Source organism: Aedes albopictus, chromosome 1 (assembly GCF_035046485.1).
Source record: "Aedes albopictus strain Foshan chromosome 1, AalbF5, whole genome shotgun sequence".
Taxonomy (NCBI): domain Eukaryota; kingdom Metazoa; phylum Arthropoda; class Insecta; order Diptera; family Culicidae; genus Aedes; species Aedes albopictus.
The window spans coordinates 111,852,903-111,997,081 of record NC_085136.1 but is presented as its reverse complement, the minus strand read 5'-3'; the positions used below and the strand labels follow the sequence as shown (position 1 = coordinate 111,997,081).

Below are 144,179 nucleotides of genomic sequence, written 5' to 3'. Positions count from 1 at the left end.
TTCCAGATGGATTAAATGGAGCAATCTCTAGTGAAATTCTGGAAGACATCTCTGAAGAAATACCTGCAGAAATATTATAAAGGATCTCTGGTTTAACTCTCGAAAGAAATCGCGAAAATAGCACTGGAACAATCACTGAAGGGACCTCTAAAGATATCTTAATCCCCACTTACGGACAAATCCCCAAAGAAATGTCCGGTGTAATCCCTAGATGCATTCTTGAATGAATCTCTGGGAGAATCCAGTCATTTTGATTCTTCTAAACTGCAATCCTGATTTGCATATTCAAATATCGGGTGATCATATCATCTCAAGTCAGCCCCCCCTGGGCCCCCTCCAGAAAAAAATCATCTGGTTTTTCCGGGTCGTAGTAATCCTCAGAACCCTCCCGGTTTGTGGCAACCCTCTCAAGCCCTCTCAAGCCTCTCAATTGCCCAGCCTCTCATGCCAGTTTTCTCGGGACGAAGTCGGCACACCACGGGAGTTAGAAACCACGGTCTATCCTCGGTGGCTATTGACGCCAACCTTGCCAGCCACCACCGTTTTCGCCTCGCCGTTGTTTACCACCCACGCCATTCCGGGCAAACTTTTTCGGGACACCAGCCGTTGTCGCAACCCGTGGGTCAAAAACCCCCGGCCTTTCCTCTGCGGCTATTGGGGCCCACCTTGCCAATCACCGCCGTGTTTGGCCCTTTATCTTCTTAGGCAAACATTCAGTTGGCCATTCAAATTTGACAATTGTTGAAATCACTAGAGCACCACATGCTTGATTTCTTTTGTAATTTTGAGTTTTGAATTTTTCTCGCAGCTCATTTCTGTTTCATTTGTATGGGAACCCCCCGTTCCAGAGACCGTAGAGGTCTCACACCACGCTAAGAACCTTCACCGGTCCCAACAGTAACTACATACAAAATTTCACACCGATTGGTTCAGTAGTTTCCGAATGCATAACGGTCAGACAGACAGACAGACAGACAGACAGACAGACAGACAGACAGACAGTATTTCATTTTTATATACATAGATTGTAAGATATACAAAGCAAGCTTACCCTAACCCTTCTCTAAAAATGACTCCTAAACTCTTTTAAATCCTCCTCAAACTGTCTTCCCTTAAATTCACCCAAAACCCTTGAAATCACACATGTTCTCTTCTTAAAATCCTCTGGAACCTGTCACTCTCTCCCTAACTAGTCAATGAATATTTTCCTGCTTCCAATTATACTCACCTCACACCTCAGTTTTCCTCGCTCCTCTGAAATATGTGGCTGAAACCTCATAGCAACAGTCTTTGGACCACACCACTCCCTTCCCCATATCAAGCTTTGTCCTTAGCAATCTTCCCCAAGTTTTAATCTTTGGATCCTGCGCGCAATTTAAATTTTTCAGATCAATCATGGAGTTGCAACTACGAGTTATGCTTATGTTTATGCTTTCTTTGCCTATTCGTTACCTAAAAGATTCTCGATTCCCGATATCCGAACTCAGTCTTTTTCACTATGACTTAACTTACAATTCTTGATAAATTTTGAAACCACAAATGGACAACATCTACAGCGAAATATTTCAATTACTGAGTAATGCTTCCTCAGTTATTTTTACCAAACAACCAACCAGAAGGTAACAACAATGCCACAAACCCCCTTATCATTGTCGACTTATCGCAAACTTGTTGAAAGTCCGCCTCATTGCGTGGTGGCGGCGGCGGCAGTGCACTCCTGTGGCATGCTGCTTATCACCTTTCCTACACCGTAACGGCCTACCACGTATAACTACTAGCCAGCCCTTCTGCTCAGAGCGAACGTTTCTCTTATCAGCTCTCTGGTGCTGCCTACTGGGAATTTTAAACTCGTTCCATCCAAGCATCCATCCAGGCGACCGAATAACAATAATGGGGCGGTGATAAACGAAACCACCAGCCGTAGTGCCCACTAGTCGGTATTGCTACACTGCTGATGGGGAGATTGGGGTGAAATGAGCTTTCTATAAAAGAATAATAATGACAGGAATGACGCTCGGGGTTGTATTTAGAATCAAATGTTTGCAAATTTTGTGTTGCTGTCTGTCTGTCTGTCTGTCTGTCTGTCTGTCTGTCTGTCTGTCTGTCTGTCTGTCTGTCTGTCTGTCTGTCTGTCTGTCTGTCTGTCTGTCTGTCTGTCTGTCTGTCTGTCTGTCTGTCTGTCTGTCTGTCTGTCTGTACAGATCGGCCTGTACGATGCTGGATCTCCCGGCTGCTTTCCTGGTTTTGGCAGCAGCACTAGTTTTTGGACCTTCCATATATCCGGAAAGATGCCTTCCTCCAGGCATTTCTGCAACACTGACCTGAACATATCGGGATACTCCAGGATCGCTGCTTTCAACGCCACGTTGGGGATTCCATCCGGACCGGGAGCCTTCTTCACCTTCAATGCTTTCGCCACGGCAACGAGCTCGTCGTTCGAGACCAGTCGGTTTACGTCAAATTCCACATCGCCCTCGCTGTACGGCGTAGGTGGCCACGTTGTTGTATCGTGTTTTGGAAACAAACCCTCCACGATACCCTTCAGTTTGTCTGGGCACTTTTCGACTGGCGTCATTGGGCCCTTCAGCTTTGCCATTATGATGCGGTAGGCATTTCCCCAGGGGTTAGCGTCGGCTTCCTGACATAGCTCCTTGTAACAGTTCGCCTTGCTCTGCTTGATAGCTCGTTTGAAGGCAGCTCTAGCTTCACGGAACGCAACCTTGCGCTCTTCTCTATCGGCCGCAGTTCTTGCCCTCTGAACTCGTCTCCTAGCTCGGAGGCAAGTCGCACGAAGGGTGCTGAGCGTCGCATTCCACCAGTACGCTGGGCGTCTAGCGTTCCTAGGTTCAATCTTCCTCGGCATTGCTGCATCACATGCCGTTGCTAGCGCTTCCGTCAACCACCCTGGGTCGAGGTTTGCCGCATCGCTATTTGGCCGAAGTGCCTCGATAAAAGTCTCCTTGTCGAAGTCCTTCGTCTTCCACTTCCGCTCATAAGTTCTAGTTCTCTGTATGGACGTAGGAGCTCTCTGGCCTATCTTGTAGAGGATCGCCTGGTGGTCGCTGTGGGAGTACTCCTCACTCACCCTCCAGTCCATGTCTTCCATCAACGATGGACTACAAAATGTAATGTCGATGATGGATTCACGACCGTCTTTGCGGAATGTGCTGACTGTTCCTACATTGCACAGCTTTACGTCCAGCTTCGCCAGAGCTTCAAGTAGACTATATCCTCTTGCATTGGTTTGCCGGCTGCCCCACTCAACGGCCCAGGCGTTGAAATCGCCGCCGATGACTACTGGCCTACGTCCTACCAGCGTGTCAGTGAGTGCATCCAACATCCGGTTGTATTGCTCCTCGGTCCATCTTGGAGGCGCATAGCAGCTACATACGAAGACACCGTTAACTTTGGCGATCACGAAACCTTCGTAAGAGTTTTCCACCACTTCCTCTATAGGGAATCTGCCCATAACTTGTATAGCTGCCAGTCCTGCTATATCCGCTACCCAATTGCCGTTCTCAGGAGGAACCCGATACGGCTCTGCGATGATCGCAACATCGCACTTCGTCTCTGTTGTCGACTGCCACAACAGTTGCTGTGCGATGTCGCAATGATTCAGATTAATTTGCGTTATCTGCATCATTGTTGGCCTGCCTTCGCCTTTTTGTAGGCCGGGCATTTATAGCCTCCCGTCCGGTGGCCATTTCCTTCCTCCGACTTGCACAGCATGCACTTGGGTTGCTTCGTGCAGTCTCGAGCAACGTGTCCGTTTTCGCCGCAGTTCCAGCACCGTTTGGACCTATCTGGACCCTTGCAGTGTCTTGACTGGTGACCAAATTCCATGCACCTGAAACACCTCTCCATTTTCTTGGTGACTCGGGGAGCCAGTCGCAGCGGGCACACCGCCCATCCGACCTTGATCTTGCCGGCTACCGCAATCTTGTTGGCCGCATCTACTGGAAGTCGGATTGCCGCCGTCTGGGTACCTGCAAACGATCTCCTGATTCGGATTGTCGCCGGTACTTCCAAGTTACACTGCTCGGTCAATGCGACTCTCAGCTCTTCCTCAGTTGTGACCTCGTCCAAATCCTTGACCTCGAGCACTGCCTCCTGTGAAAGTGCTCTCACGGTGGCCTCGCTGCCTACGGATTTCGCAATGAGCTCCCGGTACTCTGAGCTCTTAATCGCCGGATCTTTCTTGAGCTCGAACAGCATCTCTCCTTTCTGGGTGCGCCTGGTCTTTACCACGTTTTCACCCAACTCTTTTAGCTCCGGGTCCTCCCTCACTTTCCTGAGGAGCGCAGCGTACGTCGTCTTGTCCTTCGCCTCGACGATCAGTGCATCACCCTTCTTCCTCTGCCTAGGGGGCCGGCGATTTTCTTTCTTCTCCTGTTCCTTCCTCTTTTCTTCCTTTTTCTGTTCTTCCTTCTCCTTTCGCTTCTTCTTCTTCGCCTGCTGACTCTCCACAGTGCGCCATCCATCATCTCTCCGATTGCTGGCGCGCTCCCGTTCACTTCTTTGTTTCTTCGGGACTTCCTCTTCTCCTGGCGTATCTCTGCCTCTTTTCTCCGAGCGAGTATTCCGATGGTTCTTCGGCGTCTCCATATTTTCGACCGTGGCTCGTTGCTGCTGCCGCTGCGTAGCTGCTGCAAGATCGTGTTTAGTCGCTGCTAATGCGCTCTCTGCCTCATCCGCTCTCTGCATCACGCTGTGCCATTCTTTCACAGCAGCTCCGAGAGCCCTCCTAATCTTCAACACCAAGTCCTTGATGTCCTTGTGCACGTTGTGCTTTTTGTCGACGAACTCGTGTAGGTCATCCGTCAAGTTCTTCGCCGCAACTACCTTCGGCTGTTGTTGAGGCACGCTCCATCCACTATTCGTCGGCAGCTGCTGCTGCTCCGAGGGTACCGCACTTTGTTGTAAAGCCGCTTCTTGCCGCGGTTCTGCACCTTCTGTTTGCTGAGGCGGAGACCTCAGCAATCCTCCTCTGGCGAACGGATTCGCCACCTTTCCGCTGTTACTTCCGTTTTCTCCTTCCATGTTATTGGGTCCCCCCTCCGGGCCGCTATCTCCACCCGCTGTACGTAGTCGCTTTCGTGATCTCTTGGTTGTCTATGAAACAGGGAGGCCAAGCGAGGGTTGAACACGAACCTTCATGGGGTTCGTGTCCAGAGCCAGATCAGCGTAAGTCGGGAATTTTACATCCGAGCCTAGTACCCATCAAAATTGACGGACAAGTGAAGAACGTTTCCGAAGGCCTGCCAAGGTTTTACCGGGACGGAGGCAGACGCACCATTAGCCCACTCGCCGTTTCAAGAAGGTGTCACCCTTCTTTACTCAGGAAGCAGAATGGCACGAATGTCAGCCCATCGTCGTCATCCGATCCGTAGTCCGTAGTCCGTTGTCGTTTGCGTTGACCAGTATACCATAATCAGGATGTTACTGGCATCAATCCTGATGTGCCGGTTGGCACTCCGGGTGTTTGGGCTAAGGCACTTTGAAAGCGGTACCAGGTCGCTTGTACGGAGTTGCTTGCAGATGTGTGGCTTTTTATGAGGATCCAACAGAGCCCACTGTTGAACCCCCGCCACATCCTAGGCATCCTCCTCTTGAGCTGTCTGGAGACCAGAAGCCCGGTCACTCCCCGAAGGAAGCGCCAAAGGTGGTAATTCACACGGGTGTGTGAACGGTTTTCGCTTCGGGAAGACTCCCAAGCTTCCACCCGACTCGCAGAAGGGGGGGTTCGTCAGGCCCCTGGACTCCTGTCCCTGCTGCCCCTTCTCTGTCTGTCTGTCTGTCTGTCTGTCTGTCTGTCTGTCTGTCTGTCTGTCTGTCTGTCTGTCTGTCTGTCTGTCTGTCTGTCTGTCTGTCTGTCTGTCTGTCTGTCTGTCTGTCTGTCTGTCTGTCTGTCTGTCTGTCTGTCTGTCTGTCTGTCTGTCTGTCTGTCTGTCTGTCTGTCTGTCTGTCTGTCTGTCTGTCTGTCTGTCTGTCTGTCTGTCTGTCTGTCTGTCTGTCTGTCTGTCTGTCTGTCTGTCTGTCTGTCTGTCTGTCTGTCTGTCTGTCTGTCTGTCTGTCTGTCTGTCTGTCTGTCTGTCTGTCTGTCTGTCTGTCTGTCTGTCTGTCTGTCTGTCTGTCTGTCTGTCTGTCTGTCTGTCTGTCTGTCTGTCTGTCTGTCTGTCTGTCTGTCTGTCTGTCTGTCTGTCTGTCTGTCTGTCTGTCTGTCTGTCTGTCTGTCTGTCTGTCTGTCTGTCTGTCTGTCTGTCTGTCTGTCTGTCTGTCTGTCTGTCTGTCTGTCTGTCTGTCTGTCTGTCTGTCTGTCTGTCTGTCTGTCTGTCTGTCTGTCTGTCTGTCTGTCTGTCTGTCTGTCTGTCTGTCTGTCTGTCTGTCTGTCTGTCTGTCTGTCTGTCTGTCTGTCTGTCTGTCTGTCTGTCTGTCTGTCTGTCTGTCTGTCTGTCTGTCTGTCTGTCTGTCTGTCTGTCTGTCTGTCTGTCTGTCTGTCTGTCTGTCTGTCTGTCTGTCTGTCTGTCTGTCTGTCTGTCTGTCTGTCTGTCTGTCTGTCTGTCTGTCTGTCTGTCTGTCTGTCTGTCTGTCTGTCTGTCTGTCTGTCTGTCTGTCTGTCTGTCTGTCTGTCTGTCTGTCTGTCTGTCTGTCTGTCTGTCTGTCTGTCTGTCTGTCTGTCTGTCTGTCTGTCTGTCTGTCTGTCTGTCTGTCTGTCTGTCTGTCTGTCTGTCTGTCTGTCTGTCTGTCTGTCTGTCTGTCTGTCTGTCTGTCTGTCTGTCTGTCTGTCTGTCTGTCTGTCTGTCTGTCTGTCTGTCTGTCTGTCTGTCTGTCTGTCTGTCTGTCTGTCTGTCTGTCTGTCTGTCTGTCTGTCTGTCTGTCTGTCTGTCTGTCTGTCTGTCTGTCTGTCTGTCTGTCTGTCTGTCTGTCTGTCTGTCTGTCTGTCTGTCTGTCTGTCTGTCTGTCTGTCTGTCTGTCTGTCTGTCTGTCTGTCTGTCTGTCTGTCTGTCTGTCTGTCTGTCTGTCTGTCTGTCTGTCTGTCTGTCTGTCTGTCTGTCTGTCTGTCTGTCTGTCTGTCTGTCTGTCTGTCTGTCTGTCTGTCTGTCTGTCTGTCTGTCTGTCTGTCTGTCTGTCTGTCTGTCTGTCTGTCTGTCTGTCTGTCTGTCTGTCTGTCTGTCTGTCTGTCTGTCTGTCTGTCTGTCTGTCTGTCTGTCTGTCTGTCTGTCTGTCTGTCTGTCTGTCTGTCTGTCTGTCTGTCTGTCTGTCTGTCTGTCTGTCTGTCTGTCTGTCTGTCTGTCTGTCTGTCTGTCTGTCTGTCTGTCTGTCTGTCTGTCTGTCTGTCTGTCTGTCTGTCTGTCTGTCTGTCTGTCTGTCTGTCTGTCTGTCTGTCTGTCTGTCTGTCTGTCTGTCTGTCTGTCTGTCTGTCTGTCTGTCTGTCTGTCTGTCTGTCTGTCTGTCTGTCTGTCTGTCTGTCTGTCTGTCTGTCTGTCTGTCTGTCTGTCTGTCTGTCTGTCTGTCTGTCTGTCTGTCTGTCTGTCTGTCTGTCTGTCTGTCTGTCTGTCTGTCTGTCTGTCTGTCTGTCTGTCTGTCTGTCTGTCTGTCTGTCTGTCTGTCTGTCTGTCTGTCTGTCTGTCTGTCTGTCTGTCTGTCTGTCTGTCTGTCTGTCTGTCTGTCTGTCTGTCTGTCTGTCTGTCTGTCTGTCTGTCTGTCTGTCTGTCTGTCTGTCTGTCTGTCTGTCTGTCTGTCTGTCTGTCTGTCTGTCTGTCTGTCTGTCTGTCTGTCTGTCTGTCTGTCTGTCTGTCTGTCTGTCTGTCTGTCTGTCTGTCTGTCTGTCTGTCTGTCTGTCTGTCTGTCTGTCTGTCTGTCTGTCTGTCTGTCTGTCTGTCTGTCTGTCTGTCTGTCTGTCTGTCTGTCTGTCTGTCTGTCTGTCTGTCTGTCTGTCTGTCTGTCTGTCTGTCTGTCTGTCTGTCTGTCTGTCTGTCTGTCTGTCTGTCTGTCTGTCTGTCTGTCTGTCTGTCTGTCTGTCTGTCTGTCTGTCTGTCTGTCTGTCTGTCTGTCTGTCTGTCTGTCTGTCTGTCTGTCTGTCTGTCTGTCTGTCTGTCTGTCTGTCTGTCTGTCTGTCTGTCTGTCTGTCTGTCTGTCTGTCTGTCTGTCTGTCTGTCTGTCTGTCTGTCTGTCTGTCTGTCTGTCTGTCTGTCTGTCTGTCTGTCTGTCTGTCTGTCTGTCTGTCTGTCTGTCTGTCTGTCTGTCTGTCTGTCTGTCTGTCTGTCTGTCTGTCTGTCTGTCTGTCTGTCTGTCTGTCTGTCTGTCTGTCTGTCTGTCTGTCTGTCTGTCTGTCTGTCTGTCTGTCTGTCTGTCTGTCTGTCTGTCTGTCTGTCTGTCTGTCTGTCTGTCTGTCTGTCTGTCTGTCTGTCTGTCTGTCTGTCTGTCTGTCTGTCTGTCTGTCTGTCTGTCTGTCTGTCTGTCTGTCTGTCTGTCTGTCTGTCTGTCTGTCTGTCTGTCTGTCTGTCTGTCTGTCTGTCTGTCTGTCTGTCTGTCTGTCTGTCTGTCTGTCTGTCTGTCTGTCTGTCTGTCTGTCTGTCTGTCTGTCTGTCTGTCTGTCTGTCTGTCTGTCTGTCTGTCTGTCTGTCTGTCTGTCTGTCTGTCTGTCTGTCTGTCTGTCTGTCTGTCTGTCTGTCTGTCTGTCTGTCTGTCTGTCTGTCTGTCTGTCTGTCTGTCTGTCTGTCTGTCTGTCTGTCTGTCTGTCTGTCTGTCTGTCTGTCTGTCTGTCTGTCTGTCTGTCTGTCTGTCTGTCTGTCTGTCTGTCTGTCTGTCTGTCTGTCTGTCTGTCTGTCTGTCTGTCTGTCTGTCTGTCTGTCTGTCTGTCTGTCTGTCTGTCTGTCTGTCTGTCTGTCTGTCTGTCTGTCTGTCTGTCTGTCTGTCTGTCTGTCTGTCTGTCTGTCTGTCTGTCTGTCTGTCTGTCTGTCTGTCTGTCTGTCTGTCTGTCTGTCTGTCTGTCTGTCTGTCTGTCTGTCTGTCTGTCTGTCTGTCTGTCTGTCTGTCTGTCTGTCTGTCTGTCTGTCTGTCTGTCTGTCTGTCTGTCTGTCTGTCTGTCTGTCTGTCTGTCTGTCTGTCTGTCTGTCTGTCTGTCTGTCTGTCTGTCTGTCTGTCTGTCTGTCTGTCTGTCTGTCTGTCTGTCTGTCTGTCTGTCTGTCTGTCTGTCTGTCTGTCTGTCTGTCTGTCTGTCTGTCTGTCTGTCTGTCTGTCTGTCTGTCTGTCTGTCTGTCTGTCTGTCTGTCTGTCTGTCTGTCTGTCTGTCTGTCTGTCTGTCTGTCTGTCTGTCTGTCTGTCTGTCTGTCTGTCTGTCTGTCTGTCTGTCTGTCTGTCTGTCTGTCTGTCTGTCTGTCTGTCTGTCTGTCTGTCTGTCTGTCTGTCTGTCTGTCTGTCTGTCTGTCTGTCTGTCTGTCTGTCTGTCTGTCTGTCTGTCTGTCTGTCTGTCTGTCTGTCTGTCTGTCTGTCTGTCTGTCTGTCTGTCTGTCTGTCTGTCTGTCTGTCTGTCTGTCTGTCTGTCTGTCTGTCTGTCTGTCTGTCTGTCTGTCTGTCTGTCTGTCTGTCTGTCTGTCTGTCTGTCTGTCTGTCTGTCTGTCTGTCTGTCTGTCTGTCTGTCTGTCTGTCTGTCTGTCTGTCTGTCTGTCTGTCTGTCTGTCTGTCTGTCTGTCTGTCTGTCTGTCTGTCTGTCTGTCTGTCTGTCTGTCTGTCTGTCTGTCTGTCTGTCTGTCTGTCTGTCTGTCTGTCTGTCTGTCTGTCTGTCTGTCTGTCTGTCTGTCTGTCTGTCTGTCTGTCTGTCTGTCTGTCTGTCTGTCTGTCTGTCTGTCTGTCTGTCTGTCTGTCTGTCTGTCTGTCTGTCTGTCTGTCTGTCTGTCTGTCTGTCTGTCTGTCTGTCTGTCTGTCTGTCTGTCTGTCTGTCTGTCTGTCTGTCTGTCTGTCTGTCTGTCTGTCTGTCTGTCTGTCTGTCTGTCTGTCTGTCTGTCTGTCTGTCTGTCTGTCTGTCTGTCTGTCTGTCTGTCTGTCTGTCTGTCTGTCTGTCTGTCTGTCTGTCTGTCTGTCTGTCTGTCTGTCTGTCTGTCTGTCTGTCTGTCTGTCTGTCTGTCTGTCTGTCTGTCTGTCTGTCTGTCTGTCTGTCTGTCTGTCTGTCTGTCTGTCTGTCTGTCTGTCTGTCTGTCTGTCTGTCTGTCTGTCTGTCTGTCTGTCTGTCTGTCTGTCTGTCTGTCTGTCTGTCTGTCTGTCTGTCTGTCTGTCTGTCTGTCTGTCTGTCTGTCTGTCTGTCTGTCTGTCTGTCTGTCTGTCTGTCTGTCTGTCTGTCTGTCTGTCTGTCTGTCTGTCTGTCTGTCTGTCTGATCTTCTTATATTCAGTTTTCTATGTCAAAACTAGATATATTTTACATGTATAAAGGCACAATATTCATTAACTACTCACCTGCACATCGCCTCGGTTTTGATTGTTTTATTCCAACAGCCCTTTTTGTACCGATCTCCTCATCAAACACCATCGACAATGTGACGAAGCATTTATCGCTATACGGCCAGACAGGAACGACGAAAGAAACACAGATAAGTTCCATTTTTATGGTCGTTGTCATTTCCTATGTACGGATGCCCAGCAAAAGTCTCACCATTTCTGTTTCCATTCGGTATCCCTCGTCGATGTTGTCTTCAATGAATTGGATTCCAACCGCTTTCGGACTAATCCGCTTTCTGAACTAAACAAACCGAAACCCGAAGACCTTCAAGAAATGGTATGCCAAAATTTTTCTTCTAATTTTCAAGGTGAGAACTGAATGGCGCTTCGGAGCGCCTCATTGAGAAAATTTAAATTTTTGGTTCTCCCAAATCAATTGACTTTTTCACACCTTTATTTGACTACCATCAGAGGTATAAGCATTAGGACACAGAACAAACACCGGAACCGTGCTGCGAACGGCAGGAATTACGAATTCATTAACTCCTAGCACAAGCACGCTTTTCTCTTTTGGGTAGGTATCTTCATTCTTCTTCTCATACCTAGTCTATTCGCACGATTTCGGTACAGCTGGCAGCCACATGTTGCACATTCTATAATTTGGGTTGTCTGAGCGAGAAACTGCATAGTTTTGCAACTAGGAAAATAAAACAAAAAACAAAACAAAGTTATGTGGTGTTGGCGATACGAACGATTTCGAAGGTTATGTACTAGTCAGCTGCATGGATGATAATGATAAAATCAACTAGGAAAATATTCTCTGCATCTCCTCAGATGTCTTGGGAAAGGATTATAATTTCTACAATACGGTGAGGCTTGGATGTAAGACTTACATAAAAATAAGTTAAGAAGCAGCCCTGTCCCGATCAGTAATATATTCATGATTGGAACTCTGTCTTGAGAGAAGTTTTGCTCTCTATTTCAACAGTCAGTTGACACAATTCCAAATTAATTAATCGCAAGGCGTAAGTGTGAAAATTAATAGCCAATTAAGCACAGAAGGAACTGCGAGCATATGGTTCGTAAACACAATATCATTAGAAACCGGTTGACCATACGTCTCCGCTTCTGAATGGTGCTTCTGCTGGTTGGATCACAGTTTCAATTTCCGCTGATGACGGTGGTGGCGATGCGATGAAAGGGACCTGTTTTCCGCCTGAGTAGAAGATGTTTGTCCCCATCGAGCCTTTGGTTCAATTTTATATCAACGACCAATTCACGGCCTACAAAGGAACGGATTCCAGTCAGTATAGTGTATGTATAGTGGATATCGGCGTTGTTATGGAAGTGACCATTAAATACGCCAATTTTCGCTACAAACGGCCGCATTCGCCGCCGTATATGATATCAGTTTCACTGGACCGCATCGTCGCGCCGTAGTTGTCGTCGCCTTTCAAAGGTAACTGTTCAGGAAGATAACACGTGTGTGCGCACTAGCGAATGAGGAGGTTCTTAAGGGTATGCGATACTCAGCTTTTTGTTCATGTCGATACGATACAAAACGAAATGACGGAACGAATGCGTATGGATGGAACCCCGAGCATACATTAGTTATACTAACTCTAACCAAAGCCTGAAAACCTCCTCTGACCTCTTAAAACGCAACTGAGACCCTCCAAAAACGCCCCTAAAGCCTGTATTGAAAGCCCTCTGAAACCCCGCACGATCCTCCCTATAAATCTCCTTGCCACTCGTTCTCTTTAACTTCTTTGCAACCATCCATTGTGATAATAAACTGAATCCTCCGTTAAGGTAATAAGGCGGAAGATTATTTTATTCCCTGAATGGATTTCAGGGCTTCAAGAAGTTTAAGGTAAGCGAGTGGCAAGCAGATTAGAAGAAGGGAGTCGATCGGCATTTCAAAAGTTACAGCGAGGCTTTAGATTAGAGGGCCTCAAAAGCTGTCCGGTCCGGTGAGGTTCAGGTGGCGTTTTGAGGTGCTAAAAATCATTTCAATGCGTATCCGACGACTTTTAGGGGGCTTCATAGGTTCTCGGTTGAGTTTCACATAGGTTTTGATGAACCCAAGCAACACACATGTAATAAGAATTACGCCAGCGCAAGTTTTTATTGTATATGTTGGTAGAAGTACATTACAGTAATATTTACACAACCAAAACTTGCGCTGCCGTATCTATTATGTAACATGCGTGAAATAAGGGGTTTGAGAAGCCTTATGCTCCATACAAAAATATGTGTGTCATCATACAAAAAATCTTACCAGGGGGTGATGGGATGTCTTAAATCCTAATAACGGGTGGTCACTAAATAACGGGAATGCTTTGAATGTGCTCTTAAAAATATATGATCTTTAAAAATGGCAATCTGAATTTAACTATCATAAAGGTTTAACAATGTACGTCCATGGAAAATATAAAATTTAAGAAAGTTAAACGTAGTAATTTGTACAGTATTTTTTTGCAGTGATGTTGGAGCAACTGCTTTGTACGACTTTTCAGAGTTTACTTTCACGCATTTTCTGCGTCTGTGAAATCGTTGGTCAAAATAAATGGTTTCTCAGCTACCTTTAGCATCTACACACTCAAACAGTAATAAGAAAAAATGGGAATACTGACTTGTTTTTTTTTTGCTTTGGTTGTAGCCTTTTCCCGTAAATGACATTTATAGAAATTTCCAAAAAATGTTATTTTTCTGTATCACCAAAACGTGTCGATGTAATTTGTGCACTGCGGTTCATTGTTGAACTTTTTTTGTGCTATTTTTTTTATAACGAACCATTTACATGTTGTTCAATGTGTAAATGTGATTTGATGTAAATATTTGTTATTTAACAAGGCATTCTATTGATTTATCCAGCCCATGTCACAAAAGAAGATTTTATTATGTGAAATGATATCATGCTTATTGGTTTTGCTAGTTTTCCTCTATTTCCTTCAAGATCTGTTTCTTGGGATGCCGAAATGTGGAATTCATTCAAAACCGGGCGGGTTCTAGTTTTATAATGGTTTACTATTAACTTTTTTTACGGTTGTTTTGAGCAATCAGTAGAGCCGTCCAAGGCGTTTTGATAGTGCTTCCTGTTTCAATGTCGTTTTCTGCAGAACAGAATAAGTTGACACAAAATAAAAAATACGCTGACTTTGTGGATAGATAGACGATGGTTTTGTCTAAAAAATGTTTACTCTATGGACGCTTCTATTGTTTTTAATCAGCTGCTAAAAGCATTCCCGTTATTTAGTGGCCACCCGTTAATTACCCCAATAATATCTTCAAGAATTCCTCCAGAAATTTCCTTAGGAATTTATCCAGGAATTGCTCCTGGACATCCTTCAGAGATTATGTCAGCAATTTCTCCAGGATTTTCTTCAGAAAAAAATCTAGGGATTTTTTCAGAAATTCTTCCAAAAAAATTTCCAAGAATATCCTCAGGAATTTTCGAAAGATTCCTCCAGGCATTTTTTCCAGGAATTTCTCCTGAGATTTCTTCATGAATGGCTTCAGGTATTCTTCACGATTTTTTTCAGTGATTTTCCCAGGGATTCCTCCAGGAAATCCTCTAGTAATTTCTTCAGAAATTATTTCAGGAAATTCTCCAGGAATACCTTCAGGATTCTTTTTTTGGATATTCCCCTGGTGATTCCTCTAGAAATTCATCCAGTAATTCTTTCAATAATTCCTCTAGGAATTAAATCATGGATTCCTCCAGCAGTTCCAACAGGAATACCTCTAGGAAATCCTCCAGACATTCCTCCAGGATTTTATCAAGGAATTTCTCCAGAAACTCCTCCAGGAATTACCCCAGGATTTTTTTTCAGGAATTCCATCAAATTTTTCTCAAGGAATTGCTCCTGCACATCCTTCAGAAATTATGTCAGCAATTACTCTAAGGATTCCTCCAGATATTTTCCAGGAATTTCTCCTCAGATTCAGCCAGGAAATCCTTCAAAGATTCCTACAGGAAATCCTCCAGAAGTTCTTCCAAGGCTTCTTCCAGGAAATCTTCTAGGAATACCTTCAGAAATTCTTCCAGAAAATTTTCCAGGAATACTTTCAGGAATTTTTCTGGGATTTCTCCATGTATTCCATAAGATTCCTCTAAGGATTTCTCCTCAAATTTCTTCAAGGATTCCCCCAGGGATTCTTTCAGGAATTCCTTCGAGGATTTCTCAAGGGTTTTTTTTTCAGAAATAGAAAAATAATAGAAATAATAGAAATAGCAATCTCTCAGAGAGTTCCTCCAGAGATTCTTCTAGAGCTTCATCCAATAATTCTTTCAAGATTTTCCCTAGAGATTTCTTAAGCACTTCCCACAGGCATACCTCTAAGAATTCCTCCAGGCATTCCTCCAGGAACTTCTCCAGGAATTCCTCCAGGAAATACCCCAGGAATTTCTTCAGGGTTTCCCCTAGGAATTGCTTCTGGACGTTCTTCAGAAATTATATCAGAAATTTCTTCAGGAATTTCTACAGGAAATTCTGTAGGGATTTCTTCAGAGATTCTTCCGGGAAATTCTCCAGGAATACTTCAGGATTTTTTCAGGGATTCCTCTAGACATTCCTCCAGAGATTTCTTCAGGATTTTTTTCAGGGATTCTTCCAGGGATTCCTCCAGAAATTACTCCAAAAGTTCTTCCAGGAAATCTTCCTGGAATTGCTCAAGGGATTTTTCAGAAATTTCTCCAGTAATTGTTCCCAGAATTTCTGTGGAAATTCCTTCATGAATTCTTCCAGGGATTGCTCCAAGAATTCATCCAAGAAATTTCTCAAGGAATTCCGGCTGGATTTTGTCCAAGTATTCCTCCAGGAATTACGCCCAGAGTTTGTTCAGAAGTTTCTCCAGGCATTTCTCCAGGATTCTCGCAGGAATTCCGCCAGGTATACTTTCAAACTTGGTGTTTTTTTTTCGGCTTTCAGTCACATAAAAAGCGTTGATTGTTTCAAATCATTGCCTACGTTTCGATCCTGCGGTTGGGATCTTCATCAGGACTCGATATGATATGATCGAGCCCTGATGAAGATCCCAACCGCAGGATCGAAACGTAGGCAATGATTTGAAACAGTCAACGCTTTTTCTGTGACTGAAAGCCAAGAAAAAAAACACCAAGTTTCCGTAAAACCCAGTCAGTCCCTCTATATACTTTCAAAAATTCTTCCAGGTATTCCTCCGGGAGTTTCGCCGGGAGTTCCTCCAAGGAATCTATAGGGCTTCCTCCAGGCATTCCTGTAGGAATTGCAACATGGATTCATCCAGGTTTTTCTTCAGGGATTTATCCAGCAAGTCTTCCAGGGATTTCTCCAGGATTGGCCAACTATGTCGGGAAATTTCTGCCGGATTTAGGAACAATTGCTTCTCCCCTTCGTTTGTTAACAAATAATGGAGTGCCTTTTGAATGCACCGACGTACACAAGAGAACATTTCAAAAACTAAAAACATGATCAGCGATGTCAAGCAGCTGAAGTTTTTCGATACGAAGATGCGAACAAGAGTTGTGGCAGATGCTTCACCTGTTGCACTCGGTGCAGTACTTTTACAGTTTGCACATGACCGTTACGACATGGATCCTCGCATTATCTGCTATGCCAGCAGAAGTTTGTCACCCACGGAGCAACGGTACAGCCAGACGGAAAAAGAAGCTTTGGCACTGGTATGGGCAGTTGAACGCTTCGCTATGTATCTGGTAGGACGATGATTCGAACTCGAAACTGACCACAAGCCGCTTGAAGCAATATTTGCTCCAACTTCAAGGCCATGTTCTGGCATAGAAAGATGGGTCCTACGGCTACAGTCGTTCACCTATGATGTCAAGTACCGGAAGGAATCCGCAAATATCGCAGATTCCTTTTCTAGACTAACCGACCACCATCAGACGTATAAAGCTTGTTGTGGCTTCGTGGTCGTGCGGCTAAGGTCACCAAGCCTTTAGTCGCATCGTGCTAAGGAGCGCGGGTTCGATTCCCGCCGCAGCTGTCAGGAAAAGTTTTCGGCTTTGCTACTGGGCGTTGCATGCTAGTCCGTTGTCTAGTGTCGTGCTTCCTTCAAAGAGCAAACAGCTCACTGGAAGCAATAAACGTGTCTGTCTTTCAAGACGACGAAACCTTCCTTATACTTGCTATCCTAGAATCTACTGCAATTGACATTGATGAGGTAGCACTTTCTACAGCTAATGATCGGGAACTCATGCTGGTCAGAGAATCTCTTCTTAGTGAAACCTGGAATGACGTTAAAATAAAACTAACGAAGCGTTTCAAAATGAGCTTGGAATAGTAGGCGAACTAGTTGTGAGGGGGAACAAAATGGTGATTCCGATAAGTTTGCGCAAGCGATTTTTACAACTAGGATACGAAAGACATCCTGGAGAATTAGCGATGAAAAGGAGACTTTGGGACAGAGTATGGTGGCCTGGAATGGACAAGGAAATAATCAGGTTTGTGGCAATTTGTGAAGGCTGTCGGTTAGTAGGTTTGCCCCAAAACCCGAGCCTATGCACACTGTGCACAGCCGACCGTTGCCATCAGAAGCTTGGACAGACGTGGCCATTGACTTTCTAGGTCCATTCCCATTCCCAAGTGGTGAATACCTGGTGGTCATTATTGACTACTTCAGCCGCTACAAAGAAGTGGAAGTAATGCGACAAATAACAGCAAACGGAACAGTTGACAGACTTCGACGAATTTTCCAGCGCTTAGGTTTCCCTCGCACTATTACACTAGACAATGCAAGGCAGTTTTTAAGCCGCCGTTTTTTAAATTTCTGTAAAGAAAGTGGCATTTTTCTTAACATCACGGTGCCATATTGGCCGCAACAAAATGGGGAAGTAGAGAGGCAAAATCGATCTTTGCTGAAACGCTTCCAAATAAGTTGTGCCCTCAAGAGAGACTGGAAGCGAGATTTGGAAGAATATCTCACGATGTACTACTCTACTCCCCATTCTGTGTCGGGGAAAACCCCTTCAGAACATTTCAAGGATCGAACAATCCGTACCAAGATACCATCATTGAAGGACATTGAAACGATACCAACGAGCGAGGACTTCAGGGACAAAGATTGTTCTTCCAAGTACAAAGCATGCGAACGAGAAAATGCTAACAGGAATGCTACAGTTACAGAGTCAGGAATCAAAGAAGGAGATAAACTTCTGATGAAGAACTTATTGCCTGGTAATAAGCTGTCCACAACATACAATCCTACGCAGTATGAGGTGGTAAAGAAAGCTGGAACCAGAGTGACCATTCAGGATGAGGAGTCTGGCAAAACCTATGATCGTGGTTCAGCTCATTTGAAGAAGATATCTGAGTCAACCGAGGCGTCAACAATGTCTGCCGAAATTGATTCTCTTCCACAGGCAACTGATCAAGGAACGGCCCCACTTCGAGATGAGGAACCTCGGCCAAAACGTTCCTGCCGACGTCCGGCCCGACTGGAAGATTATGTGGTTGACGATGACCCTTCAGATCTTTGAAAGAAAAGGAGATGTTGCACCCTGTGCATTTGTTCCAGTGTAAGCCATACGTTTTTACTCGGGTATACCAAGATAGCAGAGAGAGACCATAACAAAAACAACTGTGCCCGGTGTTACCGTGTTTCGAATAACGTTTTAAATAAAGTGTTTTTCTAAGTAAAATATCTTTCCTACAAAATTGATATTAGTCCGAAACCAGATCTCAACAAACGGCATAAGTAATTTTTTTCTAAGTCTTTGACGTTTCGTGGTCTTGTTGTTTACGATTCGGACTTAGACAAATTTCGTCAGTTTTTGGACTTACAAAAATTTTGATTGCCACTGTTAGTTTGATTTAATTCAAAATGTGGGGTTCGCGTGCGTGGGAAAGTGTGCTGATTTATGACTTGGTGACGGAACGGTGACACCCCTTCAGGAGGTCCGTCTGGGATTTCACAGGAATGCCATCCGCGATTCCTCCCAAAAAAACTCCACAAATTTGTTCCAGGACTCCTCCAGGAGTTTCTTCTGCGTTCCATGGGAGTTCTTGGCGAGATTTTTCCTGGGGTTTTCCTTCAAAAATTTCCTCAGGAGTTCTTTCAGAAGTTTCTCCTGAGATTAAGTCTGGGATTCCTTTAAGAGCTCTTGCCCGGATTCCTCCAGAAAGTATTTCCGGGTTTCTTCCAAAAAATCTATCAATAAATTAACCCGTAGGCTACGGGGCTTACAACAAAATTTCAAACCGCTGCCAAAGACGCAAACATCAATATTTTTCAATGAAATGTTGAGGTTCACTTCACTATTAGTTATAGTTTCAGTTATGCTGGGAGCCACAAAAATTAAAGTCACGAGAACAGTTTTATTCCGGTGGACGTCTGGGTCAGGAGGGGTAAAAATTGCATAACCTACCTTTTAGCAAGGCCCCATTAGTTGGAATTCAAATGAATTCATCTGAAAAGTTGTTAGTTCTATGTATTATTGTATATTACGTCAGGCCTGGGGGTTAAGAAGTATAAAGGTGGTGTAGAACTTTTTCCAGGCCTCCAAAATATTTTCAATTTTGAGTCTAATTTTTATGCGCTTGTAAAAGATTTCAAGGCACACAAGGAGTAGATTTTTTTTTGTTCAAAGCTAGGTCTTAAGCATATTGAATTTAGCTATAAGTAAAACTTGATGGTAACGTACTGTTTTTGTTAGAAAAATCATGTTTTCCACGAAAGTAAGACGATTTTACAAGAAATTACCTACTTTTAGGCGATAAATGCGGCGCCTTTTGTGAAACATTAAACGCCTAAAAGTAGGCAATTTATTTTGAAATCGTCTTACTTTCGTGAAAAACATGATTTTTCTAACGAAAACAGTATGTTACCATCAAGTTTTACTTATAGTTAAATTCAATATGCTTAAGACCTGCCTTAGGACAGAAAAATCTACTTCTTGCGTGCCTCAAAATCATTTACAAGCGCATAGAAATTAGACTCAAACTTGAAAATATTTTGGAGGCCTGGAAAAAGTTCTACACCACCTTTATACTTCTTAATCCCCAGGCCTGACGTAATATACAATAATACATAGAACTAACAACTTTTCAGATGAATTCATTTGAATTCCAACTAATGGGGCTTTGCTAAAAGGAAGGTTATACAATTTTTACCCCTCCTGACCCAGACGTCCACCGGAATAAAACAGTCCTCGTGGCTCCAATTTTGGTGGTGTCCAGCAAAATTGAAACTACAACTAATAGTGAAGTGAACCTCAAAAATTCATTGAAAAATATTGATGTTTGCGTCTTTGCCAGCCGTTTGGAATTTTGTTGTAAGCCCCGTAGCCTACGGGTTGATAATAAATTAATTCCGAGATTCTTCCAGGAATGCCTTCCGTGGTATTTACTTCAGGATCCCTCTAGGATTTCCTTTTGGAATAGGAATAGGAAACAAAAATCAAATAAAGCTCCCTGAGGAATCAGCTTTATTTGATTTTTTTTCCTATTCCTTCAGAAGTTCCCTCTGACGTCCTTCCAGGAAGTTCTTCTGAAATTCATTGGAGGTTCCGCCTAACGTTCCTCTAGGAACTCTCGCCAGGATTCCTTCTGAGATTCCTTCTGGAACTTAAAGGGATTTCTTCCAGGATTTCTCAAGGAGTTCAGGGAATGCTCCAGGAATTTCATTCGAAATTCTTCTATTACATTTCTTCTGAAACATTTTTAGGAGTTTTTTCGGCTTCCAGAAGGTATTCCTAGAAAAATGTAATCCCGGAAGAAACTGTTGGAGGAAAATCAGAAGGAACTTGCTGGAGTACTTCCTCAAGGAACTTCATGAAGAATTCCGGTAGGATTTCCTGAAAAAAATCCTGGTAGAAGTTCTTAGATGATTCCCGGAAAAGGTTCTTGTAGGAATCCCGCAAGGAGTCACCGGTGGAATTACCGTACGAATCCTGGAAGGAATTCTTGAAGCAGAAGTATCTCCTAAAATAATCCTGGAAGGAGCTCCCGAAAGAATCCTGGAGAAGTTTTTGTAGAATTCCTAGAAGGATCTTAGAAAACAAATCCTGAAGAAATCCCAGAAACAACTTCGGGAGGAATTTCACATGGAATTCCTGGAAGAAATCCTTGACGGAATTTAGGAATGAGTTTTCGAAGGAAACATTTCCTAAAGCAATCTCAGAGGGTTCAATTGCTGAAATTCCCAGGAATATTCTGCAATTGAAAAAATATCTGAAGACATTAAAAAAAACTATTAGTAGAATCTAGGATGAAATTCCTGGAGGTTTTCCGGAAATCTACGAGAAATCTTCTTCTTTTTCTTCTTTATGGCTCTACGTCCGCACTAGGACTTGGCCTGCCTCGCTTCAACTTATTGTTCTTTGAGCATTTCCACAGTTATTAATTGAAGGGCTTTCCTTGCTTGCCATTGCATGAATTTGTATATTGTGAGGCAAATACAATGATACTCTATGCCCAGGGAGCCGAGAAAACTTTCTCGACCGGAACGGGAATCGAACCCGCCGTCTCCGGATTGGCGATCCATAGCCTTAACCACTAGGCTAACTGGAGACCTCACGAGAAATCCCAGATTACTATAAATCTTGAAGTCCCAGAAGGAATCTCTGAAGTAATCCTGAGAGAAGTTTCTGGTGGAATCTTGTAGAAATATATGGAAAAAATGTAGAAACTCGTGAAGTACTCCCTGGGAATTCCAGAAAAAACTCCTGGAGGATTCCTGGAACTAATTTGTGGAGAAATCGTAAAGGACTTCTTGGCGGAATCTAGCCCTAATAACATTTTTTTTAGTCAATTTGACTGGAGGAGGATCTTTAAACCATCATAAAACCAAAATTAAAGGTGTTAGATTTTATGGTCCAGAAAACCTCTACAAGATTAATTGGTAATCAAAATGCTACTCGTCAAAGACTTAGAAAAATTTACTATAGCAACCGTGGCTTGCATTGGTCTATAAAATATAAGCGAAAAAGAGACAAATAGAAAAAGAAATGAAGATGATTTCGGATAGCGGAGTATGTTTTGAGTCTCGTGAGGAGTGGAACTCGCAAGTGCATTTAGAGTGTAAGTAGTCATGAGAAACACAACATCAACATGCACTTATGAATGCAAAGCAAAGCAAAGCAAAGATAACCGTACACATCGTAGTTGCTACTCCGTGATTGACCAGAACAATCGAAGTTGCACAGAGAGCCAATGAATGTGAAAGCTTGGGACTAGCTAACCATTCTCAATGTGCACAATTCGAGAGTTCAGCTATTTAAAGTCAATAACGGCGCTGGCCACGTCCTTACGGTCATCAGGAAAGGGAAGGAATGTTAGTTCGACAACCGTTGCTACTAGAAACCGTGGAATCCACAGCATCCCCACAGTTGTCACGGGAAGGAATGGTGGTTAGTAGGGTAGGGTAAGGTGTGAATCTAGGAGCCACCTCTGTTAGATGATATGATCCACTAGTTATATGGAAATACACGTCGCGGTCTTCATCACGATTATGATTTATTTGATCACGATGACCACTGATCCCGGATTTCGTGCTCGCGTTTCCATCGCCCTACCGTGGAAACCGACTGATCTACGATTATTGTAGCGCGATTCTGATCCCGGATTTTTCACTCGCACTTCCATCACTCTTACCTGAAAATTGTCTGCCATTCGAAAATTCTCAAGCTAATCTGATTCCGCATTCCACACTCGCGCTTGCATGGCTCTACCGAGAAAACCGACTGACCAACGAATATTGTAGCGCGATTCTGAACCCGGATTTTTCACTCGCACTTCCATCGCCCTACCGAGAAAACCGACTGACCCCACAACATCAACATGCACTTATGAATGTTGGACGAACTCCTCGTTGTGATATCTGGACTTTATTTCACATTTTCTCGCCAGGGAATGTCAAGCTTGGTAGCGGCGAAGGATGATGCACGAGCTCACTGCTCTCTACGGTGAACCCAACATCCTGAAAGCTGAACGGATACGGTGGACAGAGCATGTTACAAGAATGCCAAACAACAATCCCGCAAAGTTGGTGTTTGCAAACATCCGGATCGCACAAGAAGGCGTAGAGCGCACAGAGCACGATCAGAAAATTGTTGACTCAGTGTCATCATGAGTTTAATGTTGAACTAAATAAATGAATGAATGTTTAAATATTTATTGGGATCCACTATTTACCTGAATGTATTCCAACCCCAAATTTATTTGTAATTTCACTGCAACTTGGACTACTCTGGCCATACTTTGAGAATTGAATACCCCATTAACGGAAGCATTCGAAGTACCGCATACCCTTAGCCAAAATATGTGTGTCCTGTGCGTGCGAAAACATTCTCCGCACAATCTCCGGACCGGACCGGGCTTGGACCTCTCGCTCGATTCGAAAGGTTTCCAGAATATAGACGTAAATTTAAATTTATGAGCAACCATAAAATTAATTGTTATTCTATTACACTCTCATCTCGATCTTGCCGGTTCCTCTCGACGTCGAAGTCGGTGGGTGCGTAGTGATGAAAACCGGATCAGAGGATCAGATTGCCTTTTGTAGGCACTACTATTGGCCGCCGTTAGGTCCTTAGAGCACTATATGTGGGCTGAAGGCATCTTTTGGTCGGTCCTGCCAGCCAAACGATGGCGACAACGCTGCTGACAAGCTGCACTATTTGCAGGTCAGTTTAATTGGTCAGTAGTTACGTTACGCGCGTTTCTTGTTTCGCCTCGGCCGGCGATGTCGGTGGGAAATTGGAGATCTAAACTGGCTCTATAAAGTTCCATTTTCATCCGATGGATCCGTTCTGCGAGGGACGAGTCACGGTGCGCTTTGTGTGGTTTTGGGTAGCACCGTCGTCGTCGTAGTCGTCGTATGGCCATGCGGTTCCCTGAAGGTTTTATCTAAAGTGGTAATCATGGTGGTCACTTATGGTCGTCTTTTATGTGGCCAATTACCACGCGATAGCCTCCATTGAAAGTGGTATTTTCTGCGTATGAGCTCGGTGACAAAAGACACCGCGCGTTGATATCATTAAACTTATATTGCACGTATGGATGTGGATCACACACGGCCAGGGGCGTACAATTTCGTTTCAATGATACACTTTCATGCAACATTTGAATGAGTCACTTCAAGTGTTTCATACATTTTTCTAATGACTCGGTCGTTAAAAAAAACTTTTCCACTCATCGTAGCACTCGGTAGTCTCCCACCCGGTCGCATTGCTTGTGCTTCACCCGTCAGAGCATCAGTGTCTCACTGGTGCGCGCTAGTCTCTCAATGGTTACGGGCGCCGGTTAATTGGATTTAAGTGGTCGAATTTGTTATCCTCTTTCATAAAACATAATTATCATTCTATTGGCATGCACCACTATTTAAAAATGTGGTTTAAATAGTGTTTTTAGCATGTTGAAGTATTTCAATGACTCATAAATGAAACGAAAATCCAAGTGTATCATCCCATGTTTCATACACACTTGTTTCTGTAGCAGCAACGAACGAGTGTGTTGCTGGGTGAGAGATGAAGCATCACAGCAGTCCGTTCGCATGGGAAACGATTTGCTACAGTCGTCGTACGTCATGTTTTCCTTTCGAAATTGCACGACCCTGCACACGGCTGCCGAAACCAACCACCGTTGGGGGAGATAAATCGTGCAATTAAAGGAAAGGATCCGTTTGCTAATGAAGAGTAATTATTAAAATTAAGGAACATAAATTTCAATATCTTCATTGGAACTTTGCTAGAGACGACAGCCTATGTTTAGCTGAAATGTGAATTTTACCTTAAATTAGTGTATTTTGCGATACTATATACACTCCCGATCAAAAGTTTGGGGTCACCCCCTCAAAAACATGTCATTTTTTTAGGCCCATATCTCCGCCAATTTGCGTCCGATTTCAATACCCTACTTTTTTTTTAATTTTGTATGTAAACTTAACCCAAAGTTGCCAAATTTTCTAAAAAATGAATATAAACTTACGGCAGTGTCGCTGGAAATTGGGTGACCAAAAAAATGACATGTTTTTGAGGGGGTGACCCCAAACTTTTGATGGGAGTGTACATGCATACATATATATTTATTATGACACGATCGGGGAAGTACTACATTTGTAGTAATGAGCTGAATTTTATTATGGTGAGAAGGTAAATTTTCCGTTTCTGCAATGAAAGCGTGGGTGAACGCAGGAGAACCCGCATGACCGAAACGATGTAGATGCTGTCGGAAGCACCCATGGCCTGAAAGGACCTGAGTCTGGTGTAATGTTACTCCCCCATGGCGCCAATCAATCCAACTATGTACCCGCGGGATAAACCTATGGGTCCACCTTCCTTTGGTAGAACTATCCCACGCACGCTGCCATTTGTTGACCATGGAGGCCAATCTGGCAGTCCTGTGTATACCTCTTGTGCCACCCATTTCGAAGCACTCTATGTCCTCCCTGAGTAGAACGGCTTGGATAACTCTGCATATATAGGATCTCCCACGTCTAAGTCTATGTAGTCTCTGATTGCATTGAAAGCTGAAGCTTAGGCTCCCATTTTTTCCTCCCCTGTTGAGGAAATTAAGCAGCAGCGTGGCTCCCATGCTCAACAGCCAGATAATTGGGTTTTGCAAACTAAGCATTCTTTGTGGCAACACTTTGAGCGGCATGATGGAACTTTGCCGAGCACGCTAAGTATTCTTAGACCAGTACATGTAGTTTCGATAATTACATTTTATTGACTTTTCTGGGTTAACTTAATACTAGTCAAAGAAGGAGGGATTAACGAAAGTAATTAAAGAAACGGTGGATAGAATCGCAAATGTGCGACAAGAGAAATTGAATAGAAGTTGAAAATTAACAGAGGGCCATAAGTAAAAAGGGTCTAGTGGTTAAGGCTTTGTATCGCCAATCCGAGTTCGATTCCCGTTCCGGCCGGGAAAATTAAAAAAAAAAAGACACTACACCGTCTTCAACCAGAGGTTGCACAGACTGAACAATCACTAACATTAGACAACGGACAACACGGAACACCCAGTGGACCAGTGAAGAATTTTTAGTTTGACGAAAAGTTTCCTCCGACTGGAGCGGGAATCGAACCCTCACTCCGTGGCCCTCGATTTTATCGACTCCCTGGGCATAGTGTATCATTGTGCTTGCCTCACAACATACAAATTCATGCAATGGCAGGCAAAGAAAGTCCTTCAATTAATAACTGTGGAAGTGCTCAAAAGAACACTAAATTGAAGCGAGGAAGGCCAAGTCCAAGTGGGGACTTTAGAGCCACAAAGAAGAAGAAAAAGAAGGAGAAACTTCAGAGGATACAAGTATGGCTGCCACAATGGCCGACTTGAACCCCTACTCACGATTTCAAGAGCACCGATCTTAAAAAATCGTAAACAAATGCGCTTGAATTGGAAAAGCTGCCTCTTTTCGCAACTGAGCAAAGTCAGAATAAACAAGTGCGGCTTGGTTCGACGCTTCGTTCGTCAGATTTGTGCCTCTAAAGTTTGTATGCTAAATTGCAATGGGATTTCTTGATGTTTCACCTTATATACTGTTCCTTTGAATTCCACTAAGAATTTGCATCCTTTGACAGATACGTATTTCGACCTCAACTGTAAGGTCGTCTTCAGTGTCTTGTACTTGACTCGACTCGACAAGTTTGCAAGTCTATAAAAAGATAACGCATAGTTCAAAATTAACCAGCTTTGGTTCATTGTTCAGTATAATAACATATAATAACCACAATTCAATTGCATAAAAATTGTAGAATCTTATAGAAATGTAACAAAGTGTAAGAAGAGGGACATTTTTCGATTACCAAAAATTAAAAATAAAATTAAAATTACTGTTAAACATTGGTATTTCATTTTTGATTCTTCTTGAAGTTTCTTTTTGAAGTTCTTTCAGGAACTCCTCCAAAAAATAATTCAATACTTCCCCCAAGAACTGTTTAGGAATTCCTCAGGATTTCTCCTGGGGTTTCTTCAGGAACTGCTACAAGGATTCCCCAAGAGTTCTTCCACGAACTCTTCTTAGAATTCCTTCAGGATTTCTCCAAGGATTCCATCAGCAATTTTTTCAAAAATTTTCAGTGGGATTTCTCGATGTTTTTTTTCTAGGAATACCTTCTGGAATTTTTTCCAAAACTTCCGCCAAGAAATCTTCCAGTATTCCCCCCAGGAATTGCTACAGGCATTCCTCCAGCACTCAAAAGTCCTCCAGGAACTTTTTTAGTGATTTTCCCAGGGATTTCTTCAGAAATTCATTCGAGGATTTTTCCAGGAATTCCTCCAGAGATATCTCTAGATTTTTTCAGAAATTTCTCCCAGAGCTCCACTAGAGATTCCCCCAGAAATTCATTCAGAAATTGTTGAAGGAATTCCTACAGAGATATCTCCAGGCATTCCTCCAGGATTTTATTTAGGAATTTCTCTAAAAACTATTCCAGGAAATCCTCCAGGAATTACCCCAAGAATTTCTTCATGAATTCCTCCAGCAATTTCTCTAGAAATTGACCTTGGATATCCTTCAGGGCCCATATAGCCGAAGCGGTAAACGCACGGGTATTCAGCATGACCATGCTGAGGGTGACGGGTTCGATTCCCGGTCGGTCCAGGATCTTTTCGTAAAGGAAATTTCCTTGACTTCCTTGGGCATAGAGTATCTTCGTGCCTGCCACACGATATACACATGCAAAATGGTCATTGGCAGAGGAAGCTCTCAGTTAATAACTGTGGAAGTGCTCATAGAACACTAAGCTGAGAAACAGGCTTTGTCCCAGTGAGGACGTTACGCCAAGAAGAGGAGGATCCTTCAGAAATTATGTCAACATTTTTTCCAGGAATTTTTCCAGAAACTCTTCCAGGAAACTCTCCAGGAATACCCTCAGGAATTTTTCAGGGATTCCTACAAGAAATCCAACGAAGATTCCACCAGGAAACCCCAGAAGTTCCTCTAAAGTTTCTTCCTGGAAATCCTCTAGGGACTTCTTCATAAATTCTTCCAGGAAATTCCTGGAGGAATACCATCAGTTTTTTTTTCTGGAATTCCCCCAGGGACTTCTTTACAAACTTCTTCTAGGATTCCCCCAAGGATTTCTTCAGGAATTCCTTCGAGGATTTATCCAAGAATTCCTCCAGAAATTCCGCTAGAAATTCCTCCAGGATTTTCACAAGGGATTTTTTCAGAAAAAACATTAAAGGAAAGGAAATAGAAATTCATCCAGTAATTCCTCCAAGAATTCTTCTAGAGATTCCTCCAGAAATTCCCAAAGCAATACCTCTAGGAATTTCTCCAGGCATTCCTCTAGGATTTTATCCAGGAATTTCTCCAGGAGCTTCTCTAGGAATTACCCCAGGAATTTCAATATTAATTCCCCGGGAATTTCTACAGGAATTTCTCTAGGAATTGCTCCTGGACATCTTGCAGAAATTATTTCAGCAATTTCTTTAGGTATTTTCCAGAAATTTCTCCCGAGATTCCATCAGGAATTGCTTAAAGGATTCCTCCAGAGATGTCTCCATGGAATCTCTTCAGGAAATTCTTTGAAGATTCCTCCAGGAAATCCTCTAGAAGTTTCTCCAAGGATTCTTCCAGGAAATCCCCTAGGGATTTCTCCAAAAATTCTTCTAGAATATTCTCAAGAATTTTTCAGGGGTTCCTCCAGGAATTACACCAGGAATTTATCAACGAATTCCATCATAAATTATGTCAGCAATTCAGCCAGGAGTTACTCCAGGAAATCCTTCAGGGATTGCTACAGAAATTCTTCCAGGATTTTTTCTTGGAATATCTTCTGGAATTTTTCCAGAAATTCCACCTAGAAATCTTCCAGTTTTCCCTCCAGGAATCGCTACAGATATTTCTCTAGGAATTCTGCTAAAAACTCGTCCAGGAACTTTTTCAGGGATTTTTCCAGGGATTTCTCCAGCAATTCCTCCAGAGATTTCTCTTGAAATCCCTCCGTGAATATCTCAGGGATTTTTTCAGAATTTTCGCCCAGAGCTCCTCTATAGATTCCCCCAAAAATTCATGCGGAAGTTGTTGAAGGAATTCCTCCAGAGATTCCTTCAAGAATTTCGCCAGCAAATCCCAAAGGAGAACCTCCAGCAATTCCTCCAGGCACTCCTCCAGGATTTTATCCAGGAATATCTCCAAGAACTATTTCAGGAAATTCTTCAGGAACTACCCCAAGAATTTCTTCAGGAATTCCTCCAGAGATTTCTCTTGAAATCCCTCCGTGAATTTCTCAGGGAATTTTTCCAGAGATTCTTCTGGAGATTTTTTCGGTTTTTTTTTTTCAGGAAATTCTCCAGGAATACCCTCAGGAACTTTTCAGGAATTCCCCCAGGGACTTCTAAACAAACTTCTTCCAGGACTCCCCCAGAGATTCCTTCAGGCATTCCTTCGAGAATTTATCAAAGAATTCCTCCAGGAAATCTGCTAGAAATTCCTCCAGGATTTTCTCAAGGGATTTTTTCAGAAATAGAAGAATAATAGAATAGAAATATAAATCTCCCGGAATTTCTCTAGAAATTCATCCAGTCATTCTTCCGAGAATTTCTCTTAGAGATTCCTACAGAAATTCCCAAAGAAATACCTCTAGCAATTCCTGGATTTTATCCAGGAATTTCTCCAGGAATAACCCCAGTAATTTCATCAGGAACTCCCCCAGGAATTTCCCTAGGAATTGCTCCTGGACATCTTTCAGAAATTATGTCAGCAATTCCTCTAGGTATTTCTCCAGGAATTTCTCCCGAGATTCCATCAGGAATTGCTTAAGGGATTCCTCCAGAGATTCCTCCAGGGATTTCTTCAAGGATACCCCCAATTCCTTCTTCAAGAATTCCTTCGAGAATTTCTCCAGGAACTCCACCAACAATTCCGCTGGACATTCCTCCAGGAATCTCTCAAGGGATTCTTTCAGAAATAGAAACAGAAATCTCTTAGAATTCTTCTGTTGACTCCTCTAGATATTCATCCAGTAATTCTTTCAAGAATTCCTCTAGAGATTTCTCCAGAAATCCTGATGAGTCTAATCCAATAATTCCTCCAGAAATTAATAGGAAATTTATCTAGGATTTCCTCATGAGATCTGTTCAGAAATTTCACTAGGTATTCTTCCCATAATTTATCCAGGAATTCGTACAGGTTTATTTTCCGAAATTCCGTCTAGAATTCAAAAATTCAAAAATTTCTAAAGGAATTTCTCCAGCAAATAGTATTGGAACAGGGGTTCTCAAACTTTTTCAGCTTGCGACCCACTTTTGATTGTGATGGAATTTGGCGACCAACCTGCACATAGCATGAAGCTATTTTTGAAAATTTAGACTGCATTGCATTTCGATTATGCATCACGGTGTCAAAATCTCGATTATTTCAAACTTTCATGTATCCCAGGTTTTTCTTCTAGAATGATTATTATTTGGGTTATATTTTCATAATCGACTAATAATTGACAAGAATACTAGAAAATATTCTATAGGCGAAAATTTTTTCATACATTTTGTATGGGACGTTTTTCGGCTCAAAATTGTGTTAACTGAATTTTAGTACAAAAATAGTCAAAAACTTAGCTAAATCAAAATTTCCCTGATGAAATATTTTTAAATTTTCTAGTTATAAAATATAGCCCGAAAGTTGACATTCTCTGAAGAAAGATCCGAGGTACATGAAAGTTCGATAATAATCGAAATTTTGACACCGTGTGCTTTCTCTTGTATAATTTTTAAGATGCATCAAACAAATTGGGCCGAAAATGTCGAATATTTTGCTTCTTCTTTATTACAATCTCTAATTTAGTGGTTTTGAATTCTCTCATAGTTCAGATCACCAAAATTCAGCTGAATTATACTGAAGTTTAGCTTTATCGAAGTTCAGTAAAAATTAACAAAACATCGGTGCGCGGTGGGGATTACCAAACGTTCGGTGAGATCTTGTAGAAATTTGATAATTTTTTTGGCTGATACAAAACTTGGCGTGTAACTCATTTTTTTAGAACCCAAAGAAAATCTAAACCATAACCAAAATCTCACCATAAGTTTAAACGTTCTGATTGAAAATTTATTGTTCTACCAGAATCGATTTCAGATCACAGACAATATTCAATATATGTACTCTGAACTAAACCATAATAAATAAATGTATTAAATTAAGGTTCAACCTAATCTTGGGAAATATTTTTTTTCTGATTTTCCAAAAGATTGTAAGCGAATTTCGAAAATGACCTCCAATATCATTTGAGATAAATAAAATGAAACATTTATTGCAATATCGCTCAAGTTTTCGCAACCCATCAAAAATCAGCCCGCGACCCACCAGTGGGTCGCGACCCATAGTTTGAGAAACGCTGCTCTATCTTGATCTCGTTGATATCGTTGAAAATAAATTTCACAAGACCTGCTCTTCTTCTTCTTGACGTTACGTCTTAACTGGGAACTTGAAGCGAAACGACATAAGAAGATCCTCGAACTCCTGAAGGAATCTCTGATGGAGCTCGCAGAGAAATCACAAAATAAATTTCAGGTGTAATGGCTGGATGAGCATCATGAGGAATCCCTGAAGCTGGTCCTGGCAAAATCTCTTCAAAATCCAAGCGAAATTTCCCTGAAAGTATTTCCGTAGGAAGTGAAGAAACGTCTAGAGGAATCTTTGAATGAAGTCCAGGAGAAACCTCTAATGAATAACCTAAAGAAAACCCTGAAGGAATCCATGTTCCCTGAAGGGTGTAGAGTAGGTAAAGTTCGTGAGTTTCAATGGTGACGGAAATACAGGGGATACTCAAAATAACTGGGATAGGTAAAATTTTCTATTTTCAAAAAATGTTCAACTCGCTGTAACTTTTCGAAAAATGCATCAAATATTCTCAAATTTTTACTGTAAGTTCATCAACTAGTTGTGTACCAGTGGTCAAAATTTGGAAAAAATCGAGCTATTCTACACGAAGTTATGAATGTTCTAGAAAAAGTTATAATTATCCGATAGTTAACTTTGAGCTATTATATCTCCGGATTCAATGAACCGAATGCAATGAAATTTTGATCATTTATGACTTATATAATGAGCTAATAAAAACATTTGACTAAACTTAAAAATATTTACACGAAAGCAAATTATTACGATTGGATTATTTTTCTAATATACCACCAATTTATCCAAAACTTCATCATCGTTTCAAAATTCGAGATAAAAATTATAGTTCATTTAAATTCCCTCTAATTGACTTCAATATGAATATGTTTTGAAAGGAAGTAACAAAATAATCGGCATTAAATTGAAAAAGTAATGGGATGCATATGAAAAATAGATAAATTTACTAAAAAACATACATTTATTCTAACCGCCATAACTTTTCTTCTTCTTAATAATTTCAAATTAAGTAAACTGTTTTTCAAAGTTCATTATATTAGTCATAAATGATCAAAATTTCATTGCATTCGGTTAATTGAATCCGGAGATATAACAGCTCAAAGTTGGCCATCGGATAATTATACCTTTTTCTAGAATCTTTATAACTTCGTGTAGAATGGTCCGATCTTTCCCAAATTTTGACCACTGATACACAACTAGTTGATCAACATACAGTAAAAATTTGAGCATATTTGATGCCCTTTTCGAAAAGTTATAGCGAGTTGAACATTTTTTAAAAATTGAAAATTTTACCTGTCCCAGTTATTTTGAGTATCCCCTGTACTTATTTATGCAACAAATTGCAAAATTCGAGTTTTGCAATCAGTTGCATACAAGTTTTTTTTTTTTAAACGAAAAATGTGGTTTGAATAGGCTTTTTTCTAGGTTGCATACTTCTACACTCTACAGGATGAGGTACGACTGAGTATCGTAGTCAATTAACCTTGTTTAACATGTAATTCATCATACTATTGATTACACTCACGAAAATAAATGAAAAATGTGTGTTCAAAAAAGTGCCGAAAAGTGCTTCTTTTCAGCACAAGTGTCGAAAAGTAGCACTTTTCGGCACTATTGTTTTAATGAAAAAAAAGAAGGCCGTTTTAGTGCTCTTTCGGTCAGTAAAAAGTTGACTTTTTCATAACGTAATGGCAAAAATAATTTTTTTGTGAATATGAAAAAGAAACCGCGATTGTTTGTTGTTGTTAGTCCATAAATACTACAGTTGCTATAATATCGGTTGATTTGAACCAGTATTTGATTGCATTTACAATTTATTTATCTGAATGTAGAAGTACAAACGTTTTATGGCGCATCAACCAACTTTCCCATGTATTGTCCATGCTCCATGTCTACAGATGTTTCATATGAATTGCAAATAATTCACGCACAATCTCAGCACCGATCTCACCTTTCGGTCCCACGTTAAACTCGCATTTTTCTTCCCATGTTATCACGCTACTCAAAGTGCAATCAAATCGCAACACCGAAATCGGCACGTGCTCTCTTCTTCGTCGACTGTCGCACAAAAGCAGAACGCAAACCAATTTGTCTCACCTATACAAAGCAGTATCGCACCGTAATAGAAGGTATACGTACGATGGATGCGCCGCCGTGTGCACACGTCAACCGGAACAATGGGAATCGGAAGCGTTATAATTTCCAAAACGGGATCTTCTCCCTGCCTGTACTCAGATCGAGAAAAAAAAGCATCCTGACAATACCTTCCCCGGCCACGTGAGCTGTTCATCGCATTTGGCAGACAAATCCCAGCCAACAATCCCATCAATTTCCAATATCTCACTCGTTTGTTCACCCTCATAATGCATGTGTGCAGTGCACCTTCCCCACGTGCACCATCGTCATGAGTCACCGTGTCTGTACGTACATTTATTGCCATTGTGTCCTACTGCGGGCAACGGTTACCTTTTAAATGCTCGCTTCGCACCAACACACCACCGCCGCCATCCGATTAAAAGCCAAACCGTCAACTTTTGTCGAAAACCATCGTCATCGAACGAACGCACAATTCGCCGTTGCTATTGTTGATCATTGCCGTGTCGTTTTTCCCTTCCCCCTATGCACAGAATCCAGGTTCATCGGTTTATCCACCCTCCGGCGACAAACGTCAGAGCTGAGCTGAGGTTCGCCCAAAAAAACCGGTAAAAATTTAAATCCCATCATCCTCCTGTGCAGATATATTCACGGTGATGCTGATGATGATGGTCCAGCGCAAAACATTCAAGAGAATGGGTGCACACACACGCTCAAAGCTAGGTAAATACCTTTCCACTATCACTGGAGCGATTCATGAAAAAGCTGGAGTGCACCCTACCTTGCTATAGAACGCAAGGCAAGTGAGGGATGATTTATTCCTTTCCAAATAGTTGTTCTTTCGGGTGGGTGCAATGTATGAATGTTGCATTTGTTGAGGCTTGGGAAGGGGTGAAAGTTAGAAAAATACCTTTCGGGAAATCTGGCTGCATTAGGGATGTCACTGATATCTGTTTCACAGATTTCTTGCTTTTATTACATTAACCATTCAGGCAGTCCACAACCCAACTATTTCATCCTCTTGTCCTTCTGGCTTCTGGTTTCTGGCTTTCTGGCTTCTGGCTTCTGGCTTCAGGCTTCTGGCTTCTGGCTTCTGGCTTCTGGCTTCTGGCTTCTGGCTTCTGGCTTCTGGCTTCTGGCTTCTGGCTTCTGGCTTCTGGCTTCTGGCTTCTGGCTTCTGGCTTCTGGCTTCTGGCTTCTGGCTTCTGGCTTCTGGCTTCTGGCTTCTGGCTTCTGGCTTCTGGCTTCTGGCTTCTGGCTTCTGGCTTCTGGCTTCTGGCTTCTGGCTTCTGGCTTCTGGCTTCTGGCTTCTGGCTTCTGGCTTATGGCTTCTGGCTTCTGGCTTCTGGCTTCTGGCTTCTGGCTTCTGGCTTCTGGCTTCTGGCTTCTGGCTTCTGGCTTCTGGCTTCTGGCTTCTGGCTTCTGGCTTCTGGCTTCTGGCTTCTGGCTTCTGGCTTCTGGCTTCTGGCTTCTGGCTTCTGGCTTCTGGCTTCTGGCTTCTGGCTTCTGGCTTCTGGCTTCTGGCTTCTGGCTTCTGGCTTCTGGCTTCTGGCTTCTGGCTTCTGGTTTCTGGCTTCTGGCTTCTGGCTTCTGGCTTCTGGCTTCTGGCTTCTGGCTTCTGGCTTCTGGCTTCTGGCTTCTGGCTTCTGGCTTCTGGCTTCTGGCTTCTGGCTTCTGGCTTCTGGCTTCTGGCTTCTGGCTTCTGGCTTCTGGCTTCTGGCTTCTGGCTTCTGGTTTCTGGCTTCTGGCTTCTGGCTTCTGGCTTCTGGCTTCTGGCTTCTGGCTTCTGTTCTGGCTTCTGACTTCTGGCTTCTGGCTTCTGGCTTCTGGCTTCTGGCTTCTGGCTTCTGGCTTCTGGCTTCTGGCCTCTGGCTTCTGGCTTCTGGCTTCTGGCTTCTGGCTTCTGGCTTCTGTTCTGGCTTCTGGCTTCTGGCTTCTGGCTTCTGGCTTCTGGCTTCTGGCTTCTGGCTTCTGTTCTGGCTTCTGGCTTCTGGCTTCTGGCTTCTGCTTCTGGCTTCTGCGTCTGGCTTCTGGAGTTCTATGACAAACCTTTGTAGAATTGCCGAAGGAATGTTGTTGAATTTCTGGATGAATCCTTAGTACAATTCCAGGAAGAATCTTTAAAAGTACTGACGAATTTTTGAAAGAATTTCTGGACCAAGATTTTAAAGAATTCCTGGAGCAATGATTGTAAGAACTCCTGAAGGAATCTTGGAAAGAAATCAATGAGAAATCCTGGGAAGAACGGTTTCTAGAGAAACCGTAAAAGGATTTCTACAGAAGTTCCTAGAAGAACGTCTGACAGTATTATTACAAGAATTTGGAGGAACCCTTGGGAATTCTATAACAAACCTTTGTACAGGAATTCTATAACAAACCTTTGTACAGGAATACTTGAAAAAAATAACTAGAGAATTTCTGGAGAAATCCTTTGAATAATATTTGGAGGAAGCTTTAGAAGAATTCCTCCTGATATCTTAGGAAGAATTTTTAGGAAGAATACTTGGATGAATGCTTGAAAGTATTCCTGGAGGAATTTTCGGAAAAATTCCTCCAGGAATCCTAGAGAAATTCTTACAAGAATTTCTGACCGTATCATTGCAAGAATTTGAAAGAATCGGCGGGTGTTCTGTGACAAACTTTTTAAAGAATACCCGCAGGAAGGCTTGAAAAAGTTCTGGGAAAAATCCTGGGTGAATCTTTGAAGGAATTTCTGGATGAATCCATGGAAGAATTTTTTGATAAATTCCTGGAGGAACCCTTGACCGTATTTCTAGAGCAATGCATAGGCTCTCACGAGGTTTTCAAAGACGTTTCAAGATGATTCAGGTCCACAACAGAGGGATTAAAGGGGCTTTGCAGGTTCTCAAGTGGATTTCATGGGGATTTCACGAGTTTTATGGCGTTGCTGAAGGTTCCAGCGGGGTTTTCAGGGATGAAGGATTCATAAAATCTCACATCGGGGATTTCAAAAGCGTTTCAAGGTATCTCGAGAGATTCACATGGGTTCCAGGGGGTTTTAGAGGTCTTTAAAGCCGTTCGGAGGTGTTCAGGGTGCTTGGTTCCAGTTGGGGTTCAGAGGGATTCATGGGCTCTCAGGTGAGCTTCACAGGGTTCTCAGGGTAATTTCAGATGCGTTGCAAGGCATCTCGATGCGTTTCAAGATGTTTCAGGAGGTTTCTGAGAGGTTTTGGGAGCCTTCACAGACTTTTAGGTGAGCTTCATGGGGGTTTGAAAGGCGTTTCTAAGCGTTACAAGGCGTGTCAAGGCGTTTTAAGGCATTTCAGAGGGTCTCAAAATGGTTGTGGGGACTTTGTTGGCTCAATAGGTTTCAAGGCGTTTCAGAAAATATCAGAGGGGTTAAGGGGGTTTACAGGTTCTCACGTGAGTTTTCGGAGTGTTCAGAGGCAATGTTTCAGGACATTTCAAGAGAATTCAGAGTGGCTTTCGGAGGCTGCATCGGCTCTCAGGTTAGTTTCACGGGAGTTTCATGGAAGTTTCAGAGCGTTTTGGGAGGTTTCATAGGGGTTTTGGGGGCTTAACAGGCTTTCGGGGGAGCTTCACGGGAGTTCTAGGAGGGTTTCAGAGGCGTTTCAAGGCATTTTAGAGGGTTTACAAGGCGTTTCAGGACATTTCAGAAGGTTTACGAGGGCTTCATAAGCAATCCGGTGAAATTCATGGGGACTCCAGGGGGTTTTAGGGGAGTTTCAAGATGTTTTGCGGCATTTCGGGGAGTACCAGAGGGGCTTTAAGAGACTATACAAGCGCTCAGGTGAGTTCAAGGGGGATTAATGAGGCGTTTCAAGGTATCTCAATGCGTTTCAGGAGGTTTCAGAGGAGTTCTAAGAGATTTCATAAACTCTCGTATAACCTTCAAGGGCTTATCAGGGGGTTCCAGAGGCGTTCCAGGCCGTTCAGAGGTGTTCAGGGTGCTTCAGTTGGTTTCAGTTCAGAGGCGTTGAAAGGCATCTCAATGCGTTTCAAGATTATTCAGGAGGTTTCTGAGAGGTTTTAGGGGACTTCACAGACTTTCAGGTGAGCTTCACGGGGGTTTGAGAGGCGTTCCTTAGCACTACAAGGAGTTACAAGACGTTTTAGGGCGTTTCAGAAAGGTTGAGGGGCTCAATAGGGTTCATGGTTTCAGGGTGTTTCAGAAAATTTCAGAGAGGCTCAAGGGGCTCTACAGGCTCTCATGTGAGTTTTCGGGGTTTTCATGGGCTTTTATGAGGCGACGTTTCAAGACATTTCAAGAGGTTTCAGAGCGGCTTCAGAAGGCTTCACATGTTCTCACGTGAGTATCGCGTGAGAGGCATTTCAAGACGATTCTGGGCATTACTGTTGGGTTCAAGGGTTTGTTTGGGGCTTTACAGGCTCTCAGGTGTTCTTCATGGGATTCGCAGGAGGGTTTCATAGCATTTCAGGGCGTTTCAGAAGATTTCAGAGGCACTTTTGGAGGCTCTCAGGTAAGTTTCACGGGTGTTTCAAAGGAGTTGCAGAGCTTTTTTGGGAGGTTTCAAAGGGGCTTTCGGAGAGTTCACAGGTATGCGGGTGGGCCTCACGAAACTTTTAGGAGGGCTTCAGAGGCGTTTCTGGACATTTCAGAAAATTCCAAGCGAAATTCTCCAAAATTTCTATGGGGAGTTTTCCCGGGAATTCCACGGGAGATTCTCCAGAATTTCCACGGGAGATTCTCCAGAATTTCCACGTGAGATTCTCCAGAATTTCCACGGGAGATTCTCCAGAATTTCCACGGGAGATTCTCCAGAATTTCCACGGGAGATTCTCCAGAATTTCCACGGGAAATTCTCCAGAATTTCCACGGGAAATTCTCCAGAATTTCCATGGGAAATTCTCCAGAATTTCCATGGGAAATTCTCCAGAATTTCCACGAGAAATTCTCCAGAATTTCTACGGGAAATTCTCCAGAATTTCCACGGGAAATTCTCCAGAATTTCCACGGGAAATTCTCCAGAATTTCCACGAGAAATTCTCCAGAATTTCCACGGGAAATTCTCCAGAATTTCCACGGGAAATTCTCCAGAATTTCCACGGGAAATTCTCCAGAATTTCCACGGGAAATTCTCCAGAATTTCCACGGGAAATTCTCCAGAATTTCCACGGGAAATTTTCCAGAATTTCCACGGAAATTTCTCTAGAATTTCCACCGGAAATTCTCCAGAATTTCCACGGGGAAATTCTCCAGAATTTCCACGGGGAAATTCTCCAGAATTTCCACGGGGAAATTCTCCAGAATTTCCACGGGGAAATTCTCCAGAATTTCCACGGGGAAATTCTCCAGAATTTCCACGGGGAAATTCTCCAGAATTTCCACGGGAAATTCTCCAGAATTTCCACGGGAAATTCTCCAGAATTTCCACGGGAATTCTCCAGAATTTCCACGGGAAATTCTCCAGAATTTCCACGGGAAATTCTCCAGAATTTCCACGGGAAATTCTCCAGAATTTCCACGGGAAATTCTCCAGAATTTCCACGGGAAATTCTCCAGAATTTCCACGGGAAATTCTCCAGAAATTCCACGAGAAATTCTCCAGAATTTCCACGGGAAATTCTCCAGAATTTCCACGGGAAATTCTCCAGAATTTCCACGGGAAATTCTCCAGAATTTCCACGGGAAATTCTCCAGAATTTCCACGGGAAATTCTCCAGAATTTCCACGGGAAATTCTCCAGAATTTCCACGGGAAATTCTCCAGAATTTCCACGGGAAATTCTCCAGAATTTCCACGGGAAATTCTCCAGAATTTCCACGGGAAATTCTCCAGAATTTCCACGGGAAATTCTCCAGAATTTCCACGGGAAATTCTCCAGAATTTCCACGGGAAATTCTCCAGAATTTCCACGGGAAATTCTCCAGAATTTCCACGGGAAATTCTCCAGAATTTCCACGGGAAATTCTCCAGAATTTCCACGGGAAATTCTCCAGAATTTCCACGGGAAATTCTCCAGAATTTCCACGGGAAATTCTCCAGAATTTCCACGGGAAATTCTCCAGAATTTCCACGGGAAATTCTCCAGAATTTCCACGGGAAATTCTCCAGAATTTCCACTGGAAATTCTCCAGAATTTCCACGGGAAATTCTCCAGAATTTCCACGGGAAATTCTCCAGAATTTCCACGGGAAATTCTCCAGAATTTCCACGGGAAATTCTCCAGAATTTCCACGGGAAATTCTCCAGAATTTCCACGGGAAATTCTCCAGAATTTCCACGGGAAATTCTCCAGAATTTCCACGGGAAATTCTCCAGAATTTCCACGGGAAATTCTCCAGAATTTCCACGGGAAATTCTCCAGAATTTCCACGGGAAATTTTCCAGAATTTCCACGGGAAATTTTCCAGAATTTCCACGGGAAATTTTCCAGAATTTCCACGGGAAATTTTCCAGAATTTCCACGGGAAATTCTCCAGAATTTCCACGGGAAATTCTCCAGAATTTCCACGGGAAATTCTCCAGAATTTCCACGGGAAATTCTCCAGAATTTCCACGGGAAATTCTCCAGAATTTCCACGGGAAATTCTCCAGAATTTCCACGGGAAATTCTCCAGAATTTCCACGGGAAATTCTCCAGAATTTCCACGGGAAATTCTCCAGAATTTCCACGGGAAATTCTCCAGAATTTCCACGGGAAATTCTCCAGAATTTCCACGGGAAATTCTCCAGAATTTCCACGGGAAATTCTCCAGAATTTCCACGGGAAATTCTCCAGAATTTCCACGGGAAATTCTCCAGAATTTCCACGGGAAATTCTCCAGAATTTCCACGGGAAATTCTCCAGAATTTCCACGGGAAATTCTCCAGAATTTCCACGGGAAATTCTCCAGAATTTCCACGGGAAATTCTCCAGAATTTCCACGGGAAATTCTCCAGAATTTCCACGGGAAATTCTCCAGAATTTCCACGGGAAATTCTCCAGAATTTCCACGGGAAATTCTCCAGAATTTCCACGGGAAATTCTCCAGAATTTCCACGGGAAATTCTCCAGAATTTCCACGGGAAATTCTCCAGAATTTCCACGGGAAATTCTCCAGAATTTCCACGGGAAATTCTCCAGAATTTCCACGGGAAATTCTCCAGAATTTCCACGGGAAATTCTCCAGAATTTCCACGGGAAATTCTCCAGAATTTCCACGGGAAATTCTCCAGAATTTCCACGGGAAATTCTCCAGAATTTCCACGGGAAATTCTCCAGAATTTCCACGGGAAATTCTCCAGAATTTCCACGGGAAATTCTCCAGAATTTCCACGGGAAATTCTCCAGAATTTCCACGGGAAATTCTCCAGAATTTCCACGGGAAATTCTCCAGAATTTCCACGGGAAATTCTCCAGAATTTCCACGGGAAATTCTCCACAATTTCCACGGGAAATTCTCCAGAATTTCCACGGGAAATTCTCCAGAATTTCCACGGGAAATTCTCCAGAATTTCCACGGGAAATTCTCCAGAATTTCCACGGGAAATTCTCCAGAATTTCCACGGGAAATTCTCTAGAATTTCCACGGGAAATTCTCCAGAATTTCCACGGGAAATTCTCCAGAATTTCCACGGGAAATTCTCCAGAATTTCCACAGGAAATTCTCCAGAATTTCCACGGGAAATTCTCCAGAATTTCCACTGGAAATTCTCCAGATTTTCCACGGGAAATTCTCCAGAATTTCCACGGAAAATTCTCCAGAATTTCCATGGGAAATTCTCAAGAATTTCCACGGGAAATTCTCCAGAATTTTCAAGGGAAATTCTCAAGAATTTCCACGGAAATTCTCCAGAATTCCAGGGAAAATTCTCCAGAATTTCCAAGGAACATACTCAAGGGAAATTTAGCGGAATTTCCAAGGGAAATTCTCCAGAATTTCCAGAGAACCATCTGATGAAACCCTCTGAAGCGTTTCATCAGGTGAGATTCACGGAGTCTCCAGGGGGTTTCGGAGGAGTTTCAAGGTGTTTTACGGCATTTCAGGGAGTATCAGAGGGGCATTAGGGGACTTTACGAGCTCTAAGGTGAGTTGGAGGGGGATTTCAACGGCGTTTCAATGCATTTCATGTACGTTTCAAGCGGTTTCAAAAGGGCTTCAAGATGTTCCAACGCTTGTAGATTCGATGACCTATGTAAAGGCAGTTGAAATAGCAAAAGTTTCATTCTTGCACACAAGTTATAGTGCGACTGACAGAGAGAAAGAGATGTAGTTAGGTTCAGCGGACGCGGTGTAAGCTAGCTTTGTCTGTTCGACGATGACTATTCCGAGGATTGGAATTATACATCGTCTGAACAAAGTGTAATTCCTGGAAACCCTCAGACGACTATGGTCGATGGAAACTGCGGTAGTTGTCTTCGGACTATCTCCAACTGACCAGATGGATCCAATGTGTATGTCAAGTGGCTTAAATTGCTCTTCCCAACTGGGATGCATCAATCTACTTCTCATACTGACCCATCCTTGCAAATTGAACTTCCACATACAACCGTTCAACCTGCTAAGCTAGGTGCACCGCTTGCAAACTCGTTCCAAACCGAACAGATGGCTAAGAAGTCATCGGTAAACTTGTAATTTCGGTAAATTCATTCGTAAACACCACCCATCCGTGACAAAGCGGATGAATAAAAGTCGAACCACGACGCATCTGAACCGCGTGGATGTTCTACAATGCACAGTTCACAACACCCTGCAAACTTGCGGAGAGAGGGGGTCGAAAAAGGTGGAAAATCCATAAACGTCATCTGTTCAATTTCCATGTATGAATGAATAGACCTGATGGCTGCCGTACCTCAGCAGACCAGTGAGCCGCATCTCTCACACAACCGTAAACCGTTAGGAATGCAGTCAGGGCACCGCGTAAAGTCGCCTATTTGGCAAACCTGTAATTGGATTTCCCCCGGTATTCGTTCCGTCGAAAGGGAGATGCAGCCAGCAACCAACGCAATGGCGCGGCGGCGGCAGTAGCATTGTCCACGTAAATCTTTTGTTCCTGCGATTAGAGCGGCATTTCAATGAGCTAGCGATCAACGAAGCGCCGCCGCGCCACCACCACGTTCTTCTGTAGGTCGTTCAGTAACCTTGCAGAACAGGAAGGGGACCGAAGAAGTGTTACGTCCTGAGGTGTTTAGTCAACTGTCTTCATTCGCGTCCGTGTCCTGCGTGGACCGACCGGTATCAGGGCTGCTGTTGTAGTAGCAGCAGTTGTGCTTCGAAATATGAGGGTGAATAGGGGCCCGAATAGCATGGAATAGTGTTTCCCTCGATTAAAATTTTCTATCGTTTTTACGGATGAGGGTCAGGTACAACAGCTACGAACTACGGTGAGCGACGCATAAAGAGAATTAAGGTACGGGAGTACAAATTTTTATTGTGGCAGGGGCGCACATGTGCCGAGATTGAATTCATTTAATGTGAAATTCTGCTGGACGAACGTAATCGCTTCAGAGATGAACAAACTGCCACTTTCCAGTCTACGGAAACCCACGGAACGGGCAATCCTTTCAACATGAGTCACGGCATCGAACAGTCCTGTTCCATTAAGGTGAAATCCGAAACCGATCGACACACAGTTGTCCCATCCTTTTAAACGCATTCGTCCAACCTCTGGCTGGATGGATGATCCGAAGGTTAAACAAACGAAAGGTATCGCCGCCACACCGGTGCACGGTATCAGCTTACCTCTCACGTGCGCACGCGGTGTTGTGCATTGATTTCGCTTGAGGAAAAAAAACTGCACCAACTGCTTTCAACCCTCATCTCCGTTCCGTCGGAGCCACGACGGCACCACTGCCGTAAATTGCTTGTCGAAAAAATACCTAGGTAGGTACCTATTCAATACGATTTATCGCCAATTTAGCTACACACTTGGTCCGAGGCGACGAGGATGATCTATCGGCAGAGGCAATAGAGAACGGGAACTCGGTTCTTGATTCATGTAGAATGTAGATTAGACCTGTTCACTTTGAAACTTTTTTTCTCCGATTCTCCGTGACACATCAAATTATCAATCCACATGCAAAAACAAGTCTTCAGTCCAAAATTGAGCCAAATTGATAAAGATTTAAAGGTGTATCAAATCGATTTTGTGTTTTTTTTAACCGTTTTTACAGAAATTTACTCATAAATCCAGAAAATTGCTCCGAAAGGGTGCCGAAAATACCGTTAGGATATAGTTAGTACAATACTCTACAACTTTGCCGAAGATACTATGGTATTTAAATTGCTTATTTCGAAGCTATTCAAAAATTTTAGTTGAAAAATCACGAAAAAAACACGATATTTTTACGATTTTACATATAATTTTACATTATTTCACGTGACTAAATTAATTAGCAATTTTTCTTTGTGTAACGAACATTTCGTCCATACATCGTTTTTGTGTAGGAATTCGTTTTCAATGACTAATTATCAAAAGTATGTCACGTTGATACTAAAAATCGCGTAGAGTTGCCAGCACGAATTAAAACAAAGTTACCCATGATTAAAACGTCATGCCATCGTATTCTAATGTCTTTTGATTCAAGTATCAGAAATGGCGCAGATGATAAGGCTCGAGCCTGCGGATCAGAAGGTCCCAGGTTCAAGCTCAAATACATAAGCTTTTTTTTTCTTTCTTTGTAGCAGTTAGGATGATGAATCTGCCATGAGCCATGGCCCATGGCCCATGTCTTACACGCAATCTCCCAAATAATGATGATCGGGATCTGCCAATTAAGCCCATTCCAGGACTAGCTAGATATTTAGTTTACTTGTTGACAAGAAATCGTGTCGACGAGATCAGCTGGACGGAAATATTGGACATCTGTTTGATATCGATTAATTTAGCTAAAACAATTCAATATGATGATGGAACTGCTTCTGGATGCAACATTTATCATACAACTGTGGAGATTACTTGCATCTATCTAGCCACAAGCAACACAACTACACGATAAAGGGAAACTTCATTCTTACTATGCACTCTACGGTTTCGAAACAAGGCTGTGATGCCAAATTGCAATGAGATGCAGATCGTAGTCTCATTAACTTAGCTGGATCGAGACGCAAAAAATCCTATTCCAGGGCTCGAACCTTGAATCTTCGAATTGGCAGTCTCATGCTCAACCATCTACACCAAATTGAAACTGATGCAGATGCGACAAAGAAATGTAATGACGTTTTAATCATGGGTAACTTTGTTTAATTTTGTGCTGGCAACTCTATGCGATTTTTAGTATCAACGTGACATACTTTTGATAATTAGTCAATGAAAACGAATTCCTACACCAAAATGATGTATGGACGAAATGTTCGTTACACATAGGAGCAATAGCTAATTAATTTAGTCACTTAAAACAATGCAAATTTACATGACTTTTACATGAAAAATCGTAAAAATATTGCAGTTTTTCGCGGTTTTTTAACGAAAATTGTTGAATAACTTTGAAATAAGCAATTTAAACACCGTAGTGTCATCGGCAAAGTTGTAGAGTATTGTTCCAACTATAATTGAACGGTGTTTTCGGTACCTTCTCGGTGCAATTTTCTGGATATTGGAGTACATTTTCATGAAAATGCTCGAAAAAACACAAAATTGATTTGATACACCTCTAAACCTTTATCAATTTGACTCATTTTTGGACTGAAGACTTGTTTTTGCATGTGGATTGATAATTTGATGTGACACGGGTAGGTAAAAAAAAGTGAACAGGTCTAATGTAGATGGTTGAGGTACAGGCTACGCACCCTGACCAAACGGTAATATAGTTTGTTGCTCAGCATTCTGGTAGGGATGCCCATGAAAAATATTAGTAGTTATTATACTGGAACCACTTTCCTGCATTTCAAATTGAAAACGCACCTGTAACGCCTCTCAAACCCCACCGAAAATACTCTAAAACATTCTGAAATGCCTCAGGTAACTTCGCTAGCAATGATGGCTCTCCGTAGTTGCATGTCCAACAGATTGTGAAACTATTGAGAACTTGAGCTACAGGTCCTAAGCCCTGGTAAAGGAAGAAGGTTGCGATGGTTGTTATATATGGCCATCGTGTAAAGCAAAAATGGATAAACCCCAATGCCAAGATGTCATCTTGACTTGAAAGTTCACATAAGCACGCTGGATAGCCTTCTAAGCAGCTTCAGACAGAACTTTGACAAAATTCATGCAGAAACAAAAATGTTTTCAGAATCACAACTCTGTTGAAGGGTTCGTGATTCATGTCTGGAAATTGCTACTGATAATTATATTTTCACACATGTCGCTGCTATGTAGATTTGAACTGGATCCTCCTGCGTGACAGCCTGCCGACTTACCGCTGCACTGAAGACACTTGACAAAATCAAGCAAACTTCACTACTGTACAAATCTGCCGACAGAAAATCGATTCAAGTTAGACTTTACCTGCTGTAGTACTGTGGTAGAGCGTAGGGTTCTCACGCAGCGACTATTGGTTCGAATCCAATGGGCAGCAATTTTTTTTTTGCCCAAGCCTAATATTCATTGATTTGATACATTAATATTTGTCTTTTATTCGTGTATGCTTAAACATTTGTTTTTTGCAAGAGAAATATATTTAATCTTCATTGAAAAACAATGCTACTGAACTGAACTTCTATGAACTTGAAAGTTCCGACAAAGTTCCGAGTAGCATCTTAAGCAGCTTTAAAGTTCCGCGAAGTTCAGATAAAGTTCCGAATGGAACTTTCTGGCTGCTTAAGAGGCTAACAATGAGCCTTGTCGGAACTTGTGACCGAAGTTCCAGCAGTCCAAAAGATTGTGAAACTATTGAGAACTTGAGCTACAGGTCCTAAGCCCTGGTAAAGGAGGAAGGTTGCGATGGCTGTTATTCATGGCCATCGTGTAAAGCAAAAATGGATAAACCCCAATGCCAAGGTGTCATATGCGACCCGTGCCGAGGGCTGAACAGTTGAGGGGGTTCTAAACATGATCAACCGCGAACGGAGCCTGGAGTGCACCAGGACAAACACCCCAGTAAGCAGCCCTTACTGCACTACGGCGGGGCACTGGTGCAGCGGACATTATTTCTCTAGCTACTCGTGGGATCAAAAATGAGTACAAATTCTACAAACAACCTTCAAGGCCTCTCTCAGTCGAGTGAGCGCGAAGTGAAAAATACTCTGAGCCAGCTTGGCCTTACGGAAGACCAGCTACTCAGTAGTTCGCAGGAGAAGATGGAAATATCCTGCCCCTCAACGCCTATCTCCCAGAGCAGCACATGTTTCGACAAAGCTGATCCAGATCTACGACCCCCTTCATCGACCGACTCCAACCTGCTGGACATGGAAGATAACGAAGATGATGGTATAAAGATCGTCATCAACCACTAATAATCTTTAAAAAGTAGCAAAGGATCCGAAGATAACAAGAGTTCTACGGATGCCAAGGGGGCTCCGAGCAAGAAAATATCCACACTCACACGCTCGCAGAGAAAGCAGCTTAGAACTCTCCAGAAGAAGGGAAAAGACCGGAATGAGGCCTTGCCCATAATTCTGAATAAGGAGAGCGAACTCACTTCCTCAAAACGCTCAAGAAACGACTTAGACAAATCCGCCTCAGAGGACCCCAAACAACCTCACCTACAAGTCCGGTTACATGGTTCTAATCTGTATGGATCAAGAGACAGCTGAGTGGGCAAAGAGAATATCCCCATCCATGAAACCCTGAGAAGGTGCAGAGCTGATTGCAATGGGCGAAGTGTCAATCCCACGTCCAGAGATGATCCAAGCATTCTTCCCACAAAGCTCCAGCTATGACGACGACGGAATAAAGGCTCTCAGGTGTAAAGTTCTCAGCAAGCCCTTCTTAGGGCCTGCTGACATATGGATCTTTTCCCTCAATGAAGTGGTTGGCTTTATAAAGCTAGTCTCGCCAGAATGGGGGAATCCCATACTCCAACTCAGGATCATTATTCATCAATAATAGATGGTCTTGAGTTCAGTCGATACTAAGCTATCTCAGTGACAAACATGTCACCGTCATTTACATGTGTTACATTTTGTTACAATGTTGGTTCTGAATAGCAGCTCTCTATTTATTCATAAAAAGGTTTATAAATTAAAAGTGCGTACCTCCCAAAAACACTCTGAAACTGTCATGAATCCCCCGCGAAACTCATCTGAAAGCGTGTGAAGGCTCAGATCTCAGAATCCCTCGAAACACATTGAAACGCTTCAGAAACCACATGGAGCCTCGTGAAACTCACTTGAAGCCCTGTAAAAACCCTCTGAAACTCTTTTTAAATGCCTTGAAACGCCTGTGAAACCCTTTTGAAACTCCCGTGAAGCTCACCCGAAAGCCTGAAAAGCCTCTAAAACCCCTCCGAAACCTCCTGACAACGCTCTGAAACTACCAGGACCACCCAACCAACCCCCCCTAAAACTCACCTAAGAGCCTGTGAAGCCTTCGAAAGCCACTCTCAAACCTCCTCAAACGTCATGAAATGCCTATGTGAAAACGGAATTAGAGAATCAGAGGGTCCCAAAGCCACTCTGATATTTTCTTAAATGCTCTGAAACGTGGAACACATTGTAAAGCCTCTGAAAATCCCGTTAAGCCTACTTGAAATCATATGAAGCATCCTAGAATTCCTCTAAAACTTCCTGAAACGCCCTGAAACATATTGTGCCAACAAAACCTCCTTCTTCTGAATCTTCTGAAACGCGCTAAAACGCCAAGACACGCTTTGCAATCCTTGGAAAAATTCTAAAACTCCCGTGCAGCTCACCTGAAAGTCTATGAAGCTCCCTAAAACATCTCAGAAACCTCCTCAAACATCTGGAAACGCATGGAGACGCCTTTCAATGCCTCTGAAACTACCCTGAAACCCCCGTGAAGCTCAGCTAAGAGTCCATGAAGCCCCCTGAACACCACCTGAAACCTCCTGAAGCGCCCTGAACACCTTCAACTCGCTTGAAACGCCTCTTGAACTCCCCCTGAATCCCATGTGAATTCCTCGAGATACCTTGAAACGCTTTTGAAATCCCCAATGTGAGATTTTATCAATTCTTTATCCTCGAAAACCCCGCTGGAACCTTCAGCAACGCCCTAAAACTCATGAAACCCCCATCAAAAAATCCACCTCAAAACCTGTAAAGCCCCATTAATCCCTCTGATATGGACCTGAAACATCTTGAAACGCATTGAGATGTCTTACAATGCATCTGCAACGACCCTGAACCCCTCGTGAAGCTCAGGGCTTATAAAATCCCTTAAAACTTCACTCAAACCTCTTGAAGCGCATTGGGATACCTTAAAACGTTTCAAATGCTGAAGATCTTATGAAACCTCCAAAAAACCCGCTAGAACCTTCAGAAATACCTTGACACTCATGCAACCTTTGGGATTTTCGCCTGAGAACCTGTAAAGCCCCTTTAATCCGTCTGATATCGACATGAACCGCCCTCAAACATCTCTAAAAATACTGTCCAGGATTACTCCAGGAATTTGTCCAACACCCCTTCAGGATTTCTTCCAAGGATTCATCCAGAAGTTCTCCCAGAACTTTTTTCAAGCCTTTCTGCGGCAATTCTTGAAAAGGTTTGTCATAGAACTCCTAAGGATGCCTTAAAATTCTTGCAATGATACCGCCAGAAATTGTTCAAGAAATTCCCCTCAAAATTCCTCCCAGAATACCTGAAAAAATGTTTCCGAAGATTCTACCAGGTATTCATTCAAGGATTCCTCCAAGTATTCTTCCAAAGATTTGTCCAGTAATTAATCCAAAGATTCTTGAAGAAATTCTTCCAAAAGTTCCCTCAAAAATTTCCCAGTTTTGTTTTATTCAATCACTCGTGCGGCAATTCTCTAAAAGCTTGTCATAGAACTTCGGAGGATTTCCAAAAATCCTTCTAATGAAACTGGCAAAAGTTTTTCTAGGAATTCTCCTTCACAAATTTTTAATGCATTCCTCTAGAAATCCCTCCCGGGATTCCTCCAGGAATTATTCCAAGCATTCCTCCAGTTATTCTTTCAAGGATCTCCGCGAATTCTTCAAAGGATTCTTTTAGGAATGATTCCAAGGAATCCTTCAGAAATTCCTTCAAGCGTTCATTAAAAAATTCTTCTGATGTTTGTTTTGTTCAATTATTCCTTCGGAAATTTTATAAAGGTTTACTCCGAATTACTCCGAATACACTCCGAACAGGAATTGTTTCAATGATTCCTCCAGGAAGTATTCCAAAAATGTATCTTGTTATTCTTTCTAAAATTCCTTCACGAATTCTTCCAAGGATTCCCCAGAAATTCTCCAGGATTTTTTTTAAACCAATACTTCGGCAATTTTATAAAGATTTATCATATATCTCATCAAAACTCTTCCAACGATGTTGCTAGAAATTCTAAGAATTTCTTTAGCATTTCTTAAGGTTTTCTAGAATTATTGCTGACATTTTTCTAAAGGTTCTCCTGGTTTTTACCAGAACTCCTCTAGGAATTATCCGAAAGATTCCTTAAGGAATTTCAAGTACTGCTTCAGGAATATTTCCAAAAAATCCTCAAGGATTTTTTTAAGTGTGCGCCAGGAATTATTTCAAGGGTATTACTCCAGTTATTTTTTTCAGCATTTCTATACGAATGGTACAGTCCTAGACCGTTGTAATGAGGGTTGTCTGCTTCCCGTCCGACCCAAAGCACAAAGATTTGGGACTAATCTCTGACTCTCACACAAGACTGACGCAATCCTCCAGTGGTCGAGCACTGTCCTGGCCACGTCCTTGCGACTGCTGAGGAATGGGAAAGGGTGGTTGGTTTTGGACACCTTTTAAAAATGTAGACAACTCTACGATCTCTCAGGCCCGTAAAATAATTCTAACATCGTCAGGAATTCTTTCAAAATGTTTGCCATAAATTCTTCCAAAAACATTTTTAAACACTCTACCCGAAATTTTTTTAAAGAATTTCTCCCGTGACTAGACTAGACTAGACTAACACGTTAAAAGGGCGTATCAGCCATAGCAAATTTCCGCTTCTTCCTTCCCTCCTAGGCGTTTATCTAATTTTTTCATGAAATCTCTTACCATCAATAGATAGAGCGAATTCTCCTCTATCTACTTTCGGAAAAAGTTTTGATAAATAGTTTAAAATTTGCCTAGGAGAGACGAAAGAAGTGGGTGTTTGCAATTGTGGTTCCGGCAACCACAGAAACTGACAATTTAGGACCAAAACGATAAACCATATGTATTTTGCTTAAAAAAAAGCCACTTTCAGATCATCTTCTATCTATTCACATTAAATAAATTGATATGTGGAAAGTTATCCAGCTATGAAGCTTAATGCAATGCACCAGATCATAGGCATACGACAATTTTTCGTAAATGCCGTAACTACAAGTACCCAACATTCAGAAGGTGAAAAATACTACATAAGGACTAATTTTGGGAACGTAGATCGTAGACGTTGATCGCTTCGGAAGGTATTATGTAGGTGCAATTCGAACGTATAACATTGTTGATGATATCTTATCGTCAGTAATGACGTTAACCAAATATAGAATAAAGAAACGTGGGCTTCAACGTTCAACCCATTAATCACTACCGCCGTGAAACCGCACAATACTTCACCCTGAACGATCGGTGTACTGCAGATACAATCTACACGGCAAGAAAGAGTTTCACTGTTCAAACCGCAAACTGGACCGCCTTCTTTTCACCCGCTACGCTGCGCTGTGCTGGCTGGTTGCTGATAACAGCCCGTCCGTCCGGTTCTGAGCTGGTTGCGGCGATAGCGCGGCTGTTGCAACTTTCATCGCATTCTGATGGAATGCACTCTGCCTGCACTACCGCCACCACGTTCATCACCGCACTTCCCTATTCCCGCGGCGTCATTTCATTGGCTCTGCGTGTCCCTTGAGTTGTTTTGTTTGTTTCTTTGAACCCACCACAACGAATCAAGAGTCGACCGATGGATGATGATGATGACGACGCAGGACTAGAACATTGATGTGTGGGGGCCTCGTTCTTATTATTCGCTTGCTCGCGCTCAATCGAAGCCGTCTTATCGTTGCTAACACTTCCGCTGGTGTTGTTTGCTTGTTTATAGTTTTTTTTATTAATGTGCAACTAGCTGTGGACTAAACGGTGCGGTGATTGGGTTGGGAGTCGTATACCTAACTACTCGTATGCCTGAACGAGTGACTCCCCCTATATTTCAGCTGTTTGTTGGGCTGTACGGCAGTACGCTATCAAATCAGAATACTGCGAAGAAACAATTCAGACGCTTCATTAGAGTAGCTAGTATGGCACTACTAGGTGGTACTGTCGAACCACATCACATCGTTCCATAGCACCGGAATGGTGCGGTGCGGTGCACACACTTTGAGGACAACAAGGTTTGCTTATCAGCTAATTACGTTGTTTCTCGGAACTGCCTACTTTTGCAATGATTGGGTGGGATCTGCTGAACCATTTAGATGCGGTTTGCGGTTAGAACTACCGTCAAGGCACCATTCACCGTGGATCTAAGAGGATTCGGGGCAAATAAGGGCTGTCATTTGACACCAGTCTTATAAACATTGTTGGTGCCGCTTTTAATTGCCTTTATCTATCTATATAAAAATGCAGTGGCATACGTGGGACCGCGCATAACTTGCGAATGGGTGGTCCGATTTGGGTCGTCTAAGTTTTGTTCTGTTAGTTTTCACCCAAGGAAGGTTTATGAGGCCTAAAACATGGGAAAATTGAGAGTTTTTGAAAATCGGGTTTTCATAAATTTTGAACGGGGACTTGGGCGCTTGGCTAGGGGCTTCAAACGTCAAAAAACGCAGTAGGCAAGACAAAGTTTGCCGGGTACAGCTAGTTATAGGTTAAAAGCAAAGCAATATCCACAGAAGTAGAAAATTTTTCACAAAATTTGGTGATATAGTACAATTAGTAAAGGGTAGTAGGGTCGCCTAATTCCGTGGTAGGTCACCATTCACCGTGTATGAGAAATTTTATTCTACTTTGTTTAAAAATGATCAAAACAACCCAGCCAAGGAATTTCCTTCGTTTAAATTCATTTCAAGTAATAACTTGCAAGATTTTATTAGAAAAACGAATGTTTAAATTTTCGATTTTTTCTAGATATATGGGACAATATGGGGCACGGTGAATGGAAACCATTGATTTTTAGGGTACCCATTTACCGTGCCTTTTTGTTTCAATTAAAAAGTACGAGTAATCGTACTTTCTTGTTAAACTTACTTCGGTAATGCAAAATACATACCTGATATGTGAATTTAATTGCTTCTTGGTGGAATAAAAACGTTACTACATTTAGTTTATCGCTTAAATCACCTTAGCGCAGTTTTCGTTTTTTCACTATGCATGCAGTGAACGAGTAGAAAACCCGCTTCATGTAAACACACTTTGACTTTAGTGTCAAAATGATACTTTTAAATGTTTCTAATGAGCGTTTTGACATGGTAACAATACATTAGTGTTGTATTGGTGAAATTGAAGGGAAATTGTCTTATCATTCAATCATAATATGGAAATAATGAAAAAATATTCGAAGGCACACGGTGCATGGAGCCCCCACGGTGAATGGCGCCTTGACGGTATCACAATTCACACGTGTTTTTACTACGATGTGGATTTCATTGTTATTGATTTGCGCAGGATTATATGGGGTTTTTTGGTCGTGTTAACGTTTAGCAACGATTCAGTTTTCTTGATATTGTGACCTATCGTTGATCAGCTAGAAGATCATAAGGTTTAAATACTATGCATATCAACAGATAGGATAAGACATCATATCGTACTATTCTCGGAAATGCTTTCAGAAAATCGATTACTTTCTTAGGCACTTCCTTGCACCTCAGAGCTCCCAAATAATTGTGTGTCTGCGACAATCGAAACTTTATACTAGTTTACAAAATAATACGTCAACAACGAAAAATGTTTTCTATAATCACGTGCTGTTTTCGGAATCAAGCTCAAAACAATAGGTGCTTTAATTTTTGAACAAATGTGGAAAATCATTTTTTAACTAAAAAACGGCTTTCCTGGAAAGCTGACTAGACTGATTAAAGCAACGATGAACGGTGTACAAAACTGCCTAAAGGTTTCGAGTGGACAATCCAGTTAATTCGAATCTCGCCGGGGGCTTCGACAAGGAGACGGACTGTCATGCCTACTCTTCAACATCGGTCTGGAAGGTGTAATGCGACGAGCCGGGCTAAACAGCCGGGGAACGATCTTCACGAAATCCGGCCAATGTGTCTGTTTTGCGGATAACATGGACATTATCGCCAGAACATTTGGAACGGTAGCAGAACTATACACCTGCTAGAAACGCGAAGCACCAATGGTCGGACTGTTGGTGAATGTGTCAAAAAGAAAGTAAGGTACACCGGGGCAAGTTGAAATGGGTGGGGCAAGATGAAATAGAAGGTTAACATGATGTTTTCTAATGATGATAAACAGTTTAATCGCCATAACACATAGTTTTTGATTCAAACCATCTTTTAGCGAAGAATAAATTTCCAAATTGTATTGAAATCTCTTTTGAAACTTCGTGTTTCATCTTGCCCCACCCGTTTCAACTTGCCCCGGTGTACCTTACATGCTGGCAGGCGCAACTGAACACGACCGGGTTGATCTAGGTAGTAATGTGACGATACACTGAAATAAATTTTGTTGTGGAAACTACCGATTCCATAGTAAAATTACTAACCGTACCTATGATTCTCAACCAACAACAAAATCTGTGAAGTTAACTGAAATATGCTTGAAGTTACAATGCATTGCAGTAAATTTGACTAAAATCGTAGTCACCTCAACAACAAAACATTGTCAATTTTTCCTGGACACGCATCTTACAATACAGTATAGTTAAAAATACAATGCCCAGCTGTTGAATTAAAGTTATTTTTGGTAATTTTAACTGCACTGCTAGTCAAACTTAGAGTGTTTTAGTGGAAATAACTGGAAATTGTTGTCGGTTGAGAATCATAGGTACGGTTAATTTAACTATGGAATCGGTAGTTTCTACAACAAAATTTATTTCAGTGTAGACGGGGATACCATCGAGGAAGTGGAAGAATTTGTCTACCTCGGAACTTTATTGCTGTGTGCATTCAAAATGCAAATATCTAATGCGGTAGCACCAAATGCGGTAAGATCTTCTAACAAGTAACCTGATGTCAGCGGGAGCTTTTGAATCCTAGGTTGGCGGTGATATTGACTATGGTTGCTAAGTTGCTTTTAGTAACACCGTGTCACCACTTTTGAAGCGCATTTGGGCACCGTTTGCATCCTGAGCGCACACAGCAATACTGACTGCTGACAACAATGCTAGCCGTGAAATACAAAGGCGCATCATCAGTGGAAGTCGTGCCTAATACGGGCTCTAGAAGAAGGCTGTCAAAAAAGATTCACGCACGCACCAAATGCACCATTCCGGCCCGTGGCGTAGTGGCTACACGTTTGCTTCATAAGCAGATGGTCATTGTCGAATGGTAGGTACATCCTTGGAAGTGCATCACACAGCTCAGTGGAGAGTAGGTAAATGGAAATAAATTGTAAATAGGGTTTGTGTTCCATCAGTAATCTCACGCTCCCAATTTCATCCTATTCGAAAACAAGCGATTACGGCACTGATTGATTCTGTTCTTTTTGTTTTCATGCGTGCTCACTTCTAACAAAAAATACAAAAATAAGAAACAAAACAAACAGTGCTTCATTCCTTTGTTTTTCGTAGGATGAAAATGGGAGCCACATGCTTAATAAGGGAACCAATACCCTATGTAAATAGATTGAACCAGTCAGTGCCTGGGTTTGGAGAACAAAGCCTCGCCTGTGTTTATATTTCCCACAGTCATGGGTTCGATCCCAGCCCCGGCACTTTCGTCAGTTGCTCTTTCCCCCTGAGAGCAGCTGACACTGACCCTCTTCTGAGCTCATGGCTCAAATGAATCCGGATACTTGGACATCGGCGAACGGCAACCCATAATGGACCCCCAATCAGACTGGAAACAGGAACAACCAACAGCCACACATCAACATCCTCGAGCTCATCGTTCTACCATGATAGGGTAGAAAGTGAAAGCAGCGCAACGGCCACCAGTTCGATGTAGTACAATTAGAAATAGAATACATTTGGGCGCTTTACAAAATGTATGTACTGCCCCTCTTCGCATGTCAGTCCCATGTTGTTTTTCAAAGTGCCTACGTTTTGTACTATAACTCCAATTGTTTTCAAAAAAGTGTATTCTTGTGATGAATAAACTTTTCGTGGAACATTGAGCTGTGAAATGAGGCGAGAAAAATATCAAATTTATTTTAAATGGGCTCGTGAGAGACAAAATTATGATCTGCATTAGAAACAACATGGGACTGACATGCCAAGAGGGGCAGTGTACAGCTACCAATTGGAATCGCTCTCGCAGTGCCCTAGTGGACAATAGAGCTGTAAATTAGGTTAAGTGATTGAAGAATAAAAAAATACACCATGTATAAACGCTAATAAGACCGGTGGTCCTCTACACATGGACCATTCTCGACGAGAACCTATGTACAAGCACTCGGAGTTTTCGAGCGACGCTTGCTAATGGCGATTTTCGGCGGTGTACACTGGAGAATGGTGTGTGGTGGAGAAGGATGCACCACAAGTGCACTGCTCACTTCCGCGCCGAATCGTATGCTCCGCTCTCTTCCCATTTACAAAAGACTTCATGATCTTCCGCTATAATAAAAATTCCAAGTTAATAACCACCTATTTAAACTCTTCAATTCATGTGTATAATGAAGATCCATTCTTTCACAATATCCACGTATGTTTCTGTTTCTTCTTTTCTTGAGGTTTAGATGCTCTAATTCCTTCTTCCATCGAATCTGTAAACGTTATTGCTGAAAAACGTTATTAATTTTTTTTTTCCTAGTTTCTTCATTTACAGCTCAAAAAAATATTGTGTTCGGGGATTTCGGAGGTTGGGACTCACTTGCACACGCGGTATTGGTTTTAACGTTTTATTCTTACACGCTATACTTACAACTGTTCGCTCGAAGAGCAATAGATAAAAGAGGCCTTCACAATGCCGAGGCTCCCTATTTATATGATTTCACTAGGGTTGCCTGATTGGGCCTAATCTAGATCTCAAGGCGGAAATGATCTACCTCTCAGTTTATAGTCTAGATCATTATCTCTAGATTACCATATCTAGATACACAACAAAAATGTACCATTATTTATTTTTAGTGGATCCCAAATCGATGGTAATAAATGGAAGAATCTATTTTTATAAGAGCATATACGAATTTCTCGTTGATACATTACCAAAAAGTTCCCTTAAATGTTCCTCAGTATTATTCTCTTTTACGTGCCTTCAAATGTAACTTTAACGTTTATGAATGTTAATTTATTTGAAACTAAAAATGTATCAATAAAATTTGAAAAAGTGTGATTTTTTTAATATGACCATCTTTATGGATTAAATTTTTGATGAAAAATGCAATTAAAAGTATTTTTTTCTTCTGTATCATTCAGAGAGCAATATTCTACAACTCTGGACAAATTTTTAGCCGAATCCATGATGCTATTGTAACACAGGGCTTAAATGAATATTTTTTAACATTTTTTATGAAAACAAGGCAAATCACTATATCAAGCTGCAGACTGCTTGGTGCATTATTACTGACCAACTATTGAGCTTTACCTTTAATAGGATAGTATAAGATTCCAATACATTAAAAACTTCGTGAAAATTTGCATGTTAAATATGTGGAAAGTAATGTCGAATTTTGAGAAATTGGTCTTTATTGATGTTTTACGAAAACTGAATCAGTTACACAATAAAGAACATTTTGCTTAATGTTATATTTTTCCTACATTTGAGGATAGCTGAAGAAGTTATGCAAAAAACAGATAATGATTTTATTGAAAAATAAAAAAGATATCGCACAAGAAAGTTGTCCGTTTTATAAATTGAACAGTCCTTACTCATAATTAAATAGAATGAGTTTCGCTCACAAACGCTATGCTCAATGATGCTCATAGAAACTCACCAATGAGCTCCAATACTTGCATCCTTGTGTTTGTACTTCTTTGTATTAAAGTTAAATAGTTCCTGTGAGATATAAGATGTACTGAATAAAGCTGTGATAAAGAAAACGATCACAGCAGGCGATATAGCGCATTTGAATGTGATGCGAACTGTCAAGCAGACAATGTTAGCATCCCTGCTTGCGTAGCAACAACTCCAGGCGTCACCCAACCGCGTTCACTCTTGCCACTTGCGAACCAACGTCAGCCTGGGTAAGTTGTGTGTGCTGCACGTGAGGGGTGATTCCTTCCCAGAGAAATCCTAAACTCCACAGTTCCATATCTTCACATTCAAGAATTATTCATTCTACCATATTTAGGTTTTTTTTTAAATTATGACACTTGCACCTCGCTAATTGTCAATTCAATGGCAACCATATCCAATGGGATTTATCAACTCTTACTGGTTCATAAAATCTTTTACACACGAGTTAGTTGTTTCTCTGACACTACTCAGTTATTTATTATAATTTCAGCCAATTGAAGAACAATTTCTTGAATATTTCTGATGAATACTAAACAATTGCATCTTAACAATCACAAAATGTTTCTTCGAACGTCACTAGGAAAATCACTAAAGCACTTTATTCAATAAATGAACTGTAATTGGTTTATTCACAATAATCTCTTAAACAATACATCAACAAGCCTTTGGTCAAGCTATTGGTTCGAAATATAAAATATTCAAAGGAATACTTCCGTTTGAAATAATACTGATTTAAATAAACTCCTTTCTTTTTGTAACGCTATTGGTTAAATTTCCACAATCCAATGAACACTATTTGTTCAACAGTAGTTCTTCGAACGCTACAGGTTCAACATCTATTCTCCTAATGCTGCAGCTTCATTTTTTTACAATCCTCAAAAGCTACTGATTCGGATTCAATAATCTGATTTGACACCAACAACTTTTTCTACTGCTGCCAATTTGATTTCAAACATTTTTCGAACAAAGCTAGTTGGATTTCAACACTTCTTCTAACGTCACTGGTTTAATTTCAAAACTCCTTCAAACGCTGCTAGTTCGATCGCAACAATCCTTTGAACGATACTGGTTCGAATTCAACAACTGCTATGAACGCTAGTGGTTCGATTTTAACACTTCTTCGAACGCTACTGGTTCGATTTCAACGATCCTTCGAACGCAACTGGTTCGATTTTAACCATTTAGGTGATATTCGTGTTATTTTTCTTATCTTCCCTCTCTTTCTAGCAATTTGCCTCGCGATTTTGAAGATGATAATCTCACTCTCTATCGCATAGAAGAGGCTGAAAATCAATCAGCATATGCACTGCAAGTGAGCATACACAATGATAAGTTTTTGTTACATAATATGAAGTAGAATCTGAGATTACCATCTTAGTAGCAACAGAGCAATGGCAGATATTTCTAGATTGAGTTTAAATAAGGGCGAAAGTAACATGAGAGAGTTCTCTTCATCGACTCTCTCTTCTTCAAATTAAAGTGACAAGAGGCAAGTATGGTAATTTTCCCCGACCGTCGCCCTTAAGAACTTCAATAACTCTTTCTGATCATGAAAACCACTCGTCTAAATTAATCCACAAACACCACTAATTAATTCCCATACTTGATCGCACCTGGATAAGTTTAAATCAATAAACGCAAATAGTGGATTCATATATGTAGACAAAATAAATTACACATCAAATCATACACGCAATTCACTTTTTCTAACGAAGGTGAAGGTGAAGGTGAATAGGGCCCATATAGCCGAGGCGGTAAACGCACGGGTATTCAGCATGACCATGCTGAGGGTGACGGGTTCAATTCCCGGTCGGTCCAGGATCTTTTCGTAAAGGAAATTTCCTTGACTTCCTTGGGCATAGAGTATCTTCGTGCCTGCCACACGATATACGCATGCAAAATGGTCATTGGCGGAGGAAGCTCTCAGTTAATAACTGTGGAAGTGCTCATAGAACACTAAGCTGAGAAGCAGGCTTTGTCCCAATGAGGACGTTACGCCATGAAGAGAGAGAGAGAACGAAGGTGAACCAGCCAGTGGCTGAAAGTTTCGATAATAAAAATATTCACTCTTTCTAATCTATGAACGCTCGCTACTCATTCATTCATATAAATCCGTAAACACAACTAATGCATTCTAATACACGAAGGCAAAAGATTCATTCTAATCAGTACACGTACTTCATCTCAAATTCGCAAATGATTTATTTTAGTCCGTAAACTATAATGCATTCTTCTAAAACCTTGAACACTACTTATTCATCCTAATTAATCGTACTGGCTAGTTTCAATCCTTGAATAACTTTTAAACGTTACTACAAAACCATGGCTCATTCCAATTCATAAATGCAAATCAGTTTATTGTAATCCAACATTACGGATTTCTATAACTGAAGCAAGCCTCTTATACAGCTTAGTGTTGTTTGAGCACTTCCACAGTTATTAACTGATAGCTTCCTTTGCTAATGATCATTTTTCATGTGTAAACTAAAATACTGTAGGGGGATTAGGGGCATAATGGACACCCGGGGCGAAATGGACACCCCTGTTTTTGCCGAAACCGTTGACTTTTATGTAAAACTTTCAATGCGTAAGTGTAAAGGAACAAGTCATTGTTCTATTTATCAAAAGTACCATTTATATTCCTTCAAAATAACCAAAATATCATTGAAATTGAAGTATGTTTTTCATATGGTGGATTTCTTATAATTTCGAAGCAGCAGCAAATAAGGTATTACGAGTGATTGGGTGTGTCCACCATACAAACAAGTGAATTTTTAGCTTATCTACATGTATTCGCAGATTTAGTAATGGATGCAGTATTACATTTTTGATCAGAACTTACTCAAAATAGCAATTTCAATGTTGTAGTCTATTCGGGGCGAAATGAACACTGGCAATTATGAATGGATGTACGCGCGATGCATACTGTTAGGCATTTTAGAGAGTTTGAAAAAAATCAATCCGATTATTTTAGCCTAAAATTTAATTAATTAACTTTGAAGTTATGTAAACTCGTCTAAGATGGAGTATCATATCTGTGGTATTGATCTCCGTTGGCAAACTACTTAACTGGTCGATATTCTCAAAGATATAGCATAAAATATGCAGGGGTGTCCATTATGCCCCGATGGGTGTCCATTTCGCCCCGTACCTTTCCTGCCAGCCCCAAAAAACATACGGTTTTAAATTCATTATTTCTTCACAATAATGACATTCTACCAGCTGTAAATAATTGAAATACGTAGGAAACAAGTTAAAGTTGTAAGCCAACTGATAATATGTTAAGTTTTTGCCGGTTATACAGGTCTAACATGCTCATTTGCTTAGGGTGTCCATTATGCCCCTAATACCCCTATACCCAAGGAAATCTTGGAAATTTCCTTTATAAAAAGTTTCTGGACCAATCGGGAATCGAACCCGACCGTCACTCTTTGCATGGTAATTATTTTCATCACGAGTTATTTTCAATATTTTAAATTATTGTTGATAAAGTAATATGAACTCAACACTTCCTGCAAAACAAAATCATACTCATCTTTTTTTTTTTTTGTTAGTCTTGTAACAAAACTAATATTAAAAGAAAAATCCGAATTAGTTTCCACAATACTTCAAGACTATTCAGTAGAAATGTTTATGGCCTTTTTTTAATTAACAGCTGCCATAGACTTCATTCCTACATAAAACATGTCAAAACATATATACAATTTGCCAAGCACATTTACAACCTTTTTTCAGGTTGTAACAGAAAATAAGAGATAATCAGTGCAATGACCCCTTCATTCAGCATAGACTAAAACAACTTCCACTTATTTTTATACCGATATTGAGACTTATCATTCGTTCACTCATGGGTAAATCTATATATATAAAAATGCAGTGGCATACGTGGGACCGCGCATAACTTGCGAACGGATGGTCCGATTGGGGTCGTTTTAGTTTTGTTCAGTTAGTTTTCACCCAAGGAAGGTTTATGAGTTGAAAAACATGGAAAAATGGGAGTTTTTATGAAATCGGGTTTTTGAACGAGGACTTGGACTTCGCTAGGGATTTGAAACGTCAAAAACGCAGTAGGCAAGACAAAGTTTGCCGGGTACAGCTAGTAGAATCTAAATAATTTCCCAAAATGTAAAGAAATATTGTTCTTCAGTGTTGAACGATATAAATCCTTCTGGCTAACATATTAATTTGCGTATTACCTCAATCACCAATTATCAAATAGAATTATGCACTGAATTGCAAAGTGTAACATTTGTGAAGCTTACCCGTGTCAGTGCAGTACTATCGTTTTTAAAATGTTTGAATAAAAGCCTGCCATTTTCAATTACTTTAAATATTACAATATCAAGTATGTAAAAAATCACTATCAGCACACTTTTCCAGTTACGACTGCACACTACAGATTTGAATTTGTTGCTGATCCCGTTGCCCCGTTAACATTTGTTCTCATATACCAACTATACACCTACCTCCATTAATACATTGCTTTCACTTTGGAGTCAATCATTACTCAGTCTAAACATCGAAAACATAAAGTGCACTTGCATTCATAATTGCTTCTGAACCAGATTTGAAAGTTAACACACTGTCTGGCATCGTCACTCATCTTCGAACAACACTATGGCGCAGACAGCGCAGGGGAATGAAATTTTCACTTTGATTTCTACGTCTTTCACTATTTATCCTCGTCGCCATTTGTAGAGTACGAGGTATTCGTAGTTCGTATGAATTAGGAATAACTAAAGTTTCGATAATATTCATGAACTCGCACTCCGTGTTTATTATTGTTCCTCCTCCTGTCATCCACCCAGCGTAACTGCCTCATCGTGTCTATGCCTACTATCATCTTTACAATCTCCATTTCTATGCGTAGTGTTAGATCCTACAGTGAGCCTCAACTTGTTACAACTATTTCATCACTGTTCGAGAGGCTGAAAAAAACAATGGTACAGGTACTCTTCGATATAACGTACAAAAAAGTTTTCTCTTTGTACGTTATATCGAAGTGTACGTTATATCGAAGCAAAGAAAAATTTAATATTTTTTATGCTAGCGTGGATGTATTTGACGAGATATAAACCCCAAATAATGATTTCGGTCAAATTTACAAAACGAGTAATGCTTGGAGTAATGCAAAACATGAGATTTCACGAAAAAAAAATCGTTTTTAGTGCTTCGATGTAACGTACACTATTTTTTCCCAAATTGCGCTAATTTGGGTAACAAGGCTAATGCTGCAACACAGCATTGAATTGAGTGATTTCGTAGTTTACCTGAGAATTATTCCTGGGAAAAATAAAAATTTTCAATGTTGTACGTTATATAGAAGCAAAATGTACGTTATATCGAATTCGCTATATCGAGGGTACGCTATATCGAGGGTACGTTATATCGAAGAATACCTGTACATGTATCCATCTCAAATTTTGCATTTCTAAGAAGATTGAAAAATATTACGTGAAAAGCATTTTCATATTTGAAGTTTTGGTTACTCTCGAACCACTGTGCACAGGTATGTACAATGCACTTACAACGAAGAATTACAATTTACCTAGACTCCAACTCAGTTTTGGCCCCATCCTATCCCACCCAACCAACATGTTTATGTTAACCCTTTATAAGGCCGAGAGAACCAGGCAGGAATCCACTCGTTCTACATTATAATATAAAGTACGTGTGGTGTAATGAACAAAAACGTTTTTATTTTCAAAAAATTCGATGGTCGATTTTGTATGAAAAAAATTGGTCTAAATTTCAACTTTTTGTCAACAAAGTTTAATATGTTGTTATTTTGTGATGCGTTTATCAATCATGCTGATTTTTTGACAGGTTATTGTTTTTTGTGTGAATTTGAACTCGATTGGTCAATTATTTTGGACGATATGGTAATTTTAGTTCATGCCCATTTATTATTGTACATTTTTTTCAAAAGGCCGAGTTTCCAAAAGTAATGAAGCAATCAAGTTGAAATTTTGTCCACAAACATAGGCCTTTCATTCCCCATCATTCGATTTTCAATTCGCTCACCACAACAGAAGTTCGAGCTTATAAACCTTTATGCACACAAAAATGGCGGTTTTTGGAGAGACATTTTGTTCTAAAAAAGCCCATTCATATTTGTTATGGCTCAAAAAAATCATGAGTGCTCACAAAGGCCTAATGTGTCGATCAGTTAAAACAGATATTGTAAAAATTTTCTAATCGAACAGAAAAAAATATGTGTATAAGGTGGCAATATAGTTGCCTCTGCCTTATAAAGGGTTAAATAAATTCGAGAAGGATTTCAAAACCATCACAAACTTCAAATACGTAAAATCGTTTTAATTTTATGGTGATTCTAAGAATTTTACCAAAACTATATGTACATTACCTACTTCGAATTGTTGCTTGGGATGTAAGGCGCTCGACTAATTATAACTCAAATCATGAATGCACGTTTTACGAAAGTCTGTATGTCAATAAAAGAAATTCAAATTTAACTAACACCTACAGAACAAGAACTTGACGTTTAAAAAAAAAATAATGAAATGAATCATCATAATCATAATATATCATAATGCAAACCTACAACCTTGCCTTCAACTATCGAAAGCTATTCTAATAAAAGCTCCCTCGTAAAAGCGAAATAAAAGACCCGGAGAAAAGCTTTCGCTTATCCAACAAAGCGATGGATCCAACGCACAAAATGAAGAACACCAACTTCATTCTTGGCAATTCCCCTGACTCTTAAAGAAAAACCCTAATCCCACGCATACTGCCTAAGCCCATCTCCAACCACCTTCCATGAAAGAAAGAAGAACAAAAGCAAACTGCACACACGTGTGCAGCACCTTTGCCTGTGAAACCCAAAGAAGATTAGCGCCCAACAAAATGCGCAACTTCTCCTCCCCATCCAGACGCTTGTGTGTCCGTATACGAAATCCACCTGTAAAGTGTGTACGAACATCGAACACGAGAAAAAAAGAAAGGGGAAATCAAGCACCACCACCGACTTGAGGAAACTCCACCTTCCTTGCAAGGCGACGGCGATGCCGTCGACATCACAAGTGTATAGGAGACGAAGGAATCGCACACAACGGAACGGTTGAGCTTTCCGGCGCGTGTGGTGGTGTTAGTAGACCGTGTGCCACGCGAACCAGAATTGATGAATGAAAGTTCACCCCCGGCTAGCCGCCGGAGGAATCCGCGCGCGTAGTAATCGTAGAAGGGTTTCGCTGTGTCGAACACATGCGCCGACGACAGTGGACCACGAGCGTGCGTGTGGTTGTGTGCGAGTGCGATTGCGAAGAAGTGACTGCGTAGGGGAAAACGAACGGTAAATGAACACCTGCCTGAGCTGGATGCATTCGGATGAACGATGAGTGTGTGGCGCTCGCGTTGAGTTCCCCGCGATTGAGTGACGATTGTACAATGACGACCAGCAGCCAGGAGCATCATCTGGTAAATTACTTTTCCTTCTTGTGTGTAAACTCGAGGGATAAGCTAGCAGCAGCAGCAGCAGACCGAAGTACAAAAGATGAGGGTGCCTGACTTGCGGGCACACCGGTGCGATTCTCTTTCCATGCATACATTCACACAACAGCGGCGGTGGCGGCGTAACGGTAGACTAGTGGTGTACACACAATCTGGTCGGTCCTCGCTTCGGTCGCTCCTCGGTGTGTCATCGGTCGATGAGAGAGCGGGTGATGAAGAAGAGACTTTTGCCAGGAGTTTGGTGCAAGTAGGGGGAGGCAACGACGAGGCGATTTGAACTGAAACGGTTCGTCGTCGTGTGAGATATGTGCTGCTGGCTGGCTGGCTGGCTGTGGCGTTGGTGCGGTGTGTTGTACCTTCTCGTACATACAATTTAGTAGCGACTGAAACGTCGCAGCGTAAACACGAGATTATGAGCCCTCCACAGAACGCATATACAAATTATACTAGAGGTGTAGAGTGTCCCGTGAGTGAGTTGTACATACAGGCAAAGTAGAAGAAGAAGACACGACCGCGACGAAGAGTGCACCCCTGGCGGCGTGTGCTAAAGACCCCCGTGTGCGTGTGATAAGCCGAATTCGCTAATCAGGCTGGGCCGCGTTGCACCTTGCATCTCCGCGCGTTCAATCGTTTCCGGTATTCGCGTGGCCGTTGCGTTGAAGAACAGTGCAGTGGAAGGGTTCGCGGCGCGCGTTCAAGGAAACTGTATTGTTCTAGTCTTGGGTGATCCGCGGAAACACAAAGAACCGTGCAGTGTGCGCACCTGCCTCGATCGGGCGGCTGGTGATCGACCACGGTGACCGAGATACACAAAGGAATATACAAAGTAGTGCCCGCCGCAGAAACAACGACCAAGTGCGTACCAGCAGCAGAGTGTCAAGCAAGCAGTTCTGTGTTTTCTACCTAGTTGTTTTGGAGTAAAATCAAGGTGGAAGACCGCTGCCTGATGACAACGCGAAGCGCGTTCGCTCGCTAATGACAAAAGCCTGTTCAGTAGTGCAATAACAACAACAACAACGAAAACAACGGCCCGAAATACGCCCACAAAGGTAATCCTTGGCCGTAGAAAGTGTGATTGATCTTGTTTACTCTGGTTCCTAAGCGCGGAAGAGACAAGTTACTGAAAAAAGTGAATGCGTGTTTCAAAACCACCGCACAGGAAGATGGAGTCTGATCTGAATGGATGTCCTAAACACTGATATAGTTAGATAGGCGAAGAAAGTTCCAATTACTAATCGCAATGGATTGATTTCCGGAGAAGACAACGAAGCAGTGTCATTGGTGATTCATCGGTTGAAGTTTAAAGTTTTTGTTTTCCTACTATAGTTCATGCTTGAAACAACAACAGTTCGTTCAGTTCCGCAAGTGTAGCAGCACGGTAGTGAATCAGAGCAAAGTGCAAGCAACTATCAACGATTCCAGCAACAGCAAAGGAAAAGCCAAGAGAAGAAAGTGATTGATCCTGGAAAACGTTCTGGCGGCGGGAGCAGCGAATCCCGCACCGGTTACCAATGTTGTCTTGTCTGGTGCCGCCACGTTTCGGACAAGAAGACAGTGTTGTCATGCCGTCATCCGCCACGTTCGCGCTGCAGTGTATGTATTCTTTGATTTTCTTTATACGATTTCAACTATAATCTTAAGAGGGTCGTTGATTTGTAACTCTTGTTTAGAAGGAAGTTCCTAACAAACACTTTTGCTGAACAGAAGTGAAACAAATCACTCTTAAGCAAACTTTAGCTTAAGAAACTGCTATCCAGCTAGTTCTGCAACTTGGGTTGTTTACTTCGGAAGTCGAAATTTGTGAAGTTATTGAGTGGAATGAAATGCAATGCAACAAGCAAATACAGGAGACTTCTTGTGACACTTTGAACCATCACTAAAATGCTTCCCATGATATGGATGTACGGCAATCTCTTGAAGTAACGATTCTACTGTAGATTCTATTATGATTTATACCTAATTAGCACATCGTACCAAACTGTGTAGGTAGAGTCGGAAAATGTGACTGCCTTAACAAAAAGTTAACTTGCAAATGCAAAAATACTTTGAATGTCCTACAATTCTCCATGAATTACACTTTAAGTTCTAACAAAATACCGCTCGAAGCTCTACGATAGTTCTTCTCGGAATTTTATCAGAAATCCTTTTGGAATTCTACCTGGACTGTACTTCGCTCAAATAAGTTTAGTGAGTGAAAATCAATTACGAAACTGCGACTTAATCTTTGTCCGGAAAAGATGTATAAGTGTGCTCCATACCTTGGCCTAATATGCTAGTCGCCTTGACTATTTTAACCATAACCCGTGAGTTAATAGCACTAGAAATAATATGTTGATCATATCACGCGAATTAGGTAATGCATCAATTATAGTCAACTAACGTGAATATTCAAGAACTGCCATGGTAAGCAACGTTGGTCTAAAGTACAAAAATTGGCATAATAGTGGATACAACGTTGGCCTATTGCTTTTCGAGCGCTTGAATCATTTATTCTCTCATTTTTTTTTTTTCAATATTTCTGTTGTCACTGTTTGTTCACTAATCTTGCTTTCAAATTACATTTCCTGAGCCAAATGTTTACAAAACTATAAATAAATCACTTAAGCTTAAGTTTTTTCTTAATTTAGTAACGGAAACAACGCAACCAAATTATTGTGTTATCTTTTTACAGTCACCACAAACTAAATCTTTCTTCCTGTTCGTTTAATTCTGGTTCATACGCAAGCAATGTTGTTGACGTCACTTTATCGATGTTGTTGACGTCATTTTATTATCGAGACGAGACATAAGAGCATAGTAAAAAAAATCCTCCATATTCGACCCACACTAAATTTGTAAAATAGTTATTATTCGTTGAAAACAAATATACATGTTCAAAATAGTGTTTTTGACCGTCACATCTAATGTTCGGTTATCGATAAATCGATGCAATATGTGCCAGAATCATGTCATTTATGATAAAGACTACCCTCTAAGCTAGAAGAATCATGACGTCAAAGGAAGCTAAACAAAGTGACATTTTCATTTCAATTTTATGCTCTGAAGTTCAAAAATTTAAAATGAAATGTTACAATTGTTTGACACATACCGTTTTCGATCTCCAGTAATGCATGTTTAGTTCCAACTTTTTGCTATTTAAAGAATAAGCGTGATTTATAGAATAGCCTATATGATATAACACCCCACCTGAAACCAAATCTACTACCCAGTTAAGCGTTATACGACTTATTTCACAGTTTTCGGTGTCACAGTTGTATGAGAAAGTTGTATGAGAAATCTTTACAGCACAACCATTATTCTTGAGTTAATTTATTAGGGTTGCTGATGGTTTCGACTTTCACATGTCGAGGGCAGTAATTAGGAATAATTTTATATTGATTTTATGTAGATCCAATATTATAAGGGCGTGAGTTAGCCTGTTGATAGTTAATAACAAACAAATAAATAACAAACAAGTAATTGTGTGAAGAATCAGCCGAAGTTAAAATTCACGAACCCAAAGAAATTAAAAAAAAATCTTAACATCCTTACTAGACTGGAACCATAGCTACAGTTACAGCATCTCAAACTTGACCATTTTATATGAAAATCGGCATATGTCCGATCAATTCTTTATTACATCACAAAACCCGAGACAAAACCTAACCTAAAGTGACCAGACGTCCCGGATTGTGCGGGACAGTCCCGGATTCAAGCAAATCGTTCCGCATAGGAAAGTGTCCCGGAAATATCCCGGATTTCAACAATTGCTAAATTTTTTTTTTCTTGACTGCTTCTGTTCTTCCTTAAAGCAAACATGAAAAAAACTAAACTTTTAAATCAACGTGCCTCATTTTGCTTCATCTTTTTATGAATTTTAACATAATGCTAATTTTTCACGTATTTTGCTTGATTCGTGTAAACTTGCTGAAAATGAATTTGAAGACGTTCTGCCAGAACTTTCGTTCGCCTTTTTAAAAAAAAATTCCTCAAAGTATTCCCAGAGTATCAATGCATACACCCACCCAACAGCAATCCACAGGGCGTTCTTTGAGTGATCTGTACTACTCAGTCCATCAGATAAAATCCCATGAGAAGTCAAAGGCTGCTGGATTTATGACAAAAATAGTAGAACTTTTTAAGCGAGCATGAATTTTAGTTGGATAATCTGAATGAATTCTTAAAAGATTATTTTGAGAAATTTTTGAGTAATGCCTGAAAAGTTCCAATGAACAAAGCGCCATTGCGTTAGATATGAATCTTCCAGCAAAATACCGAAAAAATACCTTAGTAGCCTCTCAGGGAAAATTTTCGTAGGACATGGTTGATTTTTTTTTTTCAATATTTCTTTGCTACCTTCCTTAAGATTTTTTTCAGCAAAGTGGTTTAAAATTCCCACAGGATTTTTTAAGGGTTTCCTCGAGAACTCCTCCAGCTATTCATATAGAAATGCCTGAAAAGAATCCCGAAGATTTTTTCAAAAGTTTTCACTTTGTAGGGATTTGGGGTTTCTCCAGGATTCCCATCAACAATTTTCCAGGGGATTTTTAGAAATGATCAAGAAATGTCTATAAAAGTTACAGTTTTTCCAAAAAATTTTTGATTTGAATTTTTTCATGAGAAAATATTTCGGCATTTAGAGATGAATTTCAGGATACATAAAAACAGATATATATTCACGAGGATCTCTAAAATTATACCAAAAAAGATCTTCAGAAGAATTTTGATTGTACACTTTCTAACTAACATTTGAAAACATCCTTATAAATACCCGAGCAGGAGTAAATAGCTGAAAAATACCAAACTCAGGTATGGAAAACTGAATGCCTAAAACCCTAATTAGGAAGCCCGGCATTAGAGGTAAAATATCGAAAATAATAACTGGTGTGTATTCTGTGCATAACATGTGAATAATGACATCAGGTCTGGCAAGTCCTAAATAACAATCGGCGATTTTTTCATAGAAATAGTGATTTTTCCATTATTGAATAATACCTGAAGCAGTCCTCAAAGCCAAATCAATAACTTGTCGAGGTATTTAATCAATACCTAGAAAATACCAAAATAAGTTTTTTTTTCAATACCTGGGTAACCGACTATACCTCGTCTTGGTAGATACCTGACATTGATATGTTTTAGTTATGTGCCAGTTAATCTTTCCTGCTCGGGTAATGCAGGGGCACCATTTTTTAATATCTTTGTGTTAATTTTTTGGATACTTTAAATTTAAAACTTATTGTATCAAATATATTCGTTGTCTTGCATTATTATTATTTTTTAAATTCGAGGCTTTGTTTTGCATTATCTATATTTGATAAACATACCAAAGTCATAAAAAGTTCAGCTAAATTCAACAACTATTTTTACTATTCTATTTGTTACGTCTGCAACCTGTATTTTGATATTGAAAAGTTTTTTTTTTTTTGTTAAATTGGGTCACTGAATAATTGAAAAACTTACAATTTGTGTTATGTAAACTGTGTCCCGCATCAGTGCAAAATACACTTGGTCACTTTAACCTAATCTGAAAAATGTTTGACAGTTCTCAGGTTACATGACAGATGACACATGAGCGAAAAAAGGACGTCAACAAAGTCCGTAAAGTAGAAGATATTTTTTGTCTTTATCTTACTTGTGTGATCTGTCAAGTGACTTGAGAACTGTCAAACATTTTCAAAGCTTCTTTGATTGGTGTAATGCTATACACCACAGTGAATGCACAACATAGATGGTTATATTTGCGGTTTAGGGAAAGATGATATAGATCGGAAAGATTTGAATTACCTTATACCGTCTACTCCCGTTGGTTTGAACAGCACCTCATGCAAGTCAACGGGGTTCATTTTTTTTATTTGAACTTCTAGTAACCCAGTGGACATGGAAAAATACACTGAGGGCAACCCTCTTTGCTGTTTTGTTTGGATTCTGCATTCCGTTTCATCACGTTCCATGAGCATAATGACGTTTGAGCCATTTTTAGTTTGAACGATGTGCAGATTAGCGGGGGACAAATTAAAAAGTGCTCAGATTAGATGCGGTCAAACCAACGGGGGTAGATGGTAGCATAAAATGCCGTGTCATTAATTGGCTCGGTAGCTTAGTTGGTACAGCACTTGTCTAGCATATAAGAGCCGTGAGTTCAAATCTCAAAACCTGAGATGTGGATCTGTTCCCAATCTATCCATCTATACATATGTTGAGTTATTTAAATTCATAATTTTAAGGTCAATTATCTTGCCAACATTCAAAGTAAACATGCATTCTAAGTCGATTGAAAGGCTCCCACTCCGGTTCTTTTGCATGGTAAGAGTATTCTCTCTCTAACAAAAACTCGCAAAAAAAAGGCTTGCTCAATATGTACCAATCCGCTGTTTTACCCGATTGACGTCTGCCCGGGTCCGAGTTATCTAGATGGCCATGGCCATGCATGGTAATAAGTACAATTTATGTAAACACGGGGGAAGGGATTAGGGAGAATTCGCACTAAAATTGTGTTTGGAAAAATAGGATGAGAGGGAAACGAAACTTCATGAGCGTGGCCATCTTCGATTGTGGAATATTGGCTGGATTCTAATATCAGGTATCCGTGCGCTTAGACGTGTTTGTAAAGTGCAGTGGATTAACTGGAATGACCTCTTAATGTTGGAGTTTAAGGCTCAAGCATCTGTCATCATTTTTCGGAAAACGAAAAACAGTTTTTTCGCAGTAAATCAAAACAATGACTAAGAAAATATATTCACTGTATACCATTTCTCATGTGGAATGAAGTGAATACATTTTCATGCCAAAATATTTTGTTTTGAATGAAAAAACTGCTTTCAAACGTTTGATGATGACGATGATTTCAATGACGAATTGTTCAACGTTAAGGTCTCCGTTCAGCACTCGACTCGGCCCGCGGAACTGGGAAAGGTTGCCGCGCCCTCAGGCCGCGCCTAAACGTAAAAGACCGTAAGTCCTCTGAAAAGGACGCGTAGCAAGGGCCAGAGGCCCTAATTATCAAGAAGCTTGAAGCTCGATTGCGCCTAAGTGGGAAGACGCCTGCTACCGGTTGAAGTCTTCTCCAAGGCGAGGAATTCAATGCAACGGTCAAAGGTTCGTTTATCTTACTTGCCCGGTCATGCTGACTTCTCAGGGTTAAGAGCCGCACAGTGTGAGTACCGATTTGGTAGTTGATCGTTAGGGGGGTGTTATGTATTGAAGTATTCAACGGAAAGTTTAATGGTGGCCTGGCTGTTCGTAACTTATTCTTAAAATTAACAAAAGTTTAAAGTAGCTACTCAATTTGAACAAATTTCCGAAAATATGCAAATTTGTTTTTAGGTAAGATAGGTACATATATGTCCGCACTGAAGATATTCCTTCGTAAAATATTATACGAATCAAAATAAAATCTACTTTGGCGACTACTTTTAGCCGCAGTCAAAGATACACAGTCGCCTAAGGAAACAGACTTGGTTTTCAAATTTTCCATCATAGTGCTTTGATATTTGATGAAATAGGGTCACCACATGGCCGGGCGATGTGATGACTGCTACGACTACACGTGGTATTTGTACTGCGATTGAATTTCGACCATCATATTATACAAGACCTAAAAAAGTAGTCGCCATAACTGTGTTTTTCATACAACGCACAAAATGTACGTATATATTTCATACTAGCTGTCCCGGCAAACGTCGTACTTCCTGCTTCCTGTGTTTTTGACATCCAAGTCCATAGAAAAGTGCCACTCAAAACGCAATTTCAGATTTTCCCGTATTTCTTGCCTTCCCGTATACTTTTTCCAATTATTTTTTCGTACGAACACGTCGGAGCCCTGCCCGAATGGAACAGTGAAAGAATGAAGTACACCCGTTGCCCCGTTCCCGAGCCTATTCGTGACATACAAACACCATTCCATTTTTATTTATATAGATAATCGTTTTTGTTCACTAAAGAAGCACATCAAACGTAAATGTACCGTTTTTTATTCCTAGATAGTACATAAGGCTTCGTAGCATGAAACGAAACAAGTTAAGTGACGACAAATGTCAAACGATTGTAACGAATCATTCTTAGAATTGTTCTTCGGTTTCGAAGAATTGAGTTAAAGTATTACGGGACACCGTGTTAATTTTGCCATCTTCCGTTTCTTTCTTCATTATTACCCTCTAAACTTTGATGATGCAAATCTCCAGATCCAGTGGACTGATCTAACTGAAAACATAGTCGATTGTTCATCACATGTAAAGCTTAGTTTCTTGTTGCCAAGTAGAGCGCTCAAGTAAAATTCCACCTTTTTCCGCAAGTAATTTTGACAACTGCTTCGGTATGGGGAGAAACGTTACTTTTCCTTACGGAATAATAGCGCGAACAATTTTTCCGCAAGGAAAAGTGACAGCTCCATTTGATTCGCACGGGAGGCGTTACGAGTGTTACACTTTTTTCCTTACTTGCCATCTGCGAACTGCACAAGTAATTTTGAAGCGGAATCATTACTTGACCATTACTTGTCCTATCTGTGTAAAAACAGTACGTACGAAGTGGAAACTAGCCATAAGCATATAAACTATCAATTTTCCAGCCCATTGGATGCAGTTGAACTCGAGATTTGCATCTTCAATGTTTGAGAGCACTGATTGCTGATTCTGATGACGCCCCCGTAAAGCCTTAACTTTGGAAGTCATCATCAATGATTGATTAAAGCGAGAAGAACACAAAGAAGACTGTTCGCGTGCGGTTACGGAGGTGCATATGTGTGAGCCAGTAGGGAAACACTTCCACTGCTGATAGTGGTTTTAAGTAAGTCGCACAAATTCATAGGTGGTACAGTCAGTGCCAGACCGCTATTAAGTGTATTGCCACAGAGCACAGAGATTTGGGGCTAATCACTGACTCCAAGAAAAGATTGACGCAATCATCCACCAGACCACGCCCTTGTGTCAGCTGAGGGATAGTAAAGGAAGTTTAGTTGGACGCCTAAGAAAGGTATGCTGATACCTCTACATCCTCTCAGGCCTAGGTACACGGGAATTTGGGTATTGTTAGTGGAAGCGTTAAGTCCAAAGAATACGTTTGGTCAACATTTAGGCACCACAACGATGTCCAGAAACATTTATACGAACTCCAGTACTCTCGAGACGAAATTGTTGGCTTCCATTTGCGTGTCCCGGACATCCACCAGCAATATCACCAAAAATTACACGCGAAAATGAAGACGAATTCCGACACCCCGATGGGAGTACGACAAACTCTCATAACAATCACGAACTATCCGGAGCAAGCAGTTTCCGAAGCAAAATTTGCAACACCAGCCGTTTCTCAATTCGGCCGGCCATAATCAAAACAACGCTGAGCAAAGGGGCCGTTCATAAACCACGTAGACTTTTTGGGGGGAGGGGGGGGGGGTCTGACCAAAGTCTACGCTCCATACAAATTTCAAGATTTTTGTATGGACAAAAGTCTACGAGGGGGGAGGGGGGTCTGAGATGGCCAAATTTTGGTCTACGTGGTTTATGAACAGCCCCAAACAAAACTCGTGACAGTTTCGAAAATGCAGCCGTTCGCGCGCACGGCCTGCTACGATCTCTACTTTCAGTATTTATTGGCATTCAAATAAAAAATACTTCTGAAAAAAAGTTCCATTTTTGTTTGTCAACTTGTTAACTTTTCTGCTGAGGAACACTAAACTTTCTGAATTTGCGGATAAACCGAAAGTATTCGAAAAGTCATTTAATAATTTCTGGAAACCACTCATCTGATTGGAATTCTTTAGTCATGCTCAAATGCTCCAATTCTCCGTACCAACAAATTTAAACTAGGTAAATCCCCATCGTTCAACTCTCGTTGACCATGTTCGAGTATATCATCAGCTATAGTCAATAGTCAGCAGCAAGCACACCGTCTGGCTGTTTAGTACGCTATAGATATCAATTGAGGAAGTAGCTATTTAATTGGGTTGAACACGACGGCGGCGGTCGGACGGTAATGCCAGCAACAACCATCATCGCTGCGCGTATTATATCGTCGTTGTGCCAGGTAAAAAGCCGAAGCTATTGGTGTTGTTGTTGTAGGTGTTGCGCCATCACCACACCGTACAGTATGAAGTTGGTGAATGTGTTTTGATGTGGGTAGGTGTCGAGCTAACCTTCGCGATGAAAACCGGTTTTCAAGCATTTGTGGGAGGAGCTTGGCCCGCGGCCAGCCAGCCAGCACTCACCAGCTACCGCACATGTATGTGGACTGTGGAGGTATCGCTAATGTGCGTCCGTTTAGAACGATTTATGACTCTGGTGGCGCAACAATACATCTCTAGGATGGAGACCATTTTGAGTGATTTCTGAATGGTTTCGTTTCAATAAGGTGTGATAAAGGAATTTTTGAAATGAAATCTCTCAAGAATTCAATCGTGCTGCCAAGTCTTCAATCGTTTCAAACAGCACTTGAAATGGCCAAACCCCATCCTAGTCGTTTTATCTGACACACAAGCATCAAATTAACTCCGGCAACGTTGCACTGGACCATGAAGAAAAATTCATTAAAGTTCTATTCTAATCCCACTACGAAGTCGGCCGCGTACCTTTGTTCCGAATGAAGCCGACACGGCGACACCCTCCGCAGCTGATTTAAATACATTCGTCTCTATGGCTGTATCGAGGAGGGATTTTAAATCCAACTATGCCTGGACAATGCCATGTAACGGCAAGGTGTGTGCCACTTGCACAACGCACATACCTTACTGCCTGTACTGACTGGTACATCGGATTTAAATGCTCTCCCTCCTGCATATTGATGGAAATTTGAAAGGCACGCGCGTCACCGTCTAAGGCCGCAATCAATTCCCCCTTTGGCTTTTATTTCCCAAAACGACGAGGAATAAAAATAAACCTTCCAATTCAAATGAGGTGAATTGGAATGAGCGCTGAGAACAGGGCAGCTCTCCGGTGAGCTAGTTACGAACGGTTGTACGTAAATGATATTACATTACGTAGATAGGCGCCTAATAAATTGCACTGTTGGTACATCAATGACGTGCCATTTGTCGAATGCTTGGTATTCGTCATTAAGCTGTTGACGTGACTCATATAGACGCGCAAGGATATAAATGGGTGAGCTCGTTCCATGTTACAGTTGTTTTAAATTAACAGTTTACCCTTGTGCTGATCAACTGTAAACGCGTTTCACATGGGAAGTCCATCGAGTAAGACTTTGTTAAATGTTAAACTTTTAGTAAAATGAAGATAATTCAACATTATTGAGTGATGGATCAAATAACTTGGTATCTAATTGGTCACTGTGATCAATTTTTTTCTGATCGTGAGCTTACTCACACTTGATCTTTCAATGTAGGATTTTCGAAATCGTGCTTATTGTTTTCAATGAAAATTTTAGCTCTGTCTGCACCCACCAATAACAGAGGTGCCTCAATTACCGTAGCTACCTATTCAGTGATCCAACGTGATACACGAACGCCATTTTAGACGACGACAGCGGTATGTATACCTACGCGCATCATGCTTCGAGAAAGGTAATAAAATACAACTTTTTATTGTCGAGTGTCTACTGAACAGACACTTTGTGCTGCTGCTTGATTGTAGTGGACCGGATTGGTTGGCTTTGTTTGTCGAACGATCAACGCGACGCGCGGTGAGTTATTTCTTCCATGCCATCGTTGAATCGTGCGCGCAGCGCACCTCAATCCAAGTAGACTGCGAGTACAAAACCCGAGCACGTTCGGTTCGTTCTGATTACGACGGACACCAATCAACACCTAACGATTGGGAATTCAGAGTAAAAAGTTCCACGAATTTCCTGTTGTGACCGGGTGACGTCATTCGGCGCAGTGCTCTGCCTGGTTACTCTCTCTGTCTACTCTACACCGACTGATAACTGATAAGGATGACACACTGTATAGCTGTCCGGTACCTACTCCAGGTCTAGGCGTCGCCAGCTAGGTAGGAACCGTGAATGGAGCTTACTTTCTAGACCTCTGTTTTTAAACTGGAGGCTGATAAGACTGGCTTTATGGGAAGGCAGGTTACTACGGTGTCGTGGCCAATAGCAATTCCTGAACGGCGAACGGTGATAAGAAGGTTAGAATTAGACGTCGGTCTAGGTACGACAGATAGTGAACGGACGCCGCCGTGCGTCTACGGTATCTAGCACGTGTGCGACTGACAAAACGTCCATTTTGTGTTTTGTACGGCGATACCGTATTCGTTGCCAGATTGAAGTTTTTTTTATTTTATTTATTAGGGTTTTAATTTAATTCTCGTCTAGCTAAGCACCGACCTATAATGATCGAGTTTATTCTTGTACTTCGCCTAATGCCTTATTGCCAATTTGAAATCAATTACTAATTTATATATTAGCTTCCTCTTCTTCTCTTCTTGGCGTAACGTCCTCACTGGGACAAAGCCTGCTTCTCAGCTTAGTGTTCAATGAGCATTTCCACAGTTTTTAACTGAGAGCTTCCTCTGCCAATGACCATTTTGCATGCGTATATCGTGTGGCAGGCACGAAGATACTCTATGCCCAAGGAAGTCAAGGAAATCTCCTTTACGAAAGATCCTGGACCGACCGGGAATCGAACCCGTCACCCTCAGCATGGTCATGCTGAATACCCGTGCGGCTATATTAGCTTCCATATCATGCAAAACAATATGATGAAAGAACTACAATTTACAAATAAGATTGAATAATTGTCCCTCGAATTCTGTTTCCGTCTAGTCTACGTCTATGTCGGGCGCAACCTAAATTCAATTATAAATACAAATAATATTATAATATTATATTTATGTATAATTATACAGCCATTCCATAGAAAAACGATATAGTGCATCTCCAAACCAAACCAAACCAAACTTGGTGGGCTTGTAGTTCTTCGGAAATAATTAGACCCGTATTTTTCAATTTCATCATTAGGGTGACCAATTTTAATATAGGATTGAACCATTTGACCGATTTTAATTTTTTTTTTGTTTGTTTGAAAGCTATTGAATTGTAGTTTTCAGGAAAAATACATTAAAGGGGCTAAAATGTAAAGAGTACCATAAAATATGCAAATATATTAGTTTTTTCACGTTTTCGTGGTCTCGGGACCAAAGAGGTATTCTGGTTTTATATTTTTATCAGAAAATTCAGGAAATTTGGCGTAACATATCAAAAAATCAGAAATGTATGTTGTTTTGTTTTTGAGATATGATTTTTTGAATATAGAAAGTCATACATTTTAGTACTAGTCACTCTTAAATTGCTTGAAATTGCAAATTCTCATAAAACTATGCATAGTATTGCTTTTTAAAGTGATTCCTGGTGGTTTTGGTATACATAATATTATAAGGAAATTTAAAAAAGTGTCTTGTATGGGAAAATTTGACCTTTTTTTTCAAAAAATCATATCTCAAAAACTAAAAAACATACATCTCTGATTTTTTGATATGTTACGCCAAATTTCCTGAATTTTCTGATAAAAATATAAAACCAGGGTACCTCTTTGGTCCCGAGTCCATGAAAACGTGAAAAAAACTAATATATTTGCATATTCTATAGTACTCTTTACATTTTAGCTCCTTTAACGTATTTTTCCTGAAAACTACAATTCAATAACAAACAACAAAAGAAGACAAAAATAAAGAAGTTTAAAATCGGTCAACTGGTTCAAAAGTTACGATTTTTTGAAAATTTTTAGTTTTGAAAAACTTTATTTTTTTGAACCACCCTATATGAAAATTGGCCACCCTAATGTCGAAATAAAAAAAAACGGGTCTAATTATTTCCGAAGAACTACAAGCCCACCAAGTTTCACGACAATCGGAGATACACTATATCGTTTTTCTATGGAATGGCTTTATAATTATAAAGATAATAATATTTAATAATAATGAATTCAATTCCCGGCACACCTTCTACGTGACACTATAGTACAAAGGATGGTTAAAAATTATGATTTGACCGTAGCTAGGTGTTCATTCGAAAAGTCGATCTAATTCTTCGCAATCCAAATCGAATCATGTGTTCAAAGTACGATTGAGCAGAAAGCTTTTAAATTGATATGGATGTAGCTTTAGAATGTCGACCAAAATATTTCAGTTAATGTTTCACGCCATCACATTACTATGCAACGAAGTAACCTTTCTCTGTGGTTGTGAAATACGATGTTTCGTATGCAGAACATATCCACGCGCACATATTCGTGCATTCTCCCTACACGGTAAAAAATCTGCACTCTGATATGAACAGATTGGCACTTGAATTCGCACTACTGTCCGAACAGTTTATTATCATCTAAATATCAGTTGAAAAAGAACATCCAATGCCTCTTCAGTTTTACTGGAAGTGCACTTCAATTCACTGTTGACAATGTTTTGATTTCAAAATAAAAAAGTGTACCCCCGCAACACCAAGATTCGATACCAGGACCTTGAGAGTCACAGTCTTCTGCATTACCACTACACTACTTCACATCTGATAATGAGGTGCGAATCGAAGCGAAACACTTTCTACCACCTGTCATTTTTATTTACCGTCAAACGGGGTTACTTGCAACAGCGGTGTAACTTGCAAAACTATGACATACATTAAATGTGAACTATTTTTTCATAATATTGAAAGCTAGTATGCTTCACCGTTTCGGTTATCAAAATTATGTGTACCAAAGATCATTTTAAATAGTGAAAAAATCAGTTTGGTTTCTTTGTTTATTGTTCAGCTACACTGTTAAAACGGTTTGTCCATTTTATGCCATAAAAACAAATATGAAAATCGTGCTTTACCTCTCTCCTATGTTAAGTGCGATAAGTATGATGATCTTGCTTGCAGTTAGGGTACCTAATAGTAAGCTTAGCTGAACGATTAAAGTTTGATTAACTTATCGACTAAGTAGTGTAAAAAATCATAATAATATTCGACAACCACTATGGGGTAACTTGCAACAGTTGAAATCAATAAAACATTCTATAATTTGTTTTCTTTTTAGGATATTATGGATAAAAATAATCGAAATGAATCATTTATTGATTACGTAACGTGTTCATCTTCAAATATCCACTCAATTTTACCATTTTTTTACACGTGTCTTTCAAACATTGTTAAAGACTTCCATATTTTGAAACTTCATTCATGTTTCACCTTAATGAAAGTTTAATTCAGTTTATGAACCTTCCAAAACAATCCCCAAAATTTAATCTGAACCTAAATTGACAGAACTATTTCAATAGAATGCCCAAATTGACGGCTTTTATAGTTTGTAAATAGTTGAATGGGTGTTTAAAACAAGTAATTTGAGCTGAAGTAGCCAAATACCACTTCATACTGAAAATGATGACTCACTTTACCTTTCCAACAAATTACATTGAGCATTGTTGACATTTTGTAACTAGTACTGAGTCATGAGATTCATAAATATTTTATATTTGAGGGACGTAAGACCTGCTATGAAACGATATACTCTCGTTTATAATAACTACCAACCCTTAAGGGAAAAAAAAATAATTTAATTGGTTAGTTTACATCTTTTCAAAGCATTTTTCATGCATTACTTCAAAAACTTATAGTATGATCAAGAACTAAAATATTAGTGCAGTTTAATGGTAGCTAACTTAGCTTCATCTCATATGTTGCAAGTTACCCCGCAGATGGGGTAACTTGCAACAAGCATGTATTTCACACCTCCTGTTTAGGTGGCAACGTATTTTAATAAATGAAGTTCTGCATAGCATTCTACTCGTGGTAATTAGTGTACACGATGCTTTACCGTATGTTTGAAATGTTTAGATTTTCAATGATGTTGCTTCAAAGTCGAAAAGTGTTGCAAGTTACCCCATTTGACGGTACTTTTATGCCCAAAACAGTAATTACCAAATCAACAGTTTTTCACTTTGGATTGTATTGCTTTGTACATAAGTGCAAATCTAAGTGATTTTCAGTTAATTTCTTCGGTGGGTTTGTTTTGGCTCTCAAATCAAAACTGACAGCATTGCGATTTGAAAGGAAAAGAATTTCTAATCATGTTGATTGGGACGTTGAATAGTTAAAGGATTTTTCCCTTACATTCAGCGTGCAGAATTTTTACCGTGTAGGTGAAGACAACTTGTTGTTTACATTTTACCGACGGGAAATAAATATTCATTTGATTAGTTGAACAGCTTTTGCTGCATTCTCCAGCAGTAAAATCCAACTTTGAAGTGTCACGGAGCTTTTGTAGGGTGTGAACTGAAGGTTGGTTCAATCAACAAGTGAATCTGGCAAAGTGAACATTGAACGGTGATGAATAACGATTCGGCTAACTGCTGCTTTGGTGCGGTTGCCTTCGGCGTAGGCAAAACGAAAAAAAATCTTGTAAATTGAGTAAAATTGAATCGTATTTTTTTGCGTTTTTCGATCCCCAGTGCTATAAGGCCTGGTTATTGATAGCCTACATCCTTTTGCTTCCATCTGATGAGCCATTGACAAAGGCAAGTTAGAAAAGTCTGTATGACGGGAATTAACGCATATGACTAAGTAGATTTCCACCCTAATGTTTTTGACTCGAACTTGCTGAAGGTTGCTTTAACCAACGCTTTAACTTGCCCGTACTTTATTGTCAACAAATAGCTGTCGAAACTTCTTCGAGCAACTCTAACCTGCTTTCTCATTGAATGCCCACTTTCATTAAACTTGTTCAACGACGCAGGTTGTACTTGCTCAAAATTGCTGCATCTTGTGCTTACCTATTTGCCAACAAAGGGGTAAGAGCAGGATGCAGCACCATCGAGAAAGTTTAGCCTAGGTCGCGTCCTTGAACAGGATTAATAATTTGCTATTTTGATATTGTTATATTTCTACAAAACTCCAGTGAGAAAATTTCTTACATTTAATGGTCTTTGTTTTCATCTTGATTTGAAGTAGGTAGGAGTGAATCAAAGTATGCCAGAAATGAATTTGGAAGTGGGTGTAACCAAATTCAAATAAGTCAATAAACACAGCTATAAAATATTTAAGACAATTTCATTGATTTTTAAAATTTTGTATCAACTGAATGTCTACAGTCTACAAAAGATTCAAAATCGATACGCAATCAATAATGATGATAATAGCAGCCATTCCCAAAGGAAATTGCAACTTATGGACTCATATATTGAGTCAATTTAAAGAAAGACATATCTAAATTCAGATATAAACAAACGATTTTGGTAACGTTTCATTTTATCTAACCTAGCGCATCTACAATGGAGGAGACGCTAAGGGAGATCAGGGATGCAAGATGTGAAGCAATATCTTCAATTTGAAGGAATTTGAACATTGATGAAGATGGATTTCGACCGTCAACTTTTCTAGGGTTTCTGTTACCAATATGTATTTTTTTTTTATTTCTGCCAAAAACTTTTCATTCGAAATTCCCTTAGAAAGGTTTCAGAAAAATGTTTCCTTATGAGATTCCTAAAGGAGACTAAGAGTTTCAAGTTTATTTTCTTCTAGTTCAAATCACAAATGCTAACATCGATTTTCATTCTCCCAAACTGATCACACTTAGAAAGAACTTATATTGGGTTCCTACGAAACTTTATCTGAATATTTTCCTCGAAAATCTTCCAGAATCTATCTGCGAGCTTCTCTGAGAATTACATGTATGTTTATTCAGGAGTTTTCCCAACTGTTTCTCCAGGAGTTCTTAAAATTTCCTAACAATTTTATCAGGTGCCCCTCAAGCTCAAGAACGTTCTGCAAAGGCTTATGCAGAGCTTGAAAACAGATTTCATCACAAATTTCTCCAGTGATTTGATTGGGAAACTTTCGGGAACTTATTCAGGGATATATTTCTGGCGTTCGATTTGAATAGGTCGAATGTTTGCTGTGATTCCTATGTTCATACGACCTATTCAAATCGAACGCCAGATTTAAGCTCTTTTTTCAAAAATCCGGTCTGGATGCCCTGAATCCAAAAAGAGTTCTCTTGTGAAATTTCTCAAGGTTTTTAACATACTCCAGCAGTTGTCAATCAGGTGCCCGTTCATGAAATTCCTTGAGGTTGAGGTAGTCGTCATTCAGTGGCGATTCCCTAACCTCAAATCTATGTGTGCACCAAGTATAAATTCTTGAATTTTTTGAACAAATTTGCTTGTGGCAAGTAGAAAATGACGAGAATAGCTGCTTTTGCTCATTTCTATTTCGATTTTAATCATAAATTTCCTGAAATTGCAAGTTTAAGGGACGGTGCACAGGTAAAAAGTAAGGTTACGCGACGCCACTGTCGTCAATATTGAATATCATCGAGAAGCTTCTACAACCGCAAATTCCACAAGGATTTTCTGCAAGAATTTCTTCAAGTATTTCTTTGGAAATTCCATTAGAATTCAATCTAGGAATTTCTGCAGAAACTTTTTCAGAAGTTCCTCTACAAAATACTTTAAGAATTCTCTCTTAAAATGTTCCAGTAATTTCTTCAAAAAACCTGGTATCTCTTTTTTTTTTGAAAATTCATCCAAGATTACCATCTAGAACTCCCAGGGGAAAAAAATTTCAAAAGAAAATCCTGAAGGAATACCTAGAGGAAAACATGAGAAGCTTACCTTACCTTACCGGTCAGGCTAAGGCCGGGGTGGCCTCTGCTGTACATAGTAGCCGCCTCCATTCCACTCGGTCCATGGCTGTTTGTCTCCAGTTCCGCACTCTGCGTAGGGTCCGCAGATCGTCCTCCACTTGGTCGACCCACCTAGCTCGCTGCGCACCACGTCTTCTTGTACCGGTCGGATGACTCTCGAGAACCATTTTAGTCGGGTTGCTATCCGACATCCTGATGACGTGACCCGTCCACCGTAGCCTCCCGACTTTCGCGGCGTGGACGATGGTTAGTTCTCTCAGCAGCTGATGCAGCTCGTGGTTCATTCACCTTCTCCAAGTCCCGTCTTCCATCTGCACTCCGCCGTAGATGGTACGCAACACCTTCCGTTCGAAAACTCCAAGGGCGCTTTGGTCCTCTGCACGTAGGGTCCATGTTTCGTGCCCATAGAGAACCATCGGTCTAATCAGCGTTTTGTAGTTAGTTAACTTCGTGTTACGGCGAACTTTATTCGATCGTAGAGTTCTGCGGAGTCCAAAGTAAGCACGATTTCCTGCTACAATGCGCCTCTGAATTTCTCTGCTGGTGTCGTTGTCGGTGGTCACCAGTGAGCCCAAGTACACGTATTCTTCAACCGCCTCGATTTCATCACCGTCGATATAAATTCGGGGTGGCGGGCGCGGTGATTACTTCCTAGAGCCCTTTGCCATCATGTACTTTGTCTTCGACACATTAATGACTAATCCGATTCACCTGGCTTCACTCTTTAGTCGGATGTACGTTTCCGCCATCGTCTCAAATTTACGAGCTATAATATCAATATCATCAGCGAAACCAAGCAGCTGAACGGACTTCGTGAAAAGCGTCCCACTCGTGTTTATCCCCGCTCTCCTTATTACACCTTCTAACGCATTGTTGAACAGCAAGCACGAGAGGCCATCACCTTGCCGTAACCCTCTGCGAGATTCGAAGGGACTCGAGAGTGTCCCTGATACTCGATCTACGCACATCCATCGTCGCCTTGATCAATCGTATCAGTTTATTCTGGAATCCGTATTCGTGCATAATCTGCCATAGCTGTTCTCGATAGATTGTATCATACGCCGATTTAAAATCGATGAACAAGTGATGTGTGGGCACGTTGTATTCGCGGCTTTTCTGCAACACCTGGCGGATGGCGAACATCTGGTCCGTTGTAGCGCGTTCACCCATGAATCCCGCTTGACATTGCCCCACGAACTCTTTTGCAATCGGTGATAGACGGCGGCATAAATTGCTAAGGGAGCACCTTCAGAAATTTCTGAATAAAACCCGAAAATAATTCTTAAATGTAATCGTGCTGCAATTTCTGAAGAATTTTTGAAGATACTCCTAGAGGGATTCATTAATCTCTGGAAAGATTCCTGGAGGAACTCCTGAAGGTAATGCTCGAGGGGTTCCTCAAACCTTTGAGCCTGATTTTTTTTTTCAAGCAATATCATACAGTTTTGTTAAGGCCCCTTAGCGTGTCAGCTCAAATTTTGTTCTTCTTATTTGATTCTTATTCCAAACAATCATCAAGCACGATAGTAGTTGTGTCGCCTTTCTATACCAATTCCATAAACAAACAAACAAAAATAGCACCTCTTTGTCTCGGTACCTCCAATGTAAACATTTCGAGAATATGAATCATTTGAAAGCAACTCAAGCAGTAAACTACTCTACTTCAATGAATAACAAGGAAACATATCCAAATGTCACGAAAAATGTTAGATATTTTGTGTAACAAGCTAGAAATGATCGAATTATTTTGGTACGCTCTCTCACTGTTTATGTTTGCTGCAATAGCAGTGCTGGCGGACCGCTTGGTGAAGATTTCGTAAATTATAATGCTTTGCTTATTTCACTAACAATTGTGGTAAAAAAGTTAAAAAATAATCACCCCACAAATTATTTTTGATTTTATGACGCATAACCAATGTATTTGACTGGATTTTTTAATTGATTTCGATCAATTTCATTGATGCTTTGGCCAGCAGGATCGACATCACTGCGTGCAATGATCGATGATTGTTCGCGCCAAAAGACATCACCGCGCTGCCGCCGTCGTCGTTGGTACTGCGGTGGGTGGTAAACACCGCCAACCACATTTTGGTGCGGTCGAAACAAATCGTTAAAAATTTCTACTTTCGAGTGAACTAATGCTTAGAAATCGTGATTACTTGGAAAGAGGCTTGTATTTGAAGCAGTGTGAATACATTTTTATGCCAAATATCTCGCGTGAAATTGATTATTTTATAGAATTAGATAAGTGTCGATTTTTTACAAACATGTATTGGTGCAATGTTGTGTAAAGTTGATTTCGGTCAATGATTTTGAAGAAGCCATTTTGCGATGACACGCTAAAGGGCCTTAATGTGTTCCCATAGTTTTGCTGCCCGAAAACACAAAAATGGTAAAAGATGATGGAAGATATGTTTGTCTCGAATGTGCTGGGCATGGTGCTAGGTCATCCAAACTGTGCTTTAGTTTACATCATAAAGTCTGGGGCTGTAACAGTAACTGTCTACATCACACACAGTTGCGATATGTAATCTACCATACCCAGTGAATCTTCTTCGGGAAGCTTAGTAAACATTTAAAAATCCGTTGCGAGCGATGTGCTAGGTCATCCAAACTATTATTAAGTTCAGAACATAGGAACAACAGTGGCTAGAGGTTTTTGGTTGCATAGAATTATGTTACAGGATCAACTAGGCTTATTGGAGGTTGCAGTATATTAAGATGGACTATGCGATACTTTTGAGATATTCAGGATTATCCTTGCATTATCCAAACTGTTCTGCAATTTATAACATAGGTTCTACAGCCGTAACAACAACTTGTTTTGCTGTTTTGAGTTATAGCAACGTTACCAAACGTAAGGATTGTAAATATCTCCGGGATACTCAAGATTTTTCACTGGATTTCCTGTAGATGCAGGAACTTCATGAAGCTATTCTTGAATTCGGAAGTAGAAGGTAATTATATTAATATACTCATCACATAATTCTGCTGGATGTTCTGCATTCAACTATGTTTACTGAAATTATTGGAATGTACTCATGAGAACTGTCCTGTCACTGTCATGTGTAGATCTGAAGCACTGATCTTTGAAGTAGTTTGATTGGTCTTCTAGGTTATCCCAAAAAACTTTCCGTACAATTCCATGGAGGTTTAGATTACAGGTGGACATGTAATGTTACAGTTCATATTGCAAGCATATATTGCAGTGGCTGCAGATGAAGGACTCAGTTTCAGCACAGTTTGGACGACTTTGAATGTTCAACTACCATGGGTAACGTTACTTTGAATAACGGATAGGACTACTGTTATAAGCGTAGAACCTAAGTTCTACTCTTCAAAGTAGTTTGGTTGGTCTGGAATTCCACCAATGTATGTATGTATAGAGAGAACGAACACATACACACAACAGAATGAATAAATGCTAGCATGTAATATGGAAATAAATGTACCCGGATATTTGTTGAAACCAATATGTAGTGTTTAAGTCGACCGTAGAATAAACTCTCCTTATGTTCCCTTGTAATATGTTGGATTAGTTTTCATGTATTGACCGTCACTACGCGTTTGTTGTCGTTCCCGTCCTCCCCTTAGGAGTTTGATTGATGGGGTTCTCAGTCCGTTTCCTCTTTGCTGTTGCGTATCGCGGCGAGTAACTTGTCTGCCAGTGATGAGAATTGGTGAGCAACCGCGAATGTTGCCTCACTCTCACTTTGAGCATGCGTGATTCTCTCACCGAACTCTCTGAGTGCCTTCGGGATTAATGGTTGCGTTGAGGTAATAGGGTGGACCCGTTCGGTCGTTTGGTTCGTAAGCTTGCTAGAACGATCCGTAAAATTCCTTTCGGAAATATTAAATGGACTCGCCCTCAGGAGAGTCTCATCCGGGCAAAATAAAATTGGGCATGTGGTCTCCCTTGTGGAGTGGCGCTTAAGCCACGTGTTTTAAGACGGATCGCCCGGGCTGGCTACAAGTTGGATATGTGATGTTGAAAGTTATAACGAATATAACTATTGTAACAGCTGTAGATGTCCAGGGCTCAACTCCAGGATAGTTCAAACCACTGGCGTAGCCACGGGGGGAGGGGGGATGTGGTGTGGTTTAGGGTTAACCCCCCCCCCCCCCCCAGAGCCAACATTTGTGGAATAAATTTTCAGTATAAAGCGCTTTGCGACCAAAGAATTTTTCGGCTGCGCCGCCATTTTCAAACTACGAATACAATTGCCCATTACTGTTTACAAAATTTAAGTGTCAAATCAAAAAAAGGTATCATTGACCAGTGAAAACCCCCTCCCAGAGACAATTCCTGGCTACGTCACTGGTTCAGACGATCTTGAATGTATATATATGTAATAATATCTAGTAGTATTCAAGCAGATCCAGTAAGCATAGTTGATTACGCAATGTATAGCGGATATGACTTCCGTTACGAGTATAGGTCTAAAGTTCTAAACTTCAAGTAAGTTTGGATGTTCTGCATTATCCTAAAAATTACTGTTTTCAACTGTATGATTTGACACGAAATGGCTTTCAAATCTTGGCAAACATAAAAATACCGCTTTTTATCTTACCCGACGTTTCGGTCCGTTTGCGACCTTCTACTGGGACTCGAAACATCTGTAAATATCGAATTAATAAGGGACCATTCATATACCACGCAGACTTTTTAGGGGGAGGGGGTGATTCCGGCCAAAGTCTACGCTCCATTCAAATTTCAAAATTTTTGTATGGACGAAAGTCTTCGAGGAGGAGCGGGGTCTGAGATGGCCAAGATTTGGTCTACGAGGTTTATGAATAGCCCCTAAGCTCAAACATAACTTCAAATAACCAGAGAAAAATATTGATAAACTAACCCTTTGGATCTTATTCCATAAGATTTTCTAAAAAATCGAGTTATTTCGATTATATATTTTTAGAAAGTTCGATTGAAATCAGCGCAAGAATTATTACAGAAGTAAATAGTTCTAAAACATATTCCAGAAGTCCTGAATCATTCTTTCATCAGCCAAATTTCTGATGGATGAAAAGATAATGGATACTGGAAATTCAATGAGAAGTGATGAAATTTTTAATTGTCACAGCTCAATTGCTTCGTTACATGCTCGATCTCGATTTCCAGAATTTGTACCTTCATATAGTGCCGAAAAATGTTATTCAACGTCAACAAAGCTAACAATTGTCGTAATCATCCTAAACTGCACCATCTATTAAATTATGTTCCCGCTTTCAGTATCAGTGAATAAACCTGAATTACACCCCAATCCCTTTTAGTAGTATTCACCTGTCGGCTTTCCCTGTTTCACAACTCCAAACATCCACTTGTCGTCGTCCCCTACGCTTCAGCATCCTCCTCATTCCCTCAACCAAAACACGGTCGTCGTCGTCTTCGCTGTCGCCACTGTGTCGCCGTTCCGACGATCAAATAAATACCGTATCAAGGTAACCCCTTCAGAATTAGACCCATTCTCCCGGACGGATGGTTGGTCGGTAACACAACTTTCCTTCGACGAAATTTCGCAACCCCACTCCACTTCCCGATGTTGTGGAGTGACTAACATCTCCCTTCCCGTTCGTTCTGTTGACGACACACGTTCCGTCTACAAACGAGAAAAGGGTCCACGACGACGGTGCAGAGGAAAAATCCTTTTGCTGCGTCTTCTTCCGAGATCGGAAGATGACGTAAGTGTACGACGACTCAGTCAGTACAGGAAGGTGAAATGCCTTCAGGAATCATGCCGAACCCCGGCTTCCGTTCCGACGTACGTAGTCCGCTCGCTCCGCAAAATGATTCTTCAATTTGCGTACCCTGACGGTCGGCGGTGCGATGGTCAAGAGAGCAGGACACACGGGACGGGAGGCGCCTGGTTGCCTGCCTGCGGACAACCTGTGAGTCACGGTGGCGTCATCCATTCAGGTCAGGTCCTGAATAAGCAAGCATTTACCTAAACGACGACCGAAGTCCAGCACCGACGAAAGGGAGAATGCGGCAGCCTTTTCTTATTCTTTTTAAAGCATAACCTCAATCACCGATCCGCCGCAATGGCCGGGGAAGATAGATAAAGGACGGCAAAAAAAAAACTCGAGTCCAACCAAATAGGAACAGGTTTCGGTGCGTTGGACGACGATAGGAGGTGGTGGCGAGGAAAGAAGGTGTTGCCCAAAGATAATTGAGTGCGAAGAGAGCTGTCAAGGTAGCGCAGGCAGCCAGGCAGACAGTAGGCCAAAACGGACATCATCAACCCTAGCAAGTAAGCAGTAGCAGCAGGGATGCGGTAGAAAAAGACAAGGAGTCGACAGGTCATTCATTGAATTGTTGTTGGTGGTGGAAGAATTAAGTCAGGTACCTACCTACGACCGGTGCTCGTCGACAGCTCATTGGAGAGACCCCATGGAGAGGTTGTTTATTTTCTTTTGCGGTCAAATAATACCTTTTCACACCCTCCTCGGTTCGGTCTCGTCTCGGTCAGCCCATCAGTGCCAGTGGAGAAGTGTGACGGCTGAATTTTACTAACGATTCCACTTCTGTGAGTGGAAGCAATTAGGATTCACCAGGCTCAGGTTTTTCTCTGTTTGTGTAACAACCATGGACGTTAGCAGGGAGGGCGGAGTTAATGAAGATGTAGAAAATACCGAAATTTCAAGGCCCAGCGTTACCATCGCCAAATTCATTATCTGACAACCTTTGATTGCCATAGATCAACACTATGCCAAAGATGCGATGTTGCTTAATACCAGAAATACTTACTTTGATACCTGGTCGGCTACAATTCATTCTATTGAATCTACGCCGAATGAAGTATCTTTCTTCTTTGCACCTTGTCCTTTGCCAATCTCATTTTCTTCAAAAAAATCCTTTGGGAATTCTTTCAGCTCAACCGAGGAGTAATCAAAGAATTCCACTGTAAATTATCACCGGAGTTCCTTGGCGAATTGCCTGCAAGAACAACTACGGACGTTCTTTTGCTATTTTTTTTTCAAAAGATGCATGGGTGTTTCTCAGTTCCTTCACAAATTTCTCAAATAGTTCCTCTGAAAATCAATCCAGAAATTTACTTCAACATTACTTCTGAGACACTAGTAATTCCTCTAGAAGTTGCATCAAACTATTTGAAAATTTCTTCTACAATTCCTTTAAGATGCTAGCTATTCCATAATTTCTTCGGCATTTTTGTTTATTTTTTATTTTTGATTTTTTGTTAATTTGGAAATATGGTTGATTTTTTACCGTCTTGATTACCGATTAGGTCGAAATCTGACGTTTCCTTAGGGCAAATCAGACTGACAAAGAAATAACTGTTTGTTTTTACCCTGAGGATGCATGAATGGTCATTCGAAACGTCGGCTTTCAATTTAATCGGCAATTTAAAAAAAATACCGATAACCACCGAGTGCCTGAAAACTCCCCCAACTCATTCGGTATTTACTTGGAAAATTTATCTGGTTTATTCCTTGAGCTCCCTTCTGTAATTGCTTTGCGTATTCCAATGGAAATTTGTTCGGTAATTTCTTTTAGGATTTTTTCGGTAATTCTTTTGGAATTTCTTGATCCATTTTTTTTAGAATACCATCGCCAATTTCTCTGCGAATTTCCCCAAATGTTTTCCATCAATTTATCAAGAAAGTTCTTCGATTTTTGCATAAAAAGTACCCCTTGGTAGTTCATTTTGAAGTTTCTCTGGGCATTTCTTCAAGAGTTTCTCTGAAATTTCTTTAAAAGCTATTTTTTACTCTTGAGTATAACCGAAAATTCCTCCGGAGGATCTTTCAAGCATTCCTTTAGGATTTCTCCAAGCTTCTAGACGTCTTTTAGGATTTACTTTTAAAAAGCTTTATTGCGAGTTTTCAGGAATTTATCAGCATATTTCGTCAAAACTTGCAAAGTTATTTGTTTACGGGAACTTCTTCTGCAGTATCTTTCTTCAAAAATTCATCCAGTACATCCTTTGAGAACTCTTCGCGAACTCCTGCGGTAATACACTCAAAAAGTTCCGTAGAAATTCCTCTAAGAGTTCCCTCGCGAGTCTTGCAAAACTCTTCCAGGAATTTTTTCGATTTTTTCCATAATTTCTTCGTGAAATCGTTATGAGACCTTTCTAATGAGTTTTTTAGGAATCCATTCACAAATTCCCCCTTTATTTCCTTCAGAATTCCTTTGGAATTACTTTAGAAATTGGAAATTTAGGAAATGTGCGAACTCCTCACAGTTTTTTTTTTTTAATGTCTTGCATTCTAATACAGGTTCTTTAGAAAATACTACAGTCTGCGTCTGGTCTTCATGCCCAACTTGAATACTTATAAAATTCCTTAGGAAAACCTGAGATTCGTTCAAAGTAGCATTCAGACATTCAGAGCTATGGGTAGGAGTTCAAAAAATCTTCATCAGAAATACCTTCAGGCATATATTCAAGGATCACCACAGAAGTTGCATCAATGATAAATACAGAAAGCTTTCACAAAAATAGCTATAGGGATTCCTTGAAAGAGGAACTTATGCTATATCCGGCAGCTTTGTTTCCTCCATCATGAACTAAAAGTTTGCCTTGAAACATTCCCTACCACACTGTAAAGTTTTGGTTGACCTCCTGGTGTAATCCCTGCAGGAACTCCTGGAAATATTTTTGAATTAACTGAAGTAATTGAAAAAAAACTCTTCAAGAATTCTGACAGCATTTTCCTCCAGTATTCTCGAAGATATTTTGAAAAACATCTAAAAGGTCTTTTGAAGATTTTTTGGAAGAACTGCCGAAAGAATGTCGCTAGGAACGCTTGGAGAAAAACTCACGGATGCAGCTCTGGAAGTATTCTTGAAAAAACTTCTGGAAAATTACCGGGGCAAATTATGGAAGAAATATTTCAGAATTTTCAATAAAAAAAAAACTTAAGATAAGAACTTTCAGAAGAATTCGAGGAGTAACTGTCAAAAAAAAAAAATCAAGGAGAAACTTCTACACTTATTCCAGCAAGGCAGCATCCATTTATTACGTAACGCTAAAATCGACAATTTTGGACCCACCCTCCCCCCTCCGTAACGCTTTTTTATATGAAAATCCTAAAAAAATTGTATGGACCGTAACGCTTGGCCATACTCCCCCCCTCCCCCTAGAGCGTTACGTAATATGTGGACGGCGCCCAAGAGTTCTCAAAGATATTTCCGAATGAACTTGAAGAAGAATTTCCTTCAAGAACTTCTGAAAGAGATTACAAGAATTTTAACAAAAGTTCTTGAAAAAATCCTTGAAGAATCGCCTGCGGGGATTTTCCCAGGCAGAGTTTCGAAGGCAAATTTTGGAAGAATGTGCGTAGGAATTTCTTGAAGAATTTGCAATGGAACTCCTACATGAATTACTCGAAGTATTCTTAGAAGTATCTCCGGAGAAACTTCTAGAGGAATTTTCAGTAAAATTCTTCAATATATGCCCAGTGGAACTGCTGGAAGAACTCACAGTGAAATTCTGAGAAAAATTTCGAGTGAAAATCCTAGAGACATTACCAGTAGAACTCCTATAAAAAATTCTGGAATTTATTTATCCCAGAATTCTCGGAGGAACTTCTAGAAGAATTCCTGGAAGAGCTTCTAGAGGAATTCTCGAAGATAGTTGTTTTGGAAATTTATTTGGAAATTGCTTCGTCATATTTTAGGGAAGGTTTCGGCAGTTGTTTGGCAATTCTCTCGCAATTTGTGATGAATAGTTTAGCAAATTAAAAGGAATTCCCTTGAATATTCCTACGGCAATTCATTTGGCTATTCGAGATTTTTGTGAATCCTTTCGGATTTTTGTTTTTAAATTCATTCGGCAATTTCTTTGGGATTTTTTTTTTTGGCAATTCATTTGACAAATTCTTCAAGAGCGCCTTTGAGAATTCCTACAGATTTATTTTTTCAGCAATTCTTTAGTGAATTCTTGAGAAATTTCTTTGGAAATTCCTCCTGAAATTTCTCATTGTTATTGAAATACTTTAAACTATATCAGAAATTCCTTCGGCAATAGGAGGCAATCAGTGAAGTACTAGATTGAAAGTAGTGAGCTGGATTTTTGTATGGTGAGATGTTCAATTCTCCATTTTTGCAATGAATTGGTGCAAACAGCGTGGGTTATATGATTTCTTGGCTAATTTGATGCTGTTTGAGCAAAAGTTTCGGTAACTTTGTTGTTGTATTATTTATTTCATGCAACTTCAACAAAACAGTTACTCAAACTTTTGCTCAAACAGCATCAAATTAGTCAAGAAATCATAATACCCACGCTGTTTGAACCATTTCATTGCAAAAATGGAGAATTGAACATCTCACCATACAAAAATCCAGCTCACTACTTTCAATCTAGTACTTCACTGATTGCCTCCTATTGATTTTGTGTGTAGTTTGGCAATTTTCGACAACTTCTGCAGAAATTGTGTCGAAAGTTTATCTATTCCATCGGTAATCTCTTGGAAATGTTTCTAGGAATTTCTTCGTAATTTTCAAAAAGAAATCCTTTCATAAATATTTTTTTTTTCAATTTTCTTGGCAAACCCTTTATCAATTCATCCGACGCCGTAGAGTTTTTTCGGTCATATATTTGTGAATTTTTGGGCATGTTTTTTTGGTAATCTTATTGGCAATTCCATTAAAATTTCTTTCGGCATTTCCCTTGAGCATTCTTGTGACTATTCCTTGGAAATTGCTTCGCATTTTCGTACGATATTTCTTTGAGAGTTTCTTTGACAATTTTCTCAGCAATTTCTTTGAAACTTCTTTTAGTTTAATAATATTGTTGGGCATTTATTTGTAAATTCATTCGGTAATTGCTTTGGCAACTACGATGAATGTTTCTTAGATAATGTTGATAAGAATCACTTTAGACATCGTTTGGGATTTTCTGGAACTTCTTCGGGTTTTTTTTCTTAACTATTTTGAGAATTGATCAATTTCTTTGAAAATTTCTGCAAAAGTTTCATGGGTGTCTTTTCGCTTTTCTTTCAAAAATGTCATCAGAGATTTCTCAAAAAAATGGCTACTTCTTTCTCATACTTGATCATTCCCTGATTGCTCTTGTAGGAACCGGAGGAACCCATAGAAACTACTTGGTGAATCTCGTAAGAGAAATATTTCCGAAAACAAACCCCTGAAAGAACATTTGTGAGAGGACAGTCTCTTAGTATTTGTGAAGAAATACTTTTGGAGGGATTTATAAAAAAACACTTCCGAAAACACTTTGCAAGAACACTCCCGGAGCTACTCATATCGGAATGCTCCTGTAAGTATTTCTGGAAAAACACCTACAGGATACTTGTACTCCTGGAGGAACCCGTAGAGTACTGTAGCTGCGGGGCGAAATATCTGGAGAAATTCCAGGTGCAGCTCCTTGAAAAATCGCGTATGGTATTCCGGAATAAAGCTCTAGTGGAACTTCTGGAAAAATCCCATATAGAGCTCCTGGACGAAACTTTGAGAAAATTTATGTAAAAGTCGTGATTATTGCTGGCAAACTCCTGAATAGATCTCTAGTGCAACTTTTGAAGATACCCCAGATGGAACAGCTGGAGAAATCTCCAATGAAACGTTTTGAGTAATCTCGGTTAAAACTCCTAGAGGAATTCCAGGTGAAGCTCCAAGAGAAACTCCAGGTGAAACACTTGGCGGGATACTAGGTGGATCTACTGGAAGAATCTCAGGTGAAACTCCTAGAGTAATTTTAGGTGAAACTCCTAGAGAAATCCGGTAAAACTCTTGGAGGAATTCCAGATGGAACTCCAGAAGAAACCTGAGGTCGAACTCCTAAAGGATTCTCAGATGGAACTACTGCAGATGGAAGTATCCCAGTTGGAACTCTAGAAGAAATCTCGAGTGGAACTCCTGGAGGAATCCGAGTTACAACTCCTAGAAGAATTCCTGATGGAACTGTTGAAGGAATCTCAGAGAAAAATCCATGAGGAATCTGAGATGAAACCTCTGGAGAATTCTCAGGTGGAACTCCTGGAAATTGCCAGGTGGATCTTCTGAAGGAATCGCAGGTATAACTGCTTGAGTAATCGCTGGCGAAACTCCTAGAGCAATCTGTCGTGGAGCTCCTGGAGAAATTTCGGATGGAACTCCAGAAGGAATCCCAGGTGGAACTTCAGGTTAAATCCACAGTGGAAATCCTGAAGGCATTCCATATGGAACCCCTTGAGGAATTCCAACTGGATATCCTTCAGCAATTCCGATTGAACTCCTGAAGGAATTCCAGGGAAAACTCCAGAAGGAATTTGAGATGAAACCTGTGGAGAATCCTAGGTGGAGCTCCTGGTGAAACTCCTGGAAGAATCCAAGGCGAAACTTCTAAAGTAATTCCAGTTAGAATACCTGAAGGAATTGCAAGTGAAACTCCTGGAAAAATCCTTGGAAGAACTCCTGAATATCTCCTACGTGGAACTTCCGGAGAAATCTAAGCTGAAACTCCGGCAAGAGTCTCAGGCAGAACTCCTGCAGGAATATCAGGTGAACCTTCCGGAGAAATCCAAGGTGGAACTTCTGGAAGCAGTCCAGATGGAACTCCTAAAAGAAGTTCAGATGGAATTCCAGTACGAACTCTGGGAGGAATTCTAGGTGAAACTCCTAGGTGGAACTGTCAGGTGGAACTCCTAAATTGATTTCTGGTAGAATAGGTGAATAAATCCGAGGTGGACTTGTGGAGATATCCCAGGTGGAGCTCCTGAAAGAATTCCCGATGGAACTCTTGAAAGAACGCGAGGCGGAACTCTTTGGTGGAACTCCAAGAGAATTACCAGGTGAAACTCCTGCAGAAATCTCTTCCTCAGCTCCAGCAGCAATATCAGGTGACACTCTTGGAGATCTTCCAGTTGGAACTCCTAAAAGAATTCCAGATGAAACTCCTGGAGAGTTAGAACTTCTGGAAAACTTCCAGGTGGAATCCCTGGATAAGTCTTTCGTGCAGCTGCTGAAAAGTTCTTCCGGGCGTTTGCCCTTTCCAGCGCAGCCCTACCGTTCTACAGCTCTTGGATGACCTTTTATACCTCATAAAGCGTCGGTTCTTCACTGCCTGCCCATTGTGCTCTTTCCAACTAGCAGCTTTCGTAGTTCTTTCTATTCGGTGAATTATTTTCTAGGATGCTCTCGCTTCTATGTATCGCTCTCAGTTCTGCCAGGTACCAGACAATAACTTGTGGCTTCTGGCAACGTTCTTCTCATCCGTTAGCTTAGCATCCGGGGTAGCTTCTGGTACTTCTTTTCGAATCAACCGTTTCTGGTTCGTCTTCGAGAAGTGTACGCGAAGTGATAACGCGTCGCTGTGCCTACTACTCCGTGGATAAATTCGCACAGACTTTTGAAATTGTCGTCTACGTCGATTTCCCTAATTTGCTCATTAATCTTCTGGTGGTGCTCATCTGCCATAGCTTTTGCTGAGAAGCGCAGGGTATTGGCAACGGACGCTGAATTCTTGAGCTCGATGCAGTTTGGTCCTCTGAAGGTCCTCTCATTAATGACATCCAACAATCAACAGATTGTCATTTGCACAAAACAATCCAAAGAAGACTTCACCGGAAGAGTTCTACCCCTTTGGTAACAACCTAGAAGAACCTGGCTACTCGCCTGGGTAGCAACCACAGCCACCTTGACCGGGAGCGGGATAACAATCGGCTCCCAAAGCCAACCAAGCCGTCGACTACCGACGGACGATACAGCAGAGACAGAGATAGAAGGACAAAAAGGTTCACGTAATTAATTATCCCCAACTTCAATCAGAGCGAGCAGAGCGCCAGAGTTCGGCTAGAGCTCCGACCAAACAAATAGAAAAAAGCAAAGCTAACACATATGACGTCCGGATTTGCCCGTTCCGAAGAGCTGGGGAGGAAGTTAAGGGTTGGGGGCGACTTAACCTCAGGGATTCAGGGGGTTAACATTTTGATTTTCCGCTTTTGCCCGAACCCACGCTGATCAGAGCAGGCCATGGAAGCCCATGTGGAGTGAGTAACCTGTGATTAATGCTTTGTTCATGAGAGTGCGAAATTGGTTTAATTAAATTTCAAGGACTACTGTGTTGCCTAGAGCAGCAGCGGTATCAGCCAGCGAAGAACACCTCTTTTGTTATGGCTACCGTGATCATCTGTCATCGGTTTAATTAAAAACTTTGCTACCGCGCCGTTACGACGACGCAGCCTTTTGTTTACAGCTGCTCGTTCACAAAGAGTGGCTCAAAAACACACCGAGTATTGACTGCCGGTTCTTCCGATAAAGGTATTGAATTGGCTCGCTTCAGCAGGCTGCTTATCGTCTTTTGATGCTCTCTACCGTAAACAATGGCATTGCAACGACTCTCAACAGCTTGCAAAACAAAGGCTCTCACCTTTTCTTTACCTTCGCCACTCGAAACCGCACCGATCGGTCGGTGTTTACTCAAGGAGTTGAATTAGAGTAATGCGGGGCAAAAGTTCGCACCTAACAGACTCCACAAAATAACTATTGAACGAAAAGAAAATAATATAGTTTTTCTTCGTTAAATGGGTCCCTATCATGTTGCCTTCAAAACGTAGTACTAGATTTTTTCGCGTTCCTTTTGTAGTTTTAGTAATACAATTTTTAAAACAAGTACTCCAATGCGAACTTTTGCCCCATAGTGGGGGCAAAAGTTCGCATTATGCGGGGCAAAAGTTCGCACCTTGTACAGGGTAGTTTATTGGTGTGATATTCATTTATTTCATGTTAATTCATATTCATCTTCTCACTCTAGCTATGAAATCTGTTTCTTTCTGTTCTTAGAATTACGACCCAACTGGAATACGACCTGGTGTTCAGCTTTTGTATAGAGTGTGTTTTATGAAGACTTTCACAACTATTAACTAAGAGCTGTCCTTAACAGCGTTACTGAAGTTGTCAAAATACATTGTGGGGTGATCATAGAGATACGTGTTGCACAAAATACACAAAAAAAAATCAAATATGCAGCAAAACTGTTGAACGGGACTGTTATCGAATCTTATCCTCGTCAGTATGGTGATGGACTATAATTGTGAATTTACAAACTAAGCTATGAAAGACCCCGGTAAAGTAGATGATCATAAGACCTTCAGAAACATATGAAAAGACACGACGAGGATGACGAAGAAAATGTTTTAAAGGTTTTTTACCCTTTTTTAATTTATTGATTTAAATGCGTGAACATAATGTTTGCCTTACAATCAATCTTCTTACAAAACTATGTTCAGACCCTCTGTCGCAACGATTTCAGGGTACATACTACTCATATTATGCATATATAGTAGTTTCTATACGAAATTATCATTGCTCCAAAGATTCTGTAATTATGTTGATGTTCTAGACTCAGAAATCTAGTGCGAACTTTTGCCCCACAGCTACTGCGAACTTTTGCCCCACTGTCGAGGTTTCAACAATGTCCCTTTCTACAAGCAGCACTGGTAGTTTCTTGTTTATTCGAGTGCACCTCGCGAACTACTATGGAATAACGATTCTTCGACATAAAGAGGTTATGCGATTCTTCTTCTTCCTGTTACTACAAATTCTTATTCCAAAAGGTCCAAAAATTCTATCAAAACCTCTAGAAACACATTTTTTCGCATAACTTTGCCAAACCATTACGAAATCGTTCCAAATTTTATTGACGTGTAGCTGACCTGATTATGTGTCGAACTCATACAGATTTCTTTGGGTTCTTAACTCGTGCTGAGAAAAAGACCCACTGCGAACTTTTGCCCCGTGCGAACTTTTGCCCCGCATTACTCTACCTTGAAATAGGGGTAACCAAGTCGGCACCTTGCTGCTAGCGCGCATCGACCATATTGCACCCGTCGTCAGATTTCATCGTGCGGTTACCTCTTCGCTTGCTGAATCGTTCACAGCTGTTGAATGGACGGACGGACGCGATTTATCCATAGGCGTTCAACCGCTGCTGGCTGCGCTGCGAGAAAAATGAGTTCCTTCACCCTTCGAAGAGGGCCTCTTTTATTTCATCTTTCCTTTTTATCGACACTAACGAAAACAAACAATAAAACTAATCAACAATATGGCAGACACTTATTAACTGTTAATTATTCTTACCTCACACGTCACTCTCTTCCGATCCGATGCTGCCTTTCGAAGAGCGCTCACATGTGCAAGAACACTTTCGTCCGCCCGCCGTAACGGTAATGCTCGCTGCACTTGCTCTCTCTCTCTAACTCTGTCTCTCCATCCCCCTTTTGAATCGTTTTATTGTTTATTTATTCGAGAAATTACTTTGGGCATTTCTTCCTCATCTCCGGAGGAGGAGATGTTCGTCGTTCTTTTGTGAAAGAATTGCATTCATAAGGTTCGTCCGTTTACCATTCCGGGGAACAGCCTTCCGAGAACCGAAGAACGATGTTTCATAAACACCGTCGCGAGCTCTGCTCCAGTCTCCTCCTCGTTTCTTTTGGAGGTGAGCGAGCAGTTATGCTCAGCGCACACACAAACACACTTACCGATCGAAGTAGGCTTGGTGCTCCTCCACACACGGTGCGGTGGATGCAAATCGTAAACATCACGTCTCGCCGGTCCGGTCCCAGACAGGACCGGCTGCTGGCCTGACTGCGCTGCATGATCGCTGACTTGCTGTTGTATGTCAGGTAAATCACGAACCGCCACCGTAAGCGAAATATAAGACATTTTCTAAATATTATTTTCCCTTTCATCGTTTTCCATCATAAGCATAATCATAACAACAACACGGCCCCCAAATATAAACACGCCTTGTCCTACGACTGGACGATCACAGGGAGGGAATCCAACCGTGATTCCTGCTTTGGATGGTAGGTGGATAGGTGTGCACTGTAGTGTGCAGCTTACTGCAACTCTCCTAATAATTCAAACCGTGCATATTTCAACCGTGAATATTCTTTGATAGGCCTAATAAGAAGACGTTTAAAATCAGCTGGTTTTGGGGGCCTTTGACAGTTCTCCCATGAAAATGACAGTTCAGTGTTCGCGACTTTGTTCGGCATTTGTAAACAGTGGCATACATGAACCTGTCAACTGGAAAGGCCTATTCAACACTTACCATGAGATTAAACGTCTTAAATCAAAGAGAACAGACATCCAGGCTAGAACAAATACTATAGATAGTAGAGTAAACATAGATGCGCTAAGATGAATCCATTGTATCCAAACGAACTGTCAAAATCTGTATCCAAACGAGCATGACGTCACGACTCCGACAACATTAATGGAGCCCATGACGTCATATTCCTTCGTCGCACTTTTGAAAATTACTAGTCACACGCTTGAAACATTTCACTCAGTTATGTCCGCGGATCTATGTTTACTCTACTATCTATACCGTCTTACCCCGTTCGTTCGACACGTTTTAATACGACACTTTTTAATGCGTACCCCGCTTATACGACACATGTCGAATTAAAAAGTGTTCAAATGTCACAGAGATGTACACTGTAAATGCAAAACAGTTTGATGTTGCGCTTATACTCGCACCCGCAGCAGCTCCTCTTGCAGCCGCTAATTCCGGAAGTTCTGAGTTGGTGCTATTCGACACCAAAATCGCCTGAAGACAAACCGGAATGAACTGAGGATGGCAACAATCGTAGAAAGAACGAGCATTTTATTCGCACCACCGCAATATCTGTTGAAATTATGTTTCATAACAAACCCGGAAATCAAAACAAAAACAAAATTAGAGTTGCCAAATTTTAATGAGCATGATGGTGTAGGGTGACTAGTTTGTCGAATTAAAAGTTTACCCCGGTTATTCGACAACAGTCGGTGTCGTATTAGCGGGGTAATACGGTAACCACAGAGAACAGACATCCAAGTCCAGTTCCGAAACTGTGTAAGGAATTTAACGGCCATTTGAAATCGGCAACACAAGTGGCAATAGCGTGGCGCTGCAGTCGGTTAATCTCCCATACTAATTTAATTCACCACTTGAAATGTTTCAATTCACCGCTGACTGTGGCAATATGGTGTTTGGTGGCGTTAGTGTTGTCATCGTGTATTGGTTTGCAACCTTACTCAAGTAAAGATTCAAATCCTTACACAACTTTCCGAATGAAATTTGTTCTAGCCAGGATGTATGTTCTCTGTGCTATAACAAATACCATTCATAAATTTGTGTAAGGATTTGAATCCTTACTTGAGCAAGGATGCAAACCAATTTGAAACCAATACACGATGAAAACACGAGCCTTGCCAAACACCATAATATCACAGAGAACAGACATCCAGGCTAGAACAAATTTCATTCGGAAAGTTGTGTAAGGATTTGCACATTCAGATTTGATTACCGAAGTCGGTAAAATATTACTGAGTTTTTGAACAGCAGAGTTAAGTCAGTAATAATTTTCAAGTACCGAAAACTCAGTAAACTAAGAAGCTTTCGAACTGTCAAATGAATACTGATTTAGTCAGTAATAGTTGATTCTACTTTTACTGACTTTTCGGTAATCTATTTCTTGGATTTTTTTTAGTTTAAAAAATGTTGTTCCTTTCAGCTTTAATTCCTCCATTTCGATAAATCTCCAACTAAATTCCGATTCAATCACCCTTGCTGTTGAAAGGAATGGGAATCCATAATGCTACATACAGTTGTTAATATTTCCGGCAGAACTAGCTTCAAAATAGAAAGACTCGTTGCTGAAAAAATCTTGCCGGTGCGATGTTTGAGCTGAATGCATCCGTTGCACAAACTTTGCCCCAACAGTGTTCTCCAGTCCGTTTCAGCTATTTGTTACATGAACAATTTGTTGAGGATCGTTCTAGTTGTGTTCCTCCGAAGCGATTAGGATTTTCCTGGGGATTTTTCAATACTTACAGCAAGGGTGAATGAATCGGAATTGGAAAATCATTCTGCATTCTGAAGACGGCGTCGGGTTCGGGATCTGATGCTCGGAATTTCATCTTGTTTTTTTTTTCTGTTTTTGACAGCTGGCACATGAGCGATTAACGAAACCTCAGTAAAACTAAGCCATTACTGAAAAGTCGGTACTTCCTTTTACTGACTTTTGCTTCTGTTCAGTAAATCTTTAATTTTGCGGTAATATCAGTACAAATAATTACCGTGTTCAGTAAACTGTCAAATGTTATTGCTGAACATCAGTGATGATGAATAAAAATGCTGGAAAGTCAGCATTTTTTGCATTTTACGGTTCAAAAACCGTAAAATAAATTACCGAACAGATAATCCCAGATTGAGTGTGTGAATCTTTACTTGAGTAAGGTTGCAAACCAATACACGATGACAACACTAACGCCACCAAACACCATATTGCCACAGTCAGTGGTGAATTGAAACATTTCAAGTGGTGAACTAAATTAGTATGGGAGATTAAGCGACTGCAGCGCCACGCTATTGCCACTTGTGTTGCCGATTTCAAATGGCCGTTAAATTCCTTACACAGTTTCGGAACTGGACTTGGATGTCTGTTCTCTGTGATAATATGAAATGAGCAATATGATTGCCATAGTCAGTGGTGAATTGAAACATTTAAAGTGGTGAATTACATTAGTATGAGAAATTAACCGATTACAGCGCCACGCTATTGCCACTTGTGTTGCCGATTAAATATTCCTTACACAAAATTCAGATTGCACTTGGGTGTCTATTCTCTGTGCTTAAATATTCGTACTTTACACAGATAATAGACATCCAAGCACCGACGAAATCCAAGTTCAGTTCCAAAACTGTGTTAAAGTGTGTAAGGAATTCATTTGGAAAGGCACACAAGTGGCAACTTCATGGTGGCGCTGCTGATACCGCAAAGCTGTGTAACAATTCAAACTGAAATACGTTGACAACACCGAGATGAACCAGCCCAGGGCTGAAAATCTCGTAAATAAAGATAATAATAATAACGTTGACAACACAAGCACCATTACAAAATATGTTGCGCAAATTTGTGATGAAATATTCACCACTGACAACATTAAGCAATCAGCCCCGCCAAGAAGTTGCTTCTTGTGCTTCCATTTCAAATGCCTGTTGAAGTTCTTTACACAGTTTCGAGACTGGAGTTGGATGTCTGCACTCTATGGGATGGTTTCAGTGCAGCACAATACAAAATTGTGTGAACGCAAAACCGAAGTTTGAGGGAATGAACTCACCTGAGCAAATGGCTCACCTAGGATGAACCAAACGTCAAATCGGTTTTCTTTATCATTGAGGCTCTATGAAAAGAAAAAGTGGTTTTGTCATTTGGTTCATCCAAGGGCGCTCCCCTATTCGGTGCATTTGGTTCTTCGCACGCGGGTAAACATAGCAGATAGTGGTATCACAGAGAACAGACATATAAGTTCAATTTAAGAACTGTGTAAAGAATTCTACGACTGTTTGAAATAGCAACACAAATATCAGCTACGTGGCGGCGCTGCTGTCGCGTTCACATTCAGCTGATAGTGGTGAATATAAAACTTCATGCTGCTTCATTCATGCTTCACCACTGATTGACGCAGTGTGCTGTTTGGCGGTGCTAGTGTTTCCAAGGTATGTACCTATTTCAGTTTGAATGTCCACACTCCTTTGGGAAAAAAATGTTCTAACTTGGATGTCTGTTTGTCTTTGTAGTAACGGAGCGTCCCGTATAACAGACCAAGCAGCAGCACATGTGACGCGGAGGAAGATTCTTTATTTTCTTCCGTCTAGGGGTTCTTTGGAATTTCACATGATTCAATTCAAGACAGATAATTGACACCATTCGAGAGGAGACGATCGTCGACGCTTCGTTTTCTTCGTTGCGATGCGGATCGGATGCAGCAGCAAGCAACAACAGATCCGCTCAAGCTGTCAATTTACACTAATGAGGTGAATTACACCGTACTTGCCAGTGTTGCCTGCTGGAGTCAAATTACCGCTGTTTGCGCTCACAATGGCCTCACGGGAGGTGACTTGGCTCAATGCACCCCCTTGTACGCGTATTATTGCTCGGATCGGTGTGTAATTGAACTGTTGTTGCTGCTTGGTATGGTAGCGCTCGCTCGCTCGATTCCCCTCTTCCCAAAGGGACACCGAAAGCGATAAATCGCTCCGGTTGGTCTCAATGGTCAAAGTACGGCGCGTCGTACTGTGCAAAATTTATTTGTTTATCAGCAGTGGCCGCTCGCTCTGTCCGTGTAGACTGCTTCTGAAAAGAGTTGGCCGAAAATTTATTTACCTATGTCACCGTTGTTTGGCGGGAAGTGGGGATTCAGGGGGTTTGAGTGCATTGCAAGCCTCCGCGATCTGCGATTCCCAGAGCCGATACGGCGATGGACGACGAAAACAAACTCGCCCAGAAAATCAACCACATAAATCTCACTTTTCCCGTGGCTCTCGACTCGAACTCTCCGTGCCGTCGCTTTTCTGTCTATTATCATTTTAAAATATGTTCCGTGTAAAGCCGTGTGTAACCCAATTACGGATGGGGGACGCAGTCTCTCAAATTAATCACTTCATGCGAACACTGACGTTTTGGCCAAGAGCGCAGAGAGAGCGAGATGCATCAGACACTGCATCAGCAACGACTCGACGTGCAGCGCGGGACTACACGGCATGTTTACAAACTGAACCGTCATCGAGGCACGTCCATCGGTAAGCGGTTAGACGAGACTACGGGAAACCCCGCCGCTGTCGAAAGGTGCGGTCGTGCCGTGCGGTTGTTTACATTTCACGTTTCTTCTACGCTACCGCGCGCCACATCTCCGCGAACTCTGTCACGCTCTCGGTCCAAACCGTTCGATAATTGCGGAGGCCTCAAAATGTCAAACAGTTAATCCACGTGTGTAGGAAGCTGTCACTGCCGCAGCTGTCCATCTTCTAGCGCTCGACTTTATTCACCACACACGCACACCTGACGCAATCCGGTCACCGCCGGTAACCTCATCCGGGGGCAATATGGGCAATTTCCTAACGACAAACCACTTTACCACAAGCAAGATAAAAACGCCAACTTAGAAGATTTTGGAAGACGAAATCGACCGCGCAAGGCCTCGCCATCCATCGCGCCATGACTCGCCGCTGCGTTGTCCACCACTTGTGTAAACAAACGCAAGACTGACCTATCGTCATACTCTGCCACCTCTCTTCACTCCTCTCTGCGCCTAGCCGTGTATTTGTTTGGAAAAAGAACAACACGCAAGAAAACAGCGTTCTTACCACATTTCCCTGTCTTATTTTACGACCACCAGCTTCCTTCGGCGGTGGCCGAGCAAAAAGAAAAAAAAAAGCAAAAATAACATTAAACTCTTTCGCCGTCGCCGATTGCGCTTCCCCGAAAATAGCCCGCGACCGCGTTTACCTTGCGTGATCCTCAGCTGTCCATCCACATTTTTTTTTTTTCGTGAACACCGAACGTCGCCGAACACCTCACAGGAAGCGCCATTAGAGTCGCCACCGCATTAGTGTCAGGTCACCTCAATCAAATGTCGATTGCGCGGCGACCGAACGAAGCCGCGCGATGAGCTGTGGTGAATAACGCGCGCACGGAGACTGACGTTTGTTTTTTCACCTTTTTCCTGTGCGTGCGATGCGTGGTATTGTAACGCCCACACCAATCGCTCACATTTCGACTAATTAAGTGTCCTTCCCCTTCCGCTGCCGGTGCGTCCGTCGCTCTGACGATCATCGCACGAATGTACGTATTTTTCGCGGTACGAAACCCGGGGACCCGGTCGCCGTGGCCCGCGCGACTAGTGATCGAAAAATTAGCTCAAAGAAATTGACGTGAGTATTAAAAATCCATTTCACCACCCGCACTTAGGTGAAAAGCGGACGGACACGCACGCACGACGCAACTGGCCTCCTCCGATGAAAAGTCTTGACAATGTGTTCAACGGTAGGTAGATGCAGGGAAAAATCGTCCGGCCGCCCGGAGGAGGCTAAGTAAACACTCTGTTTGTTGCGCGACGCGATGCTTGACGTTTATTACCGATGACATCTTGCGCCGCCCGCCCGCGCCGTATGGACCATTAACACAATGATGTTTATTGTTTTTATACTTTTGTGCTCGCCCACCGTGGGGTCACTCCGCCGGTGGTCATCGCCGTCGCGGAAGGAAACTCGGTACCAACTGTATATTTTTGGCAATCGAGGCAAATGCGATGCAGTGCATTGCAATTAGATGACTAAGTGATTATGCTATACCACAGAGAACAGACGTCTATCTTTGCTTTCTGCGAAGACCACATTATCAAGAAGACTTGCAGCACTGCTGAAAATCGGGAGTCTCTGCTAGCAGCGCCACCCCGGATGAAGGTGGCGCTATTCATGTCATTTTTGTTCCAGTGCTCGCCGTTTTGGCCGTTTGGCGCTCGTGTCGCTTTGTGGGCTAGTGTATTTCAACAAAGAACACTGCCCTTGTGGGGTCAAATCGACTTTATATGTGGGGCAGTCTCCGTTGGTGGCGTTGAGGTACACTTAAATCCTTTACACACGATTTTAACGTATTTTTGATCGAGCTTAAACGTCTGTTCTCTGTGGCTATACTGACGTTCAGAGAAAAGTTCGGATTTGCGTAATCTTGATGCAGTATGTTCAGGTTATGGGTCCAGAAACGTGTCACTCTGCAAGTGTCCAGAATACTCGAGTAGGATAAGGTGCTAGCAACGAAAGTCGGGGTCTTCAAGGAGACTTGGCAACAGCTGGCTGATGATGGCAGTACGAAGAGGAGAGGTTCAAAAACGGAAGAGCACGGTTTGCTAAAAGTCGAACACAGTTGGAGATTGGAGGCTGTAGCTAGCCGAGGAGCAAGTGGTCCCCAGTCTGGAACTCTTACCCAGGGAAGTGATGAGTAGCGAAGTTGTGCGACTTGTGAAAGGTTGTTAGTAAGATGAACTTTTATGACAGAAGGTAACGATCTACTACTTTCAGTCCTGAAGAGAGCAGAAGTGAAAGATTACCGCCCTGGGCGACTGCCCGGCGCCTAGATCGTTGTTGAGAGTTACCGTCCATTACAAAACACAGATTTTTAGTCATTCTCTAACTTTAAATCAAGATTGAGGCAATCTACCGAGAGCTGTCCTGGCCTCGTCCTTACGATGGGAATGGATAGTCTTTTGGCAATATTTGAACAGGCACTGATGTTATCCACAAAAGTTGTTTTAAAGTGATCAATTTGACCCCGGATTACGGTATTCCTTGTTTCTCCCGGAAGTTCTTCTGGATTCCTACCGACATTTTCCAAAGGTTCCAGTAATTCTTTCGGGATTCCTGAATTTCAACCAAATATCTTCAAATCAGGAATCTTTAACATTTCTTTTCAGATTTTTTTTTTCATATGTATCGTCTCTTGCGAGATTTGTCCCATCGCTGGGTTTATCCAAGGATTTCCTCTGGGTTTTTTCCAAGATATTTTCAGATGTTGTCGCGGAATTTCTTCAAGAGTTTATCTCGAGATAACGCTTGAATAGTATCACACTACTCCCTCCGGGATTTTAACCAGACATTATTCCTGGGATTTCTCCCAAAGGTTTTCGTACGATGTTTTCCAGAATTTCTTCAGGAGTTAGTCCCGGAGTTCCTACCAAGGTTCCTACTAAAGTTCATCCCAGGATTTCTTCAGGAGTTTTTACGGGTTTTCTCCAGTAGCTCGGTCCGAAATTTATAGGTATGAGAAGTTTTCCCGTTATTGCTCCAAAGTCTCTAACGGGATTTCTCCCGGAGTTCCTCCTGTAAATTCGTTTAGAGTTTCTTCCGGGATATTCCTTAAAAGTTCTCGCGGGATTTCTCTTGAAGTTCGACTTGAGATTGCTTTCAGCGTTTCTCCGGAACTCATCTTAGACTTAGATAGAAGATTAAGATTCCTTTCGGTTTTGGTCTCGGTATGCCGGGATGCCTCTCAGAGTTTTTCAGAATTTATCCACTCGCCTGCACAAATTTTCCTTTTTTCTTTTAACAAGTAAGTAAGAAAAAAGAAAAGGCAGCGAACACTAGTGCTTTCTTCTGCAGTTTCATTCAGGGTTGATTTTGGGGTTTCTACAGGAGTTTCTCGTGGAGTTCTTCCGGCGATTTCTTTCAGTGTTTTCCAGGCTTTTTTCATAGTTGTTTCCGAGATTCATTGATGTGATCCTCTCTTTAAGATTTTTGCAGGAATATCCACAGTGTTCTTCCCAGAACCCCCACCGATCATTCCGTTGACTGTTCCTTTTGGGATTTCTCTAATATTTAGGGGATAGTCTGCGTAATTTCTTGTAAGAAAATCCCGGTGAAATATCGGAAGAATTACTGATTGATCTCGCGAGGAACTTCGAGAAAAACAACAGAAGAAATAAGAGAAAAACTTCGAAAAAAATCCCGAGAAAATTTGGGATATCTTAGAAACAACTTAGGTGGTAATTTCTAATGGAAATGTAAGCGGGATTCCTGGAGGAACGCTGGAAACCTTCGAGAGAAATTCAAACACAAACCCCAAAAAATCCCGAGAAGTTCTTCTACAAAAGTCTCGCAACAATCGCAGGAGAAACTGTTGGCACGCTTTTTTGGAAAACCACCGGGAAAAATTGCTGAAGAAGCCTTGAATTAATTTTGCTAGGGTCTCCGGAAGGATTGATTGATTGATTTGTCTTTATTAAAGAGATTTTCAGTCCTCGGCCTCTCCGGAAGGAATCCTCCGAGAACCTCTGGAAGAAAACATAGGAGGAACTTTGGTAGACATTCCAGGAACAACTAACACAAATCCCGGAAAGAACACTGAAAAACTCCAAAAGTGCATTTGGGAGCAAATCCGGGAAAACCCCTGGATGGAATCTTGGGAGAAACTCCTGGAGAAATCCAGAAAAAAAATCCGTCAAACCTTCAGGAGTTCAAGGAAGAGCTGTGGAAATAAATTGATAAGAAACTGCGTGAAAACTTGAAGAAGAAATTACACTAGAAATCCAAGGAGAATCCCGGAAGGAGTTGAAGGAAGTAGGGGAATTTATGTATTTTCGTTGGTTTTGTTCTCTTCGTCATAAGTTTTTTTTTTTTTGTTAAACTTGCTGAAACTTTCGGGCAATATTTGCCGACAAACCCCATCATGACGAAGAGAATAAAAAATATCTTATACTATGAGTAGAAAAAGACCGATATAGCCATAAAATCATCAAGTCATTAATAGAATACGGTCGATTAATGAGAATATGATATGCAGAGAATCAACATGCCGAAAACACCCAAAGTCACCCTATTTCGGATAGAATTCAAGGAAGAATCGCAGGAGAATTCTACTGACGAGAAATTGATGGAACGAATGGTGAACAGATTTCCAAACAAATTCCTAAACAAATTTCTGAAGGGAATCCTAATTGGAATGTCAGAATTACTCCGTATCACTTTAGATTGTTTTATTTATTTTTTTTTATTCCATCGTAGTTTCTAAGTTTTCATAGGGATCACAACATAACTACACCACCAGTAGTAACATCTGAACTATTGAAAACTACTTTTTTCGTATCGAATGCTTTGTTTGCAGTTTGTTTGAAAGTTTTGGAAATTGAAAGTCATCATTAAGTACGTTCGTTTATTATTACAGCTTGAGCTACAAACACCTTGGGCCATTTGTAGTCTCATTACCGCATCCTGAGTTTGGAATGGGACTGTAGGAGGTTTGTAGGTAGTTTTAGGGGAGTGCAACAATAAGGGATTCCAGGGGTTTTCGAGGTCGTTTAAAGGGAGGTGGCGTACTCCCGAGCGATTGTCTATGGCGTTCTGAAGCTGTATCAGGGTCGATTTTTCGGGGGTTCCATCTGCGTTACAGGGTTTCTCTGAGGGTTTCAGAGACGGTTTGAGGGGATTGTAGGGGGTTTTTGAAGGCATTTCAAGCGGCTTTGGGGAACACACTTGGTTTTCGGGGCGTTACGGGGTTTTTCGGAGGGTTTCAGGTAAGCTACAGGGGGTTCAGAGGGTTTTTGAAGCCATTTCAGAAAGTTTTAAAAGATTTCCAGTGGATTTCAGAGGCGTTACAGGTGATTTCAAGAGCGTTTAAATATAGGCACTTTGAAGGGTTTCAGTATCGTTACAGAGAGCTTCAGGGGCGTTTATGGGGGTTCCGGAAGGTTGCAGGTACGTTATAGGGAGTTTGAGGGAGTCTCAGGGATCTGCGGAGGTATTTCATGAGGTTCCGGAGAATTTTCAACAGTTTTCTGGGGCGTTACAGAGGGTTTCAAGGGCATTATTAAGGGTTAGTACGTGGGTTACAAGGCATCTCAAAGGGTTGCTGGAGTCATTTTAATGAGTTTCAGAGGCTTTTCTTCGTGGTTCAGCGGCGTGAATGATTTCAGGATGGTTCATAGGGCATTTTGGGGCGCTCATAGGGTTTCATGTCCGTTACAGGGTATTTTGAAATTGGTTTTGAGAGAGTACTAGGGAGTTTCAAACTAGGTTTCATAGTATTTGCAGAGAATTTCATTGGTTTTACAATGGTGTTCTTAGGGTTTTCAGGGATGCTATCGGGTGTTGAAAACCCACTGAAATACTCACCCGAAAACCACAAGAAACTTTTTAGTTCATCTCGGGCAAGAAACTTCTTGTAAATCCTCTGAAACCAATTGAAACCCCCTCGCACTAACAATAGCACTCCTAAGCATCCCCTGAACCCTTTTGAAACTACCCTGAAAATCCCTTGAAATATCCCTGAAACCCACTCGCCTGTAATGCATTTGAAGCCCGCTCTCTCTTAAACGGCTCCGAGGGCATCATTGCCTTAGTAGTAGTGCCTCCCGCAAGCCCGACGAAGATGGTGCTTTACCATAGGCGCCAACTTAGGCGGGCAAGCATGGTTTTGCCCCCCCCCCCCCCATAATTTTTCCAAATTGGCGCATCTGTGCTTTACTGTTTAGCGTTGGAGTAACTAACTTCACTAGGTGAGTAGCCAACAAGGTAACAGGTACTATATATCTGCAGGCCAATGTTGAATTTTGTCAAAGTTGAAACAATTTTTATCGATGAGAATCGAGTCAATGAAAACAATGACCATTTGTGTCGCAACGCACCGAAACGCCAATAAAGCAGCCAAACGAGAAGAGAACATCAGATGACAATGACGACGACATCAACGAACGTCGACGACGTGACCCGCGATGAAAGATGCATGGCTGCTGCTGGTGTTTTGGTGGACCCCGCACCGACAAGGTGCGGCCAGAGATTGTGATGGCGCGGTGGTGCGGACATCTTCGGGACGAAAACGACAAATTGATTTCATGTCCACTTCGAGTGCGGGACCGATTGACGGTTATGAAGTGTGTGGTGAGCTTCTGTCCAAGTCGCGCCGATGAGCAACGGAGGAGTAGATTTCAAGCGCGCGGTCCCCAACAACTGATAGCGTCGCGCCGACGTCGTCGTCGTCGTCGTGGCGTATGGTGCTGTTGCTGTCAGAGACGACCATCGACCAAGAAGATCACCAATGATGATGATGATGGCCAACGGTGCTGTTGCGGTGATGAAAATGATTACAAGTATCGATGGCGTAAATTGCCGTCGTCGTCGGGTGATGAAGTTTTATGATGAATGAGCTGCCCTGTTCTCCGCGTATGTTCAAAGTTCGAAACGTCGTTCGTTTATGCGGGGAAAGCGGTGTGTGGCGTTGAGACCGGATTTGACCCGGTGTGTTGTGTACCGAAATAGAAGAAGGTGGTCCGCCCATTCCTCTAACAACCGTGAGCGCTCAGCAGCAGTGATCAATGTGGAAATTAATTGGCTGCGATGCCACGTTCGGTAGAATTCAAAGCCATAAATCTCGAAATGGTTAGATGGAAAAAAAATGCGACGCTCAAAATTCCATCTGCTGCTGTTGTACACGGGAGCGAATGCTTTCCCTCGCGCGCCTTTATGTCGCGGTCGATGTTCCGGCCACATGTGCGACACTCCCCGACGACGTTTTCTCGGGATTATGTCACACGTTCTTTGTCTCCGCGCGGGAGAAGGTGTCTCCAAGCCGGACTTCGCGCGAACAAAACGTGTTGTGAAATCGAAGTTAACGATCTGCTGCTGCTACCAAATGAGAGACAGGTGACTGTTGAACGACTCATCACACCCATCGACTCACAGCCCAGACTCACGCGCATATGGCTGAATCTCGGATAAAATTCAATACTGCATAAATCACACGGCCTTCCAGTGGACTACAAATGTGGAACGATTTCGGAGTTTTTTTTCCCTATACTCGACTTCCTGTGCACCTTTCAACGCGTGAAGCAATAAATTTCCTTCACGATTTACATTAATAAAATGGTTCATCTCTCCGGTGATACATATCTGTGAGGTTTTTTTTTCTTCATTTCCCGTTCATCACCGGAACTTCATTCTCGTAAAAAAGCAACCATTCAGCAGCCTCCCGCGCAGCAGCCGATGTTCCCTTATGGGTGTCATTTCTTGGGAAAGGTCTCTCTCTTTCGTTCTGATGTTCATAACACATTAATTTTATGCATTTTAAATTATCCCGCAGCTAAGTGGGCTTGCCCATCAATATCGTTCTCACCTTGTGATGGTTTCATTCAGTGACGACGGACGACGGAGAAAAATTATAGAACAAGTCTCTGTGAGTTGAAACGACTGATGACTAGAGTGACGTAGATGCGGAAACCGGCGTATTTCAGAGAAGAGGGCCCTTGAATACCCCTCAAACATCTATGAAACTCTCTGAAGGCTTTTGACTCTGTAACGCCACTAAAGCCCTCTGTAACCCCACAAAACGCTGCACTAACTTTCCTGAAATCATTCGTAACGCCTTTGAAACCCGCTGAAAATCCTCTAAAATTCATTGAAATGGCTCTGAAAATCCATTTCAACCCCATTAAGAGCTCCTGTAACGCACTTGCAAAATTCTGAAACCTCAAACAATATCCTTTAAACCCCTTGTAACGCCCCTGAATCCTGTTAAGAATTCCCCGAAACCTCCTGAAATACCTCCAAAGGTCCATGAGACCCCTTGTAACGCACCTACAACCGAAATTTCCTAAAACGCTTTTGAGCCCTCCTGAAATCACTTGTAATGTCTCTAAAACTCGCTTAATCCTTTAAAACTTCCTGAAATGACTCCAAAAACTAAAAACACCTCCCCCCCCTTTAACTTTACTGAACCCCTCCGAAACACCCTGTAACACCCCTAAAACCAATTATTTTTTTTACCGAAGTCCCCTGAATGCCTTCACAAATCCACTGTAAGACCCTCAAATCACCTCTGAAACCCTATGAGGACCCCTGTAACGCACCTGGAACTCTCGGAATCCTCAAAAAACCGCCTCTGATACAGCTTCAGAACGCTCTGGACACCTGGGCTTTCACGGCTGTTTAGAATTCAGAGACTTTTCAGAGGGTTTCACGGGAGTTGAAACGTCTATGTAATCTGGACTGGAACGTTTTGATACGCCTAGAATCTCTCTAACCAAATCTTCCCTGGAGTACACCACCCCCGTTTAAACGACCCTGAAAATCCATTCCAGTGAAACTCATTCGGACCCATCTCAAACTCAAAAGGTTAGATTTTCACGCATCAGGTGGCGGTAATGAACCTGGGAATAGCCTAGGGTATTTCAAACTATGATGACGAATTTACTACAATATAACTTTCGTTCATACTATAAATAAAGCATTTGGTCCGAATAAAAATAGTATCTACTACATGTTTTGAGTGGTTAGCCTCAGAGGTTGCTTCTGATGTAGGGATTCCGATGAAAATCCTAAGAAATTGCGAGCGCATATAATAACAATTTCGAGTAAACACGGATGGTGCCGAGTAATCCTGACTATTCCGGTGGATACATACTTGTAAACCCAGCAGAAAACCCTCAAAAACTTCTTCGATGATTGGAATTTTCTGCCAAAGATTTGTTGCTTAGAAATCTGTTCAGAATTCGTACCGAAATTCTTCTGAGGATTTATCCCGAAATTCTATCCGCAATTCTTCCTTGAATTCCTGCAGGGTTTCTCCTTGAATTTCTATTGCAATTTCTTATTCAAATTTTCAAGCAGTTCTTAGCTGGATTCTTCCAGGAGTTCCCCCTCGAGTTCCTGAAGGTTTGCCGGAGTTTCTTTTCTTCACGAGTTTCTTCAAAGATTTTATCCAGGGTTTTTTTTTTTCAGGATTTGCACCCAGAGATATATCTGGCATTTTCCGGTGTTCCTTCCGGGACTTCATTGAGTTATTCCTTGGGGTTTATACCAGAGTTCTTGCAAGAATTTCTGCATGAGTTTATCAGGGAGTTTCTGTAGAAGTACTTCATGGAATTTCTGTAGACATTCTCGGAGGATTCCTTCCGAAGACTCTAACAAAATTCTCTCAATGCTCCGTCAGCAATCTCTCTTAGTAAGTGTCTGGAAAATCGTTCCAACAGTTTCTTCTGGAATACAGATATTTTAACTTACCTTTGCCGACGGCTCGTCTGATGGAAGCAGTAAAATACAGACTATCAATAACCAGTACGCCGGATAGTATGCTGAAGGCAATCGCATCAAGGCAGTAGCTAGCCGAATTGTTCTTCATCACCGTTCAATTTTCACTTCGTCAGATTCACTTATTGAACTGACCTTCAATTCAAAGCTCTGTGACGCTTCATAGTTGGACTTCACTTCTGCGGAATGCAGCAAAGCTGCTCGATTACTGGAATAAATTGCTTTTTCCCGTCGGTAAATTGTAAACAAACAAGTCGCACAACAAACGAACGCATTGATATGATGATGGGAACTTTCACCACACTCATATTCACACTCACATTTGCGCAAATCTCAAAGGCAGCACGACGCCCGTTATCGTTGCTCGGATGCAGAAATTATGACACTCACTTCTACATGACTGTCATCAAGTTTGGCCATAACGAGGGTAATTTCTGGAGCAACATTTGAAAAGGGCATACAAGCATTGGTAAACAATGACTTCACACGTCGCTCCTGAGCCCCCATCAGCTTATTCACACAAACTAAGACCGTTATCAGATAGAGCGAACATCGATCTTTCGGATAATGGTGTTCATTTGCGTGGGCGGGCTGCTGTTATGCCCTACAGAGCGTTTTCGAAAAAAGACAGATTTTGTTTAGTGTTAGTACACGCCCAAATATAATACGCCACATGAATATGACTGTAAGGTCATCTCCATGAAGCAAGTGAAGAACGGTCGCTGAGAGTACTGAGTCAGATGGAAATCAAGAAAGAAGAGACAGAAGAACGCGACAAGCTGAATTCCAGGTGTATGCGAAGGAAGTCTGACTGCTGAACAAAGAACATAGTGTTGCCAAAGGGAGTTCGTTCGTTCTACGAGTTGCGGGTAGAATCGAGCACGCTCCGACAGGCTCCGATTATTTCCTATCTCCTACGAGGCGAAGCATCCTGTCGTGTTGCCAAGGAACCATAGAATCACGTATGTATCTCGGGGAGCTTGGCTATCATCAGCGATTCCTTCACGCGAACAGTGAAACAGTTTGCAACGAGTTGCGGCAACAGTTCTTCCTTATAAGAATGCGTAGTGCAGTTAGGAGCGTCTGTCGCAGCTGTCAGCACTGTAAGATCAAAAACGCCACTCCAGCGCCACCGATGATGATGTAGTAGTAGATTGTATGGAGTAGATTACATGGAACACTTCGAAGTAAAAGTCGGTCCCAGTACCGTGAAACGATGGATCTGTCTGTTCACCTGCCTTACAGTACGCGCAGTTCATTTGGAATTGGCACACAGTCTGTCAACAAAGTCCTGTGTGATGGCATTCCGACGATTCGTCAACTGACGAGGAGCGCCACTCGAGGTCTTCTCAGACAATGCCGCACCAACTTTGTAGGTACCAGTCGTCAGGTCACGGAGGAGATGCAGAGGATCAATCAACATGAACTGTGCTTCATCATTTACCAACGCCCGTACGTAGTGGAGAACTTAAATGTTCCTGCAGCTCCACGCATGGAAAACCCGTGGGAGCGGGTGGTGAAATCAGTAAAAGTGGCGATGACAGCAATATCAACCAGTCCTCGTCATTCTAGCGACGGATGTATTGGAAACGGTAATGCTGGAGGCAGAGGGGATTGTTAACATCCGTTCACTCACCTACGTCCGCTTGAAAGCTACTGATAGAGAAGCATTAACTCCAAATCCGTTGGATCCTGGAGAAGACGGATCCTGGAAGTCTTTCCGGAGAAATCAGGTCAAATGCTTGACAGTGCAGACAGCCCGAAGACCTGCAGTGAAACTGGCAGTCTAAGACGTTGTTGTCGGAAACAACCGGGAGCTGGAAGAAGTCATTACGGGAACGGAAGTGGTTCACGGGACGGGGGATGTTACCGGCAACACTGTTGACCTCGAAATGGTAGTGAATCCAGTGTCCGTTCCCTCGCAACTGAACGACTGCCGCCGCCGAGGGGAATGACAGTTCACAGCTGACACAAATAGAACGGAGAAGACAGATTCTTTCAAAGCATAAGAGCACGCTCCAGTACACGTTTTCCACGGTTGCTGTAATAGCTAAAAGGGAACAGTAAAACACTGAGAATGTAAGGAAAGATTATACTTACCTGTTTATTGTTTATACAAAATTAAGACTCAATAAACTGCAGCTTGAAGTTGCTGAGTTGGTAACTATAAGATGGTATTTGTTCCGAGGATCGGGAACAGAATTCGTTTCAGTTCTCATATCACTCCTCAAGGCTTGCTTCCCCTTTCAGCAGGGAAATACGTCGATCGACATTCGATTAAGCCTGTTGTCTTAAGCGAAGACAGGAACGGATTTGTTCAACCAAACCGGTGAACGCATCGCCTCTCCCCTTCCCTTCCCATATCCATCGCTAGTGCAATCTCCTTCTTTTCGCAGTCGTAGGTATAGAAAGTTGAATAATGAAGCTCATTATTTACTGATTTCGGCATTCCCGCCATTCACTAGGTACTCCCCCACGGCCACGGTTTAGAATCCGCAAGGCACACACGGTTCCTGCCTGCGGAGCGGAGACGGCACGGTATGAAAACAGCTGTCAACTCGCCGTCGACTTCGAAGTACGAAGACGACGACGTGTGCCACCTCACCTTTCCACGACTTGTAAATGTATATTAGGGTGGATGTAAATGTGAATTTTATGAGATGATTCTAATTTGGATGAACCAAATTATTCACATCAACGGTTTCTAAATGTCAATTGAGGTCCCAAAGTACTGTGCACAAAGTCCGGATCTAGAAAACGGTCCCAAAGATCCACCCTAGCGTATACAACCACGCAAGGGGGATGCCAGTGAAAAAGTTGTGTTTAGACAAGCGTGCCTCTCCAACCACCATCAACGGCGGAGAGATTTCAATATTCCAATAAAACTTTGTAATAATATTTCATCTAGGTTCATTCGGACTCACCGAAATCGGTAGACGCGTAGCGATGGGCCTGTTCAACAAAGTGATAGTACCTACGGTAGACATACGTAAACACACGTCCAAGGTACGAACGCAGCTTCTACACGCCACACCGCACCGGTTTCAATGGGCCTTTTCATTTGACGTCTTAAATCAGCTGATTGTTCGGGCGTTTGACAGTTCTTCTATGAAGATGACACGTTCTTGTTAGCAGCTGTTGTTCAAGCTTTGTAAACAAATGCATGCACGGATCTGTCACATGAAAAGGCCTATGTGGAATTTAAAAATACGCCGCCTGTCAAAACTTTCCCCGATGCTCATTTTTCCTCATTGTTTCCTAGGTCGCGGGCTCGCGGATTTGGTGGCGTGACGCGACCGGGGCCGTTTATTTTAAGGCTTTGTCGACTCGACTTCGGGGGAATTCTACCTGTCGGAATTGCTGTCAGCTTGTTGCGTTGGCTGCTCCTCCTAATTGACCGGTTCGCGTCGCATCAGTCTTCTGTTCTTCTTACCTCCTCCGACGACTAGTCGTTCGTTGTCGTCGTCGTCGTCGTCAGTTGTCAATTTGTCTAGTGCAATTGGGAGTTCTTTTTTCTTTTCGTTTTACAGAATGACTTTCAGCTTAATTGAAATTCCTGTCATCACTAATGTGTGCAACAACAATCGGGTTAGATCTGGTTGCGGAATGAATGGGTAAGCCGTTTGAGGTTAGGGGTTAGCTGACGTCAGAAACACAACGTGCTCTATTTCAGCCAAATTTGCTGAACTGATCATCGAATGTGTGCGTTAGGATGAAGTTCAGCATCAAGAACTTCAACACCTCATCATACCTGACATTCCATAACACCTGACTCAAGTTTGAATCTTGCGGGGCTCCTAATGTTACGTGAATGCGCTTCCGACCCGCCTCTGTGTCGTATACCAGTACTCCTAAAAAATCCTAGAAACTTGTATTGTATAGGCATCACGTGACTGCGCCCCACGAATGTACTCCATAGGTTGAAGTGACGTTAATAAAAGTAGCCCAAGACTTAGTGCTCTAGCAATAGCTGCTCATCTGGCGTTATTGGTCGCTTTTCTTACATCTACGGAGACTTCTGCACTAGCGAAATCCCCTTCTCTTACGCTGGAAAGCCATCTAGGCCTAAAATGGCCTTAATATAGCGTTTACTGTCGTCTTCCCATTTCGAAAACTGAACTGGTTGCTCGAGAACGCGAGAAACCATCTCTACCTCCGGTGTATCTCAACAGTCTGTTGAAGATGATCCGCTCCAGCACCTTCGCTGCCGTGTCAAGCAAGCATATGGGGTTGTATTCCGACGGATCATCGGGTAGTTTCCCCGCCTTTGGCAATAGGACCTATGGAAAGACTACCTCGTTCAGACATCGCTGCATTGCATATCTGAATATCTTGGGATCGTCTAATATGACTGCTTTTATGGTCAGGCTCTGTGGAACTCATTACAACTCGTGTCTTAGCCATTATGACCCTGTAGTCGTTACCCGAAGGTTTTGGGATGACAAACCAACACAGGCCTTTGTAGCAGGCCTTTTTGCTTGCCCGTATTCTCGGATTTGAACGCAACCTGGGCAACCGCGTACATCACCCTTCGGTCATCACGATTCTTATCTTTACGCACTCGCTGCATCCACCGTAGACTGATGCAGCGCCGGTGCGCTATAACTTGAGTCCATCAGGTACGGTTTTCCATTACCACCGGCCTTCATCCTGTCAGCTCCACCGTCGTACAGTCCAGCATTTGCGTAAACTGCTCTATCGACCACCGAGGAGGCACATAACAGCACAGCAGAAGTCCCAGTCGACCTTAGCAACCACGAAGCCCTCGTAGGATGTAAACACCAACTCCTGGACCATATCGCTGCCATTTTGCATCCATCCGCGAACCAGTTGCTGTTACCTGTGAGACACAACAGTTGCTGGGCTGCGTTACAGTTGTTAAGGTTTAGTAGCATTACCTGCTTTGTGACTTTTGAGCTGTGGCTCTCTTCAAGCCGGGGCCTCTCGCCGGATGTTCGCGGATAATCCGGAACAAATCAAACACTTGGAGGAGTTCGTTCAGCCTTGGGTCTTATGGCTTTCACCTCCACAGCACCTAAACAGCTTGCTCCCAAGCTTGCTCCTTCAAGGCCACGACTTGTGTGCTGGGTCAAATACTTGAAGCAAACATCAGGTGGCTTGTGTAGACCCAACGGACATATCGACCAGCCCACTTTGAGCTTTCCAAATTTGACGGGCTTTTTGGCGTTTACAGCAGGTAGCTGAATCCGTATCTGAACTGCTGCGAATGCCACATGCTCCGCGGCACTTTTGCCGCAGTGCCGTGACAAGCCTCTCCACGTCCGTGATTTCGTCCAGGTTTTTGACCTTTGGAGTCGTTTAGGCGGTGAGAGCCCTCATCTCAACATTCTCACCAAGGAGCTCTCCGCCAAACTTTTGTAGATTGCGCCCTTGGGCTCGATGATCATTTCGCCTGTACAAGTACGTCGAATACTGCGTACGTTGGCTCCTGTTCTTCTGACATTTATTCCTCTCCTTCCAATCCACTACGGTCCAGGGAACGTCCTCCTAATATGTGAATCTGTGAAGAATCTACGCAAGGTCGCAACCCCCCGCTTCCTACGATCCAAGGCGAGCTAACGTTTTCAGGCCCAACCTTTCCACGCTTGCCAAGGGCCCTCCTCTCTCTCCTCTTCTTGGCGTAACGTCCTCACTGGGACAAAGCCTGTTTCTCAGCTTAGTGTTCAATGAGCACTTCCACAGTTTTTAACTGAGAGCTTTCTCTGCCAATGACCATTTTGCATGTGTATATCGTGTGGCAGGCACAAAGATACTCTATGCCCAAGGAAGTCAAGGAAATTTCCTTTACGAAAAGATCCTGGACCGACCGGGAATCGAACCCGTCACCCTCAGCATGGTCATGCTGAATACCCGTGCGTTTACCGCTTCGGCTATATGGGCCCTATTTGCCTGTATTGCTGCGCTTCACTCTCGAGGTTAACAACGTCCAGGCCTTGCGAACGCCGCCTGGTAGCTCCTCTTCTGACGGCAGTCTTGCACGCGTCTGCAATAGCGTCGCGCCATAAGCAATAGCGCCTGGCGTAATCTTCCAGCTACCCGTGAATACGAATGTGTCAGTCTGGGTAGACTTCGGCACTCCCAGCTTCACGGGCTTTAACCATGTCCGTGTCTCCTGTTGTCGTTTCGCGGCACTTTCTTGGACAGTTGGCTAGGCCAAAACTTGGCAGATTTTACTCTGATAAGACTCAGGCCGGCTGGGCCAAAACGTGGCACTCCAGTAGCTACTGCGATCCCTAACTTGATGATTGAAACAAGCTGACTGATCTGAAACGTGGCACTTCAATGTTTCTGGTGGTCATTCCAAGGCGCTTACTTTTATGATACGAGTCGGTTGGGCCAAAACGTGGTATTTCAGTATCTCTTGTGGAAACGACCGTGGCACTAACTTGTAACGCACTCTAATGGCTGCTGCAGATGTTCTGAATGTAGTGCCACGTTTTGGGACAGCCAACCTGGATGACCCAAGACGTGGCGCTACAGTGGGTCCTGTGGTCGTTCCGCGGCACTTGAAACGGACCGGCTAATCTAGAATGTGGCATTGCAGTGGCTTCTGTAGATGAAATGGGACGACTGGCCCAAAACATGGTACACCAGTGGCTACTGCGGTCGTTAATAGAAACTTATTTGGACAAAACAGCCGGCTAGACTGTAACGTGGTATTCCGGACGGTATCTCCTGCCGCCTGTGGTTGTTTTGCGGCACTTTTTTGTATGATACGAGCCTGCTGGGCCAAAACGTGGCACTACAGTAGATCATGTGGTCGTTTTGTATCACTTGCATGGATAAAACAGATAGGCTGGGCCGTAACGTGGCGCTACACAGTGGCTCCTGCGATCGTTCCGTCGGAACTTACTTGGATAATATAGGTCGACTGGGGCAATCGGGGTACTCCAATGATACCTGCAGTCGTTCCGTGGTACTTTCATGAACGAAACGGGTCAGCTAGGCCAAAAGATAAGACTCCAGTGGCTCCTATGATTGTTCCACAGTATTTTCTTGAATGAAACGGATCGACTGGTCGAAAAAATAATACTCCAATGGTTACTGAAGTCGTTTCGTGAAATTAGCTTGGACAAAACAGTCGACTAGGCGTTCCAGTGACTCCTGTGATTGTTCCGAGCAACTTACTTGGATAAAATGGGCCAGCTGGGTTGAATTTGGCATCACGGTGACTCCTGTGGTCGTTCTGTGGCTCTTTAATAGAAATACACTAGAACTCCAATGGCGCTGTAGTCACATTTCGTATTTAAATATTTTAATAACTTTAATTGCAATAATTTACTATATTCATGTGTCCATCTTGTAGGGGACCTTTTGTTATTGTAAACAAAATTAACTTGACACTTCTAGTACCGCTGCTGACGCTGTAAGGGCGTGGCAAACTAGATGTTAGTCACACGAACAGTCGCGGCATTGGACTTCTGTGGCTAGTTATTCTACTGGCTCTTTCTAGAATGAAACGAGACATTCTTGTGGCTCCTGCGATAGTTCCGCGCCACTTGAATGAAACGACTCGACTGCCCCAGAACGTGGAACTCCAGTGGCTACTGCGATCGTTCCGTGGAACTTACTTGGGCAAAACGCAGCTCTCACATGGACGAAACCCGGCTGGCCCAAAATTTGACATTCCAGTGGCTCCTGTGGTCATTTCGCCGCGGTACTTATTTGAATGAAATGGGCCAGCCGGCGTAAAACGTTTTACTCCAGTAGTAGTTACTGCGGTCGTTCCGTGGAACTTACTTTTGGACATAAAAAGCCAGCTAGGTCAGAACATGGCATTCCAGTCGCTCCTGCGGTCATTCCGTGGCTCTTACATGGATGAAACGGAGCGCCTGTGCTAAACCGGTGCACTCCAGTTGCTCCTGCGGTCGTTCCGCGAATCTTACATGGATAATACGGGTCGGTTGGGCGTTGCGGTCGTTCCGAAGCTATTACCTGTATGAAACGGTTCCACTGGGCCAATATGTGGCCTTCCAGTGGCCTCTGTGGTCATTCCGCAGATTTCACTTAGATGAAACGGGCTGGTTGGGCTAAAAGCGGTCGTCCCGCGACACTTTGTTGAATAATATGGGCCAGCTGGGTGGAAACGTGGTAGTCCAGTGGCCCCTGCGGTCGTTCTGTGACACTAGAATAAAACTGGCTGGCCCAAAACGTGGAACTCTTGTAACACCTGCGGTCGTTTCATAACTCTTAGATGTAACGGGACGGTTGTGTTGAAACGTGGCTTTTCAGTGGCTTCTGTGGTCGTTCCACGACACTAGATTTTTTATATATTTACAATGAAATGTGACCTCTTTTGGAATGGTAAGGTGGCGGAAGATACAAAATACAATTCAAACTGTCAAAATAGAATACCCCGCATCACTGCACTGGCTTCAAGGTTGCCAACTGTTATGATGAATTGATTCTCGTCTCACAAGGCGGGGAGAAACCCGCATGTGTGCACGAGTTTATTGAAATAAATGATTCTACTTACATGTTCCCACACTCTCCGTCCTGATTTGTTAGTTGATCACCCAAACTATAAAAAGGACCAAGTTTTCCACCGAACTTGCATACGCGATGTCGACGACGACGAATGAAACCAGTTAGGTGCCCCAATATGGGAAAAGTTTGCAGCGATCCTCAAAAACTCCGAGAGCGTGGCAAGGAGGGAACGGCGACGAGCAATGGAGGAAACTCTCCAATTGTTCTCGCCGAAATGGGGTTCTAGTTTGACAGTTTTCTGGCTCCTTCCGTTTGTTTTCACGCATTCAACAAGTCCCCCGTCGCACGGGGGACTTTCGATTCGAATCCAGAACAGTAGGTAAACATCAGCTTGGCTAGCAGTCCAACGAACCAACCTTGATTACCCCGAGGCCGAGACTTCAGTCTAGTGCGATGCGGTGGCCCGACTCTGAAAGTGAAACAATAAATAAAAAGAGGAATTAGGTACTGAATTGGTACCCCTATCGTCATCATCGTCAACGACGACGACGACGTCGATGTTGTCACTCCAGCAGCCAGCATACTTTCCCTGTTCCGTCCGAGGACGGCGACGATGGTTGAAGTTTGAAGAGCCGTCGGATCGTAGACGACGGCTGCGATGGCTGACCGGTCCGTCGGTCGGTCGTTGCGGTCCAGTTAATTGATATAAATTAAGGTGGTTGCGTGTGACTCACTCTCACTCCTCGCTCCAGTTCCAGTTCCACTGCGGCGAACCACATACACAGACGGAACGGAACGAACCGGAATCGAGTCGAGACTCGAGAGTCATCACACAAGCGGAGGAGAGACGGCTCGGGAAGAGCTCTAGAATCGCAAGTGGGTCGTGGAATTTGAATAGACTGACTGGGCTGCATACGGGAGTGAGTGCTGGCAACACTGCGAACGCTGAGAGCCCTTCTCCATTAGGAGAAGGGTACAGCCTCCGCCACGCCACGCCACGTATAGCTCCCACCGAGTAAGTTGTGTTCGTTTGATGTCGCTGATGCGAAAAGGAAAATATGAGATTATCATTATATTATATGATTGCTATCATCATCACACGCCAAAGTAGCTTTCTAGTGGTGGTGATGATGTACGACGATGACTGGAGTCGAGCCGGCCGTGTGATCTCTCGCGGTGTATAGCCGCCACGGATGAAACAGACCTCGATGCGATGATGAGATCATCGTCGGCTTTCGGTTTGAAAATTCCTTCGAAGCATCACTACCACCACTTGCCAGCAAATCAAACCAACCAGACAGAGTTACTTATGTTTCGTTTCTGTTTTCTCTGCTTCTCTGCTTCACTTACAGTTCCAGCATTGGCATCCGGCCTACCGAAAGATGATGAGAGTAACACCCCACAGACGGATTGCTTCCTCCAGTGTCCGCAGTGCCACCAAACGCTGCCGGGATTTCAGGTGAGTCACCCAGATGCTGTGAAATTCACTTCTATGTATATTGAACGTTTTTACAGCTGCCAGAACCGGCAGAGTTTGTTCTCAGAAGTCTAGGTGAAGCTACTAATAGACACCAACGCGTAATCAATGAATAATCAAGAACGGAACGCTTGATTTTTTTTCTTAATTTTCTAATCTAATCTCTTTTCCTAATCTAATCATATTGACGGATTGGTGGTCTAATGGCTACCACTTCTAATTCGTATGTAGAAGATCCTGGATTCAATCCGTGGCCCATCTGTTTGTCTCTTACTTTGTATATTTCCCGATTGCCCATTGCCCTTTCCTATCCTTACAACTTCACAACACATTCTCTAGTCAATCTACCACACTTCGCCTACAAATTGGCAACACGCGAACTATTGACGATGCAATCCCTGCACCTAGTGTCCCTATTCCTTCGACCTCTACTGTAATACCAGGTGCCCTGCAGAACATGTTCTATAAGAGACTGTTCATAAACCATGTAGACAAAATCTTAGCCATCTCAGACCAACCCCCCCCCCCCCCCCCCTCCCCCCTTGTAGACTTTTGTCCATACAAAAATTTGAAAATTTGCGTATAGCGTAGACTTTCGTCAGCCCCCCTTCCCCCAAAAAGTGTACGTGGTTTATGAACATCCCCTAATGAAGTCCTTCAAATCTACAAGAAAGACTTTGTGTTTTCGCAAGAAATAATTGTATTGCATAATCTGCTGGGATCCGCGAAGCTCTTGAAATCTCAAATGTCATTTAGCGACACCACAGGGATATTCCAGGTCAGCCAAACTACCTTGGAGTTCAGAACTTCAGGTCTACACTCGTAACAGTAGCCATATCTGTTATACTGAGTATCATTGCATAATCAACCGCAGTTACTGGAGCAATCCGAAGTCTACTTTTTTATTAAAAACCTTTGGAACATTCTGGTTCGTCCAAGCTGTTCTATAATGAAGTCCTTCAAACCTACAAGAAAACTTTATGTGTTTTCACCATCAATTATAGCATAGCATAGTCTGCTGAGATCCGTAAAGCTTTTGAAATCTCAAATGTCATTAAGAGAAGGAATGTTCCAGGTCTGCCAAAGTATCTTTGAGTGCAGAACTTCAGGTCTACACTCGTAACATCAGCTATATCTGACATACTGAGTAACATTTCATAACCAATCACGGTTACTGGATCAACCTGAAGTCTAACTATATATTATTATGAGCTTTTGGGACATTGAGGGTTGCCCAAACTATCCTGAAGTTTAGTTCTTGATAGTAACAGTAGTTATTCTCACAATGCACTTTAAACTGTAATCTGTAATCCCCTGAAGCATTTCAAGATAGTTTTGAGATAATCCAGATCAACAACACTACTCTGGAGACCATAGCTTCAGGTCTACACTTGAGATAATAGCTTTTGCCGCTACGTGGACTGCATAATCCACTGTGCTTACCAAGGAACAATAAGCGTTTTTATATATTTTTGGGGTATTATGGGCTTCCTTACTATTATGAAGCCTGATAAAAACAACCACTGCAACTTTCAAAGGACTTACTGGACATGTTAGATTACAAATAGTAGCTTTTAATGAAAGAAGTTACCGTTACACCCGTAGACTTTAGGATTTAAACTCAAGAACAGTTTGGATGACCTAGGATATCCCGACTGATCTGGTACTGTATATTAACCATTCAGAAGACTTACTGGACATGATTGATTACAAATCAACGCTTTGTATAATGAAAGAAGTTACCGTTACACCTATAGACTTAAGTATCTAAACTCAAGAATAGTTTGGATGACCATACTTACTTGATACTTGATGGGCTACAACTCATAGCGGTGAGTCTACGCCGAATGAAGCATTCCCTTCCACTGGTCTCGGTCCTGGGCCAATCGCTTCCAGTCACCCTGAACGTTTAGAGCCCTTAGGTCCTCCTCAACTGCAAAAAGCCACCGTGTGCGCGGCCTACCACGAAGCCGACGGCCCCTTCCTAGTTCTCTGCTGAATATGGTTTTAACTTATCGTTCCTCCGGCATATGAGCTACGTGCCCAGCACACCGCAGTCTGCCGTGTTTTATTCGCTTCACTATATTCATCTTTTTATATACTTGGTACAACTCGTGATTCATGCGACGCCGTCAGATGCCGTCTTCCAGTTCGCAGCACTTCACGTTCGAAGACTCCAAAGGCTGTCCGATCAGCTTCTCTCAACGTCCACGATTCCGTATTGGCGATTGGCCTATAAAGCGACCTGAAGTATCAGAGTCTTGTACAACGCGAGTTTTATCTTCGTTTGCAGCCTACGAGACTTCAGCTGGTTTCGCAGACCGAAAAAGGCCCGATTCGCAGCTGCAATCCGCGGGTAACATCATTATCGCACGTTACTAGAGTACCAAGATAAACAAATTCGTCCACAACATCAAACTTTTCACCACCAAGCACCACTACCACGGCCGGACCGACGTTGACCACCAGCAATCATGTTCTTGGTCTTTATGGTGTTAATCGTTAGTCCAATCCTCGCAGTCTCCCTTTTAAAAGGTATGAACGCCTCTTGTACGGCCCGACGGTCGATCCCGATGATGTCGATATCATCCGCGAAGCCCAGGAGCATAAGCGACCTCGTGACAATGGTTCCGCTCCTTTGCACACCTGCTCTCCTTATCGCTCCTTCCAGCGCGATGTTGACCAGTAACAGATTGGATGACCTAGGTCCTAGGATATCCGTAAAAAATATTCTGCATAATATTTGACCACCAAAACTACTGAAAAACGTAGAAAAAACTCCATAATAACGCTTGGAAAAAATCCGGCTTCAAAGAGTTAAACGATGCTGAGCCTGCGGTGCTGAGGCAGCCCTATGCGTGATCACTTTCTACGATTAGATCGTCTCGTTCACGATCGCGGAACAGGGACAGACATGGATGAATTGGACATCGTATGTCACTTGCTGCTGACCCTCGGTCCGGCGTGCTCGACAGTCGTCACGCCTCTCCAGACGATGCCGGAAGACAATCTGTGCATGGAGTTCGTGAAGTGTCGATTATTGAATGAGGAGACAAAGAAGAAGGGATTAGATATAGAATTGGTCACCCTGAATAAGAACACTGACTGCTGCGCTAACGGGGTCGAAGCAGCCGAAGAACAAAGTGTTCAAGTGTTTTGGCTGTAAGAAGGACTGCCATAAGTTGGCCGATTGCTCGAATAAGAAGAGGCCAAGTGAGAAAGTGAACATTGAAAAGAAATCCAAGGCGCATGTAACGGAGCGAAAGGCGTCTGCTTCGTCGGTGTGAATGGAAGAACAGGACAGGATATAAAGAGAGTGGTTGGGTCATCGACTCTGGACCAGGCATGAGAATGAGACTTTTTTCTGTTTACCGTTCATCGATACTGGCAGTAAAATAAAAACAAAACAACGGCAGCACTAATACCATCAGACGCCGCGCCGACGGCAGTCGAGCAGACGCTTGATGGTTTTCGCGTCCCCACGAAAATATTTATGAGCAGTCAAGCTGAGGCGGGTGATTGCGAAAAATGTCAAATATTTTCAACTGCTAATAACTCACTTGTTTTGATAGATAATTTAAATCGATTTGCACAAATAGCTAGAGCACACTCCCAGCTTTGTGATGCATGTAAAGAAGTTTGTCTGGAAGCGGTTTGAAACGCAGAAAAATGCGAAAATGGGAGAGACAGAAATTTTTGTCGTCGTTGTGCTCGAGTACTGGCGCTCTCGAGCATGGAAACCGTTTCGAGGAAGAAGGCTGCAGGAAAAAAAATGTTATGACATTTATTTTTCGAACAGTTTGAGTTTGGCTGGGCTTGTGATGTTCGTGTGGGAAAATGTCAAATGTACAACTGGTTACCGTTTTTTCCAGTACATTTCTCATCCCTGCTCTGGACCACTTGATCAACGACAGGTTGTTGTTCGACAGTTTGGAACCGTTGAAAAATCCATTGCCATAGCGAAGGACGGGGAACCGATTACCGCTGAGTATTCGGAAACAGTGGAGCTAGTGTCGAAAGTGAACGGTGAACTGATAGCCTGTTCGGTTGAAAACGTATGTGCCGGAATTACGCTGCAACCTCTTCTCCGTGTTGAGGGTTGACGAGGTGGGTATGAAAGCATCATACGAAAACGGTTAAGTGATCATACAGCGTGGATACGAAAGGTTGTATCGGTTGGACTTGTTCTCAAGCAGGCACGGCGCGCGTGAAGCCTTGCCTTGTTGTGTGGCCGCATTCCAAAGAAGCTGGAATTGTGGCACCGACGTTTCGGCGGACATCTGAATGCCAAAAGCCTGGGGAAGATGATTCGAAGTGACATGGCAGTTGGACTAGATTTGAACGACAATGCGTCGGACAAGCGTATCATGATCTGTCGTGGTCTTGCGTAATTGAGAAACAGAGTCGAAAGCCGTCCACTGCGCTCGAGGAAAACAGGTCGTCGCTGGAGTGCTGGAGTTGGTCCACTCAGACGTATATGGGCCTATTACACCGGTCGGTTTGAACGGTATGAACTATTTCGTGATATTTACCGACGACTGGAGCCATTTTGCTATGGTATTCCTTGTGGAAAGCAAGGAAGACTTGTTAGAGCGTTTTGAACAGTACGAAGCGAAGAGTATCGGAGTAAGCAGTTTGATCGTTTTTTTTGCAAGCAGCGTGGTGTTCAGGTTGAATGGACCGCACCAAATACATCGGAGCAGAACGGAGTCAGCGAGCGTCTCAATCGATACCTATCAAACCGTAGGTCATCGAATGCAATTGCGTCGAACGTCACACCGTTCGAGCTCTGGGAGGGTAAGAAACCGAACGTCTCCAAGCTGCGAAAGTTTGGTTGTCCCATCTACGTCCACGTCCCGAAGGAGTTGCGAAAAAAGCTGGAGGCCAAAGCGTTGAAAGGAGTGTTTCTTGGCTACGCTTGCAATGGATATCGTGTGTGGTATCCAGGCTATCCAGGTAAGAAGCAGATCATCCATGCTCGAGACGTCGACTTCGTCAAGATGTGCCGTGAGTTGTCAGCAAAAGGTGAGTCTGTAAGACCATTATCTGATATTCTTAGGTGCCAGCCAGAGTGGACGCGTCACGCGGCGCGGCGCGGTGCAATGCGGCATTTGACAGGTCGCGCGGCGACGCGCGGCAGAACTCCGTTCATTAGAATACAGGGAAAACAATCATAACATGCCAGAGTGCGCGCGGAACGATGCGAAGCGGAAAGCGTTTAGCCGCGCGACGCACGACAAAACAGTGCATGCACTGTTTTTGATGCGGAAGTCACGCGGTTCGCGCGAAGAATTTTGTATTTTTGTGTGGATTTTGTCCGTTTTTACCAAATAATGGCGTTAATTTTACGAAATTATTTTTAAAATGCATTCAAATGTGAATGTAAAAATATAAACATGAATAATACCACATGTTTATTATCCGGTGGCGTCTCGTAACCTCATTTTTCACCTATTCTGCGAATCAAAATCAGTAATTCCTTCAAATTTATGACTAAAGACTTAACGGAAATAATCGAAATATCTGTCATTCTACATCCATTACAAGCAGAGCTTTCACATTACCCCTACCCATGTTTCATGCACAAAAACGGTTGGCACCCTCTCATTTATTTTACTATCTCGAAGTATTCTACTAGGGCTGTAAGCTTAAAAAACTGTTTCAAAATAAAAATATACTATTTTTGAGTTAACAAACTTGTTCCATTGTATTGCTGTTTAAAAATAAACGAAGGGGTGCCATTTTATACGTATACAAACCTGTGGTAGCTCTGACCACAAGCTCACTTGTTCATAAAATTTCAAAATTTGTACCTGTAGGACGGGTAGATTTGAGGTTAGGGAATCACCATTGTCCCAAATGTATACCTCTTCTGAATTATCTGAAATAAATAGCAGTTGAAGGTAAATTTAGAATAGTGCCGGGGCCCGTGGCGTAGTTGGTCACACGTTCGCTTCATATGCGGATGGTCATGGGTTTGATTCCCAGCCCCGGCACTTGCAATTTTTCGTCAGTTGCTCTTCCCCCGAGAGCGGCTGACATTGACCCTCTTCTGAGCCTACGGCTCAAACGGACCCGGATACCTGGACATCGGCGAATTGCAACTCATAATGGACCCCCAATCGGACTGGAAAAGGAACAACAGCCACCCATCCACATCCTCGTGCTCTTCATTCTACCATTAACAGAGTAGAACAGTGAAAGAAGCTCGCAGGCAACCAGTTCAATATAGAAAAATAGTTAGTCACGTAGTGCCCAAGTGGACAATAGAGCTATAAGTTAGGTTAAGTGATTAAGAATAAAAAAGGTAAATTTAGATAAATTGTTCATTTTTAATTTTAGGTTGAGCACAATAATCACATTTCTCCTGGAAATTTTTCATTAGATAACTCTAAAAAACTGTTGAAATGTTATGGCTTTAAACCGATAGAGAGGAGACAGCTCGCTTTGATTGTGTGCTACTGGTTGTCAAGGCGAACCTGTCACAAACTGTCTCTGCAACCCGAGTTGGAAATTATACATTGATGGTGTGAAGTGATCCAATATCCAAAACATCTTAACAAAACTTCTCACCGTTTGTTGTAATGTGAAAGACAAAATAATTATGGAGAGTTTAATAAAAAAATTAATAAATAAAATAGTTATGGTCAGTATTCATGTGCAAAGTTGGCGGAAATTATGAAAACTTTTCAGTTTGCTTTACGGACAGACGCATTGCACCGCGTTCACTGTGGCTATCAAGTCGCGTTGGAAGCCGCGTCAAAAACGCGCCGCACCGCGTCGCGTCGCGTGACGCGTCCACTCTGGCCGCAGCCTTATGCTTCCCTCGAGAGATGATTCATCGGCGAAAAGCAAGATTGACGAAGAAATCGAAGAAGCGGAATGCGAAGATTATGGTAGTTTTGGTGAGGACCATGAGGACGAGATCGAACGCGAAGTTGGGAATCCTCGAGGAGCAGACGGTGGACGCTCGCAGCGACCACAATGAACACGATATGCCCTAGGGTGGCACAAGGACTACGACGTCGAGAACGCCGATTATGCTTTGAATGCAACGAGTTACCTCGAGAATCTACCGAATTCGATTTCCGATGCTCGAAAAAAGAATGAATAGCTAAAATGGGAGAAGTCTATCAACGAGGAGTTGGATTCACAGCGGAGGATTCAAACGTGGAGCACGGTAAGACTGCCCGGGAACCGAAAGCCGATAACGAGCAAATGGGTATTTCGGATTAGGCGAGGAATGAACGGACCACCGGATCGCTACGATTCAGCTAGAGGCACGGTCTGAACTACAGTGAAACCTACTCCCCTGTGGCCAAGCTTGACACCCTGTTTATGCTGGCCAATCAGAAAAGGATGTTCGTCTTCCAAATGGACGTCCGTACCGCTTCTCTGAACGGCGTTCTGAGCAAAGAAATATACATGGTTCAACCAGAAGGCTTCGAGACTGGAGATGATTTGGCATGCCGACTGAACAAGTCAATCTACGGGCTGAAACAGGCGTCACGCTTTGTATGAGGACCGCTGAAGTTCATCAGGAGCATGAATGATCAGTGTCTGTATATTCGGCGAATTGACGAAGCTGTGGTAATCATCGTGCTGTACGTCGATGATGTGCTGATGGTCTATCAATGCCCGCTGTGGAAGCTATGAATGAACATTGAACGTGACATGGATGAAGGTGTGATGCGCATAAGTCAGCGACAATACCTCGTGGATATGTTGCGGCGGTTTGGGATGGAAGTCTGCATGTCAGCGTCGACGCCGTTGAAGTGCAGACTGAAGCTGGTGAAAGGCGAAGAAAATAAGCGGATTTCGAAGCCGTATAGGAAGCTCGTAGGCTGTCTAATCTACGTTTCTGTTACAACTTGACCGGATTTGGCATCGGCAGTTGATTTCCTCAGCCAATTCCAAAGCTGCCAGAACGCTGGGCATTGGGCGCATTTGAAGCGAGTTCTAAGATACGTCAAGAACTCTCTGTACTTGGTGTACAATGCCAACGAAAAGAAACCATTGCTGGAAGTTTGCTGCGTGCCACGAGCTATGGTTGGTTCGTCTATTGGACATCCGCGTGAACTCGTTGTTTCAGTTTTGCTGCCACATAATCAACGTGTTCGAGCTGTTCACCCTCTACCAATTATTCTCTTCAGGAAGAATCTTGGATTCACATTCAGAGTGACGCCACAGCGCACGTTTCTTAGGAATTACTTGCCATCCGGCTTGTGCTGAACCAACTGCTGATTTACTTCAGACATCCAAACCTCAGTGTTGTCAATCTTCTGGTAGTCCACATAGCCACCTCTTGTGCAATCGAACGTCATACGCGAAACCGATAACCCCAACAACATCATATCCTTTAAGCTAGAATTAGACTACCATGCCCACGCTAACCATAGCATTTGTACTGTTGTGTTATACCACAGCAATCTATATACATTGCGCTTACGATGTTTGTCGTTATACGACCCTTACATTCGCTCGGCTGAACCATGAGCCGAAGGGCTCTAGCTGGATGTTAAATAAAGTGGCAATCAGTCTATTCTGATGCGTGAAGCTAAGCAGTACCCGACTTGTAAATTATTTCCCTATTTTAAAATCACAAAACCTTTTCTTATCGACTTCGCCGAGTTCTTTAGAGTTACAGTTCCTAGACAGAAAAGTACTACGAACATCTCTTCATGGCTCGAAGCTTTTTCTCGCTAGAAGACTTGGATAAGCTCTGTACCAATATTCCGAGCTCCTAACAGGTCAGTCAATCTCTGGTCATCTCCGGCAGCCAAGCTTCTCTTGCCTATATGCTCCTTCGCCGCTGGACTTTTCCTTCTAACAAGCTTCTCTTGGCTCTAACCTTCCTCCGCTGCCGAGTGCCTTCTGCCATCTAGCTCCTTACCGCTTACCGGTCAGACTAAGGCCTGAATGTCCTCTGCTGCATGTAGGAGTCGTCTCCTCGGCTCATGACTGTGCGTCTTCAGTTCCGCACTCTGCAAAGGGTCCGCAAATCGTCCACCAATTGAACGATCCACCAAGCTCGCTGCGCACTACTCGGATGGCTCTCGAGAACCATTTTAAGTCGGGTTGCTATCCGACTTCCTGACGACGTTACCTGCCCCTACCCCTCCCTATTTTCGTGGTGTGGACGATCGTTGGTTCTCTGAGCAGCTGATGCAGCTCGTGGTTCATTTGCCTTCTCTAAGTCCCGTCTTCCATCTGCACTCCGCCATAGATGGTACGCAACACCTTCCGTTCGCAAACTCCAAGGGCACGTTGGTCCTCTGCACGTAGAGTTCATGCTTCGTGCCCATAGGGGACTTCCGGTCTAATCAGCGTTTTGTACATAGTTAATAAGTTCCTGAATCATCATAACTGACAATACATCCGAAGTAGACTCATTAGAATAAAAGCAGTAATACTCCGTAGCCTTTCGTATCGTCTTAGTAGATTTCCATCCTTCATGAGTGGAAGCATACTTTATGGATGGCTTCTGCTTGAAATTCATCCATTTTTCTATACTGGCTACTTATAAAAGTTGTAGCGCCCATGGATTACTAGAAACCAGCGAGGGAAGGCTTTGTTCACAAAAGCATATTCGCCAATCATACAGCTCAATCTTGAACCATCATTATCTTTTAAAACTAACCACGTAACTGACCACAACACACTTCTTTTTCCTTTTTCTCACCTGCAGGCACTGAAAGAGCACATCGCCACCGTGCATTCCATGATCAAGCAAGAGCACCATGACTCGGCGACGCCCTCCCCGCCGCTATCGGCATTCTACCAGCAGTCGTCGTTCCAGCCAATAGGTAGCAGCCACCAGTCGCTACCCTCGCCACCTGCCTCCACATCGACGCTGGAAAACAGCCACTGCAACGAACCGACCTCGTCGCTGGCGACTAATGGCAGCAGAAGTAGTAGTAGTAACAGCAATAGCAGTAGCAGTAGCAGCAGCAGCAGCAACAGCAGTAGTAGCAGTAGTTGTAGTCGTCGAAGTACCTCGGCAGGTGGTGGTCTCGGTCTCGGTGCCTCCGTTGCCTCTGCCAGCGCCGTCGCCGTCGCCGCCGCCCAGGCCGCTGCCATCGCGGACGAAGGTGGGCGGTCTATTAGCCCGACGTACAGCAACAGCAGCAGTATTGGTGGGGGAAGCAACTGCGGTGGGGTCATCGGTGGTGGAAGCGGCAGCAACAGTGCAGAACCCTACGCATGCTTACAATGCTCCGCCTCGTTCCCGAATCGTGACTTACTCGAGAAACATGAGCTGATGCACGTACCTAACGCCCTGGTGGTAAGTACCTATAGTTGCTTTCCTCTTCTATCCTTTTGGGTTTCAGCAGCACACCTGCCTGCTGGAATGTTGGCTGCCTCGAGCAGCCTCCTTTTTTACGGGGACATATTTTTCCATTTTATCGACCTGAGAAATCGCCCACCGTCGTCGACGGACGACGCGGACCGAAGGCCATAAACCGAAAGAAAGAGTTCACCGGTCGGTCGCGCGCGTTATCTTCTCTCATCCACGCTGGGCAGCGAACCGAACCGCGTACGCTCCCTCTCTTCTACGTGTTTCTCTCAAGTACTTCGCTTCCACGACGATAGTCGATTCATATTCTCACACCATCAAAAGAAAAAGCAAAAGTTAATTCTACATAAGGTGCTTCCCCCACTACCATTCCTACTCACCTTTTCACCATTCGTCCAACATCATCAGCACACCTTGTCAGGAATCTTATGTACCTCTTCTTCTAGTTCTTCCCCGTCGCTCGCATTCGGCGTCGTTAACCGTATGAAGAAACTCAACGAAACAACGCACGGGCAAGATGGCTTCGTTAAGTTAACAAATTGTTTTACTCGTTGTTTGCCATCGCAAACAACCAAACAAAAGCTATCAAAACTTGAGATTGTTGTTGTCTTGTGCATTGCTTCGTTGTTGTTGTTGCGAAAAACGAAGTTTTTCTCGAAATTCTACACTTGGTAGTCGCGATGCAGCTGGCTGCATGCAACCCAACCCGAGTTGGGTGGAGAGGATGCACCGCTGCACTCTGCTACAGTGTCATGCACACGATGATGGAGGGAGAAGTCGCAAGGAAGACAACCACCTTGTGTAGAAGATTTTTCTGTTCTTGCGATGCGATGCGATGCGGTGCGATTGTCTCCGACAAGACTGCTGCTGCAACTGCAAGTGAAACGTAGACAGACAGATACAACACAGATAAAACTACATCATGGTCGTAGGTAGATCGACCAGCCAACAGCAGAGCAGTCAGCAGCAGACCGCGTTCGTTTCTTTGGTCGATTCGTTGTGTGTTGAGGGGAGTGGGGTAGAAGGTGGTCTCGAAGGTAAAGTCTGGTCTCAGACAGGAATTACTTTTGAAATACAGTAGACATTCGATAACTGCAACATGTATAAATGGTGACAACGGAGCAGAGAAGAAACGCGTGTGGTCTATTCGAATGCGACAACAGGCCTAATTAGAAGACGTTTAAAATCAGCGGATTTTGGGAGCCTTTGACAGTTCTCCTATGAAAATGACAGTTCAGCATTTGCGCCTTTGTTCGGCAGTTGTAAACAATAGTGGCATACACGGATCTGTCGATGCTTCATCTTGTTCGAGGGGGCATCAGATTCAGTGACGGCTATCGTGGACTGATTGTCCTCGAATATCTTCACCGGACGACGATCCAGCAACTTCAACACTTGAAGCAGCTTGCAGGTGCATAACGCATCGCATATGCAGTCAGCCAGGGCACTCCGCTCTGCCTCAGTTGAGAACAGTGCCAAGGTTCTTCGCTTCTTGGAGCTGCACGCCGTTGTTGATCCGTACAGTTGGAGAAGGTATCCGGATGTCGAGTGACGATCGTTGATGTAGGTTGCTCAATTGACATCCGCGTATTCGACGATCTGCCGGCTTTTTGCGTACACTAACCTGAAGTTCGCCGTACCCTTCAAGTATCTCAACTTCCTCTTTGCATGTCCCCAATGTTGCTCCGACGGATTATACTGGAACTGGCTGTAAGTAAGTGAGGCAGTCGATGAGTTCACAATAAGGCTTATCCAGGTGTGAGCTTCCAGGGACGTCATCTCGAGTTGCAAATCAGCCTCCATAGGCGCACGAGTCCGATTTGCAGTCTTGCATGCCAAATCGCTTCAGGACTGCGTTGATGTAGCACGGCTGGCTTAGCTTTATTGTACTTTGACTCTGATCCCGATCGATTTTTAGACCCAGGAACACTTTAGCTTCTCCGAAGTCTTGCATTTGGGATTCCAGCTGAAGCATCCGCTTGATCAGCTCCGCGCTATTCAGATTCTTCGCAATAATCAGTAAGTCATCCATGTAGAGTGGACAGGATCGTCGCTTCCGTATCCGACGTAGAGGCAGTTATCTGCTTCACATCGTTGGAATCCACACTCAATCATGAACTCGTTAAAGCGATCGTTCTAGACCTTCGGTGCTTGACGCAGACTGTAAATGGATTAGGACAGTTTACACACTCTATCTTCATCAAATCCTTTGGGCTGCCTCATATAAATGTCCTCCGTTAGTGTACCGTTGAGAAACGCAGCCGTTACATCCATTTGATGAACGAGCAAGCCATGTGGACAGGCGTATGCAAGCATGGAACGTACTGCTTACATCTTGACAACAGACGCATAAGTTTCGGAGAAATCAAAACCATATCAGCTCCTCGGTTGTACTCGGAATACTCTCCACGTAGTTCTCCGCGTTAAATGCTAAGTTCATGAACATGTTGTCGATTAGCTTTGCAGGTGGCTTTCTAATCCGTTCGCTCCGATGTACATCGGGGGTCTCCGGTGGATTTGATCCCAGCGCCGGCTCCTGTCTCCGTCTGTATCGGATTCTCCTCCGTCATGAATGCCGTTTGTTGCTTCCATGTCGTTGATCTGGATTCGCAATCAGCCAATCGGCGATCGTCATCCATCGATGAACATTCCTCCTGGCGCTGAACATATTCCGGATCGCTACAGACGCCTAGGCCAAGCGGAGGTCCAGTGTGCATTGCTCGGTCGAAAGGGTCACCAACACCGTAACCAGCAGCATCGTTTAGAGGAGGTAGAACACCATAAAATGCTCCGCAAACTTAATCCCGGCCGAATCCAGGTCTCGGCCCATTCGGTCGAAAGCCAACAAGTGGGTCTGCATCGGTGTTCCCTTGTCGAACTTTCTTGCAGACGGAATTGCCCGAAGATTCCCGCGCGAAAGTAGATTCGAGCGCCCTCCTAATTTCAGCAGGTATTGCGGTTACATTTAATATATTCTAACTGTGAGTCAGCGATGTTGTGAACAAACATTGATTTACATATGACATCCTCTTGAGATGACTCGCCAGAAGCCTGTCCTTGCTCCTCCTCGCATCGGCTTCGTCGCCAGGGAGCACCTGCGATTCCGGAACATCCTCTGCGCAGTGAACCGTACATTTTTTTTTCACTATCGTCGCAATACCATTACCGTCATGGCTAATGTTGCATACTACCACGGGGGTGAATCTTCGTCACGAAAAGCACTGCCCGTTCGATAGCTCAACACTAGCGAACCTGGTGGTGGAAGTCAAGCTTTAGCCTGCAGCGAGCATAGGGAGGCGGCGTAGCACGCTTTGATGATTTTTTATTTTCCCATGTAAATTCATTCCAATCTAGTTTTCCAAGTGAAAATTTTACTACTTCCACCTCGAAACTTCACATTTGTTCGAAGATACATATCTGTTCTGTGATACTACCGTCACACACTAGGCATTCATGCTGCCTTCGATGCATGAATGTAGTTTGTCATGAATGTAGCATATGGCACCATGATTGTAACACAAATCAAGATGATGGGAGTACGAAATGACAGTTTTGAAATGTAGAGCTGGAGTTCCAGTGGTTCCGAAACCTGTGAAATAAACATGCGAATAACTCGAGGTAGAGGGTTTTAGGGGCGTTACATGGGGTCTTAGGTGTTCTAGTCTCGGAGAGTCTAAGGTGCGTTACATGGGGTTCCAGGGGGTTTAAAGGGGATTTCAGGGGCATTCCAAGGCGCAGTTAGCTCCATCAAAGAGATAAATGTTCTTGTCCTCTTCAATCGCTGCTAACAACTTTTGCTGATCACTGCGAAACTTGTTTAACCGTTATGTGTCCGACAATCTTTTTGCTTTTTTGACGTAGGACTACGTCTCTCTTTTCTATACCGGGTGTCATTCTAAATTTTCAGAAATCGGCCGCGTTACGTTAAAAGTGGAGATTTTGAGCCTGAATAACTCAGCCATTTCTTGATGAAATTTCAAAATTTTGGCACCAATCGATTGCAAATCTTTACACCAATTATGTCCAATAATAACATTTACTGATTTTCAATAACAAACTATTGAAAAATTGGGAAAAGTGAACCCATGTTTATTCCAGCCAATCACGATCGAGCACATTTCCGATGCTCCCGTCGAATATAAAAGCTACTGCTTCTTCGCATCTTCCCTCATTTGCCTTTGTGGTCTCGAGGTGAACGCATCGAACGAGAGCTGCCCATTTCTTCGATTGCGTTTTCGCTGATTCTTCTTTTACGGCCGTGTCGGCTCGGCGTTAGTGGTTGTCGATAAAGGAGCTGCTGCGCATTCGCCTTATAACCGTCTAACGCGGCAGACCAAGGAAGGAATACTTTTCATCGATTGCTCGGCGGTGGTGGCAGAGGCAGCAGCAAAATCCACCAAAGAAAGATCCGCCACAACGAATGTGCGAGCTGCGTCGCTTTTCCTCGGGGATCGGTCGGACCTTTCGCGGATTGATTGACGGCGGCGCATTGCTGATAGCATCACGATGAACATCCAGGTCAGCAAGCGGCGGGCCAATTCTCAGTGGCGTCCAGCATTCAGCGCGAACAAAATCAATGCGCATTGGGTGGCATGACGAATTGATTTCAATTTCTTCCTAAAACCGCCCAAAATTCAAACGATTCTTTTCTGAACCATCGAAAACGCTTCCTAGAGAGTAAATTGGATAAATTTCCCGCATCGACCGAGAAAGTGTAGTGAAACCAAATAGTGAAAGATTGAATTCTTGGTGGTGGCTCAGCAACAGTGAAGGCGATCACTAATCTCATCCACGGCAGCAAGCGGCGGGCGAATTTTCGACGGCGTTCAGCATTCAACACGGGGAAATCTAACACGCATTGCGTGGCATGATAAATTCATGTCAATTTTCTGTATGAAATCGTCCAATATTCAAACGGTTCTTTTCAGGACCATAGAAAATTATTCCTCAAGAGTTGTGAATCAGATAATTATTTCATTCCATCGCTCGGTAAAAGTGTGGTGCAACCGAAAAGTGAAAAATTGTATGCTAGATGGCCCCGCAACAATAATGATGCCGGCCACTAATGATCCCACCAGGAATTTAGCAACGCTTTATCCTATCCAGACCATTTTCCGTGAAACATTGTTTAATTTAACCATTTTTCGAATTGAAATGATCTAAATCTTCCAATATTTTGGTTACTTTATTCGTTAAATGAAAGTTTTCTCATTTCTCGGTTGATTGATCGTTTGAAGTGTACGGAGCATACGGGGCGGGACATGCAATCGAAATAAACTGGCAAGCCAGCCGAATGGGAGGAGCTTCATCTGCCAATCTAGGGGCATAAAAGCTGTTCCCTCTGATTTCTTTCGTCATTTTCATTGGATCAGTCAGGGAGGGTGGAGGTGGATCACGTCCACGGCTGCGCAGCAGCACGTCAACTGCGACGAGTGATAGCACCAGGAATCTCATTCAGGGCAGCAGGCGGCGGCAGTTTTCGATGGCTTCCTGCATTCAGTGCGGATAATTTTCAATTGTCTTTCTAAAATCAACCGTTATTTGAACGGACCTTTTCAGGACCAGAGAAAATTATTCCTTAAGAGTTATGAATCGGATAATTTTCGGATATATTCCAACGATCGGTAAAAATGTAGTGCATTCGAAAAGTGAATGGTTGAATGCTTGGTGGCTCAGTAACAGCAAAATCGATCACTAATCTTTCTACCCGAAATTTAGCAACGCGTTATCTTATTCGGACAATTGTACCTGAAACATTGTTTCATTCTAATATTTATCGAATTAAAATGATCTTAACTGAATCTTCGATTAGTTTATCCGTTCGATTAGAAATTGTCTCAAAGAACGCTTGACTAGTCGTTTGAAGCGTCTGACACAATGTGGGCGGGTCATGCAAACGGAATAAACTGGAAAGCCCGCCGAATGGGAGGAGCTTCATATGCTAATCTAGGGGCATAAAAGCAGTTTCCTCCGTTATTTTTCGTCATTTTCCTTGGATCAGTCAAGGAGAAGGGAGATGTCACCTCCCAGCTAGGCAGCAGCACACAAACTCAGCGATGACTCTCGGCTATCGTGGTGGCAGCACCAGGAATCTCATCCACGACAGCAAACGGCCGCATTCAATATGGGTAAAATCGCATTGCGTGATGAATTCATGCAATTGTTTTGCCAAAATCTTCCGTTTTATAAACGGTCTTTTCCAGGATCAGCGAAAATGATTCCTCAAGAGTTATTATTCGGATAATTAAAAGCGACAGACTGAAAGCTTGGTAGTTCAGCAATAGTGAAGTGGCTACTAATATGTTCTTCCTAGATGAAAACAACGTATTGTCGAAAGAGTTTCACGTTAAACTTTCGTTGAAAAGATCTATCTAACGCTGTTCAATTTTCTAATAATTTTATCCGCTCGATGAAAATTCTCTCGTAGAACAGTAATTTAACCATTTCTCTTCAAAACAAAATAACTCTTGAACTAGTCAACATCTTTCCAAGTAACCGAACCAGCTAAATAACAGCTTCTTGAGCTAAAGTTAGCTTAAGAGTGATTTGTTTTACTCTTATACAGCAAAAATATGTTTTGGGTTATGAATGCGTTCAGCGAAAGCGATCACACAACAACTTGACTAACATATCAGTCCACCATTTGTATTATTATAACAACAAACATTGTATTATGGAAATATAAAAGTTGGAACCTCGTTCCAGCCTTCGTCCTACGTCAACATTGCGGTTATGTCTCAGACATTACCCACTCCTAGTTTTCTACACCGTGCTTTTTAAATGGGCGCTGGGTACCCGGTACCCTGTCGGCCACATAAGGGTTAACCGTGTTCGAACGCGCACTCATGTGAGGCTAGGGCTGTGCCCATAACTTATTAACGATAATACACGGAGCAGAGAAGAAACGCATGTGTTCTATTCGACTAAGACAACTGAATATTTTGTTATTGTTTACCTTCTTGGTTAAACGTTATCGTATTAGTACTCATTTTCCCTTTAGAATATACCCAGTACACTGTGATCAGTTTATACTCAAATCTAACAACATGTTTACGTTTCATTTGGAGAACGAAGTTCGATAGCTGCAACGCCTGACAGATGTCAACAAGCCAACAAGTCAACAATTGTCATTAAATGAACGTAAACTTCATCCAACAGTTTATTTAGGCTACCATGGTACACCATTTCGACGTTTGGTGGTGTGTTGGTGTGATCGCTGCTAATCTGAACACTTTAATTCAACCCCCGCTAATATGTACACCACTCAAGTTAAGCATGGTTCAAAAGCTATTCTGCCACAATGAGCAGAATTGTGAAAAGAAACAAGCCATGTGCATTAGTGTGATCGAATTCAGTTCTGTGCCTTCAAAGGAATGAGATGGTCAAGTGGTTCTGTAGCTTGGAGGAAAGAAGCGTCCGTCTAGCGAATTGGGAGCCGTGGGTTCGATTCCGACCGTGGATTTCTGCTTTCATAACCACTCGTCCCATTTTCACTGACCTGGATGATTCTATTTATTTGAGATTTACAACGGTCTAGCCAGATTTTTCTTTTTTCTTGCTCGCTCTCCTAAACAAACACGAGAAAGAGAGAGATAGAGAGAGGGGCCATTTGCCCTCTCTTTCTTGTGTTTGTCACTCAGGAAAATTGCCTCATACTTATTGGCAAATATCCATGTGCCAAACCACCGTACGCAGGCAAATTAGCGCATGAATAGTATGTGCTCTAAATTGTATGAGTCTCTGCTGTATGGTGCCTCATCAAAAGTATGAGTCGCACTAATGGAAAACATTTGATTACCCCCATTGCAAAAATCCATGTTCCGGACACATAGAAGGAATGAAGATTCCCCCCCCCCCTATAGAGGTAATCACGTTCAAATGTATACGTGCCTTTTTTGTAGATGTAAATGTGAAACTGCGTGGAAAATATTTGCACTCTTGCCCCGGACGTTGGTTTTATCATTATTTACCCGTTTTACCCAATTCGATTGGGTAATATTTGCATATGCAATCTGAATAGCCTTTCAATCGGCGTGCACTTTTGTGTGAGGAAAAATTTGCGCTAGTGTTCGTGTGTTGAAATGTCACTTATCTCTATATATAGGAGAGCGAATAGAAGAATAAGGAAAAAGCAAGTTACGCCGTTGGAAAAACATTTAATCATTTTTTTTTATTTAGGCTTTCAAATGAATGTACGCTTTTCTAAAAGAGTACACTCAACCAAATAAACCTAAGATTTTCATGAGATCCAAATTATGAAACGGCCTTCAAATAATTCATAAGATCGCTCTATGTCGCAGAATCGATTCAGTGTCCTTTCTTAGGTCAACGACGCATTTCACCCCGCTCTCCTGAACTTGGAGAACAACCAAGGGTGAGGCAAGAAGGGTCACGTAAAGTGTAGTGTGGAAAAAAAAGTAATAAAACAGAAACGAGAATGATGATGGGAATTAAGTGAAATATGCACTCACACAGACACGCACACATACACCAGCCGCAGCCCAGCAATGACTGCTTCAGCAAGTCAGTCATCGGTAGATAGATGAAGGCGAAGGCGGAGAAGGGTCCCTTATTCCGATGAGCCCAAGGAGAAATCTTCTACGTGCGATGGGATTTTTTTCCCGTGAAATTTCTCTTGGAAGTGATGGGTTTAGAGTACTTCTCCTGGCGGTGCCGGATCATCGCGTGCATACAGAGAGCGATCTGCGGCCCTTACCGTGACGGCTTCCTACCTCCATCCATGTGATGAGGAACGCGTTTGTTGTAAGCTTTGTGGGATAGTGGCTGCACAGTGCACACACAGAGGTTTGGTTCGGTTCGGAGAGACACAAGTCCTAGTGACAAATGAACGAAGCGTCGAGAAAATTAATTAAACATTTCCATGTACAAGATGAATTAATTTCAACAACTAATTTTCCATGTACCCGGCGAGGAGGAGAAACAACGGCGGCGATGAGCAGTTCACTAAATCATGCAATAAAGTGAGTTAGGTTTTCAAATTTCTAAAAATTTTACAGGTAAAATGGTGGACATAAATCTGGTTACAGAATAGGGTCCTAAAACGTACTTGTACGTTTACTTTACTCAAACTCAAAAAAGGAAGGGATAATGAGAATATTCGAAATAAGTAAATGGTAAATAGTTCTAGCTTGACATTTGTGGTCGACCTTGACGTGATGGAACTCAGCATTTTTCGTACTGCAATGCCATGGGATTAAAAAAAATGTTCCTATCTGACATACACGTTGAAAAAAATCACTCAAAGTTTGTGTTATTAGCTAGGGACGGGACACAAGATATAAAATAAAAAAAAAATACGTACTTTCAACTACCGCCAATAAAAAACGTCAAAAAATGAGTAAATATGCACTCTTGGATTATGTTTTGTGGTTAAAACCAAAAATGTAGTTGGGGCTTCAGGCGAGGCTTCAGGAGCCTATTGTTGAGATTTTGTTATGTTTTTGATGCCCAGGCATTATAAAATATTATATTATAATATTATATATTATTATAATCAATTTAAATTATGTATGGGAGTTATTGGTTTAACCGTCCCTTGGCGCGCTTATTATTGGATAAGCTATCAAGTACTCAGTTGTAAACCTGTTAAAACGATATCAAAAATCTCTTGAAACTTGTTTTAAATATCAAAACAAAGTTCAAATATATTAATTACAAACCAGCTCAAAAAAAGTAAAAAATAAAAAAAAAACAAATTTTCTAAAATTTAAACTCTCTGGTTTTTTTCATCAAAAACTTAATTTTCAGTGTTTTCATAAATTTCGCTAACAAAGGAAAGCAAAAATATCCTTAAAA

The 144,179-nt window shown here is 42.5% G+C and overlaps 1 protein-coding gene across 1 annotated transcript; it reads left to right on the top strand.

Moving 5' to 3' along the window:
- The first annotated feature begins 64,423 nt into the window (after nt 1-64,423).
- LOC109413007 (zinc finger protein 1) lies at nt 64,424-134,990 on the top strand. Its single transcript, XM_062845203.1, has 4 exons — nt 64,424-65,348; nt 65,626-65,892; nt 123,942-124,048; nt 133,755-134,990. The coding sequence occupies exons 2-4, from the start codon at nt 65,811-65,813 to the stop codon at nt 134,526-134,528; spliced, it is 963 nt and encodes a 320-aa protein (XP_062701187.1). The 5' UTR covers nt 64,424-65,348; nt 65,626-65,810; the 3' UTR covers nt 134,529-134,990.
- The last annotated feature ends 9,189 nt before the right edge of the window (nt 134,991-144,179 follow it).

Coding starts and splice junctions, on each gene's coding strand:
- LOC109413007 (XM_062845203.1), top strand. CDS start 65,811: ATGTTGTCTTGTCTGGTGCCGCCACGTTTCGGACAAGAAGACAGTGTT. Junction 65,893..123,941: donor CGCCACGTTCGCGCTGCAGT/GTATGTATTCTT, acceptor CTTCACTTACAG/TTCCAGCATTGGCATCCGGC. Junction 124,049..133,754: donor AAACGCTGCCGGGATTTCAG/GTGAGTCACCCA, acceptor TCTCACCTGCAG/GCACTGAAAGAGCACATCGC.